This window comes from Momordica charantia, assembly GCF_013281855.1.
Source record: "Momordica charantia cultivar OHB3-1 chromosome 1 unlocalized genomic scaffold, Mcharantia_2.0 BLBB01000001.1, whole genome shotgun sequence".
Taxonomy (NCBI): Eukaryota; Viridiplantae; Streptophyta; class Magnoliopsida; order Cucurbitales; family Cucurbitaceae; genus Momordica; species Momordica charantia.
This window is the reverse complement of record NW_028275157.1, coordinates 9,865,962-10,010,140: the sequence shown is the minus strand read 5'-3', so window position 1 is coordinate 10,010,140 and position 144,179 is coordinate 9,865,962. Positions and strand designations below refer to the sequence as shown.

The 144,179-nt window shown below is 32.0% G+C and overlaps 5 protein-coding genes, 1 long non-coding RNA gene and 1 other non-coding gene across 11 annotated transcripts; 2 read left to right on the top strand and 5 right to left on the bottom strand.

Annotated features, from left to right (window-relative positions):
- Window positions 1-1,311: 1,311 nt before the first annotated feature.
- LOC111019534 (DNA-dependent metalloprotease WSS1) lies at window positions 1,312-4,009 on the top strand. Of its 2 annotated transcripts, XM_022295924.2 has the most exons (6): window positions 1,312-1,451; window positions 1,573-1,648; window positions 1,871-2,042; window positions 2,136-2,331; window positions 2,780-3,241; window positions 3,704-4,009. In XM_022295924.2, the coding sequence occupies exons 3-6, from the start codon at window positions 1,888-1,890 to the stop codon at window positions 3,884-3,886; spliced, it is 996 nt and encodes a 331-aa protein (XP_022151616.1). In that variant the 5' UTR covers window positions 1,312-1,451; window positions 1,573-1,648; window positions 1,871-1,887; the 3' UTR covers window positions 3,887-4,009. The 2 variants fall into 2 exon arrangements, with proteins under 2 accessions (XP_022151616.1, XP_022151619.1); XM_022295927.2 differs by lacking the exons at window positions 1,312-1,451; window positions 1,573-1,648 and having other exon boundaries at window positions 1,902-2,042; window positions 2,150-2,331.
- A 17,350-nt stretch (window positions 4,010-21,359) lies between these two features.
- On the bottom strand, window positions 21,360-22,551 carry LOC148213249 (uncharacterized). 2 transcript variants are annotated; one of them, XM_088127010.1, is made up of 3 exons: window positions 22,432-22,551; window positions 21,732-22,101; window positions 21,360-21,609 (listed from the first exon to the last, which is right to left on the bottom strand). In XM_088127010.1, the coding sequence occupies exons 2-3, from the start codon at window positions 22,093-22,095 to the stop codon at window positions 21,593-21,595; spliced, it is 381 nt and encodes a 126-aa protein (XP_087983136.1). In that variant the 5' UTR covers window positions 22,096-22,101; window positions 22,432-22,551; the 3' UTR covers window positions 21,360-21,592. The 2 variants fall into 2 exon arrangements, with proteins under 2 accessions (XP_087983136.1, XP_087983138.1); XM_088127012.1 differs by lacking the exon at window positions 22,432-22,551 and having other exon boundaries at window positions 21,732-22,425.
- A 4,963-nt stretch (window positions 22,552-27,514) lies between these two features.
- LOC111019575 (Peptidase S41 family protein) lies at window positions 27,515-35,013 on the bottom strand. The gene is made up of 12 exons (XM_022295970.2): window positions 34,584-35,013; window positions 34,013-34,094; window positions 33,666-33,796; window positions 33,389-33,475; window positions 32,616-32,694; window positions 31,910-31,995; window positions 31,734-31,766; window positions 31,496-31,615; window positions 31,264-31,350; window positions 31,019-31,168; window positions 28,317-28,424; window positions 27,515-28,053 (listed from the first exon to the last, which is right to left on the bottom strand). The coding sequence occupies exons 1-12, from the start codon at window positions 34,893-34,895 to the stop codon at window positions 27,805-27,807; spliced, it is 1,524 nt and encodes a 507-aa protein (XP_022151662.1). The 5' UTR covers window positions 34,896-35,013; the 3' UTR covers window positions 27,515-27,804.
- A 54,124-nt stretch (window positions 35,014-89,137) lies between these two features.
- TRNAN-GUU (transfer RNA asparagine (anticodon GUU)) lies at window positions 89,138-89,211 on the bottom strand. Its single transcript has one exon. It is a non-coding gene; the product is annotated as a tRNA-Asn (tRNA).
- Window positions 89,212-97,549: 8,338 nt separating this feature from the next.
- On the bottom strand, window positions 97,550-100,258 carry LOC111019571 (zinc finger protein WIP2). Its single transcript, XM_022295966.2, has 2 exons — window positions 99,622-100,258; window positions 97,550-98,243 (listed from the first exon to the last, which is right to left on the bottom strand). The coding sequence occupies exons 1-2, from the start codon at window positions 100,246-100,248 to the stop codon at window positions 97,815-97,817; spliced, it is 1,056 nt and encodes a 351-aa protein (XP_022151658.2). The 5' UTR covers window positions 100,249-100,258; the 3' UTR covers window positions 97,550-97,814.
- Window positions 100,259-113,606: 13,348 nt separating this feature from the next.
- Window positions 113,607-115,878, bottom strand: LOC148213248 (uncharacterized). Of its 3 annotated transcripts, none has more exons than XR_015791505.1 (3): window positions 115,513-115,878; window positions 114,731-115,387; window positions 113,607-114,231 (listed from the first exon to the last, which is right to left on the bottom strand). It is a non-coding gene; the product is annotated as an uncharacterized LOC148213248 (long non-coding RNA). The 3 variants fall into 3 exon arrangements; XR_015791506.1 differs by lacking the exon at window positions 113,607-114,231 and having other exon boundaries at window positions 114,292-115,173; window positions 115,258-115,387; XR_015791507.1 differs by lacking the exon at window positions 113,607-114,231 and having other exon boundaries at window positions 114,292-115,387; window positions 115,513-115,650; window positions 115,733-115,878.
- A 17,000-nt stretch (window positions 115,879-132,878) lies between these two features.
- LOC111019553 (adenylosuccinate synthetase 2, chloroplastic) lies at window positions 132,879-137,518 on the top strand. The gene is made up of 4 exons (XM_022295952.2): window positions 132,879-133,257; window positions 133,682-134,374; window positions 134,606-134,917; window positions 137,042-137,518. The coding sequence occupies exons 1-4, from the start codon at window positions 132,949-132,951 to the stop codon at window positions 137,210-137,212; spliced, it is 1,485 nt and encodes a 494-aa protein (XP_022151644.2). The 5' UTR covers window positions 132,879-132,948; the 3' UTR covers window positions 137,213-137,518.
- The last annotated feature ends 6,661 nt before the right edge of the window (window positions 137,519-144,179 follow it).

Below are 144,179 nucleotides of genomic sequence, written 5' to 3'. Positions count from 1 at the left end.
AAAAAGGTTGAAGTCGCGTATAATGTACGCGACTTCCAAAATAAAAGAATAAAAATATGGAAGTCGAGTACGATGTATGCGACTTTCAAAAATAAAAAATAAAAAGGTGAAAGTTGCGTACATTTACCCAACTTCCGCTTAGTCAACTGCGTCAAATATACATGTTTGCACGGAAATCGCAGGCATTGTAGGCGAGTTTTGACTTTCACTTTGACCTAACCTATTTTTATCAATAGTTTTGAAAATCTAACTTACTTTTGAATTTATTTATTTAAATTAGATTTATTTTGTTATTATTTTTAAACTAACATTATTTTGTAATTTATTTTTAAAATTAGATTATTTTAAAAATTTGTCCAAAATACATCTGGTTTAACATGTCTATATAAGAAATTAACATAAGCACAACATTAGCCATCAATTCCAAAGAAAAATGATTCATATTTGCAAATAATATGAATATATTTTTCATATATAAACTTCTAAATATTAATAATATTTTCTTTCAAATAAAATATTAGCACACATTAAAAAATACAATAGATTAAAAAAATAGTGAGTTCAGAAAATAAAAAATGCCAGAAACGGTAGAAAATAAAAAATATATATATAGAAAACTAAGAAAATTTAAAAGTTAAAAGTTAAAATAAATGCAGAAAAATCAAAAAAAATAAATATGTAGAAATTGTTGAAAATGCAAACATTTTAAAAAATAAATACAAAAAATTTCAATATAAAAAATAAAAATACAGAAACTTTAAAGATAGAAAATTCAAATTCATATAATTTAAATGTAGAAAATGGAATGCAGAAAATAAAAAATATAGAAAATTTTAAAGTAGAAAATAAAATGAAGACAATTAAAAATATAGAAACTTTAAATGGAGAAAACTCAAATGCAAATAATTTGAATGCAGAAAATAAAATGTAGAAAAATCTAAATGCAGAAAATTCAAATACAAAGAACTAAAATTTAGAAAATAAAAATAAATTCAAATGAAAAAACTAAAATGCAGAAAATTAAAATTAAAATGTAGAAAATAAATATAAATTCAAATTGAAATGTAGAAAATTAAAATTAAAATTAAAATGCAGAAAATAAATATAAAGTCAAGTGCAGAAAATAAAAATAAAAATACAAAAATCTAAATTTAGAAAATAAAATGTAAAAAATGAAAAAACAAAAAAATCTAAAGGATGCAACAAATTTTAAATGCAAGAAAACTAAAACTGTGAGAATAAAAATGTGGAAAATAAAAATAAAATGAAATGTGTGAAAATTAAAATGCAAAACCAAAAATCTAAAAATGCAAAAAACGAAAGTAAATATGAACTTTTGAGGATAGGAACTTTTCCCTTGTCATTGATGCGTAGTTTCCCCATTTTTATGTCATTTTCAACGCAAATTTGGATTCGCAGTGGATTTCGTTGCAGTTTTCTTCTTCTACAAGGTTCTTCTCTCTCTCTCTCTCTCAAAACTATTGGACATGGAACTAGTAGTTTCGCATTCTTTGAGACTACTTTGTGTTTGAATTTCGAAACGCAGATTCTAATTTGTTCCATTAATTGCAGAACAATTCTACAGTTCATATTGATGAACATCTTCTCCGCTCTGTAAATTTCTCGCTTTCGGACTGATTTCTTATAGGTAATGATTACGGAGATGATGATTTTAATCTTGTCGCTTAGTTTCGTTAATTAGATAGCTGCGGGGTTGATATCTCTTGATCAAATTTCTTCGTCGCTCCAAGGTTTTAGGGCTTTTCTGCTGTCTAAATTTAGTGCAGAACAATTGTGTATCTAGCTGCTTAAACTTGCGTTTCGTTGCTTTATTATCTTCTTAATGTTTTTCATATGGAGTTTTTTGCAGCTCTTTTTCTCATCATAATGGATCTCAACGATCTTAATAAGGTTTGGGAAATCAAACCTTTGAAGAAGATTGGGGAAGATGATGCTCGAAAAGTTCTTGAGAAAATAGCTAAACAGGTGCAACCTATCATGCGCAAACGCAAATGGAAAGTGGAAACTCTTTCTGAGTTCTAGTACTGACTTTTCCATTCTCTTCTAATTTAGAAGTATTTGGGTTTTTTCTGTTTTCTAGTTCTCCGTGTCTTAATCTTGAATTTGAATTGTAGTCCTGCCAATCCAGGTCTCATGGGGGTGAACATAGGGGGAGGTCAGGAAATCAAACTTAGAATTCGGAGACCGAATAACGAGTGGGATTTCTTCCCTTATGAGCAAATTCTTGACACAATGCTCCATGAGCTTTGCCACATTGTACATGGTCCTCACAATGCTGATTTCTACAGCCTTCTAGATGAACTCAGAAAGGTGATTCTTTGGTTTCTGTCCAGTTTAGTTAAAGCCATTATGTTTTTAGTTGATTGGTTTTCTAAGTGTGTAAATTACTTCAATTACCTTATTCAATTGAAAGAACTATTTCCATACTCATTAGCCTTAACTTCAAAATAACAGGAAACTTGATGTTGATGTGTTGTATATACGTCTTAAGAAATGCCTGACAGAGAAATGATTTCTCATCATCCTTATCAGTGTTTGAGTTGGAGTTTGTATGCCATTTAGCAAAATTTCTCACTTTGTAAGTGACATGAGCCATGGCTGTATAGGCAGATTGAAAGGCTCTGTAATTTACTGTTGCTAAATTGTGATAAGCTTCAAGGAATTAAGTGGCATCATATGGAACGTTAGGTCATTTTGGCTGCCTACTTAATTTGGTCTGCCTTTTTCTAATCACTTTTCATTCTTTCTTTTGATTCAGGAATGTGAAGAACTTATGTGTAAAGGTATCACGCGCACCGGGCAAGGATTCGATCTTCATGGGAGACGTTTGGGTGGGATCTCTCAGCAACCACCTTTATCATCCCTCCGGCAAACTACCTTAGCTGCTGCTGAAAATCGAGCCCGAGGCGGCCCATCAGGACCTAAGCGTTTAGGTGGTGACAGCAACATCAAGGCAGTGCTTAGTCCGATACAAGCAGCTGCCATGGCAGCTGAAAGAAGATTGAAAGATGATTTGTGGTGTGGGTCCAAGTCTTTAGAGAACAATTCAGGTAGAGCAAAGAACTTGGGTTCCTCCACAGGATCCTCCCAAACTACCTCAAATGCTTCCGCACCACCTGTTATATCCCAAATTCCATCTGCTACTTCTTCCTTTCCTCATCAGGAAGCCATGGATGATATGGAGAATTGGCAGTGCAGTGCATGTACCCTTCTAAATCGGGTAACTTTCCATCGCTATTTTTCATTATAAGATTAGTTAGATTACAAGTTTGATGCTGAACTTTATAGGTTGTGTCTATTTAGTCCTTGTATACTAGGCCTCTAAACTTTTAAGGCCATGTCTACTAAAAAAAAGTTTCTAAATAGATTCATCAACTTACAAATTTGTGTCTAATTAGTTCTAAATTCCAAGAGTTTAACACTTACATGACATATTGACTTTATTATTTAAGGATTACATGGTAGTCAGACTTTAGATGGCGTTAAAAGTTAAACGGTTGGAGTTAACATGGACCTAACCAGACACAAAATCGAGAGTATAAAGTCTAGGACCTATTAGAGTCTTTTAAGTATAGAGACTAAATAGATAACTTTGAAAGTCTAGAGAGCTATTAGAAACTTTTAACGAACAAGAGTTCGGTATATTTACATCCTCTTTTTCTTTTCGAAACTCGAATTGCAGCCATTGGCTCTGATTTGTGAAGCTTGTGGGAACCGTAAGAACAGAAACAACACAAAGACGTGGGGCTGCAAGTTTTGTACGTTCAACAACAGTGCTGATACAGATAGATGCTTAGCTTGTGGGGAATGGAGATACTCGTATGGCCCTCCCATCTCCACACGTGGCCCTTTTGTTGGCACGTGAGAATAAATCATCTGCCCATTCTTACATTATTGCTACAGGTACATAATTTAATATCTTATCATATACCAAGTGATGTATCTAACTTAAAAGAACTTAGAAGCTGAAATAGAAATTGCAAACTGAGTCTGACTGTCTCCCTTCGAAAAAAACCAACACCAACAAAAGATTACTCCCTCGACCTAGTATCCACACCACAACCTGCTGCTTTTGCCCGTGAAGTTGCAAACTGAATCGACCAACCATTGGTTTACGGTTCAGAATCGACCAACTTTGATTTGGCGCGATTCTTTTGCTTTATTTTATATATATTTTTAAGTTGGTTTGATTGTAATTTGGATCTCAATCAAACCAAATCCAACTGCAAATACCCGTAAGAAAGAGCTAACATATGACCTATACTTTGGGCTGTCCTTATTTAATAAGGTCTTTTGAATGGTTATAGATTGAAGGACGCCGTTTTTGTAGAGCTATGATACATACATATACTATTTTTTTTAGCTCAAAATGTGGGTATAGAGATTTGAATGTTTGACTTTTAAGGACGTAAGTGAGTTTTTGGATTGAATGACCCAAAATATTAGGCAAAAATTAAATCCGTCAACTTTTTGTAAAATAAAGGTTTCTATCCTTTTGCCTATGTTACTATCCTTTCTCGAACCATGTTCTTCTTCTCTCTCCCTCTCCCTCTTTTCTGTTTTCTTTTTTCTATGATTTTTTTCCCAAAATCTCGTTACATAAATAAACCTTTCAACAATTATGAAATTCGTTTATTGGGATGGTGTAGTGGGAAAGACATGAAGTCTTGTAGTATCACCTATCATGAGATCTTCTGTTTGAGTCTTGTGCTGCTTACTGTGTTCAACCCAAGCAACAAACTTTACTTAAATTCTCTTAATTTCGTTATCCATGCCTCGTAGAAACGCTCATAGTTAGTTTCATATCCATATCGTAGTTGCTTACCCAACAATTTCACCCAGAATAACAATGATCAGTCTAACATCAATCTTCTCTTTTCAAATCTCTCCAATGCCCCTAGAATTAATGATTTCTTCAATACTTTCGTCGGTCGAACCCCAAACGATGACGTTTGCGGTTCTTCCAATGCCCCAATTTTGTCTTCCCAAGATATTGCTACTTTCCATTTCTATGGACAAACTTGAATCTAATTGAGAGGGAGAGGGAGAGCGATCTCGATGAATGTACTTGAGCATTGTGTTGGAGGTGTCATTGCCCAAGTCGAAAGAAGCATGAAAGTAAGTAACTTGTAACAATGTTTCACTCTTGTGGATGTATGATTTTTGTCCGTAGCTATTATGTATGGCTAGAAGGGAGACCTTTAATTTGCACGAACCTTATGTGACATCGACAACTTAATGAATGGAAGTGTTGATTTTCAAAAAGAAAAAAAATAATAATAAACTAATGGCGAATTTAAAGTATGAGAGAATCCCAAATTGGGGGCAGAGGGAGAGAAGGAAAATTAAGAAATTTTGGAAGACAGATTCTCTCCCTCTGAATCGAAAATTTTCTCCTCTCGCCTAAAATCAAAGGTGCCTAGCTTCTTTGAATGTCCCGTTGTTAGACACTTTTGAATTTTTTGAATTTTTCACTCTCTCCTTTGTTAATTGATTCTTTTTCTCCCCTCTGTAATAATCTATCCAAGAGACGATTTTGGCACGTTGTATTGAAATTATCTCTTCAATAGACGATTTTACTTAAGGATAGACGATGTCAATGTCACGTTATAAAATCATTTCTCGAATAGACAAAGTCCTTTAATATTCTATTAAACATGTGTAATATAGTATATATAAAAGTTTAAATGTAATAAATTATTAATTTGTCAACGTGGGTATATTTCAATTGTCATATCTATATCTATATCTATACTATATTAAAAAGGGACAATCCTAGAAAAACATTTTTGGACTAATATGACCCTTAATTTTTAAATTATTAGACGTGCCACTACTAATTAATTTTAAAAATAAATTAATTATTTTATCCTTTTTTAAACATAGTAAATTAATTAGTTAATAATTACTATATGGAATATAAAAAGTTGGAATGCAAAAGGCATTTTCTACAAAATTTAATTAGTTAATAATTAATTATCAATAAAATTAAATATATGGAATATAAAAGGTTTGGAATGCAAAAGGTCTTTTATACAACTTTAAAAAATTCATTTAATTCTAATTTATAATGGAATTTATAATGTTATGTAACTTTTGACCATCTATTACTCTATAAATATGAGTTTTCTTCTACAATTTTGTTCACAAACACTTGGAGATCCATTTATTCTTCTTTTTAGCATTCTAAATTCATTGTTATCAAAAAGCTCTTCAATCTTCAAATATATTTCAAGATGTTGATGATATATTCAAGTTGCAAGGAAAATAGATGTTAGATCTATATCTCGAATCCTAGACTTGCTCTCGGAGAACTCTTGGATTTTCAAATACATCTCAACATGTTGGTGGCATATTCAAGTTGAAAGATTACATGTTGGATCTATAACTCAGATCTTAGGTTAGTGACATTACATTTCTACTTTGTATATGAGTCTGTAGCTAAGGTCTTAGTCTAATAGTTGATATTGTTTTTTTTTCCTTTTAGTATATATTTTTTTTTATTTTAAATGTTTGGTGAACTTATTGATCATAATTACAAGTTTATGTTCAATTTTTTGAAAAAAATAAAATAAAATCATGTAAGTCAATACCTTACGAATTTTTTAATTAATGACAAATAGTAAATTAATTAATTAATCAATTCATTAGGTAAGCAATCTAAAAAATTAAAATAAAAAAAGTTTTTCTATTTCATTCCTAGGAACTTATAGACTTTCAAATAATTAGTATAATTATAAATATAATTAGTAAAATAAATCTTCTTTAGTGAGGTTGAAAACATATAACAAAAAAAAAAGCTTAAATTACGTAAATTTTATTTTTTAAAAATTAAAATATAAAAATATTTATATATTTTTAATTGTTATATTAAAAACAATGTCATTACAAATGTTGTATTGGGATAATGCAATGTATATGCACCTAAACGGTTAAGTGAATGTACATGAAAAGTTATAAGGTAAAAAGTTTTGTATTCATTTACATAAATTAATTGTATAATTAAATATTTATATATGACAATATTTAATTGTACAATGTCAAGATTTTGGAATGTTGAAAGGTTTATAATTTTTTAGTTTCCTCCCACCGTAATTTCACATCTTCCATTCATTTACGGTCATTATAAATAATAAAATATATTTAACGTAACTATAATATTTCTATAAATTTAAAGTCCATACTAATTTAGTTAAATAAATTATTTTTATAATGAATAAAATCATATTTTTATTACGTGTATTGCACGTGCAATCACGTCATAATGCACTAGTTTGATTAAAAAGGTGGGGAGTTTGTGTTGTTGAATAGAAAAAAAAGAGTTATTAATTTGAAAAAATCAATTATTAGTATGAATAACTACACTAATAATCGTTAAAAAACGATTAATAAGGCGCGTTTGATAACCATTTCCCAATTCAGTTTTCTATTTTTTTTTTCAAAAACTATTTTGAAATTCTACATAAATTTAAAAAAAAAAGAAATTTTTTTTCAAAATCTGAATTTTTATTCTAATACTCAACATTTTTTTTTCTTTTTCATATTTATTTCTAAAAAAAATTATTTCTCACTCTAAAATCTTTTCTTTCTAAATTTCTCTCTATAACTTTTATTTTTCTCTCTCTAAAATTTTCATATTTTGAATATTTGTTAGTGTTTGGCTCTATCTATTTTTATTTTTTATTTTCTTTTTCTAATAGATCAATTTCATTTCTATCTCTAAAAATTTAATATTTTTCATAATTTTTTTCTCTCTAAAATTTTGTTTTTTATAATTTTTCTTTCTCCTCTTAATTTATTTTTTCCTCTGAAAATTATATTTTTTTTGTCGTTCAATTTTCTTTCACTATAACTTTTATTTATCTCTTATTTATCTCTGTATTTATTTATTTTCTTTAAAAATTATGTTTTGAATCTTGTTTTTATATTTAAATTTGTTTCCACTCTAATTTTTCTCTTTTTTTCTAATTTTTTTTCTTTAACATATCTTTTTCTCTCAACTTTACTTTTTTTTTTTTCTCTTTTTTGTCTTTTAACTTTTCTTTTACTAATTTTTCTAAATCTTTTTTATTTATCTATCTAAATTTTATCTTCCAAAAGTTTATTTACATCTTTCTAAACCTGAATTTCCATGTCTCTACATTAGGGATGACAAAAATTTTTGGAGGGTCGAGTCCCAAAAATAGGAATTGCATGTCCCGATCCCATCCCCAATTTCATTTTTTTATACTTAAATTCTAAAAATAATTAAAAACAATTATAAAACTTATAATTTTTCTTGCGAATATCTTTTGAACGGAATAACGAGATGGAGATAGGGACGAAAAATGGGGGAGCATTCTTACTCGTACTCACACTCTTGTCATCTCTACTTTACATAGAATTTTCTATCTAATATGTAATTTTAATTTTCTAATTTTTAAAAATAAAAAATTAAAAATGGTTACCAAGTTTTCTGTTTTTTAAAAACAAAAAACAAAAAATGGTTATCAAACATATATAATTTTTTGTTTTTTAAAAACATAAAACCAAAAACTAAAAAACAGCGAAAATCAAAAATAGAAATGGTTATCAAACGGGTCCTAACTGAAAATTGGATTATTAATTTTACGAAAACCTCAGAGCGGAATTGACCGGTGGTAGTTGATCAATGGAATGGATAACTACACTAATCATTTCTATGCTCTCCAATACAAAATGAAAATAGAAAAAAAAAAAAAGAACAATACAAATTTGGTGTTCAATCTCTCTCCTCCTTGCTTAAAAGTTTAGTCTATGAACTTCTTTAGGTTTGTGTATTTAATAGATCTTCGAACTTAAAAACGTGTCTAATTGGTCTTTAAAATTTAATTTTGTATCTAATATATCCTTAAACTTAAAAGGTGTTTAATATTAAATTTATGAACTTTCAATTTTGTGTAATCTAATAAGTTCTTGAATTTAAAAATGTCTAATAAATTTATAAACTTAAATTTTTGTGTCTAATAGGTGTCTATCGACATATTTGAAGTTCTTTAAAATGAATGGATCTGTTAGACACAAAATTGAATTTTTGTGTCTAGTAAGACCCTAAACTATTAATTTTGTATTAATAGATTCAAGAATTTTTAAAAAATTTAAAATAGGTCAAAGACATAATATAAACAAATTTGAAAGTTTGGTGATCTATTAGTCACAAATTTGAACATTTAGGGACTTTGTAATTTAACCTTCATGGTACGTTATTAATCATTTTGGCCTTTGAATTTCACCTTTAACTTTCCGCTTCTCTTCATTTAACTCATTCTAACTTGAATATAGCTAAATTGATTAAGGCATCCATTTTGACTGAAAGGTCGTTGATTCGAATGTCCATCCCCACATTATTATACTTGAAAAAAAAAACTCATTTCTTGAATCATGTCATAAAAATTAACCTAATCTTTCTTTAATAAAAAAAAAATTAACCTACTCTTTCTTCGGGAAAAAATTTTCTAATACTCCTATAATACCTATGGTTGAGCGTAAAAATCGAGTAGGATACGTGTGAGGCTCGAGTAATGTCATATTGCAGTAGGGGCCAAACTCCCTATAGACGTACAACCACTAGAGAGAGCGATGCTAACTTTGGCAAAAAGGTATGGGCGGAACGTGGCAGGTCAGGGTGACATGCGACAGAGATGCTACCACACGTTAGGAATGTCCTCTAATGACTCGTCAGAGCTTGTCTGTAAGTGGGCCCTACCATGTCACACGTCAGTCGTCCTTCTTAGTCAACTCCAACACCAATAAAAGGAATGGAATACCACGACCACAAGGCAAGTGAAAAATTTGTCACTAATCTAATAAGGTGCTTTCTGTTTCTCCTCTCTTGCGATTACTAACTTGATCGTTAGAGAACATTAGGCGGGGCATCACACCAGTATCAAGACTCGTTGTTTCAGGCTTATTTGTTCGACGGTTGCACATCCAAAGAAGGACACATGGACTTCTCCAAATTTCGGCATCAACACCTATTATCTTTGTTTACACTATGAAATTTCTTTCATAATTATTTGATGTTACGAGACCTCACATCATTTTAAATAATGCTAACGTGGTTAACATAAATAAATGAGAGTAGTATTAATATTGTCGCATCTTTTATTTGGTTAAGATGTTCTCACACAAACTCCCCTCTAACTTGTCGTAGACTACTACTTGAATTGCCTTCGATAATCACAAATAAGCACAACTGAAATTGTTTTCGGTTTTAGAATATTGAATTTTTGTTGGAACTTTTGAATAAAATTATTTTTGTTAAAAGTGAAATCACAACTTTTCATGAATGGGTGTGTCTTTTGTAAAGGTTATGAACTTTTATCAAAAGACATAACCTTACCTGAAAAGATACAACTATTTGAATGGCCACAAATAGTCTATAAATACATGGTTCTTCTCAATTTTGCAACACAGAAAAATCATCCTTCACATTTCTCTTTATATCCGTCCTATCCTGAGGGACAATTGTTCATGAAATCTTGAACACTGTACAGAGAACAAATTTGTCTTAAGGAAACAATGCTAGGTTGGATTTGGATTTTTAATTTTGTATTTCTTAAGTTTTCTATGCTGCAAGCTCAAATTGAAAGTTGGCGTTCTGGAAAATAACAGAAGTCAAAAGGTCATCACTAATTTTCTTTTATTTTTATTTTTTTTTTAAAGAACTTACCGTTAAAAATGGAGATTCGAACTTTTAAATTTTTAGTCAAGAATATATGCTTAACAAATTGAGATATGTTCATGTTTTCAACTCACAGTTATTAAACTAACCAATATTTGAAACAAAATCCAATTAGAATATAAAAGACATTTTGGAGGCAATTTTAGCTCAATTGATAACTAATTTGATTTTTCTGGTTTTAGTCCTTTTTAGTTTTTATTTTAAAAAAAATTATAGAAAAAAGGGAAAAGTTAGAGAGATGAGAAATAAAAGTTATGGAGAGAAAAGCTAAGGAGAAAGAGATAAAATATATATATATATATATATATATATATATATATATATAGGAGAAAGAAGATTTTAAGAGAGACAAGTTAGAGAGGGAAAAAAAAGTATAGAGAGGTATATGTCACACAAATAAATTAGAGAGAAAAGTTGGAGAAATTTTAGATAGAGATATTTTTTCTTTTAATTTTATTAGTCACAACCATTGTTCCAAATTTCGCTCGACACGTCGACATGTGTTGTCGACAGGGGAGAAAATCGTTTTTCCCCAATGTTGCTGACATGTCGATCAAATGTCGATTTCTTTTTTTTTTTTTTTTTGCAGTGAATCCCTAAACGATTGAGAAAATCTGGATCCATGGTGGCCTTCTAGTTAATTGAGACTCAGAGGAAGATCTGTTGTTTTTCAAGAAAAAATCTAGATCCAAAATTTCGATTCCAAACCTTGAAAAAAGAAGGATTTCTATTCAAAACATTTTTTCAGTTTTTTCAAAGAGCAAAAAGAAAAGTCGTAAAGAATAGTAATAAATTATACGATATTGGGTGTTTTGAAATGTTTCTTTTAAAGAAATTAAAGTTAAATTCTTATCATTTTGGTTCAAAAAAGAGAAAAAAAAAACAAACAAACGTCAAATTAAATTTAACTATAAAAATCTAACAAAATCTTAAAGAAATACATTATAAAAGATCGATCTATAAAAAACTTAATTTAATTTAAATTTAACTAAAAATCTAACAAAGTCTTAAAGTAATTGATTTAAAAGAAAAACAAATTTTAAATTAAATTTAACTGACCAAATCTTAAAACAAACAAATAAAAGAAAATCAATTTAACTAATTATTATTAAATATTTAAATTTTAGAAAAGTTTAATTCTTATCTTTTGGTTAAAAAAAATAAACAAATAAACAAACGTTGAATTAAATTTAATTAGAAAAAATCTAACAAACTCTTAAAGAAACCGTGGATTTAAAAAAAAAACAAAATTTAAATTAAATTTAACTAAAAAATCTAACAAAATGTTCCAGTAATTTATTTAAAAGAAAAACAAATTTTAAATTAAATTTAACTAACCGAATCTTAAAATAAACTAAAGAAAATCAATTTAACTAATTATTATTAAATATTTAAATTTTGAACTAAATCTAATTCTTTTAAAATTATTTCATACTTTATATATATCTATATTTCACATATTTTATTCAATTAAGTAACTAGATTGAATTAGAAATTATCAATAAAAAACAATATTAAACTTTAATTTACAGACTCAAATAATTTTCATATATGTATACATGATTTTGTTTCAACATTTTCATTGCGACGACACATTGGTTAAAAGTGATTAGTTATAGACTAATTAAGCTACAATTAAAGTATTATTTACTAATTAAAAAAATTTCTGTCAATATCCACTATTTTTGTAATTTTTCCCGAAATATCCATTGACATGTCCGTAAAATCGGGACCTCGACATTTCCATCGACATTTCGAACCATGGTCACAACAACACTATCACCATCTGATAGGGAGATCCTTGAAACTTAGCCACCATTTGCTGCCATAGAAACCATCGGAGAAGAAGGATTCTTCCTAAAAATCTTCTCCAAAATAGCAAGAGAGGTCCTCAAGATATCTCGATCCATGCAACTTACTTCTTAAAAACAAGCACGAAAGAACCAGAACAAAACATAAAGGAATGCCCTTTGAAAAAACTCAGTTAGAGGACTAAGAAAACACGCAACTCTTCATGGAGAGAAAGAGAGGAGGGGATTAGGTCATTGGCCACTCCCTTCCTTGCAATTCACTTTCACCCAACAAACAAGATAATTTTTTCTAGATAGAGAAAGTTTAGAAAAGATAGACGTTATAGGGAAAAAGAATTAGAGAGTGTTGGTGGTCAAAATCAGACTCGACACGTGTAAGCACAAACTCAGTTTGGAATAACCATGTTACAGAGCAGATCCAGTACCCGTTGACCTGATTCATACCGAGCTGAGATAAAAGAAGACACACCTACCCACATGAGGAATTCGACCTCAAGTCTGACTACAGACCTTGGGCCGACAACCATAACCGTCGATCGTAACTTTAATGGGTATAGTGTATGTCCTAGTTTATTGTATTTGTCCCTTTACTTTATGATTATGTACACCCCACTAGAGTTTAGTTTAAGTGGGAGATTGAGTGTGTTGCTTTAAACTCGTAGTTTGTAATTATGTAAAAAGAAATTTATATTCAATAAAGTTATGTTTTCATATTCAATCAAATTATTATTGAATTTATTGTCCAAATCCAATAAACACTACAAGAAATAAGTTTTTTCCCGACGCTTGAAAACATCGAGAAAATTTTTTACCGATGAAATTTTTGTGTCGGCAAAAAAGTTGGCCGGAACACAAAACGTCAAGAAATGTTAGTTTTCCCGATCATTTTTTGAAAACTTAGGAAAAGTTGACTTTTCCCGACTATATACAAAACGTCGGAAAAATGATCTTTTTTTCGAATTTTTTTGAAAAAACGTTAGGAATAATCTTTTTTTCTCCTTTTTTCTACCCATGCTAATTTGAATCGCATCCCTATTTAACGACCTAATTTATGATATTTCAATTGACATTATCAAAATATCAATTAATATGATTATATATTAAATAAAATAATCTTCTTACAAATTAAGAGAGTTTAAACTGTACATTACAAAAGTTGAAGATGTAATAATAAAATATTACATCGAAAACAAAAGTTACATCTATCCGCAAAGACTCTTCATCCAACTAAACATCCAATGTTATTTTCATCCAAGGTCGTTCCACATCTTAAGGTTAGAGCTTGCCACTGCTCTTTCCCTTTTCTCTTAGGATTTTCAGTATCACTTGGCAGGGTATCTTGGGGTCTGTTCTTTAACTCATTTGCCATCTGTCCGATTTGGACTTTTAGATTCATCAGCACAGTATCTTGGCTTTGAATCATTGCATCATTCTTAGTCATGTACTCTCTCATCAAGGTTTCCATAGAGTTAGAGGAGTTGGTTGTTGGTCTTGTCCCTTGTTGTTGGTTATTTATTAGAAAACCAGGCTGTTGAGTTGCCTTCGACTGATATTGAGTGGTGTTTTGATGCATTTGGTTCCCTTGATTCCCTCCCCAACTAAAATTGGGGTGTTGCCTCCACCCTAGATTGTAAGTATTTGAGTAAGGGTTATTTCTGCTGGGGTTTCCTAAATAGAAGACAGAAGTTGGGTTTCCTAGGCAAGAGTCGTAGTGGTGCTCACCCTCACAATAAGAGCATGAAATAGCCATTACCTTGCTGGTTCCGGGACTAGTTAAACATGTTGTAGCCGTATTCATGTTCTTTACCATATTAGTTAGGTTAGCAAATTGGTATTTCAACGAACCATTGCATCATTATTAGCAGCTCCGTAACTGTTCCTGTCAGTTATGGCTCTAGAATATGACCAGTGGTAGTTGTTGGAGGAACTCCTTTCTAAAATGTCTACTTCCTCCATATAAGATTTGGATAATAATGTCCATTAGTTGATGCATCCACCATCATTCTTGTTGCTTCGTTTAGCCCATTGTAGAAAGTTTCAATCTGGATACACCTTGGTAAACCATGGTGAGGGCATCTCCTTAGCAGCTCTTTGAACCTTTCCCAATACTCAGCCACAGACTCCTCTGACCTCTGCTGGAAGTTATTAATGTCTCCCATATACTTAGCATTCTTACTTGGGGGAAAATACTTCATCAAGAACTTTCAGCAAGATCATTCTAGGTTGTGATAGACTCATCTGGCATGGTGATAAAGGAACTATCTCAATTATGCATGAGAACTCCCTTATTCGAGGTGAACCCCCACAACAGTAATAAGAATAACCCCAATAACAAGATGATGAACCAATCCCAAGAAAGTTAAACAGATTTATGCTTGGTAAGATGATCAAAGATCAAGAATAAAGGAGAATTTGTTCCCACAACCTAATTGATCGAACTAGATTGAAAGTTCTAAATATGCATTCTAAACACAAGAATACAAAGAAAGCTTAAAGCTTGAGAGAGACTAAACTCAATCTGAAATTTCATTCATCAAATGTTGTGTTTGAAATGTAAATGTACATCCCTATTTATAGTAATTGAAAAAACACAATGAAAAGACATAATCCTTGGATGAAAAGACATAACCCTTGAAAAATACATAATAAATTAAATATGAAGATGAATCTGGATTTTTAGATTCATGAAGTTTCTTGGAGAACAAGATGTTTTTTCAAGCTTGAAGGGATGCAACTCTTCACCAAGTGTGAGAACCTTAGCTTGGAAGTGTCCATTCAATCCTTCTTGTAGTCTTTTAGCTCTAGCTCTTGTGATTAGACCTTGTGGCATAATGATTGGCTCATGATTGAGTTAACTTCATTTGAGTTGAGTTGAGCTTGCTCCTCTTGTAGGCTTTTCCCGTGCATTCCGTGATCACTCATTTCTATATCACATGGAGTTCAGCCAATCTCTAGCTTTATCCCTCAATGAGTAGGGGAACAATTTCAAATGTAGCACCTTCTTAGATACTCCTTGCATTTTGAAAGAATCACTTATTTCCAAGAAGTACCTCAAGTGCAGGTGGGGGTCCTCAGATGTATTTCCATAAAACTGACCTACTCTTTGGAGCATTTGGAACATGACAGGTTGTAGTTCAAACCTGTCACTTTCTATCTCTAGTTCTGCTATAACCGGATGAAAGCCGATAGTGCAGGAGCAACATAAACTCTGATAACCCTATCTTCATCACCCGCCAATAGAATGACATTAAGAGGAGGAACAACTGCAGGTACAACCACTTCTCCTCTATTAATTCCTTCAACATCTGGATTTTAAACCTCAAGGTTAGGATTTCTTGCATGCTGATCCATTCGCTCAACCACTACTTGTTGTCTATACTATTATCTTCTTCTTTAATGAAAGGTGCGTTCTATCTCATTGTCAAGTAGATATTCCAATCCTTGCATATCGTGCATTCACCTTCAAGATTCACCAAACAGGAGTTAAAAGAACTATTTCTAGCACAAATTTTCTTAAGCAAAAATATAAAGTGTAAAGTAAAATCAATCCCCGACAACGGTGCCAAAAACTTGTCGAACAATTTATGTTTCCTTGTGCAAGTGTACACAACCATTGTAGCAAGTGATAAAAAGATCGTATCCATAGTGATTGATAACTAAACACTTCAACAATTACTTAAGAAGAACAAACAAATTAACAAAAATATTTTGGACAAGAAAAACTAAAGGAACTCAACCAAAATAGTGCATACATAATTTGCTGAGTAAAAACAAGATAGAACAAAGCAAAACCAAATCAACTAAGGAAAAGTGTGCAAATAAGAGGTTAACTACTAATATCTAAAAGAGTAAAGGGGAAGAGTTCATGTGACTTTTTCTGGGCTTACGTGAACGATGCTACAACATTAATAATGATAATATACTAGCCAAACTGACATGGAATCTTCCACGACTTCTCAAATTTTCTGCTATTCACGTTTTAAGACAAACTTGACAGCATATCAATGCAGTTTATAGCCTTACTAGGTGAGTCTTATTCCTAAGTACCCACACTCTAAACTCAAGTAGAACTAGCATGAGTTGAAGCCAAACACTCCCTATTACATTCCAAGAGTTAATAAGAAGGTATCCCACATGTTGATCAAGAACATCGAAACTGAAATAATAAAAACAACTTCAACTCAGTATATTTCATCATTAATAATAGAAAGACAGTCTGCAACCCAAGAAAGAAGTTCACAACATCCTTCCCTTACAATAAAAGCTTAAGTACGTACGACCATAAGGGAATAGAAGAAAAACAATAAAAATGAGTTCAATATTGAATGAGTATAAAAGAGAAGAAGATGGAGCTGAAGGAAATCAACTCCAAATGAGTTCTCTACATTCAGAAGTTTCAGTGAACCTCCTCTTCAGGTTGTCCTCTTCAAAAACCTTGAGAGCTTTCTTGAAGTGAGAGCGAAGTGATGGTTGGAGAATGTGTGGAGGCAACTTTAAAATGTAAGTATTTATACCCCATTACTTTTAGGGTAACAAAATAGATAAAGTGAGTCCCCGTCTCTCACTTTCAAGTGATTCTCTGAGTTACTGTGGTAACTCCCAGGGTAAAGCTCTGTCACTGTCAGCTTTTGTCGTTTTCTGCTTCTTTTTTATTCCAATGTTGTAACATCCACGATGCTGCAACAAAACACCCAAAATTAGGTCATTTTCCTGTTTTTTAACATTGTCAGCAAAATAAGAAGGATAGTGAATTTATAACATTCTTTGCACAAAAATCAGTGTAGATTAGGTGTTAGTGAGGCTATCCTTAGCTAATTTATATGAAATTTACACACAAATAACTCTTTTTTTTTTAGAGTTATCAGTAGTAGTAGACCATAAAGAAGCTTCAGTTTATGTGTCTAGATTTGAGATTGTCAGGGGATCACAGAGATAGAGGACGCACAAGGCTGCAGATGGTTTAGGGTGAGACTTGAAAGAACCAACAACAATGACAACTAAGACATAAGAAGAAAATCTGACATCACTTCAAGTACAACAGTTAGGAAATAAAGGAAAGGGAAAGGGGAATAGCTCATTGAGCTGTTCAACAGGTTATTAGTTTTGAGCCCTAGTTTTCAAACGGTTTGGTGAGCTAATGAAGTCGGGTAGGTGAAGGAGTTACATCAAGGGAGAAGACTACAGTAGGTACTGAAGTCAAGGGTAATGTCTCCAAAGTGGCAACAAACTTGAGTAGGAGTTCCAAGTCATTAGAGGGGATATCTACCTCCGAGGTCGTTGGGTTCGATCGAGGAAGGAAGCATTAGGAACCACTTAGATCGAGTGGGAGCACGTGACTGTGTCTCTAGCGTGTGAGAGACAAGACCACGTAGGATTGCTCAGTCTCTAAGCAATCATATACTTTTTAAAAGTGCCCATTTTATTCCATTCATTTTCATTTTTATCTTATTTATTTTGATCAAAAATTTAGCATGACATTTTACTCGTTAAATTTCTTGAAATTTTACTCAATAAATTTTTGAATGTAGACATAAATTTACATTGAAAAGTTTCTCTTATGTATAAATTTATTTTTAAATAGAGACCGAAATGATAATTTTTAAAAAATACAAGAATCAAACCGAACATGTTAAAAACATTGAGAAATAAAAACAAATTTTGTTTCTCTGTCTCCCTTTTTAATTAAAAAAAAGACCACGTTCTCCTCCTCCTTTCCATATTTCCGTCCGGCGTACCGACGTAGAAATCTGAATTAGTTGAACCAACCAAAGTGTGAACGCATTATTCCACGTGTCAGAATCTCCTACGCGCCGTGCTTGAAACCTCATTTCCATTTTTTTTTCCTAATTTTTTAAAGCCGAATTTATTATTAAAATAATAACTTAACGACAACTCCTTTTTCCAAAAAGTAAAAACGGCATTTTCATTGAGCCGTTTCTTTTTTCCTTTAATTAATTTTTAAACAAACAAAAATTATAACAATAAATAACTCACATTTAGCTGTTACTTAGCCGTTTCACCACTTTCACGCGCTGTCACCCCTTTTCTGTGGGCTCCACGCGCCGCTCCCCTCTCCTATATAACCCCCACTCTCAGCCACTCTCTCCGCCACTCCAAATCTCTCCTCTCTCTCTCTCTCTCTACTTTTCGATCTCCGATGGCGAAAGCTTCAGTCTCCACGGCCTTCTTCGTCGCCGCCTTCATCCTCGCCGTCTGCTCCGCCGCACTCGCAGTCGCCGATGACTTCGCTCCGGCGCCTGCTCCAGCGCGTGAGGCCGGATCCGGCTTCTCTCTCCCCATCTCCGGTGCTGTCGTTGGCTCTGCCCTCATCCTCTCTCTTCTTCACCTTCTCAGGCATTGATTTCCCTCTTTAAGAGAAGCTCCCGGCGTCCGATCACCGGTCACCCGGAATCCGGTTTTGCGCCGATCTATATATATAATTCATGTAATGTGGTGTAATTCTTGAGTGATTGGGAGATTCTTTCTTTTATTTTTTTAATTGAAATGTTATGTTATATCGAATTTGATGTGCCAATTTTTGTACTATATGAAATAAAATATATGGGTTGAAATACGGGATCACTGCCCACCCTTACTTTCAAGTAGATCAGTTTTTTCGGATCGCAGTCCAGGTACAGAAATAGATGCTTTTTTTGCGTTGTTTACTTTAGTGACTGGGGGGTTTCGAGAAGACCGGAGTTGACAAGGGGGAGGGCTAACTTTCCTATATTATGCTATGATGGATATGCTGGCTACACTCCCTTTTAGGTAAAAACTGTTTCTTTTGGTAGCACCACTACATCTTCAACAAGGTGGAAATTCTCATGTTCTGAAGTTCTAGGTCTTAATGCTCTCTCCGGCTCCCGACTTACGGTCTTTACGCTACTACTACTGTGATGTGAGCGGTTCAAATTGGTTTGATCTTTCTCGAATTGTCTCTATACCTAATTTTTATAAATTGAAAAATAAATTAGGTTCAGAAGAGTAGGATGGTAAATACACCGTCTAAAATGTTGAAAAAAAATCTTTACTTTTAGAAATTTAAGGTTTAATTATAGCACCAACATTTTTCTTTTTAGTTTTTTAAAAATTAATATATTTGAGTTGCGACGAAGGAATCCACACTAAAAAGAATAAATCTATAATATCTATACTTGGAAAAATAGTAGATTTTGACCCAAAAAGAAAAGGAAAAAAAGAAAAACGCGCGGGAAGTTTCAATCGCCTTGAGAGGGAGGTTTGAACCAAAGCTCTGTTGAATGTTTGAGCCTACCATAGATCCGTCCTTGCCTATAAACATTCAAATTTTGGATATAAAATGTTTACTTATTGTCTTAATTAATTGAATTGAATTATGATTTGAACATATTAATGAACTAATTTAAACTTTGTAAAAGATCCGTTTTTATTTTTGTACTTTGATAAGATGAAACCATGAAATCAATTTTCATTATACATTCTAAAAATTTTATTTATTAGGAAACTTCATATTTGAATAGAAATATGAGAGGAGGGCTATAATTGTTTTGGTGGTCGAGCCAAGGTAAACTGATTAAGACATACATTATTGATCAGAGATTAGAGGTTCAAATTCTCACTCTATGTGTTGTAAGACTAAAAAAACAAAAAATAAAAAATGTAAAGGTGGGGATTTGAACTTCGACTTTAAAGAAATAAATAGATATCTTAGACATTGTTTTATATAACATTTCATTTTTTTAGTTTAAAAAATTATGTTTGTCCTCCAAATTTCTTTGGTATATTTTCACATTTTTCTAAAATCACTGTTTGTATTCTTAGCCAAATAAAAAAAAATAGAGATTTTCTTTTTAAGTTTAGAATTTGACTTAGATTTTGAAAATTTTATATATATATATATATATATATATATATATATATAACGAAAAATAAAGAAATACACGTGAAAAATAGTATTTACAAGTTTAGTTTTATCTTTTAAAATAGAAAACGAAAAACGAAATAATTCTTCCAAGTATTTTAACTTCTTAATTATACTTGTATTGGCAAGAAAGAAAATAAGAAAATAGTAGAGTTAATTTTTTTTGGTGGGATTGGAGAGTTTTAGGTACCCAAATTCAATGTAAAATTTGAAACTTTCCGTAAATCCTATTTTGATCTCTAAGTCAAAATTTATATTTATTTTATTGGGTGTTTAGAATTTTAAAATGTTGCTTTGATTCTTAAAATTCCACCTTCAAAATTTTGTATAAATTTTTTTTAGTCAATATAAAAAAATTATTAAATAATTTAATAAAAATTGGATTCATTTTCAAATACAATTACTAAATTTTTAATTATTTGAAATTATCTCCATTAAGAACCCAATAAAAAACTCAACAACAATTCAAAGATACAATTATACATATTCTCACATGTAATTTAATGGAGACTCGTCATATGACTGTGCGCATAATTAAAAAGACATGCATGAAAATTATTTAATATTTCTATTCATATTTTTTAACTTAGAGAGAAATTTTCAATTATTTGACTGTGCGCCTAATAAAGCTCAACTAGTCAAAGTATTAATTTCTTCTGACGTTTAGAAGTTCAAATAAAAAAAAAAAAAGAATATGATTAAAGTATGACTTAGTGTCTACGGAGTCACCTAATATAGTATTTTAATCTACTTTGTTGATTATATTAGCTTTATTAGTCGATCGATTTTTCTTTAATACTGTAAAAATATGGTTGAAATATTAATAAAAATTAACATGAATAATGCACAAAAAATCCTAATTAAACAATTAACACCAATAGCCAAAACAGTGCCTTTGGTAATATAGAATCAACAGCAGCTACATATTCACAGCAGTCTTTTCACAGTTTGCTTGCTCTGCCTAAAATACAGAGCTCACCAAGTAATCTTCAATGTTTGAAACTTGGATATGAACAAAAAAGAAGAGAAAAATCTAGCAAAAGGGCACACACCAGAACTGTTTCTTTCCCAAATTTTCTGTTTGATCTAAGAATCTCCATCATCATCCAGCCCACAAAATTGTGTTCCCCTTCAGTTCCAGTGGCATTCCCTCTTCTTTCACTCTACATTTTTTCCTGTTACACACAATTTTCATCTAAATTGCAACAAATTCAATGAAATCAGAAGTATAATCTCCCTAGAGGCTGCTATCAGATCCTAATTTTCCTTGAATAATGTATGATTAAAGATTAATTACCAGGAGATGAGGGGCCGCCTGTGCCTGTGCTTGTGTCTGTTCCTGTGGTGCCGCTCCCGCCTTGAGGCAAGGGCTCCTCTTCTACCCTTCCATTGGCCTCGGGCTCCAGTAAACTCGTCAGGCTGAAGCTGTTCTTTATCCCTTTGAGCTCTTCCATAAGCTTCTCTTTTCGAACATGATCGGGTTCTCCAAGAACATTGAGGGAGAGGCTACGGAAATTATTCATCTTCTCGCAAATTGCGTTCTCTAGCATTTGATGAGTGGAAGGATCGCCTTCTTTTATAATTTCAATATGTTTTAGGCAGAGAGCAATACATTTATCGATTGCTCGGCAAATACGATCTCCACAAGCATTCTTGTCCATTTTCAACTGCAAATTACAAATTACAAATTACGCCGCCCATAAATTACAAGCAGATTCTCAAGAATCCTTTCGCGGCAACTTCGAAATTCAAACATCGTTATATCAAGAATTCAAACAAGAGGAAAAGGAGACCGTACAATCAAGAATTCAAACTACATTGGTTTATTACGCAATAGCAGAGAGAAAAACGAGGAGATTAATTCCTTTCATGTCTTCTGTGATCTACGGGTCAAGAAATCAACGGAGATGCGTATCTTGAAGTAATAAACATACGATTACGAAGTAGGATCCATAATAATCGCATTAGAGGGAGAAAGATGAAGATCAAGAACACACCTGAATCCGAATCAATGGAGGAATTAGGAGAAGAAGCCGAAGAACAGAGCGAGTAAGCGTAAGAGAGAGAGTTGAGGAATGGAGAAAGGAATTAGGAAGTGGTTATGAATTATGATTTGGGAAAATTGGAGGGTTTTAGTTTCAGGGGTTTCTCTGTTAATTACTCAAATACCCTCGTAAATTTAAAAGAAAATAATTACGAATTCGTTGGAGGTTAGTTATGGGTTACCACGTGTCGACGAGTGATGCGTTGGAAGTTTTTTTTTTTTTTTTTTAATCGGCCAGGGGACCGAACTCACAACCTCGCGGTTGGAGATAATGTCAATTACCGCTGAACTATGTGCTCACTTTGGCTCATTGGAAGAGTTAATCATTCGTAACAATGGTAAAAAGAACTGGACGTGACTCATTGCTCGAGAGATTCCCTATTAGTTTGGTAAGTGATGTTGAGTCATCCCATGTTCGCTATATTTGTCGACCTTCACAAGACAAGTCGACCTTCAAAAGTATCTGCAGGCACAAACCTCTAACAGAAATCTTAGACAACACACTGCAATTCTTAGAGCTGACGGAGAGCTGTTGTAAACTTGTTGGAGGTTAAATCAGAAGCTCAACTATAAAACTAGAGATTTTCACCTCATTTATGCTAGGTCTGCAAAACTATTATCTCTCCAACAATAAAACAGAGAAGTATTAACTTGAGAATCGAAGCTGTTACTTCTTTTGCAGATCCCTCCATTCGTCGGTATTAGATAATACCAGTCTGAGCTTCACAAACTTATCAATTTCTTGATCAGACAAAATTGATATGAATGTATGCAAATATATTGGACATTTAAATAAAATAGATGGAAATTTGAAATTATAAGACGAAATTTGAAATGGAGCTCATATTTTCATGTTCCCTTGAACCTCATTTCTCCACTTGTTCTCTATTTTTATGAAGCTTAATATATAGTCCACATGTTTAAGTGGAGATTCCCTTCTTCATCAGTTAGTCATCGGGGTATGATGTGCGTTGCTTGATGCATATCAAGTAAGTTTGACTAGAGGCATTACCAAAGAAGACAAACCAAAGAGGTAGAAGACGAGCATCATGAATTTTTTGTTTTTTCTTATTATTCTTATTATTATTTCGAAAAAGAGAACATAATGAAATTGAGAATAAGACAAGGCAAGTAATTAAACGAGTGATACAAGAAGTAATTTACGCGATAAGATGACATCATTAAAGGTTACAACATGACTATGCCGTTTCTTGAAGATATGACATGTGGGTCCATGTCAAGAGACGACTTATTATTGAGGTGGCGTATGTCATATCTTGAAGAGACAATAAACAAGCTGAAACAAATAGCATCATTTTTAAAATTAATTTGAGGTTTAGAATATTTTAAAAAATAGTTTTATTAGTAATATTAAAAAAAATCCTATAGAGATGTTATGTTATATCTAATTTAATGTGTCAATTTCTATACTATGAAATACGAACTCACAACCTCTTGGTTGGAGGTATATTTTAATTACCACTGAACTATGCTCACTTTGACCATTGAATAACTTAGAAATATTCCATAATAAATTGATTTAAATTATCTTAATGCCACAATTTTTATATTTATAATTTCAAGAAAAAAAATATCTATTTTTTTCAACCACATGAGAGAAATTAATCTCAAAATTTTCACTAAACAAAAAATGTCCTCTGTCCAATGGCTAGTAATGAGACATCTCTATCTACCGTTTATCAATTGATCGATTTGGAAGAGTGACTTCGATTTTGTACGAACATTTCTAAAATTTGGACAACGCATTTTTTAGTAAATTAAAACAAATACGGAATGGAGATTGAAGGTTCAACTTTTATAAATCGAGTAAGATATTTTAACTGTCGAACTATGCTCTTGTGATAATTTAGACCTGTGCTAAATAGAGTCGCATTATACATTTTTAGTTAAATTTATTCTACATAAATTTTTTATGCTCAAATTTTTTTTTGATAGGTTTTAAAATTTGATGGATTTTTTTTTATTTTTATATTTCATATGATTGCATCTTTATTTCCCTCCTCCCTTTTTAGGTGTCACTTACTTTCATTCTAAGTTCATCCATTCCTTCAATTCCTCAGTCTCTTAAAATTCTTCTCCTTCATAATTCATATTATTCTTTTTCTTCGATTGGTTGGAAAATTTCTAATCCTCTCGTAATATAGAAACTCGTAGTATGAAAACTTACACACTATCTCCATTTAAATTGTATCATGTGTGAAGTACTTTTATCGTCATATATATAAAAATATATATAATTTTTACATGGAGTTCACGTATTTGGTGCAAAATTACTCCACTCCACTGTATCTCATTTTTTCTCTCGATTTAATGATACATTGTCTCCCCTATTAAATATTATTTTATATGGTTATTTATTTTCCTTTTTCTAATTTATATCTTTATTTACCCTTTCACTTACTTCTCTCAATCTCCATTTCATTTATTGAATTTTTCTCCTTCCAAACTAAAGTTTTTCTTTCCTTTTCTTTTTATATAGAATGTGTGAACTTTAATCATGGACACTTCACCATTTAAACTGTGGATCACTTTTCCGTCTATTTTTTATTTTTATTATCTTTTTCTATTTAATTCTAATCATTTTATATCTTTTTCACTTTTTCTTGAATGCATAAAAATATTTGGGTATATTTATCCCACATGAAAAAAAGGGAATCTCTAAGTATGTTACGTTGAATTTTTTTACCTTTTTTAAATTCATCTTTTTGTTAATTTTGATCATTTGATTATAAATAAACTTTGTTCCTTGTCTTTTGAGTTAAAATATTGTTGAATTTTAAGTTTAGTTGAAATTTTGTTTAAATCAATGGCTAGTTCAGAACATATAATTCAATAAAATAGAATTTTCAAATACGTTCATGACAAATATTTGAATATATGTAAATATATTATTCATGTTTTTTTATTCAATATTTGTATGTCTATTAAAAAAATAGATAACAAATAAAACATGTTGTATTTACCCTTTTTAAGTTTGGTTAAAAAAATTATTTAAGTATTTGAAAATAAAATTACAAAGGAAATGAAAATGTCAAAATAAAATAAATAAAAATTCCTTCTTATTTTAGAAATCTACAAATGAAAATAGAGAAGAATATATAAAATTGTTTATATACAAATTTTATTGATCGGAAGAAAGAGAAGAAAGTGAAATAACAGAAACAATAAGAAAAGAAAATGAAGATGAAGATGTCAAATGTAAACTTACCATAGCATAACTGATTCAAGTATATATCCCGACTAAAAAGTTATGGATTTTAATCCATACCTATGTATACTAAACAAAGAAAATTAAAGATGTGAACAAAAAATAATAACAAGAAAAGAGAAAAAATGAACAAAAAAAAAATGAAGAAATTTAGTTCGAAGGGAGTAGAATTGAGGAAATGAAAATGGAGAAGGAGAGGGGGTAAATAACAATGAAACGATAAATAAATAATTGCATATAATAATATTTAATAAGAAATAAAATGTACCATTAAATCAAGAGATATAAAATAGAGTAATTTTACCTCTAAATACGTGAACCCCACATACAAATTATATATTATTTTTATTTATATAATAATGATAATGCTACTTTACACTTGACATCATTTAAATATAGCAACTATGGAAGTTTTCCATCTAAATAGTCGGATCATTCTCTTAATAATGTCGAGATGATATGGCATTTAAACTGATGACTAAGCAAAAAAATATTAATTTAATAATATATTTTTAAATTATTGGACTTTTTCTTTTCTCTATTTTTTTCCCCAAATAATCTCCCCTTCCCCCCTCTTCTTCATCCTCTCCTCCAGTGAAACTCACCACTCTTTCTTCTTCCTCCCCTTCTCCGGTGAAACTCACCATCGGTTTGTTAACGTTTGGCGACCTTCGCCGGCCACGAAGATGAAACAAAAGAGAGACGGAGAGCTTCTGGTAACAGGTCCAAAAAAAATCAATCTTCCATGGCCATGGTCATCCTAGAAGCAAGATTATTCTTCTTAATCTTCTACCATCTCCAAGCAAGATTCCCAGGTCAACGGGGTCTATTGCATCATTTCCCCCAATTTCCAGCCAAAACTCCTTTAAACTCCCTTTCTTCAAGTCTATTGTCAAATCCTTCTTCGATTTGATTTCCCCCATTCTGTCCAATCAAAATCTCACAACTCCTCGACACAGATCGTCCACCAGTTCGACCGGATCCTAAGGAGAGCGGAGTTTGGAAACACCTTATGGAGCTCGCCTCTCTCCTTCGTTCTATCTTCTTGGCCGGCAAAGGTCGTCGGAAGTTGTGGGGTGAGTTCCACCGGATAAGGGCAGGAAGAAGGAAGTAAAATGGAAGATAATTTGGGAAAAAAAACAGAGAAAAGTCCAATAATTTAAAAATATATTATTAAATTAATATTTTTTTTCTCAGTCATCAATTTAAATGCCACGTCATTTTGATATTAGTCAAAAAGAAAAAAAGAAAAAAAATGGTTGAGGATCATTTAGAATCATTTCTCAAACTTCAAGATCAAAAGTATTTAAAACTTCAAGATCAAAAATATCTATTTTATAACTTTAAAGACTACGTAGACATCAAATCCAAACTTCAAGGACCAAATAAACATTCACCCAAAACTTCAGAGACCAAAAATATATTTTTCCCTATTTTCTCTTAGGGCGTAGGATTGCAATATCAACTTAAATTCCACTTTATCAAAGTCTAGTCCGTGTGCGCTAGAGAGTTCCTCCATTGCTTCAAGTGCTTTTCCTTGAACTAATTCTTTTATATCTCGAACAATTCGAGCGTTAGAAGTGGCAAAGTCAAGATAGCATTCTCTTTAGCAGTACTCTAATATTTAGTAAATTCTTTGGCTGAGGCATTAACTTAGTTTCTCATTAAATAATAAATATAAAGTCTTATTTATATATCTTCATAAACAAAGGTATATTATCCAAGTTTGATAATGAGTTTACAAATCCTTTTTACAACTTTATAAAATATCCTCTCAAAATGAAATGAAAATTAAACAAAAAATTGATTAAAAAAACAGAAACTACTCCCATTGATTAACAATGACTATGGGACTATTTAGATGGCAATGAATTGTATACTTCATAGCAACCAGCAATGACCAACTCAGTATGGATCTTACCGAAACAGCTGAATGATATGGTACGAACAAATCTCGTCCGAACCGTCGAATTTCTCGCTTCATTCTAACTATTATCTATTCATCTATCTATCCATCTGATATATACCTTTCTAGTTTTCTTACATATATACACACACTCAAATTCTACTTATAAAAGTGAAAGAATTTCTATCATTTCAGGAGGCAGTTCCTTTGGATTGTTGAATGTCCAGTTCATGCTCAGCTATCATTATACAAGAATCAGCTTCAAGGGGAGAGGCTGAACTCTTGTCTTTGGCTGCTACTTCTCTGGCTGAATTGAGTGCATCTGCTGTACATTGTATATCAGGCACAATACCAACTTGATCTATCTCGTGACGTGCCGGTGATAGGTACTTCGCAACCGTGACAAATAAAGCGGAACCGTCGTGAAGCTCTGTGACACTCTGCATCAAGAACGCAGCTATCGATGTTATGAACCCAGAAATTGAGCTAGATGCATGAAAGATGTGGGTTTTAAGATGTAGAAACATATGTTTTATACGGCTGAAAGATCTTTTATGGAAAGATATGTTGTTTGGATAGTAATTTGCACGACCAAGTCTACAAACATTGGTCGTAGAACTATCGACATTGTCACTCGTCATCTATAGAATTGTGTGACAAAGTTCTTTGAAATGATGCACTGTTCTTGACTAAATAACAATACCTGAATTTTTCCTTTTCCGAATGTCTTGTGTCCCACAAGAGTAGCCCGACCGTTGTCGTGGAGCGCCCCCGCTAAAATCTCACTTGCACTGGCACTACCCTCATTGACCTGTATTAAAAATGTACATAAAAGATTAAATATATCTTAGGAAATTGGTATCAGATGATTTTCAGAAAGGTATTTGGAAAAATTTTTCCCTCCCACCATTCAATTTATTTCCCAATACCTCATACTCGGTGAGTTGATTGAATTCATGATTGTGTTGATTTATATATATATATATATTTTATTTTTTATAAAGGTTCATGCTTCATCTATGTGACAAAATTCACATGAAAGAGAAATTGAAGCACAGACATTCAGCTAAATACTAAGAAACCATATGAATGTAAACATCAATGAGAAAATATTAATAGAAATCAGGGCAGCATGGAGCAAACTGAATCTTGAAATAATTTACATCCATCTGCACCGGTGAACAATATGAATTAAATAATCGATTATTCTCTTCTTGTTTGAAGATCCCATGCATGTGAGTGTAAATATTGGATTACAAAAGAAAAATAATAAAGAAAACCAACTTTTGAGGCAACGGTTAAGTATGTCATTGGGGTATTAGGATAGTAAGGACGTATTGGTAATTAGCCAAAGAGTTAAATAGTAAATAGAGGAAATGAACGTGGGTGAAGGTAGGCAATAGTCCGGCGGATTTAGGCTTGAGCGAGAGTACTCGAGAGATAGATTCAAAGCACCTCAAATACACAAGAACCTATTTCAGTCTTCACTTCAAATTTTCATCCATGAACCAACCTCTCATAATAAATGGGTTGGGTCTTAGATTCCTTCCATCGTCATACCCAATGAATTATTAGGATTCATTTTCCATAGAATGTTATATATTCACAGATGATAGATTCCCAAAAAGAAAGAAGTATGACCCCCTTGCAACATCCCATCTCTCATACAAATTTAGAAGTTTTTTTTTTTCCAAAGATTCTTTGATTCCTTTCAAACTAAATACTCCAAAGAGAACAATTACAGCATCTAACTCATAATAATTCAACTTTATTCAATAACACTGCACACAAATTGAAAGATATTATATTTTGATCTTTTTATCAAAAAAAGTCAAATATACAATCTTGAAGAGATGCTCACAGCACTTGCCCGACTAAAGGAACAGTGAAAGAACAAATGAGATGAGTCTTATCCCATCTAGAAACAAAGAACACAGACCGGGAGAAACAAAGCCATTGCAGAACATTTCATTTGTATTCTGTCCATATATATTAATAGTTTGGGGTCGCTTTAGAGATAGTACTTTTAAGTAAAAATACTTTTTCTATAAGCATCTTCAAAAGAAACTTTAAAAGTGTGTTTAGGAGTGTTTCTATAATAATTGCTTTTAATATTTTAATTATAAGCACTTCAGTAAAGTACTCCATAACAAATCTACTTAATGTTTGACTATACACACTTAGAAGTGCTTTCGAAGTACTTTCCATTAATGTGCTTGATTTAGAAATACTCTACAAATTCTCTCACAAAATCTTTTCCTCTCATTCCCAATCCTAATATAAGAGAACATCAGAGCCTCCGAAAGCTTTGAAACATCCACCCATGGACTCCTTCACCCTTCCTATCCTGTTAAATGTTCCTGCCTATCTAACATGGACTTTCATTGAGTATGGATTTTTTGATAGATACCCAATAACTCTTACGAGGCTTAATAGGGCTCAAGGAAGAGTCTAAATAAGATTCAAAGGTTATGGTCTCCAATACATTAAACATTTTCAGTTCTCTTATCTCTAGAGGAAGATCTTTCCGGTATATAAAATAGTTGTCCAACACACTAGGTTAGATGTTCTTCTTATGTTCTTGATTCTATTCAATATGCATGATTCTAGAGTTATTGCTTTTAATAAGCATTCAACACAGCCCTCATCATAACATTAACACTATCTTGTCTGTTACTTATAAAATGGGCCCCACAGTACATTCATTAAACACTCTCCTTGCTACAATATAACTAACTGTACTCAATAGGCTTACCTGCCTTTCTCCTAGCATATGTAAACTAAATTGGAGGTCTTGTATTCCAATCAGATTATGGATATTATTAGGTGCATATGCATAGAACAAAGCTTCTCGTGCAATGAGCATGATCAGAAGAGCCTCCATTCCTTGTTCCAAGACAACGTCTCATGTTAGCGATTGTGTTTTTGAATTCTAGATTATGTTATTTAAATAAGGTTGACTTCGTATTCAAATTTTGGTTCAGATAGATCAATCTTTTTTCTAGAACTAGTTCCAATATGTTATTTCCTTCGAATGCAAATACCCTATCATCAATCTATTTTGGGAGTTGCAACTATAACCCAAAAACCAAAATCTTGAGGCTCTCAACTCATCCATAGCTATCAAAACTATCCCTGAATTTCTTTTACCTAAGTATAAAAAAATAAAAAATAAAAAATACAAGAGTACCTCTAACCTTTCAACACTAATTCAGTTTTCCAAGAAGGCATTGCTCCTTAACATGCTTCCTATTCTCCAAGCATAAGTGTACAAATTAAAACAGTACAATTATCATGCAGGAGAACAAGGGAATTACTCGATCTTTATTTTGCCTCTTTCATTTGTTACTTATGTTATTATTACTTATTTGTTTACTATGTGGCTTAAATTTGAAAAGAACTTACAAGCACAACAAGTGGATCACGTGTTATAGCATGGCCATCAATCATGTTAATGGGCAACATATTCCCGTCTCGGTCAATTGTATTCACAAGAGTCTCATCCCCATCTAGCCATATCTGGGCAACTTCAAGCCCTGCTTTTACAAGTCCTCCCTGAAACATGTAGTAACAACCAATTAAATTAGTGAAGGTTAGGTTCGGCTTTTACTTGAATAAAAATAATAATTTTCGAAAAATTTGAAAATTACTGGATTGTTCCGCAAGTCAAGAATGTACGATTGCACACCCTGGCTTTCCATCTCCTGAATTGTGCTTTCCATGTCAGACGCTGCAGTCTGTCAATAATAGATAAATAATTCACATAAGCAATCATGCATGACTTCATCAGTCATTTATCTTTATATACCATAATCAGATAAACTACTTTGATTGCGAAGTTATCAAGATCTAGACTCTAGAAATATTTTGGTCAACATTTACCTGAGAGAAGGCTAATAATTTCACATAGCCAGTCTTGGACAACTGGCCATCTTGTGTTCTATGCAGGATAATCGCACTTGATACCGGAGAAAGCTTAATGTGTTCTCTAGGTATTTTAAGCTTCAAAAGATGGGAAGACGAGTCAAGTTCTTGACAGACAAGGAGGGGGAAAAAAAGATGTGCTTTTGCCTGAACCAATAATGCACTTCTCAATAAACCAACGCTGAGCGGTTAGTACCTCTCTGATACTCGAGTTGCTCATATCTTTAACCTGAGAAGAAAAATGCTCAATCAATACATAATGCTATTTGAAACTGTTACTATTTTGTAAAAATCAATTTATTGAAGCAAATATGGTTACGTAATAACATGCTGTTTCAAGTGCAGTGCATTCAACAACAATTTGATACTTACATGAACTTTCACTGTGACTATTGTTCCAACACGCCCTCGGAGTTTTTGAGCTGCTGCCTCACTATCAACACCATCAAGCCTTTCCCCTGAAGCCTCACAAATAGTTAAGTTAGGCTAAAGTATGAATGAGATGGAAAATAAAATTTCTGCAGATCAGAGGTGAGATCTATCTATACATGTGTATATTGTATATGATTTGTGAGTATCTAGGTCAGTTTATGCCTACCCTCAACTAATTTCATGTAATTAAGTTAATAAGTTAACGTTATTGTCTGAAATTAAATACTTCTTAAATTTTTGAACAGATTGGTTGCTTCATAGTCAACTTGTATATTGCATTAAAGATGAAACAGATTATTTATTTAAACAGCATAACTCTGAAGGCCAACCATTATCAACCTCAATCTACTAAACTACATCTACTAAAATATATAGACTGTCTACGATGAACAGATTTCATGGAGGAAGTAAACAAAAAATCTATTGTAAGACGAAGAACAACTCCAATCATCTGATTAAAGTTTGGCATGCTCTTATATGTATAAATAAGAGATTGCCTCGAACAAGCTCCGTGAGGCATTGAGTGGCAGAGAAATCTTGAAAAATATACAAAAGTAAAAACTTCATCCTATTCCTTACATCTAAAGAGGAGTCGGGTATTAAATTCACATATTGTGAAGAAAATACTGATGGAAAAACAATTTACCATTAATTTCAACCAGCTCATCTCCTTCGTGTATGCCAGCACGTGCAGCAGGGCTACCATCTATGATTGATAAAACCATCTGCCATGTCAATGGATAAAAGAAATAACCAGAAAAGAAGAGAGAACTTTTAGTACATTGGATGTATTACACAATAGCACCTTTGTAGGCACTTCACTCTTTTTTTATTGTTTAAAAAAGGTAACACTTCTCATTGATAAGAGGAAGAGTTACGACTGAACTCTATTTACCTACTCACTATAGGAGTCGCAAAAATGCACTCCTATTGAATTAATTATGGAGTATTATAAAGAGAATTGTAAAAAGAGCACACCAACAAGAAGCAAGAAATTTTGCTAAATATAATACTTCTTCCCAACTCACACCTCTTCCTTCAAAAATCCTCTTACTTCTATCAACCAAATTTCCGAATAAAAGCATTCAGTGTATGCATTAAGCCACCTTGGCCTTTCCTTCGTATCATGGAGCACCACAAATTTTCTATGTTTTCCTTGACAGAACCACTGAATACCCAAAACTCTGAAAGAGGAGAAGAGAACAAAAGACCCAAGTTTTAAACTAAAGGGGCAATGAAAAATTAAATGGTAGGCCAAGTTTTGGAAAAAGACCCAAGTTTTACAATGAATTATTATGCTTTTGGTTGTGCAAGAGATGTGGAATGCCTCAAAGCAAGTGCAAGAAGCCTTTTTTCATGGAATGTCAAGAAACCTATTGAATCATAATAAAAGATTAGATTTCGAAGAATGTTACTAACCAAATGGCCGGTTCTTGGTTCAACATTTATGAAGAGGCCAACTCCCTGCAAGTTGCCATCATTGCCTATTCTAAAACTTTGGTACTCCTGCAATGAGAAACTGTGAGATGGATGGGAAAGTTATTCTGAAGATAAAAATTAAAATCAACCAAGAAAGTTTCCCAACTCAGAATTGCATGTACAAGTTGTTATCGTCAAATCAAATTGTACTGACTATAAACAGCAGAAGCAAATATCAGATAATTATCTGAACTAATACAACTGATTTAGCAACCACCTTTGGGCTAATAATCCGAGTAAATGGATCTCCAAGCGTGGACAGCATTGCACTGACTTTCTTATAAGCTGCATCGCCAGATTTCAAGGGAAACATTTCCACCATTGTTTGCTGTAACTTTAAGTCCCAATCTGCGAAAGAGGAATAATAATGTGAAAGGAATAGTTGTTCCAATTACATTAATTCTTCAGCACTAGAAAGAAGAAAAGGACTATCATATGAACCCAAACAATTCTATCTTATGGATAATGGACCTTTTCATGCTTTGGTCCTTCATCATATTTACTTTCTTTCCATGAACACTAGCAAGCAAACATGATAATTTAACATGATGTTATGCCGGATACCTTGATGATTAAAAGTCGGATCTACGAATGTTTCCCTGATCAATCCCCAGGCCTCAATCAAAGTCCTTTGAACTGTATTCACCTAACAACGAAAACCACATAGCAAAACTCATTCATCAACTTCAATCACAAATGGGAAAGGCCAAAAGAAAGTTTCAAAACAACAAAAGTTTGAAGAAAGCAATTCTTAATGAAAGCGAATCAAGAATAGTTTGTTTGTAATTACTAATTGCATTAAAAACAAAACTCTCTCAACCCGTCTCATGATCCTTAAATTATATAGTGCTAGCATGTCATGTCAGAGCACAAAATTGAAAGTCCAACAACTTGTTAGAGGCTAATAAACATAACCATTAAAGTTCAATGAACTATTATAAACTTTTAAAACTACAGAAACTAAGCAGATATACCCTGAAAAGTCTAGTAACCAAATGTTAACATTTAAACCTCAGTTTCATTTTCCAATCACCTGAAAATAACCATCCACGATAGCTGAAGACAATTACACATGGACTTGGCCAATCCCAAATGTAAAGATTGAAGCAGCCAAAAACAAAGGAAACAAGCTCACCTCAGGGGCACGAGAAACAGGGAAGGCGACGGTGAGAGATTCAGCAAGAGCTGGAGAATCAAACCAAACAGAACTCAAGGCCGTGGCAGCAGCAGCAAAACCCACAAAACATTTCCCAACAGACCCAATCAATCTCCGCCGGGCAGATTCACCTCCAGACTCCGACCTCGCCGCCCTCCACCCCCGCCTTTCCCGGCAGCCGGAACTCGAAATCCGGCGGAAACCGATCTGAGACATGGGTGTGGAGAAATGGGCCGCAAATGGGGAGTAGGGAGTTGGTTTGAAATCGAGGCTCCGGAGCAGAGCCTCCATTTTCTTGGTGGGTGGGGGAGTGAAAGAGGAGGAAGTTTTGAAGGAATGGCGTTGGAGGTTTGTTGGGATTCCGATGGTGAGGGTCCCATGGGAATCTTCTTCCAATTCTTGTGGATCTGATGGCCACTACGTTGCGTGAGCGCCTTGGCGTGCTTTCGTGGCGCCATTCATCTGTATCAAAAAGATTTGGATATTTTCTTGAAACTCAAAATTAAACTTGCTTCTTTGGAATTTGGAAACGATTTTCTCGTTTTTTTTTTCTTTTAATATTTTGAAGATATTTTTTTTTGTCTCTTGATAAATTTTTTTTTTCTTTAATTTAGGGTGTGTTTCGGACCAAAATCATTTTTATCATAGTCAAAATTTTTATTCCCATTGATCATGTTTAGCAAATTAAAAAATTGATTTTATGAAAGTTTAAAATCATTTTAAATTGATTTTTAAAGTATCATTTAACTGATTTTGGAAAACCAATTATACTTAAATCCCTTCTTTCAAAATCATTCATTCTACCATCACTCTTAAACACGCCTTTAGTGATTTTTTTAATAGAGATTGAGTAGAATTGATTTTCAAAAATTATCATTGAATGATACCTTAGAAATTAATTTTAAGTGATTTTAAGTTTTCTTAAAATCAATTTTCTAATTTGTCAAACATATCAATGGAAGGAGAAGTGATTTTGATAATAGCACATGTCAAAGTCACTTCAATCAAAATCACCCCGAGCACACTCCCGTCCCAAACGTAAAAATAAAAAATTGATTAATAACAGGAATAGGAAAAAAATGGCACGACAAAATATTAGATATGGTAAAAATGGTCCATTAGTAAAATACAAGAAAAAAATATATATGCAACATTAACAGGAGAGATAAAAACATACCAATTCAAAATCAAATAGACTTTTTTCTCTTTGACTAAAAAAATAAATAAACAAGAAAAGAAATAGTTGATTTCAATTTTGAAGGAAAAAAAACTACTATTTCCCATCTAGAAACATTTTTTAAATCACTGCCAAATAAATAAATAAAGTTGTAAATAGTCTATAGATTATAAGTATTAAGCATAAAGAAAATAAAGAAAATATTTAAATAATACAATTAAGAGAATCAACTAGTCAATTCACAAAATTCAAATTGTTATATCAATCCTTAAAATAAAAAGTTGAGCGTTCAAAATAAAACAATAAAATCTGAAATAAAGTTCCATAATATAGCTATAAAAAAAAAGGAGATAAACTAAATTCATCGTGTCGATTGATCGACTCCATGCCAATCTCCACGATTTAGATCATTGAAAAACCCCTTTCAGCCGTTTGAAGCACTACTTGTTCCCTCTCTTTTCAAATCTTTGATATTTTTCTCTCTCTAGGTGAGTAATGGACTCCTCTAGCGACTGAAAATATCTAAAATTATAAAGAAATCGTTGCGACAGCACCACGATGCTGCATAGAAAAAGCAGGTGACAAAAATCTTCGGAGTATTACGACCTTATAAGATGAACTTGCCTACTTTTAGCATAACGTTTTCGATTCCATAAGGGTAGATAATCGATCTAGCTATCTCTAGCTGAAGCATGATGGTGGTAGGCTTAATCTGACCGATATTCAACTTCCTGGATCTTTAATGCTCCAAAGGAGTGACTACCAATATTAAAAGGAAGTAAATTAATGCTCCAAAGCAAGAGGAAGTAAATTAATGCTAGCACCTAGATTACATAAAGCTCTAAAGGAGTGACTAACAATATTACAAGGATAGAACGACTCCTTGGATCTTTAATGCTCCGTTTGATGTTTGGAATTGGTAGAAAATGATTTCAAATTCTAAGATTTTAAATTATGGAAATGATTTCGGTTTCCTGATTGTGTTTGGACCAAATTGATTATAAATCATTGAAATTTAAAATTTATTATTTGGATGTTCACGAAAAATTAAAATAAATAGTATAACATTTTAATTGATTTTTTCGATTGAATCAGGAGTTAATTTCTAAAGTAGGCGTTCCATCGTGAGGTTTGAATTTGTTCCCTATCAAGTAACCTTAATTAACCTCTATGAACCAATGAGTCACCCATGATGGTTTCTATAGAACTTTGGCTATTTTTAATCTATCTTGTACCTTAAGTATGTCAACCAATTCCCTCAGGGTGTTCAAATGATTGTCTTCTTTGGCTAGTGAATGTCTTGCAGTGGAAATATATTCTAATGATTTAGTGCTAAGCATTTCCTTGGAAAGTGATTAGTGATGGATGAAAATCTTCTCTTCTTTTGATAGCATAAATTCTACTTCCTCAAGAAATGCAGAAAAAAGAAAACTAAATTGCTATTTCTCTCTTGAAAAAAATTGAATGAACAATAAATTGAAAACGAAAAGAAAAAAAACTTACAAAAAAACATATGAAAATCCCTTTTCACTTTAATTTAGCAGCGAGATGTCTTTTTTTCTTTTATCATAGTTATTTTATGATATGCAGTACTAAAAAACAAAAGGAGAAAAGAAAAAAAAAAAGACTACCCAAAAATCATAAACAATGTTCAAACAATAATTAAATAGAAGGAAAATTAAATACACCAGAACAAAAGAGAATACCAACGTGGAGTTTACTTGAATGATGATGCAAAAAATGTTTACCTGTAAAGATTTAGATTATAGTTATTAAAATAAAGAAAACAATTAAAGAAAACTATAGAAGATAAAAGCCACGAAAAGTTTGACAAAAAATTGTGTTTCGTGATGTTTAAAAATGTCACAAAAGGTTGACGCACGTTTTGGCGGGAAATGATGGAATGTTCCGAAATTTTTACTTTTCGTGACATGTTTCTAACAGTCACAAAAAAGTCACATTTTCCGTGACGTTTAATAAACGTCACGAAATGTAGAAGAGCATTTTTTGCAGGAAAAGACGGAGTTCTTTGGATTTCTGGCTTTTCCATGACGTTTAAAAAACGTCACGAAAAGTTATTTTTTTGTGACATTTGGGAATCATCACTGAATTATAAGACTCGTTTTTTTTTTTTTGGGGGGGGGGGGGCGGGGGGAAATCAGATTGTTTTTTTTGTTTGTCGTGACCTTTTTTCTAAACTTATCGTGACATTTACAAAACGTCATGAAAAGGTGAGGCTTTTCATGAATTTTTTTAACATCACGATAAGTTGGAAAGCTACATTTTTAGTGATGTTTATAAAACGTCACGGAATGGTGTGCCTACTTCGCTAGAAATTTTCCTTTTCGTGATGTTTAAAAAACGTTATGAAATGGTGAAGCAATATTTTTTGCGGAAAAACATGAAGATTAACGAATTTACTGTCATTTGTGACATTTTTTAAATGTTATGAAATGGTGAGCCATGTTTTTTAGCAAGAAAATGTATCTCTATTTGTGCTCACGATTTTTTTTCATAATTATGACACGAAAAGTGAATATGTAATTTTAAAATTTGTAATCTATTTTTAAAATGTTGTAAAATATTGAACTAGAGTGAAACAACACATATTTACAGATGCATGATTTTTGGTATTTTTTTGATGATTTTTTAACGTTAGGAAAAGATCATAAAATTTCGAGATTTCATGAAACTTAAATCGTCACGAAAGGTTTCACACGTTTGTTTTCCATTTCGATCTTTCTGTTTGTAGATGAGGTGAGCTTTAATTTTCTTATGTCGTGGTTATGAATTTTCGTTGGTTTGTTTAACTTCAAATGATTTTCATAAATTTAAGTCAGAATATTATTTAAATATGAACTCCCAAACAATTGCAAATTTTACTTTTTACTTTATCATTTTATCTATATATTTTGATACCAAAATTGTTCATATATTTTTTTTCTTCCAACCAAAAAGATTTAATTAATGCTTACGAATTGCAAATCTTGGAAAAAATAAAATAGAAATTTTGGTTGGAATTTGTAAATTACGAATTGAAAATCCTTACTTATGTAATTATTTAATAAATATCTTGGTTACCTTACCTGAAACCTCTGGAAAGTTATTCTAAATATAATAATTGAATTTAGTTTTTGATTATTGATTATACTGTTGGTCTTGTCAGACTCGAATCTGATTCTCATTTTCATAAAATATTAGAATTATAGACTAGTCACAATGAAGAAGTCCTTTTGGCATTTTATGAGATGTATTTATTGGAAGTGAAGGGCAATGAGTTCACTCCCCATAATGTTTTAAAAGCATGTTCTTTGATGAGTAACTTGGAATTGGGGAACCAAATTCATGGAATTATTTTAGTTACTGATTTTGAGTTTGATATATATGTTGCTAGCAATTTGGTCGTTATGTATGCAAAATGTGGAGAGTTTGGTGAAGTATATATTTCTTTCATTTCATTAATCCTCCTATGCAAAATATTGGTTTACTTACTGCAGTCCATTAAGAATATTGCTCTTTGTAACTTGCTTATCATTGCATTATATGATAGGAACCGGTAATAAAAATTCCAAGTTTGGCATTACAAATGAGAAGTTGTAAGGTTTATTTATGTTGTCATGGTGCATCCCGATGAGCTTAAACTTGTTGTGGCCATTTCTATCTCAAATCCACTATAACAAATGTAAGCTATTAATTATTGTGGTCATTTTTCATAATGTAACATTGAAATCTTAAGTAAATTTGACTATTCTACTTCCTTCCCTTATATATTTATGTTGTCAGGTTTCTTTACGTTGTCAGGGCGAGCTTAAGCTTGTTATGACCATTTCTATCTTAAATCCACTATAACAAAGTAAGCTATTAACTGCTGTGGTTATTTTTCATATTGTAACATCGAAATTTTAAATAAATTTGACTATTCTACTATCTTCTCTTATACACTACTAGAAATTCGGTCTACCGTGACGTTTTTTTGGAGTCACAAAAATCTTTCGTGATGTTATTATTGGCGTCACTATACGCCCATCACGAAAGGTATACGAGACATTTAAAAAACGTCACCAAAATTGGTACACGTGCGGTTAATTAGCGTCACGAAAGACATGGACTTCCACGACGTTCATAAACCATCATGAAAAATGATTTCGTGACGGTTAGAGAATGTCACGGAAAGACCTTGAAAAGGGGAGGAGAGGTCACGTGACATTCTTTCGTGACGGTGTTTAAACGTCACAAAATTGTATTTCGTGACGGTATTTACACGTCACGAAAAGTGAATTTCGTGACGTTTGATAATCGTCCTAAAAAATATTTTGGTGACGGTTTAAAAACGTCACTAATGATTTCATTTTGTGACGATAAAAAGAGGGTCACTGAATACATATTTAATTTTGATTGTAGATGTCGCGGAATATAAATATCATATTGTTAAATTGTCGTTCGAACATGCAAATATATTAATTTACCATAACAAAGTTGAAATATATTAAATATGAACAAGGAAGCTAATATATTAATTTAGAATGTATTAGTATTCTCAAACACAAATTATATAATTACAGAAATAAACATGTTCTTTACACACCAACCCCAACACGATGCTCAGCCACCACTTAGTTGCATTTCTAATTGTCGACATCTTTGGGTTAAGAAAGACCTAATGAAAAAACAATACCCAAGTTAGATAAATGATTAAATAAAAACCAACCTACTCATCAACATTCATAGTCTTCCTTATCAACTTACTCGATAATATAATAAAACAACCAACATAACGACCAAACAGAAGAAGCGCGATTCAAATAAACGACATGCCTACACTTTTTCTACATCCTTAAATTACATAGCACAAAATATCAGTACAATCATCTTGTAAGGAAAATATCAATATGATATGATAACCAACAAAATGATCAAACAAAGTTCTAACATAACTGAAAAGGTTACAATAACAAAAATAACTGAACACTTATTCTATATCTTTCAGCAGCATAGCACAAAATGAACTTAAACAATATAACACAAACTAGCTAATATAGCAGAGGGATTGTAAACGTACATTCCTCGTCTATAATCAATATTCAGTATTTCTTGTAAACGTACTCAATAATATAGCTATAGTCCCAGCATATAACAAGTTCGATTCATAAGTATTTAATATTCAAATGCTATAGTATGAATGATGACGAAAAGCTTAAAATAACTTACCTTTGTTATGATGGAACTTTGAATGAACCGGCCACAACATGCTTCAGCTCACCCGAACGCAGTTCGACAAGCATTTCTAGTGCGAAGATTGCTCCTGTCATATAAACCAATAATAAGCAACTTAGGAAAATGAGCTTTCTAAAAAACATGACATAAACAATAACATCCAAACAAAGTTTTAAATAATACAATACCGCATATGCGTTAAGCTACGAAGCCGACAAAAAATTTCTTGTCTGACAAAATAGATACGTCAAAGTAGTGTGTCTGACGAAGTAGTCCTACCAGAAAATTTAAATATTCAGATTACTCTAAGTACTACACCTTCAAATGAATAAACAGTGATATAGTTAACAACTCACACAAAAGTTTTCTCTTCGTCATGAAAGTATAAGGTGGGCAGCATTCCAAAAAATAAGCGAGACAAAAGTGTTGCTACCAATGCATCAACCATGAACTCGAACAATGTGCAAGCAAAAAAGAATATTATATGCAACATGAGTTCATGGTCGGCCAAAAAAAGTAAATACACATCTTATGAAAAAGTAAGGTAGGACCCAACAAACTCGGCCCACTCCATTCTCAACACGTTTATGTCGTCTTTTGTGTATTCTTTCGATTCAAGTTTCATCTGTAACCATAGAATCAGTAATTAATTAAGTTCGAGACATTCGCATATATACATATGTTTTGACATTCATACAGGCTAAATTATTACTTACTACATCTGTGATCGAAGTGCTTTGTTGGTTTACTATGGCCCGCATAACGTAATACTCACATTCTGTTGAGCCAGGTTGTCTTGGGCACTATGGACACAACAAGACATTTCCCAGACATTAAGCTGATAATAAATAGAACAGTGACTGTGAACCATTTAATGAGTGAACTACATCTCTTACCTTTACACACTTCTAATGTACCTTTACTTTGTTGCACTTATTCAAAGCCCTACGAAGCGATGGACAATAAGTTTATAAAAAAAATGAACTTAAGCTCAATCATTAGGTGACTTCTACATACCGGTTGAAGACATCTATTATATCATGGTCCAGACGATTTCTCAAAAGGTTGATTGAATACACCATGGTCTTCGAGTAATCAATGACTATCAATATCCAATGTGATCTATGCATTCCAAATAAATTATAAAATCAGTTAAATTAGACATACATGCCAGAATAGCTATATTAATGAAAATGACTTACCCACTGTTGTAGGGAGCAAGAAGCAACTAACCTGACTCCATTTGCATAAGTTGTTTTGTCAAATTCTCCGTTCGTGCTTCTTTTGAAAGATTGGATGTCGATATTGATCCAGCATCAAGAAATTTGTACATATGAGATGCACCTTTCGTCACCAAGTTCTTGTATAAGTATCTACAAAACACATAAAAGTCAAACATTAGCGATATAGCGATGTTATGGTTCCGGTGATCTCATTATAATTTATAAGTCATGTCACTTACATGATATACGCATCTATGCACGGATCAGTTATCGGCTTCATCTCATAAAAAGGTTTGAATAATGTCCGTCTATACTCTACAGATGCGGGTACATCCGAACACGTCATCAGTCACTGGCAATGTTACCTGAGATTTACATATCTTCATCTCACGAAGCAGGCATCGCAGAACAATTGGGGTGTTTCGATCATATTCGAACGGGTACAGCTCAAGCACCTCCTCTCTGGTTGCAACCTCCTACTTAGTTGAAGGAATTGAAGTTAGTCTTACACTACAAAGAAGGGCATAATACTTAAATTATTTTACATTATGTTACCCCTTTTTCAGTGATGGCAATGAGGTGTCCTGGCCATAATATGCGCGAACCTAATTCGTCAGTGTTGGATCGGTATGGCAACCCTAGAGGGGGGTGAATAGGGTTTAATTAACAAAATATAAACTTTTTAATAAATGGGCCCAATTTAAACAAAAATAATACACTTTTTGAGATATGCAATTTTAACAAAGTAAGATAAAATGAATTCTAAGGCAAACAACAGAAATTTAAAGCAAACAATCAAATTCTAAGATTAATTGCAAAAATAAATAAGAGAGAGGGTTAGAGAAATTTGACACCGGGAATTTTTATAGTGCTTCGGCACAACTGTCCTACTCCACTTCTCAAGCACCTCTTGGGTTGTAAATTGAAATTCTGACTCTTTCCACGGTAGGAGTCAAACCGGTACACTGCTCTTCACAAGAGCAAAGACGATCCTCTCCACGGTGATGATCACACCGTTACAATGAGTTGAAGATTTTGAAACACACACTTACAAACTCTCAAATAGAGTAAATATACAAATTTGAGCTTACAAAAATTTCAATCCTCACAACAACAAAATTTCTCTCACAAATAAGATCGAAAGAAAAATTGAGAACTTGGAGAGATTAGCAAAATGAAAATTTTAAAGTTATGGAGGATTGAAAATAAGAGAATTGTCGTATAATTTTGAATGAGAAGTTTAGTTTAAATAGAGGGAAGAAAATGGTAAAAAAATCAAGTTTAATTTTAAACCATTAGATCTTAATCATTAAGAATGAATGGTTGAGATAATTTAAAAAAAAATTAAAAATAATATATATATAATAATGATAAAATAAAATAAAAAAAAAAAAAATATATATATATATATATATATATATAAAAGTGATGTGACAAGTTATTTTAATTATATATATATATATATATATATATCTATCTGTGAGAAACGGTAACTTTTCAAAAAAAAATTTTATTTTTTATTTTTTTAAACTGACAGCATTTAATGTGAAGTGACATTTTTTTTTTAACAAAGTTACCAATGGTAACTTTTGACTTTTTCTTTTTGATTTTTTTTATTTTAATCTTTTTCTTTTCTTTTTCAATATATATATATATATATATATATATATATATATAGTTTGTCACTTGTCAGCTTACGAACTGTCCACGTCATCTTCTCGGATATTTTTCCTTTCAATTTATTTCGATCGTAACTTCTCCGTTTGAGCTCCGATTTGGATGATCTAACAGTCGTTGGAATCGTTGTAATGAGCTATACACTGTGGAAACTTTAAAATACAAAAAATGTCAATAAATAAAATTAAGTTTGTTATCATCAAAACATTAATTAATTAATTAATTAAAATTAATTAATTTGAGATTAAGGCCAAAAAGCCAACAATCTACCCCTTTTTGATGATGACAAACTTCCAAAGAAAAATACATAGACATCATAGTAAATCCAAAATATCATACTTACTTAAAAATCATTCAAAGATTAATTTCTCCCCCTCAATTGATACATCCATGGATTAATAAACCAATAAATCATGAACATTTTTAGAACAATTTTTTCTTAAACTTCTCCCCCTTTGGAATCATCAAAAAGAACAAAAAAATAATTAATAACATAAAAAGCTCCCCCTAAAAATATGAACACAATTTTGCATAAATGCTCTCCCTATTAATATGCATTTAAAAAAAATAACAAATACAAAATCAAGATGCATCACAACGAATAATACCAAGCTCAAGCCTAATTTTACAAAAGCATTCTTCATTTAAAGGCTTGGTAAAAATATCCGCTAATTGATTATTTGAACTTACAAATTCAAGAGTAATATGACCGTTTTGCACATGCTCTCTTATAAAGTGATGCCTAATATCAATATGCTTAGATCTAGAATGATGTATAGGATTTTTAGTCAAATTATGGCACTTGTATTATCACAAAATATAGGCACATTTTCAAACTTTAATCCAAAATCACGAAGAGTTTGTTTCATCCAAAGAATTTGAGCACAACAACTAGCAACCGCAATATATTCTGCTTCGGTAGTTGATAAAGCAACCGAATTTTGCTTTTTACTAAACCAAGAAACTAAGGAACTACCAAGAAATTGGCAAGTCCCACTAGTACTCTTTCGGTCAAGTAAACTACCCGCAAAATCCGCATCGGAATATCCTACCAAATTAAATTCAACATTTCTAGGATACCACAAGCCTAAATCAATAGTTCCAAGCAAATATTTAAAAATTCTTTTAACGGCATGCACATGAGATTCTTTAGGACAAGATTTAAATCTAGCACAAACACATACACTAAACATAATATCGGGTCTACTAGCGGTTAAATAAAGTAAAGAGCCAATCATACCTCGATAAGTCTTTACATCCACACATTTACCTTTCTCATCCTTGTCAAGCTTAGTGGATGTGCTCATAGGAGTTTTGGCAATTTTACCTTCATTGAATTTGAACCTTTTGAGCAAATCCCTTGTGTATTTCTCTTGACTTATGAAGATACCATCCTTGAGTTGTTTGATTTGGAGTCCAAGGAAGAAGCTAAGTTCTCCCATCATACTCATTTCAAACTCATTATGCATGCATTTAGAAAATTCCTCACACATAGAAGGATTAGTAGAACAAAAACTAATATCATCCACATATATTTGCACTAGAAGCATATCATTTTCTTTAGACTTAATAAAGAGAGTAGTGCCAATTTTACCCATTTTAAAACCATTCTCAATAAGAAAATTACTAAGTCTATCATACCAAGCTCTTGGAGCTTGTTTTAAACCATAAAGAGCCTTTTTCAACTTAAAAACATGATTTGGAAAATCAAAACTTTCAAATCCCGGAGGTTGTTCCACATAAACTTCTTCCATAATATAACCATTTAAAAAAGCACTTTTCACATCCATTTGGTACAAAATAAAATTCTTATAAGAAGCAAAAGCAAGTAACATTCTAATGGATTCTAATCTAGCAATGGGTGCAAAAGTTTCCTCATAATCTATTCCTTCTTCTTGACAATAACCTTGAGCTACAAGTCTAGCTTTATTTCTAATGATATTTCCATTTTCATCCATTTTATTTCTAAAGACCCATTTAGTCCCAATTATAGAAGCATTAGAAGGCCTAGGGACTAATTCCCAAACTTTGTTTCTTTCAAATTGATTTAATTCTTCTTGCATAGCTAAAATCCAAAATTCATCACTTTCGACATCTTTAAAACTTTTTGGTTCAATTTGAGAAACAAAAGCAATGTTATTAAACATATTAAGGGAGGAACGAGTTTTCACACCTTGTTCGGGATCACCAAGAATTAAATCCTTAGGATGGGATGGAGCATACTTCCACTCCTTAGGCATGGATGAAAAACCGTCCACCTTATTTTCGTTGATGCTCACTTCTTGCTTACTTGAAACAATTTCTTTGCTTTTGTCACTAACAAGTAAATCTCCAAAATTTCTTTCTAAAGAATCACTACAAAAAGAATCATTAGAAACAACATTGCAAGATTCATCAAATACCACATGCATAGATTCCTCAACTACCAAGGTTCTTTTATTGAAAACTCTATAAGCTTTACTAGTAGAGGAATAACCAAGGAAAATACCGACATCCGTCTTAGAATCAAATTTTCCAAGCTTTTCTTTGTTATTCAAAATGAAACATTTGCAACCAAAAACTTTGAAGTACCCAATATTTGGAATTTTGTTATGCCAAAGTTCATAAGGAGTTTTATCTAAAGAAGGTCTAATTAAAACTCTATTTAAAACATAACAAGCGGTATTAATGGCTTCCGCCCAAAAATAAGAAGGTAAACCATACTCATTTAACATTGACCTAGCAAATTCTTGCAAAGTACGATTTTTCCTTTCAACCACACCGTTTTGTTGAGGAGTTCTTGGAGCGGAGAAGTTATGAGAAAATCCATTTTCTTCACAAAAATTTTCAAAAGCATTACTATCAAATTCTCCTCTATGATCACTCCTAATTTTAGAAATCAAAAATCCTTTTTCATTTGGAACTCTTTTGGCAAAACTAGAAAAACTTTTCAAAGCATCATCCTTATGTTTTAGCATCAAAACCCAAGTAAATCTTGAAAAATCATCAACTATCACAAAGACATAATAGTTCCCTCCAAAACTAGCAATTCTAGAAGGGCCAAATAAGTCCATGTGTAATAGTTGTAGGGGTCTTGTAGTAGAGATCATATTTTTAGATTTGAAAGAAGACTTGGTTTGCTTACCCATTTGACAAGCATCACAAACTTTATATTTTTCAAATTTAAACTTGGGAAGACCTCTAACCAAAGAATTCTTGGAAATATTTGAAATTAAGTGCATGCTAGCATGTCCTAGTCTTCTATGCCATAACCAAGAATCATCATGCAAGACCGATAAACATTTATCACTAATAGGACAATCATTCAAATCAATAGTATATACATTTTCATCTCTATTTCCAATAAATAAAACTTTTCTATCACTAGCATTTTCAATGATGCAATTCTTTTTATCAAACACAACTCTAAATCCTTTATCACACAATTGACTAATACTAAGTAAGTCATGCTTTAAACCATCAACCAAAAGTACATCTTCAATCAAAATAAAAGATTCATTACCTATACTACCCTTACCTATTATTTTACCTTTCTTGTTATCACCAAAGGTTACAAAACCTCCATCCTTTTTGGAGAAAGTGACAAACTTGGATTGGTCTCCCGTCATGTGCCTTGAGCAACCACTATCCAAGTACCACTTACTTTTCTTGGAAGCTTTCAAACAAACCTACAAACACAAAAATTTAAATTTGATCCTTTGGTACCTATACTTGTTTGGGTCCTAGAAGGTTAGCATTAACAAACTTGGGGATCCATTTCATTTTTGCATTTTTATTGAAAGCATAAGATTTAGACAAGTAACAAGAATAAGATTTATGTCCATACTTGCCACATGAAAAACAAACAACATTATGCAATGAATTATCTTTTACAACAAATTTATGCATTTTGCTTTTCTTGGAGAAAATTTTTCTTGGAGCATTGTGAAACTTTGCTCTTTGAGAAAAATTTCTTCTAGTAGTTTGAGCATATTTTAATTTAAAGCACTTAGGTCTTATATGACCTTCAACACCACAATAATGACATATAGGCACAAAGTTAATTTTAGTATGTTTAGATACAACTTTAGGAGCAACAAGCTTAGGCATGTTAGAAGATGCTTTAACAAAGATAGTTTTAGAACTTGAGGGAGTAGAGCATTCATCAATATAGCCTAAACCTCTTTTATCACCATAAGGTTTACCTACTTCAATAATCTTGTCCAACCTTTGAGCACCTATTGTTAATTTTTTAATAGAATCTTTAGCCTTATCAAGTTCCACTAAAGCATTTGATTCATTTTTCTTAAGCAATTTAATCAAATTATCTTTTTCACAACCATCATGCTCAAGAAATCTAATTTTATCAAGTAATGCATTTTTCTCATCACAATCAAGAACATGCTTATCACAAGAGATATTTACAACATCATGCTCATTTTTCTTTAAGCAAGGAATATCATCAAGTAAAGACTTATTTTCACTAGTTAAGACATTGTATTTCTTTTTAAGCATAACATATTTAGAACCAAGCTTTTCTAAATCATTTTGCATATTCTCAAAAGCTTCAAACAACTCATCATAAGAAAGGGGATCAAGAGTTACCTCATCATCTTGTTCATCCTCCTTGTCACTATGAGCCATGAAGCAAAAGTTGGCCACTTCTTCATTCTCACTTTCACTTCCACTTTCATCGCTATCATCCCAAGTAGCCTTTATTGCTTTCTTCTTGGATTTCTTGGATAATTTAAGAAGAGGACAATCGGTTCTAATATGACCCGGTTTTTTGCATTCATAACAAATTACCTCATCCTTTTTGCTCTTTTCACTTTTTGACTCTTTTTGGTTGGAGAAATTCTTCTTGAATTGTTTCTTTCTCTTGATGAAATTTTTATACTTACGTGAGAGATAGGCCACATCATCTTCATCAAGAGCATTCTCACCTTCGGAGTCAACTTCCAAAGTGATGGCCTTTAATGCTATGCTCTTCTCTTTCTTTTTCTTCTCATCCTCCATGTTTTTCTTGATCTTTATCTCATGCGTCATCAACGAACCAATGAGTTCGTCCATGGAGAGAGTCTTGAGAACCTTTGCCTCTTGAATGGCGGTGACTTTAGGCTCCCATTGTTTAGGCAAGGACCATAAGAGCTTCTTTACCTTCTCAAGATTTGAATATTCTTTTCCAAGTCCTTCTAAAGCATTGACAATGTTAGTAAATCTAATAAACATATCGGAAATAGCTTCATTTTCATCAATTTTAAACATTTCATATTGATGAACTAACATGTCAATCTTTGTTTCTTTTACTTGACTAGTTCCTTCATGAGTAATTTCTAATTTATCCCATATATCCTTAGCGGTTTTACAAATCGACACTCTATTATACTCAACTTCATTCAAAGCACAAAACAAGCAATTAATAGCTTTAGCATTTAAAGAACATGCTTTCTTTTCAATTATAGATCATTCTTCTTTAGGCTTTACAACTCTAACACCATCAACATCTTTTGTTGGAATTTTAAATCCTTCTTCAACAACATCCCACAAATCATAATCAATAGAAAGCAAGAAAAATTTCATTCTATTTTTCCAATAACTATAATTATTACCATTAAAGAAAGGAGGCTTAGTAATAGATTGACTATCGGTAAAAGGGATGAAACCTAAAGTTGCCATAGCTCAAAAACAATTAAGTTTATCAAAGAAGAGCAACCTTGCTCTGATACCAATTGTTGGATCGGTATGACAACCCTAGAGGGGGGTGAATAGGGTTTAATTAACAAAATATAAACTTTTTAATAAATGAGCCCAATTTAAACAAAAATAATACACTTTTTGAGATATGCAATTTTAACAAAGTAAGATAAAATGAATTCTAAGGCAAACAGGAGAAATTTAAAGCAAACAATCAAATTCTAAGATTAATTGCAAAAATAAATAAGAGAGAGGGTTAGAGAAATTTGACACCGGGAATTTTTATAGTGGTTCGGCACAACTGTCCTACTCCACTTCCCAAGTACTTCTTGGGTTGTAAATTGAAATTCTGACTCTTTCCACGGTAGGAGTCAAACCGGTACACTGCTCTGCACAAGAGCAAAGACAATCCTCTCCACGGTAAGGATCACACCGTTACAAGAGTTGAAGATTTTGAAACACACACTTACAAACTCTCAAATAGAGTAAATATACAAATTTGAGCTCACAAAAATTTCAATCCTCACAACAATAAAATTTCTCTCACAAATAAGATCGAAAGAAAAATTGAGAACTTGGAGAGATTAGCAAAATGAAAATTTTGAAGTTATGGAGGATTGAAAATAAGAGAATTGTTGTATAACTTTGAATGAGAAATTTAGTTTAAATAGAGGGAAGAAAATGGTAAAAAAATCAAGTTTAATTTTAAACCATTAGATCTTAATCATTAAGAATGAAGGGTTGATATAATTTAAAAAAAAATTAAGAATAATATATATATAATAATGATAAAATAAAATAAAATATATATATATATATATATATATATATAAAAGTGATGTGACAAGTTATTTTAATTATTTATATATATATATATATATATATATGTGAGAAATGGTAACTTTTTAAAAAAAAAATTTTATTTTTTTTTATTTTTTTAAACTGACAGCATTTAATGTGAAGTGACATTTTTTTCTTTTTAACAAAGTTACCAACGGTAACTTTTGACTTTTTCTTTTTGATTTTTTTTTATTTTTTTTTGATTTTAATCTTTTTCTTTTCTTTTTCGATATATATATATATATATATATATATATATATATATATATATATATATATATATATAGTTTGTCACTTGTCAGCTTACGAACTGTCCACGTCATCTTCTCGGGTATTTTTCCTTTCAATTTATTTCGATCGTAACTTCTCCGTTTGAGCTCCGATTTGGATGATCTAACAGTCATTGGAATCGTTGTAACGAGCTCTACACTGTGGATACTTTAAAATACAAAAAATGTCAATAAATAAAATTAAGTTTGTTATCATCAAAACATTAATTAATTAATTAAAATTAATTAATTTGAGATTAAGGCCAAAAAGCCAACAGTCAGCTAGTACGTTTGATCCTCTGTTAGATGGAATGGGCAAAGGGTAATCATTCTGGAACACTACATCAACTGATACCTTTGCATTGCCTCCTTCCAAGTTGCATTCGAATATCGTTCCTAATGCAACTACGTTGTCGATTGACCCGAACAACAATTGACAAGAATATACCTTCTAATATTCATGTTATCACCAACAAATAAGTCATTAATGCTACGTCCATAATAGTTGAAACAATAGAATTGGTGTATTACCTTAAGGGATGCATTTTTCTGCACATTACTACTTGCCTACAAGAAAACGACTAGGTCACCTAAATTAGACATGCGTCAAAAGGATAAGAACAAGTAAGCTAAATAACAATCTTACCTTTTCATGCCTTGTTTCCACTTCAATAACGTCGTCTTCTATTACTCCTTCTGTATCCTGCCCTCCTATTTCTTCTTCCTTTATTTTATCTTCTTTTTCTCCTGTTTCTAATTCCCTTTTATTTTCTGCTTTTTCTTCTTCCTTGCTATCTTCTCCTGTTTCTCATTCCTTCATCTTCTCCTCTTTTTCTCGTTCCATTGTCTCCTGCACCTTACTATCACTTGTTGTCGAAGCATTTTTTTTATATTTCGCCAATTCCTCTTCCAACTCCTTAACCCTCTTGGCGTACCTCTCTTTAAGATTCGAACAAACCTTCTCCTCTTCCAACTTAGATGTTGACCGTTTCGTTGGTTTATGAAAGTATTGAGTCTTCGTTACATACTTACCCACACCCACAAATCTTCCAGTACAGTCTCGGGTACCCAAAGCAAGTGCTAGTGCATCTTCTTCTGTAGATTTGTTGCAATCATCTTGACCTTGTGTACCTTTTATCTCCTCCTATATTTGTAGAATGAGATTCAAATAAGTAAAAGATGGATCAGTTTAGCAATATACACACGCTTCGATACATACCGTGCGTTCGACTATGACTCTAGTACATTCCTCCCTGATATTTCCATCTTTGTCCATACGCGCTTTCTTCAATAGCGTGCCTCGATCCTTCGGGTCTTCCTCACACTGGGAATTTTTCTGTATAAAAAGTTAGACAAACTTAGCAAATATGGCTTAAAAGATCATCAAGACATATGATATCCGATTTAGTAGGTGTATCTTACCAATTCTTCTGATAGATTCGCATACCCCTTTCGTGACAACCTGGATTCTGGTAGACTGGTTCGCTCCACCTCGTGCACTAAACTCGAATATCAAGAGACCGAATACCTGCAAAATCGAACAACCTTAACCCGGTGTGACTTCCGTCACACTGGCTTTGATGCCTAAGTTAGCTATGAGAGAAATCACTAAACAAGTAAGGCACTCAAAAGTGTAATTTTGGCTTACCTTCAAGGGGTGACCCCTTCCGTATTTATAGTCGATTCGCCCCATAGGGTTTCATAAGATGTCAACCCTAGGTTTGATACTCGTGGGCTTGTGGGCCGGGACACATCCAGCATCAGTAGAGGAATAGGGACAAGACTCGGCTTTAGGCTCGAACATCACACATTTGGAATGGGGACCGAGAGAGAGAAAGTAATGCACCGCCGACCTTCTCGACCTAAGGCTGAGAAGGGTCGGCGCCGAGGTGGGGTCGACTCTTCGTGGGTCGACCTCTGTGCTTTAGGCCGACCTTCTACCGTCATTTGAACTATATTTCTTCATATAACAGTAGCCCGCACTCTCAAAACTGGAGATGAGGTTTGTGACCATGTTAAGATTCATGTTTTGAGAGTATTCGCTACCTATGGCTGTTGTGAGGCTCGTTCTACAAAGTAGTTCGCATTTGTCATTAGTTGTTGAATTCTTAGCCAATGCTAAGGTTTTTAATTCACTGAGCTTCTTCCAAAAGCTTTTGTATCAAGCTTTGGATTTAAAACGCCTGGTTTTTGCTACTGGTTGTGTACCGATATTGTGTTGTCTCATGAATTAGAAGCCTTTCATTGACTGGTTATAATCACGTCTCTAGGGCCTGGTTTCTACGCATCTGGTTTTTACCATTCATTTTCGGCATTGGGACCTAACTTTAGTAGAGCTGGTGTCGAAGTCTTTGGATTTCTAACCGGTTTGACATTCGCCTAATGGTTTTATATCCTGACTTTATTTGCCTACTTCAGTTTTGACCATGTTGTGCCTTTTCTGGCCTGCTTCTTGGTCCGTCCCCTTCTGAGTTTCTTGATCAGCTGTAGACATTTACGCACAATGCCCCCTACTTGAGAAATTCGTTTTCACACAAACATAAGAGCTCAAGCTTCATGTCAAATGGCGTAAACTTTATTAAATGAAAATTGTTCAGGTAGAGAACTAGGGATAATAACATAACACAGTCGTTTGAGATAAACGAGTATCAAAACATAAAGTACTCATAAAATAAATGGAATGTGTCACCAAGCTAGTGGTAGTATCTCTTGAGGTGCTGAACATGCTATGGATGTGGTAAGGTTTTCCTATGTGGATTTTTCAAGGCGTAAGTGCCTGCCTGAACTACTTTAGTGACTTTGTATGGGCCCTCCCATGTCGGTTCGAGAACCCCGTTGGTAGGATCTTTGGTATTAGGCATGACTTTCTTCAAGACCAGATCACCTTCTTTGAAGTTACGCTTCTTAACCTTTGAATCGTAATATCGAGCGATCCGATTTTTGTACTCGACCGTCCGTAGTCATGTTGTTTCTTGATGTTCTTCTAGTAGGTCGAGGTTAAGCGGCATGGACTCGTTGTTTTCAGATAGACTGAATTGTTCTATCCTCGAGGAAGAGAGGCCGGTTTTTACTAGCACTACTGCCTCAGAACCAAATGATAATGAGAATGACGTCTCGCCAATTGATGTGCATGGTGTTGTTCTGTAGGCCTACAATGTACTGGGAAGCTCTTCTGCCCATAACCCCTTAAGTTTCTCTAATTTTGTTTTTAGAGTTCTTTTAATGATTTTGTTGACTGCTTCGACTTGTCCATTAGCTTGTGGGTGTATTGGCAAAGAGCAGATGTGTTTGATCCTCAATTCTCTGCAACAGTCTAGAAAAGCTGCATTGTCGAATTGCTTTCCATTATCGCTGAAAATGGTGTATGGTACCCCAAAACGGCAAATTATGCTTCTCCAAATAAAGTCGGTGATCTTTTTCTCGGTGATTATAGCTAGGGCCTTGGCTTCAGTCTATTTGGTGAAATAATCAACTGCTACTACTGTAAACTTGGTCTAGCCTTTTCCTTGTGGGAGGGGCCCTATAAGGTCTATTCCCCATTGGGCAAAAGGCTAGGGGCTGATTATGTTTGTTAATGGCTCTGGCGACTGCCTAGGCACTGTTGCAAACCGCTGACATTTGTCACATTTTCTCGTGAACTGTGTTGCATCACTTAGCGTGGTCGGTCGGTAATACCCTTGTCGAGCGATTTTGTGGCTTAGTGATCGTGCTCTAGAATGGTTACCGCAAATGCTCTCGTGCATCTCCCTCATGACGTAGTCAGCTTCTTCAGGCGCTAAACATTTTAAAAGCGGCAAAGAGTAACTTCTTTCATATAGGCTTCCATCTCTAAGCACATACCTAGTTGCTCACCGTTGGAGTTGCTGGGCTTTGATCAAGTAGGGTCCCATCTCTTAAATATTTGATTAGAGAGCTCATCCAGTTCTCCTCTGGTTGTCCTGGTTCGACTATATCCATTGCCTCCCGAATCACTATGCTCGGTTCGGGCAAAATTTCTACTGGTACAGTTCTTCCCAGGTCGGTTTCATAAGCTGCAGCCAGCCAGGCTAATGCATATGTATTGACATTCTGAGCCAAATCTTAAGAAGCTATTTTTAGATATATGGCATAAGCGATTATGCCACTTGAATGATGTCTATGTTAAACATTTGAGTAATAAACAATTGATTCATGGGTTGGATTGGAAAAATGTTACAAATATATGTGAGACTTGCCAATTTAGTAAAAGTTTTAGACTGCCATTTTCTTTGAAAAATGAATCTAGCATGCATCCCTTTGATAAAGTGTACACTGTGATTTATGGTGCATGCTCCTATTTTCTCTTGTCAAATATTTAGGTATTATGCTAGTTTTATAGATGACATAGTAGATATACTTGGCTTTTTTCTTTGAAAAAGGAAATCGAATTGTTTGATTGTTTTTCTAAGTTTCATAACATGGTTGAAACTCAATTTTAAAGGAGCTAAGAATTAAAATCTTTCGAACCGATAGTGGAGGACAATTCACCTCTCTAAATTTGAAGCAATTCTTGGCTAAAAATGGTATTCAATCATCAATTGAGTGGTCCACACACACCTCAATAGAATGGAGTATCTGAAAGGAAGCATGGACACATCACCGAAACAGGTTTGGCCGTTTTCTTTCAAGTTAAAATACCTCCTAAATATTGGGTAGATAGTTTCTTAACAGCAACCTTCTTGATAAATAGAATGTCATTCTCTTCTCTAAAAATGAAAACACCTTTTGAAATGTTATTTGGAAAAGAGCCTAATTATACTAATACAAACTTGAAAGTTTTTTTTGTTGTAGATGTTATCTTACCTAAGATGTTTACAAAAAAAAAAAAAAATTGCAAAGAAAATGTTCTCTTGTGTGTTTCTGGGATATAGTATATCTCATAAATGCTATAGATGCCTTGATCCAAAAACTAACAAAGCTTACCTCTCTTGACATGTTATATTTGATGAGAAAATGATGCCCTTTGATAAAGAATCTGGAAATAAAACTATGAACTGTGAAGTTCTAGAAATGTGTAGTTTTTTAGAGGTAGCAGATTGGATTTCTCATATTGAAGCAAGTGAACAACAAGCTCAAAAATCTCAAGAAGTTGAGATTGATTACAACAACCCACAACAAAAATAAGGTGCTGAAGTCAATTACCACACTAACAAATATTTTGTTGATGAAGATTTTGCTGAAGTTAGAATAAATTCGAAGCCAAAGTCAGAACATTCACATTTTGATCAACCAACCACTCAAGTAGAACATGATTTGAAAGAACAAATCCAAATTGACGAGGAAGTTAATTCTGAAATATCTCGAGATGTTGCTAAGTCTCCTAATACAGCCCCTCAAACTTCTTTTGATCTTCTACTTGATATCAATAATTCCTTATATATTGATCTGTCCATTCCTATTGCAGACTCACAAGAACAAAATACTCATATTCTCACAACAACAATCAACCCCGCAAGTGTTATTGTTGAGACTACTTCCATTAATCATCAAGAAAAGGAAACAACAAATAATCTTCCTATGATTATTAGAGGAAAATTAAAGCAAAATTAATGAACCTAAGAACTATAAGGAAGCACTCCAACACCCAACATGGAATGGAGGAGGAACTCAAAGCTTTATATGACATGACAAGACATGGGACCTAGGAAGCAAACCTCCAAACACCAACATAGTAGGGAGCAAATGGATTTTCAAAGCAAAGCTTGAGGAAGACGGTTCAATAGAAAGACACAAAGCAAGATTAGTAGCACAAGGTTATTCACAAGTTGAAAGGCTAGACTACAAAGAAACTTTCAGTTCAGTAGTCAAAAGTACCACCATAAGGTTTGTACTTGCTCTTGTAGCCTCTTACAACTGGATGTGAAGAATGCCTTTCTCGGTCATCTCAAAGAAAAGGTGTATATGGCCTAACCTCCAGGTTTTTCTAACCTTAATCTCCCTAATCATGTATGCAAATTAAATAAAACAATTTATGGGCTCAAACGAGCTCTTAGGGCCTAGTTTGACCGTCTCTCTCAATTCTTACTACACATAGGCTTCAACTGTAGTCCCTCAGACTCTTCTTTTTTATTTATAAATCTCACAAAGTCTTAGTTTTGATGTTAGTCTATAGATGATATCATTATCACAGGAAATGATCCCGTCTTTGTCCATACTCTTATTCAGAAGATAAGCACAGAATTTGCAATATAGGATCTAGGCCAACTACACTGCTTCCTAGGTATAGAAGTACAAAACTGCTCAAATGGGTATCACATTATGCAAAGTAAATATACAAAGGAGATATTATCAAAGACAGATGATGAGGGCCTCTCCCATAGCTACACCTATGACATTAATGCCAAATTACTTCCCAAAGGATAAAGAAATAGTGGATCCTACACAGTACAGAAGTTTAGTCGGATCACTTCAATACCTCATTCTCACTAGGCTAGATATTGTTCATGCAATTAATAAAGCCTATCAAAATATGCAATAGCCTCAAATGATGCATCTTAGGGAAGTAAAACGGATCCTTAGATATCTCAAAAAAACCATGTTGTTGTGAAAAAAAAATGCAGCCTACACTTAAAAGGATTAGATAAAATAATATAAAACTTCTAAGTAACAAGAACGATAAATAGATTAGGGAGAAGAAAATTAAACGCCGGATTTATACTGGTTCACCCATAAGTATTTAGCTCTCAAACTCTCTCTTCTTAGAGAATTTCTCACGGCTCTCTATTTGTGCACCCTAATCAAATGACTCATCTATCTCTATTTATAATAGATGGTATGACAAAAACTAAAAGGGAATGGGAAAATAAAAAAACCCAAACTAAATAGGACAGGGAAAAATTTAAATGGACCTTTTCCTTATAGGAAAAAGATTTTCTCCTTGGTTTGGCTCCATAATCCCAACAATCTCCCACTTGGAGACAAAGCAAGCAATATGTCTCCTCTGCAACGGTAGTGACTCCTCTCTAGTTGTGGAGAAGTCCAATTGAAGTTGCACACAACTTCAGTTTATCAACAAGAACGACCTTGGTAAACATATCCGCTGGATTCTGACAACTCGGAATCTTTTCAAGCAACAACATTCCATCTTCCAAAGTTGATCTGATAAAATGGTATCTTATTTGTATGTGTTTCGTTCTCGAATGAAACACTGGATTCTTTACTAAATGAATAGCGCTTTGACTGTCACAATGCAAAGTCCCTTTTCCCAATCTCAAGCCAAGTTCTTCCAAGAAAGACTGAAGTCATATCATTTCTTTGCTTTCTTCAGTAACTGCAACGTACTCAGCTTCTGTAGTAGAAAGTGCTACTATCTTTTGCAGTTTGGAGACCCAGCTAATCGCAGTATTACCCAACGTAAAAACATACCCGGTAGTACTCTTTCTACCATCTGTATCCCCTGCCATATCTGCATCTACATATCCCTGTAGTTTAAAATTTGATATTTTAAAGTGCAGAGCATAATCAATCGTCTTCCTCAAGTATCTGAATATCCACTTCACAGCCTCCCAATGTTGCTTTCCTGGGTTACTCATATACCTGTTGACAACTCCCACTGCATGTGCAATATCTAGTCTTGTACAAACCATAGCATACATCAAGCTTCTTATAGCTGAAGCATATGACACTCTAGCCATATGATCTCTTTCCTTCTCAGTAGTTGGTGAGTGCTCTTTAGATAATTTAAAATGACTAGCTAAAGGAGTACTCACAGGTTTTGCATTTCCCATGTTAAACTTGTTCAATACTTTATTAACATACTATTTCTGTGACAGTGTCAAAATACCATTTTTTTTCTCTATCCTCATCCCTAGGATTTGTTTGGCAGCTCCCAAATCTTTCATGTCAAATTCTTTAGATAATTCAACCTTTATCTTCAGAATTTCCTCTTTGTTTGGTCCTGCTATCAACATGTCATCAACATATAGCAATAAAATGATGAATGAGTTACCCTGAGTTCTTATGTAACAGCAATGATCTGCCTGACACCTCTGAAATCCACTGCTACACATAAAACTGTCAAACTTCTTATACCATTGTCTGGGAGCCTGTTTGAGACCATACAGGCTTCTCTGAAGTTTGCATACCATTTTCTCTTGCCCTTGTACTGTAAATCCCTGTGGCTGCACCATGTAAATTTCTTCCTCCAAATCACCATAAAGAAAAGCTGTTTTTACATCCATTTGTTCTAGGAACAAATCTTCTTCTGCCACTATCGATAGAACAGTCCTAATGGTAGTTAGTTTAACTACGGGAGAGAAAATCTCATTAAAGTCAATACCTTTCTTTTGTTGAAAGCCTTTGACTACAAGCCTTGCTTTGTACCTTTTGCTGCCGTCGGGTTCCTGTTTGATTCTATATACCCATTTATTCTGCAAAGCTTTCTTACCTCTTGGTAACTCAGCAAGTTGCCATGTATTATTGATCATTAGAAAATTTATTTCATCTTTCATGGCTAACTCCCACTTAACAGAGTCTTCCAGCTAAACCGCCTCTTCATAACATTCAGGTTCACCTCTGTCAGTTAGTAAAATGTAATTCAATGTAGGGGAATACCTCTGTGGTGGTCTGATTGTTCTGCTAGATCTTCTAACGGTTGGTAGTGGTGTTCTCTGAACCTGATCAGTTTTCACAACTGGTTCTTCAGGTTCATCAACTTGTTCATCAGATCCCACAGCTGTTTCTTCAGGAGTAATTGTATTCTGATCTTCAATCTCTGTTGTTTTAGTCTCAACCTTAAGAGGACTTATATACTGAGTATTCTCTGTACTTCCATCTAACTCTGTCTTTCCTGAATCAACTTTATTTCTGTCTTTGTATAAGACTTTCTCATTGAAGATCACGTTCTTGCTTCTGATAATCTTCTTGTTTTGGTCATCCCAAAATCTGTAACCTATCTCAGCTCCACCATACCCAATAAAGAAACATTTCTTGGATTTGGCATCCAATTTACTCCTGTCTGTAGCATCAATGTGAAAGTAAGATACACAGCCAAAAACCTTTAGATTGGAAAGGTTTACCTGTTTACCGGTCCAGACTTCTTCAGGCAATTTGAAGTCTAGTGATGTGGTCGGGCTCCTATTGATCAGATAGGTCGCACAATTAATTGCCTCTGCCCAAAACATCTTAGGCAATTCTGCGTGTATTCTCATGCTCCTAGCACGCTCATTCAGCGTCCTGTTCATTCTCTCTGCCACACCATTCTGCTGTGGTGTCCCTGGAAGAGTCTTTACCATCACAATTGCACTGTCTTCACAATATTTCTTGAATTCCCTACTAACATACTCACCACCATTATCTGACCTCAAGCTTTTGATTTTCAGGCTTGTCTCATTCTCTACCATAGCCTTCCATGGTTTGAAAACAGAAAACACATCAGACTTATGTTTAATAAAATAAGTCCGTACCTTCCTGCTTGAGTCGTCTATGAAAGTTACATAGTATCTGGAACCTCAAATGGAAGAAACTTCAGATGGCCCCCACATCGGTGTGAACCAACTCTAATTTTGTAGACTTTGGCGTTGAACCTGTCTTTGAGAACTTGACACGACTCTGTTTCCCAAATATGCATCCTTCGCATAACTTGTGTTCCACTGCCTTAAGTCCTTCTAGCTTCCCTGTAGAGTGGAGAATCTTCATACCTTCTTCACTCATATGTCCCAGCCTATTGTGCCATAATTGGGTCTGACTTGAATGATCTACAACAGCTATCATATCTTTGTCATTGTCGTTGACATACAAAGTTCCTAACTTTCTTCCTCGAGCGATCACCATCGAACCCTTTGTAACTTTCCAGTTTCGTTGACTGAAGGATATTTCACATCCTTCATTATCGAGCTGCCCCACGGAAATCAGGTTCTTCATCATATTCTGAACGTGACGTACCTTGCGAATCGTCCAGACTGAACCGTTCGCCATTTTTAAATTAACGTCACCAATCCCAATGATGTCCAAAGGCTTTCCATCAGCAAGATACACCTTTCCATGATTTTCTGCAACATAATTCTCAAGAATGTCACGTCGTCCTGTTGTATGAAAAGACGCACCTGAATCCACCACCCATGTGTTATGAGTGCCCTCAACTGCAAGAACTAGAGCATCATGTATTTCTTCAGCAACAACATTTGCACCAACTTTTTTCCCTTCAGCTTTCTTTGGAGCTTTGCAGTTTCTCCTCAGATGTCCTGTCTTACCACAATTCCAACATTCTAGTCTGCTGTTTCTGGACTTGCTTCTGTTGTTTCTTGACTTTCCACGTTTTCCGTGGTCTCTGTTATTATTTCTTCCTCTGTCCAAATTCAATGTTGTACCAGAAGTAGACGCAATACCAAAATCCTTTCTGCGAATCTCCTCTCCAAGAGCTGCATCTCTGACATCTGCGAATTTCAATTTCTCTTTTCCACAAGAATTTGAAATAGCTGCCTTCATAGGCTCCCAACTGTCAGGTAAGGATCTCAACAACAAGATAGCATTTAATTCATCCGTAAATGTTAAATCCACAACAACCAGTTTGTTAATCAATATATCAAATTCATTTATATGGGCAGCTACAGATGTACCTTCATCCATCTTCAAATTAAAAAAATTAGTTGCGAGATACACCTTGTTATTTACCGAGGGCTTCTCATATATGTTGGACAATGCACTCATCAGCCCCATTGTGGTAGTCTCCTTAGCTACGCTGCTCTGCACATTTTTTGTTAATGTTAGGCGAATCGTACCCAACACCTTCCTGTCCAAATTTTTACATTTGGCTTCTTCCATGTCATCTGGCTTCTTGTCTAATGGCAATTCCAATTCCTTGGAATATAGATAATCTACTATCTGATCCTTCCAGTACGAAAAATCAGTTCCATAAAAAATAACCAATTTATCTTCTCTAGTCATCGTTCTTTAACCTTGGGCTCTGATACCAATTGTTGTGAAAAAAAATGCAGCCTACACTTAAAAGTATTAGATAAAATAATCTAAAACTTCTAAGTAACAAGAACGATAAATAGATTAGGGAGAAACAAATTAAACGTCGGATTTATACTGGTTCACCCAATGTGGGCTACGTCCAGTTCTCTGCTACCGTTGCAGGTTCTACTAAAATGTCAAGAAGAATCTCCCAAGAGTTTACAAACCCCTTACAATGATTTCTCTCAGTTTTCTCTCACACAGAAAACGCTCACGAATCACTCTACAAGCCTTTCAAACTCTCGAACGGATACACAAGTATTTAGCTCTCAAACTCTCTCTTCTTAGAGAATTTCTCACGACTCTCTATTTGTGCACCCTAATCAAATGACTCATCTATCTCTATTTATAATAGATGGTATGACAAAAATTAAAAGGGAATGGGAAAATAAAAAAACCCAAACTAAATAGGACAAGAAAAAATTTAAATGAACCTTTTCCTTGTAGGAAAAAGATTTTCTCCTTGGTTTGGCTCCATAATCTCAACACATGTATCATGCCATAACCTTCTTTAAAAATAGTCACTCAATTTATATGGTGTTTGTGATGCAGATTGGGGTGGATGTCCTAACTAGAAGAAGCACCTCAGGGTACTGCATATTCTTGGGCTCTAACCTAATCTTGTGGTCTTCAAAGAAGCAACCTACAGTTTCTCGATGCAGCTCAAAAGCAGAATATAGGACAATGGCAAATGCTGCAGCTGAGCTCACATGGATTACATTTCTATTCCGTTATATGGGAATACCTCTTCCCAAACCACCAGAGTTATTTTATGACAATATGAGCGCCATTCAATTGTCAAACAATCCACTATTTCATGCTCATACCAAACACATTGAACTGGACTATCACTTCGTACAAGAAAAGGTAGCACTTGGATCATTGGTCACTTGATAGGTCCCTTCTCACCAACAGCTTGCAAATCTCTTCACCAACCCACTTGCAAAGGCAACATTTCAAGACTTATCAAACAAACTTAGAGTTTGTGAAGTCCCTACCTCCAGTTTGAGAAACGATGTAAAAGATTCACTTATAACAGCAGCAAAAAATCTCATGACAGCCTTTTTTGCTTAGTTCCCTCTCTTTTGAAAAGTTTTCCTTTATGATTTGGTCAATCACAAACCTTACAAATTTACTCACAGTACAGTAGTGGAGTGATACTAAAATTCCTTCAGTACACCAGCAAATTGAGCACAATATGTACAATTAATATGTGATTTATTGCATCAATAATTGACTTAATTCCTTGTACATATCAGTCAATTAATCACTAATTTTATTTTCCTTCATTAATTCTTTCTTCGTGTCTTTTGTATAGTCTTTTGAGACCTAGAAAGTAAGAATAAAAGTTTTCATAAAGGTTTTTAAGTAGGTTTATATTCACCATGGGCAAGAAGGATGTTATCTATTGTTGCGTCTCTGCTTAACAGCTAGAGCGTCAAGTGCAAGTGCATGCTATCACAAGTAATGATGGGAAGTACTTCAAGTTTATCTCCATAGAGACTAATCTTCCTTTCAAATTAATTTCCAAATCACTTGAATAAGCAATCTGATTTTAGGATAAAGTAGTTGATATGGTTTTCAGAAACACTATTTAAAACACAAGAAAAACATAATTTAGAAAATCAACTCTCGTACCACTGCCTTGGTTTTAAGAGATTACTTACAACCATTATAAACCTTGTTCAATTGTTAGGAGCTTAGGCTAGCATTTACATATCTCTACTAAACACTATAATCCTAAATAATTTGAAAGTTACTTCTTGTTTTAACTGGATGAAATCCATTTTAATATAACATTTTCAATATTAGACTCAAATTAGCATTATCAAACAAATGGTCAACAAGTAAATCAACCATATAAACTTAATCAATCAAGATTAGCAATAGAGGCCTAAAATCCTGCTTACTAATAGTTGCAGTTTAATAAAATGTAAACTAAAATATTCTTAGGAGGGTTGAAAAAGTAATTTAGTTACTCATTGAAATGGAATAAACAAAATCAGAAAGAAAATTAAAATTAACAAAAGATTCATTTCACTAAATCTTGAAATAAGCAACAATAAACATTTTGCTTGAAAGATGAAGACGCTAGAAATTGAAAGAAGAAAATAAATAAAAATCGTTTTTAAGCTAAAATACAAAGTAAAGGAAAAGTAAAGAATTTAAAAGGTTGGAAGACTTAATTGTGCAAGGAATGGGATTGCCTTGAAGTACTAAAGTTCCCTCTCAATTTATAGCCAATCCATTGCTTTTCCTGTGAAAACACATACAAAAAGTATCATTTATCGTTTATTTACTAAAGTGTGCTCTCCGCATCATGCATTTCAGATATTTAACATATTTACTTAAAATGTATCAAGGACCCACCAATATTAACACAAAGGCTACTAAATAAGCATGTTATTTACATCATTTTAGCCTTGAAATCAAGACTCGTCATCTACCTATCGTAATATGAAGATATATTTATTCCCATTATTCTTAGAGTACACACATTCATCAACAACTATTAGCCTCAAATCCAAATAAGGTAATAAACATTGGAGTTTCAAATACAGAGTTTTCTCGACTGTCATATAAATAGTTTCATCAATGTCTTCCCTGAGGAAAGTTCTGTTTCTCTTGGCATCCCTATGATGATCTATAAATAAAAATGAGTAATTAATGCTATAACAATCCTCAAAAAAGTATTTCAAAGAAACTAGAGAAATAATATATTTTGAATATATATTCCAATACACTCAAATGAGGACCACAGCTACATCCCACTTTAGTTGTTTTAATTTTATGTAATTTTTAGTCATAAACTTTACCTTTTAGCTATAATGATTTGTATCATTTGAAAGGTGAATTTTGGCTTAGTTTTCTTCAGGAGATACGGGGGCCAAATTACCTTTCAATAAATGACATTCTGCTTGCCTCCCAAGGTTGATATAGAATTTTAAAGAGATTTTCTGTTATTTTCCTTGTGCCTACTGGTGGGCCCTCACAAACCGTGATGAATACAAGTGCAAGTGTACAATGTATTTGTCGATTGTAGTATAAGCGAGGTCGAATCCATAGGAAATTAGTGTGATATTTTAAGAATATGCTCAAGATTACCAAAAATGCAAGAAAAACAAGGGCACGAAAAAAATCTAGCACAGTAACAGAAAAAAGGGATAACAGATATGGGAAAGATAAGGGGAGATTCCTTATGCTCTCACTAAATCTCAACCTCTACTCTAGCATGAAATCGATTGCTATTGCTCAACTCGACACGGTTCCCTTCCGAGATACTCAAATATGAATACCCACAACTTCCGTTGCTAGATACCCCGGCGATAAAAACGAGTTCTAAACATGATTAGGCAATCCCATTTCTGAGTATCTACAACTCTACTAGAAAAAAGTAGCTAAATCATAGGTAGAGTAATTCAACTAACCATACATCCTTCCGGATCATATATAAGCTAGCATACTCAACACAGTGACCAACAATGTCCAGCAAGAGAAAATAAATTAGCGTAGTTCTATTTAATAGCAAAATGAATAAGTTAGATTATCAATTGTTCAACAGTTACAGTAAGGAAATATCCCCAAAATAGGGTTTAGTGTTTATGGGGAAGGGGGAAAACGAAATGGGTAAGCATAAGACACAACCCATTTTAGAGAAGAAGACAAAAACGCAGATGAAGAGACACCAGCATGCAGGGATCAGCAGCAACTTCTCTATGTTGTCAGCTTCCCTTCCGAAAATGGTGAAAATTTTGCTCCTTGTCTTTTCCAGCACGCGATGAACGTTCTCTATTGGGATATGTGTCTATCGACTAAGTCATCCTATCCCTTTTATATCGGACCCTATTTTTAGGGCACCTAGCTGGAAAACGTACGGATATTGTAAAAATCCCCGTGTGGGATAATTATTGCACTGTGACTCCATGCTCCAAATATGCAATTGCTCCAGCTTCTTAGAATTCTGGCTTAGCAATGCTTCATCAACTCCTACTTGGGCTCTGCACTTTCCTCGTGCCTTAGTCATTAGCTTTCAATTCTATTCAAAATAACCAATAATATAGGAAATTAGCAAGTGTTTAAGTTAAAGCATCCAATACAAGGGAATTAAGCTCATTTCAAATAATTTATTTCCATTCTATGATTTCAAGAGTTTAATAGACACATAATAGCATTATTAGCACAAAACTTTCCAAATAATAGCTAGAATAACTCTCTTCTTAAGAGTTATACCCTTATGACAATATATATAACATAGGAAAATATTAGCTCCTTAACTGTAAGGAGCAATCTTGTCCGCACAACTATTAAATGTTTGACACTAAAGAGCGAGAAATGCAAAAGTAAAGACCTTTTTTTTTCTTTAATAAAATAACGAGTTGTCAATTTTGAACGGTGTTGGGGATAAAATTTGGTCCTTATCGTTAAAGAGCAAAGTATTTTCCTACAAGATATCGTTTATTAGTCTTTGTATTAAAAAAAAAAATTGGATGAATAAAGTTTAGTCTTTGAACACTCTTGAAAGAAAAGTGCATTTCTTATCTTGCATTCTTGTGTTAGAATTGCATATCAAGTTTGATTGATTTCCAAATTTACGTGGAGTTTTTCAAATTTTGAGAAAGAACTAATTTTCTTATCTCATTGGCTTCCATCAAAACTAGATTATATATTGCTAACATTTTCTTTGGTTGTATCAAATTGTTTTGTGGTTTCAATTGAAACTACGGGCGTTTTTTTTTAATTTATTGAGATCTTAGCTTCAAATTACTTGTTCATATCTCCTTCGATGTTTCCATTCTAACTTAATTGGTTTTATGACTTCACTTACCATCAACGAGTTTATTTCTTACTAGCAATTCGACTAGATCATAACATTATTATTATCACTCATGTTGAAGTGCAAAATAGCAATGCAATGTGGAGGACAGCGAGTGAGTAAACCACCCACCGGTTCGAGATGATCGAGCCCAGTCAGCAAGCAACTAACCACCAGGTCGGTCTCAAACACTCGTTTCATCCAGGAATGACCCACTACACTTAGCCAAATACTAGATAGAGAGATATAAAAATTTTGCATGACCAGCACGGAGACATTCGACAGGAATAGCTTCAACCCGACATGCTCAATTGTCAGTCGGATGCACGACCTGATACTCATACCTATAAATAGGGAAGTCATTGCTATCATCATATTCGTAAGAAAATACAATGTAATGATTCGATATTCCACGTCGTCGTTCTCTAACAGGTTTTCTTAATATTACTTCTTAAGTATGTTGAGTTTGATCGGTAGAATTAGTAGAGTTTGACCTTAATGTTGTCTTTCGGAATACTAACAATGTTATTTATTATGGCTCAACCTTGAACATCATTTATTTTGCAGTTGCTTCTTCATCAGTGATGTTATAAGAACAGGTTATCACTAACCATAGTTTGTCTTAATTTCCTTCTCAAAGACAACACATTTGTTCTCTTTTATCTCCTCCCTCGAACCCTTTACCCTTAAAGAAATCTAGCATTATTATATATTTTCCCTCTTCAAAGAAGGTCTCAAAGTGGGATTATAAAACTTGAAGCCTGAAAAATGTTCAACATACCCAACAAAAAAGTAGCAAACAATCTCACTTGTTTTCGCCTACCCAAATATATAGATACTCTTAGTACAATTGAAATATTATATCGGTAGGAACATAGCTAGCGTAGTGGATAATATTACATTATTAGAAAGATATATCGCTAGATGAAAAGTGAGGGTTAATCTAGAAGAATAGTAAAGAAGGATCACAAGATTTTCAAAACAATGGTAAGAAATGTTAGGGATCCCACGTTGAAAAGAGAATGAACCTTATAATGGTTTATAATAAACATGAGCTACTCCTCTCATTGTCAATTGGTTTTGAGATGGAACCCCAAAAATATTGATAAACCATTGTAAGGTTCATTCTCTTTTCAATAATGTTGTTGTCGATGGAAATATTGAGGTCTCATAGAAAAAATAAAAAAAATCGTAAAAAACATTTAAATTAGCCAATTAAAAAAATAGTGAAAGGGGAGAAGAAAGGTTCTAAGAGTCTCTCTCTCTTGCTTGTTTGTCAGATGAACTGGAGAAAACAGAGGCTCAACCCATGACATGTAGAGCCAAGAGATTGTAAAAGGTGAATTATTTATGGAGCCAATAAAGTTAGATTTTGATGAGTCATGTTTCCTTCAACAAAGATAAAGGCTCAGTTTTTATTGGTTTTCCCAAAGTTCTTTAAAAGTGTTGGAAAAAGGAGTGTGGGAAAGCTATATTTATATGTCGCCATATAAAGTTGACAAAAAAAAAAGCACTTCTTTTCTCAACCTCCACATCTAATTATGAACCTATACTTCTATCTTCTGTTCAAGATAAGCACTAATTATACATTTAACTATATATTTATCATTCAAAATATAGTTCAACTAATTAAGATATGTATCTCCGATTCAAGAATTTATATATGTCTATTATGGATCTCCACCCCCTGGGATCGAGAAACCTTTTGGTTCTTATTAACCAAAGAAATAAGGCTTTGCTGATCTTATTACTACTACATCCACTTGAACAATTCGAATTTGACTCGATTTTTGGTGTGGTCTTTCTTTGGCTATACATACATTTTCACAAAGAAACTGTCCAAGGCTAATTCTTGTGGGTCTTTCATCACAATAACTATGATGATAATTATGATGGAGAAAATGCCAATTCAAATTGATTGAAAGGTTGTCAGTTTGAATCTACACTTCTAAAAAATAATCATAGATATATAAAAATAAACATGTTTTAAATATGTTTTTGGTTGTCAACGTTCTTCATTCTTTCGTCTTTTCCTCATTTTGGTTTCTGAGTTTTAATTCATTTTTCATTAACTTTATAAATTAAGAGTGTTTAGCTCACGGGTTAAGTTTATATAGCAAGAAGTGTCAAACCAATATTTTAGGAATTTCCTTTATCCTAGACTATGATCTTGGTGGTTAATTGTGCACGGGCTACATAAATTCATACACTTGTGAAACTTTGAAGACCAAAATAGGAAATCACTAAATACTTAAACATCAAAACTATATTTAAAGTACAAAAAGATGATAATAATGCTCACATTTAAATCAATTCTTTAGAAAATACTAAAGTTACTTTTTTAATGACTACAATTTTTATATATACATTGGTATAGTTCATGAATTTTTAGTTGAAATTCAATACTATTAGTGGAAGCTATGACACGAGCCACGTGGCTGAGCTCGAAGGTCCATGATGTGTGTCGAGCCCCCAAATCGGTATGTATACTTAGATCAAGGGGTTGCCCCCAATCTCATTAGAGGACCCTGACGTCATAACGTCATAACGTACAATCAACAGTAAGGACTGTTGAGGACAACAGTACCCCAAGTACCTCGAGTATCTCCACAATGGTATGATATTGTCTGTTTTGGGCATAGCCCTCACGACTTTACTCTTAGTTTCACCCGAAATGTCTCATACCAATGGAGATAATTGTTCTCTCTTATATACCACATGATCATTCTTTTTCCTAACTAATGTAGAACTTTGTTTGCATTCACCTTACAAACCCAAAAATCCTCCCCTCGAACAAAGTACCACTGAGCCTCTCCTCAAGTAGTAACTCATCCATCTACTCTCGGACCTGAATGAGCGCTTGCTCTTATCCAAGGCTTCCGCCACACCTTGATAAAGCACACTCACGGATTACACCATGACCACACCTTCCGAGGCTCACCACTTCTTTGTCCGGCACCTGATGATTCACCGATACAGTTAGGTTTAGACCATGGCTCTGATACTACTTGTTGAGGACAACGGTACCCCAAGTATCCCGAGTATCTCCACAATTGTATGATATTGTCTGCTTTGGGCATATCCCTCACGACTTTGCTATTGGTTTCACCTAAAAAACCTCATACTAGTAGAGATAATTGTTCTCTCTTATGTACCCCGTGATCATTCTTTTTCCTAGCTAATGTGGAACTTTGTTTGCTTTCACCTTACAAACCCAACAATGAGCAGGTCACCGACACCAAGAACAATTGAATGTTTGATTAGATAAGCAACTACTCTTCTACCGTCTATAAATACACCCCCACTCCCTTAAATCAGGTACAAAAATATGTCTAAATTGATCTGCCCTGCTAATACTCCGAACTAACTTGAGCGTTGGAGTGCTCTACTTGTTTCTTCAAGTCTCTTGCTTCCAGCTCGTTCGCCCACAGCTAGCTAGGACCCTGAGCACGTCGTTCCACAACACTTGGCAAATTTTGACATCAACAAATACCATGTCTTTATTCAAAATAAGTAAATAAAGAAAGAAATTCTATACATGTTTATATTAAAAAAAATATGAGATTAACAAGAACTAATTTATACTATTATTAGGAAGCATAAATTCATATAAATATAATTTTAGAATTAGTATTGATGTCAATATATAACATTCAGCTCGATGAATATTGATTAACAAAACATAACAAACCATTTTTTTTAATATTAGTATGTTGAATAGAATAACTATATATGAACACAAACAAAGGAAATCATAATTTTGAAACTTGAAGTATTTAGTAGAGTACTTTTCATTTTCTTTATTAAAACTATAGTTTATTTTTCTGCAATTACAAAAATTTTGAATCATTTTCAAAGAATTGAGAAAATATTTTTCTTCATGTCCATCTATATTTGATATCAAAATAAGAAATACAAAAACAATTAAACTAAAACTAATAAATATTATCAACAAACTTAATAATTAAATATTGTATTTTTGTTACTAGTTCATATTCTAAAGTACTTCATGAATTGATTAAAATTCATGAAAAAAAATGGTTCACTATTTATATTTGCAAGAGACAAGAGCCTAAATTATTTATATTGAATTTGAAAAAAAAAACTTTATTTAAATATAATTTTTTTTCAAAATAAAAAGTAAAAAAAGAATATCAACGACATATTTTCTTCAAGAAATTAAAAGAAAAAAGGTAGAGGGTCGAGGGTCGAGGGTCGAGTGAGGGGCACGTGCCTCCCTGGCCCCTATGTAGCTTTCCCCTTATAATGTACCTTCTTAAAGTGATTGATAGGATAAACAGTATAGATTCGTGTTATAAAGAATTCATCGAAAATTCGAATTATCGATCATCGACACCTCCCTCCAATTTTATTCGTCAAAGAAGAGGAAAAGATATTTTTTTAATAGTGATTTGTTCAAAAATGATCCAACATGATTTCCTTGTTTGATGAACATGACCTATCAAAACTTAAATAATTCATGATTGAATTTTCACCTTTAACATTGAAAAGACATCATGGTGAACAAAAGAAACAAATTTGAAGATGAATGGAAAGGGCTAGCATGCAAAATATGATATACCTAGCGTATACCAAAAACTTTATGAGATATATATGTTTGAATGTATTTTCAGAAAAATAATTTGAATTTAAACTATTTTATATTATTTTTTGAAAAAAAAAACTACTTTATATTATTTTCTAAATAAAATTTGATTAAATACTTTTATTTTCTAAAAGAAACAAATATGAGGTTCTTAGAAATAATTATAAATTTATAATTGTTTAACAATAATTGCAAAAGTAGAACTTTTTTAGTTGCCAACATGAAGCATAGCTCAGGGGTATAATTGGCACCTACCTTTTTCACATTTTCTTTAAGGTCGGAGATTCAAACTCGCATACTCCCAATTTATTGTACTAAAAAAAACTTTTTTCGTCAATTATATTTTGATTTATGTGTGATAATAGCTTGTATATGTAATATATAATTGATTTAGCTATTGCCAAAGCAATAGCTCAATTACTGTTTTGAGCTATGGCCACTTTGGTTAAAATAAAATAAGAAATATTTGATAACACTATTAATTACAAAATTCAATATATTTAAGGTTAATCCATGTATACTTTGTATGTCATAATTTTTTTTTTTAATACAATATGTGAGGGTAAGGAATCGAACTCACAATCTCTTGGTTGGAGATATATGTCAATTACTACTATACTGAACTATACTTGTTTTGACCTTTGTATGTCATAATTGGTGCATATAAGTTTATAAGTTTCACTCTTAATTTTTTACCTTTCATCTATATCATCCTACTCTAGGCGATATCACGAATAGTCTCCATCATTATTAAATAGTATTAATTTTGTCCAAAAATTAACCTAAACTCACTAACCTCTTTGATCATATAATTACTACCATTACCATTCTCAACATGGACGTTGCCTCACTAACCATGATTTTTTACCTAGATTCATACAATTCACTCCATAAAAAGATTGTCAATAAAGATTTAAATAAATCACAATCTGAATATAGCTGAATTAGTCAATGCATTATAATCTCGACCAGAATATCAGATAATAGATTAAATATTATTTTGTCCCTATAGTCTGGAGCTCATTTCATTCTAATCCATATACTTCTCAAATGTTTAAATTTTGTTTGTGTACTTCCAACCAATTTTAAAATTGGTCGTCATCATTAATTAGTTTGAAGGTTGTTTTTTTACCTCATTTGACAAAATAAAAACAATAATTTTTATTCAAGGAAAAACCAATGTAAATATGGTTCCAAAATTTATAAAAGAAAGACTGATAAAAACTAAAAATTTTTAGAAATTAACCATAAACCAATAGTGGAGTCGTGGAGGAAATATCGAGTGTGTATTAGAAGTTGTGTGATTGTATTTTTATTTCATTGTAATTTCATTGTATTCTTTTATTTTTTTATTAAAAAAAATGATGGGACTAATTTATAGATTTATTAACAGCACTGAATATTTAAAACTATATAGACTAGAATATAACAAATTTCGAATTAAAGGATAAAAATGATATTTTAACCTAAATATTCTTTTTTGAAAAGAACCTAAAATCTAATTAGTAATTATATATATAAATATATATATTGAATCATAATTTTTTTTAACACAATATGTAGAGGCAGTGATTCAAATTTTTAATTTTTTTTACAGAGATGGGTACCTTAGCTAATTGAACTATGTTCAGCTTGTCAAATTATATATATACATGAGACAGACATGCATACCTATACACGTATGCATTTGAAACCGCTCTACTTTAGTTTTGTCTTTTTGAAGCACATTCATGATTGAATCCAATTGAAGGCCCCATGAGAATGACAGCAAAAATTTGACCTTTATGGCATTGGGAGCCTATTTTTGTAGGGTCACAATTAGGGTTTCTTGAATTGAGGGAGAGATGGGGCACATATTTATTTATTTATTTTATCCGGATGAATACTTGAAATTATGATTATAGGATGGATTATGTAGTGTCGCTTGTGATTATTATAATTTTAATTATTTATTGATTAAGTTATTTCAGAAACTTTATTGTCCAATCTGAACATAATTCAATTTGTTAAGGTATAAATTAGAATTTAAATCTCAACCCTAATTTATTGTTGAACAACAAATAATAATAAGAAAGCTTAAATCTTATTTTACTTTTCAGAGTTTTAATCTATTCTATTTTGATCAATTTCAAAAAATCTATGATATTTACTGAATTTTTTAGAGGAAAAGAAAACAATAAAAACAATAATTATTTTGATCTTCGGTATATCTTAAACTCTAGACTTTCAAAATAAATAAATATATTGCTCTTAACTTTGAATAGTATTTTTTAGTCCTTCAAACTTTTTTTTAGAGATAATAGTGTTAATCTTTATTATTATTCTATTACGTAATACTCTCTAACTCCAAATACATATGTCAACACATGAAATACTTGTCATGAAGCAATGTAATCTAATAACTACAAAAGTCAATGTGATTTTTTTCAAATTCATATTAAAATAGAAATTTTAAAAATTTATGGATAAAATAAAAAAAGATCGAAAAGTTTTGAGATCGGCGGGGCCATTTTGATAATCATTTTGTTTTCTGTTATTTATTTTTGGTTTTTGAAAAATAGGCTTATTTGATGACTAACTCAATGTTTTTATTAAGAAGCATTTTTGAAATTTTCAGTAATTCTAAAAATATATACGTCTTTTTTAAAAATAAATTTCTATTTTTCCAAATCTCATTTTTCTTGTGCTCAATTTTCTTTCTTTTACATATTTCTCTCTGACAATTTTATTTCTCACTCTAAAATTTCTTTTCTCTAAAAAATCATCTTTACAACATTTGATGTCCGAAAACACAAACAAATTACTAATTCCTAAGATAGATGGTCATCATGAGATTTGAACAATTCTCTCTTAATTAGTCTCTTTGGACCAATGAACCTAACTTTTATTTCTCTTCTAATCTGTAGCGAATATATCCCGAACTTTTCTCTATCTAAATTTTTTCTCTTTTAATTTTTTTCGCTATAACTTTTCTTTCTATTTTTTATTTATTTATTTTTGTCTAACAAATATATATCTTGGATTTTTTTTCTGTCTAAATATTTCTTATCAGTATAATTTTTCTTTCTTTTTCTTTGTTTTTCTAACTGTTTTTCTCCCATCTTTACTCCCTTTCTAAAAAATTCTCTTTTTTGCGTTTAAATTTTTTTCAAACTTATTTTTTTCTCTAAATTTACTCTCCCTGAAATTTCTCTTTAAAAAGTTTCTTTCTATGTTTATAAACTTTTACTCTTTTGGTCTCTACGTTAGGCAGATGACAAAAATCCACACAGGGTCAAATACTCACTCCAAAACGGGGATGTGTTTCCCACCCTGCCTTGACCCAATTCCATTTTTTTAAATAATAAATATATATTTTATTAAATTAAGAGTAAAATATTAACTTTTCTTTTTAAATTAATTATTTATACTGGTAAATAATAATTTTTATTATATTTAATACTCATTTTTTAAATTCTAGGAATAATTAAAATTAATTAATAAATTGGTAATTTTTTCCACGAAAATCCTCATCTACAATCGAAGATTTCTTGACCTACACTTCGATTCCTAAAATCGAAAAAATGAGATGGGGATTGCAACTAAAAGTTTTCACGAGGATGAGGATTGGAGGGCATGCCCAACTCCCGCCTCATATCAGTATCATCTCTACTCACATAGATTTTTCTTTCTATAGCATATATCTCAATTCTATAACTTTTTAAAAATAGAAAACTAAAAATGATTATCAAACATGTTTGGTTTTTTATTTTTGAAAAAAAAAATTAATGGTCAGACATATATATTTTTTGTTTTTTTAAAATTGAAAACTGGAAACTAAAAACAAAAGATAGAAAATTGAAAAATCAAAAACAAAAACAAAATCATTATTACACGGAACCAAAATAAACATAAAATTTTAAAATTATTTTATAGAATATCACATCATAAGTAGGTATAATTTGAACCTACACCTTATAGAAGATGTAAAAGATACCTTAATCATTAAACTATTCTCATGTTGGCTCATTGTTCTTACCTTTTATCAACTTAATTAATTATTAATCATTACATGCCACATTGAGTATAGCTCAACTCATTAAGATATATATTATCGATCAAAATTAAGTCGTGAATTCAAATCTTTACTTCCAAACTAATCTCTCGAGCCGACAAAAATCAAGGTTGCGTAGAAACACTAAAGTTCCATCTTTTTAAGTATACGGTTATCATATAATTCGAACCAATGCCGCTCAACCAACCTGCAGTCAAAACTATTTTTTGTTTTTAAATATTTTTTTTAATTTATAAGTTCAAAAGTTCATATATATTCGTATCAATATCATAATTAGTCATTCTCAATTAAAAAAAAAAAGTTCGAGGATGCAACTCATGAAATTGTTTCTAAAAACTTTTTTTCTGTCGGAGTATTTGGTCGGGCCAATTTACCCCTATCTCGACTAATATTCGTGAGACAACTATATAATATCTTACACTACAGATCTACAACACTGAAATTTTATCCTAAACATATGGCCATCATAGAATTTTAACCTCTTGGGCCTTCAAAAATTTCATTTCACACCTTTGTCCCAATGGAACCCGACCAACCCGTGGCATGGTTAAATATATATATATATATATATATATAAAAGTTTAAATTTTTACCTCTGTTGATAATAATTAAAAAAAATTCAAAGTTTCATTAAAGTTCGAGTAGCCACTTATTTACCTTTATCCGTACTAATTTATTAACTTTTTCCTTTTCAATCAATTTGAATATAATTTAATTGATTAAAGTACCTATTTCCAATCAAAGGACGGAGATTTACATCCCACCCATGTTGTAAAAAAAAAATGCAGTGGATCTTCCATTTTCTTTCTTACAAAAATTAAAAATAATAAATAAATCTATACTATATTAAAAAAGAAGGATTTGTGAAAAACATTTCTAGTCCATAACACCCTTTTAAATTTAACTAAATTACATAAATAATATTCATAGTAATTCACAATCGTGCATTAAAAAATATAATTAAATTGATATGTGCATTGAAAATTATAATTAATTTACAATTTTATAACTCCAACGTTTATTTATGATTTTATTAGAGTACCGTTTCAATGACCTTTCATTTTTTTTTATTTATAAAAACCCTTTCAAATTCTATTAACTTATAAAATCCAATTTTTCCAATTCTATAAATTGTGGTGGGGAAGAGATAGTTCAGTGTGGTGATTGGTTCTCAATAAGTTTGGTGTGATGATTTCCACCAACAGGATGGGAATCGACGGAAGGAGGCGGAAGTTGCACAAACAAATTCAATTTTAAAATTGAATTTCTAAAATCCCGACTCCATTGTTTTCATCCTCAAAACATGGTTTCACTACTCTACAATAAGTCATCGCAAAATTGTTGTTCTCCTTCTTTCTCATAGATTGGTTTCGAGTCGAGGCGTGCGGCAACGAGAATGCATGCAGTCGAAGAAAATCAACTCATTCTTTCTCCTAGATCGGTTTCAAGTCGAGGTGTGCGACGACGAGAATTAATGCATGCAATGGAAGAAAATCAACCCAAATCCTATTTGTTTCTCGGTGATGGTTGTGAGAGTGGTAAAATGAGGAAGTAAGCTGAGGCGTGCGACGACAAGAATGCATGTAGTTGAAGAAAATCAACCCATTCTTTCTCCTATATCGGTTTCGAGTCGAGGCGTGCAAGGATGAGAATGCATGCAGTGGAAGAAAATCAACCCAAATCCTATTTGAGTGATGGTCATGAGAGTGGTAAAATGAGTGAGTAAAATTAGGGTTTTCAAAATATGTAACATTCTATTTAGAAAAAAAGGTCCTTCAATAATTTTTTTTAATAAAAATGTCATTAAATGACATTTGATTTATTTTTAATTATGGGTAAGTTTTTTAGTTTTAAAATACATATGCAAAACTTCTAAAATTGTCATTCAAAATAATAAAATTTACTTTTAACATATTTATTCATTGTCCATCATATTTATATTTATATTTATATCTATACTAGGTTAAAAAGTATAGATGTTTGAAAAATATTTTTAGACCATATTACCCTTTTTGTTGTGTAAAATTACAAATATATCATTTTTTAGAACATCATCTTGCCCTTTGTGTTTTATGAATCACAACCCTCATTTTGATTTAACCACCTTTTATTTGTTATTCTTTGAAAATATTAATAGTTAATAAATTTATATATTAATAACAACATTAATTACAAATATACAACAATTATATCAAATTTTAATTTGACGTTAAAATTAATTATTCAATATAAGAAATCAAACTAATTACTTTTACGATGAAGAGATGATAGGTTACAAATTTAGTATTTTACCGTCGTCATTATTTTTTTGTACAACTATTATTATTAAATTGATAGAATCACTATGAATTCTAATCAATAAATTAACCTTCGGGTGTTGGTGCAGTGGCATGAGGCTTAAAATCTAGGTTCGAGCTCTCCTATGTCCAGAAGTCCAAAAAAAAAAAAAAAGTTTAAGAGTCCCTAAGATTTACCATAAAAAAATTTATTGCTTTTTTTAAAGCTTACAATAACGTAATAATAAACATCAAATGCTAAAAAATGAAAAGTTTTGCTTTTATTTACATAAATGAACTATATGATTAAATATGTTTTTGCTTTCATTTGAATTTAATAGTAGAGTACCAAGAGTTTGAAAATCTCAAAAACCTTGCAACTTCTTCCTTCTCTATAATTATTTAAATCTTAGATTATTTTATTTTTCTTTAATTAATTAATAATGTATCTCTCTAATTTAAATAAATATATATAGTGTAATTTCATATTATGAGAATAACCATTTGAATAAATAAAAACATGAGAATAATTATACTTCTAAATTTGAAATATTAAAAGTAATAAAAATTTGTTTTTAAATTCAATTTCTTAGATTTTGAAAGGATTATAATTTTGTTAAGAATATTAAAAATCAAACAAATGAGATGCAAGTGTGGAAAACGAAGTAAATGCTAGAATATGAAAAGTTTTATATTCAATTTTATACAAAATTAATTATAAAATTAAATATGTTTATCTTTAATAACATTTAATTATAGAATACAAAGGGTTTGAAATCTCAAAGTTTATAACTTCATTTTATTCCCAATCAAATCATCACAATCTTTGATGGACTATCTACAATATTTTGAGTTTTCTTCTCTATATACTTTTTGCTCCACACAATCGTTGTAGTAATTTCAATTTTTTTTTGGAGTAATTGAACAATAATGTAGTTTAACAACCGGAGATATTTGTATCTCGAGAAGCAGTCATCATAGTTCATATATTTGCAAGAGGTAATCATATATCTCACGAAAATGAATCCCCTCATTTGCTATTTATGTTTAAACTCATGCATGTTTGAATATAAAATAATTATTCATTAATTTTATCTTAAATTTATGGCAAAAAATAGTATCAACCATAATTTTATAGTAACTATTAAATAGTTACTACAAAAATTAATATAATTTAATTAAAAATAAAATACACAATGTTTTTATATATAAATAAGCTTTCATATAAACAAATTATATTTATCTTCAAAAATGAAATAAAAAATTTCAATTAAAAAAATATAGTAATAATGATTTTTTCTAGATACCATAAAATGGTTAAGAAACTTTTAAATTCAAATAATAAATACATAAAATAATTTAAATGTTTAATAGAATACAAAATGTATTATATTATAATGATGATTTAATTCATATTGTATGTTTTGATATCGTATAATTATATATACAATTATATATATATATATTTAACCCATTTTACTATTAAATATTATTTTTTATTTTTCATTTTTGAAAGGTTACTAGACATAAATATCAAAATAAATTACACGTATTATTAAAAATAATTTTGAATGATTATAAGAAAAAATAAAGAAAGAAAAATAATAAATAAGTTAGTTTAAAAAATATAAAAATAAAGAAAAATAAACCCGTGCAATGCACGTGCTAATCCACTAGTAAAAGTTAAAAGAAAAAATAACACTTGCATGCTGAAAAGTGACAAGGAGTAAACTATTAATCTAACGGACAACAGGACAGGTGACAGTATTTGGTGTCAGACATTGAAACAAGATATCTTTTCCCTGAAATATTATGAAAGAAAATATTAATAAAATTCCAGAAATAAATATTAAAGTTATCTATGACTATAAGTTAATTAAAAGATCTTTTTTTATTAGTTAAAAATTAAAATAATGATTATGACTTTGTCGGGTTTTCAAAAGTTAATCTGATTGAGTAGACAGTGTTTTCAAAGCATTTTTCGTAAATTCAGAAAAAATAATTTGAATTATTTTAGAAGTGTTTCAAATATTGCTTATTATTTGCGACACTCTTTATCTGTTTAGGCTTCTATTGAATGGAAATAGGTTAATTGTTTATTTTCTTCTCTATTCAATTTCTATTAACCCAGGCAACAATGTTTGATAACCGTTTTAGTTTTTTGTTTTTTGGCTTTCTTATTTTGGTTTTCTGTTTTTAAAAAACAAAAATCATATACGTTTGATAACCATTTTTTGTTTTTTGTTTTTTTAAAAAAAGTCAAAATATGTTTGGTAACCATTTTTTATTTTTTGTTTTTAAAAAAGTTAGAAATTTGAAAATACATATTAGAGAGAGAAAATTTTATGTAGAGTAGAGATGATAATGATGTGGGTGGGAGTGAGGATGCTCTCCTCTCGGGCTCGTGAAAATTTTTAATCTTCGTCTCCATCTCGTTCTTGGGTCCGAAAGATGTTCTCGAGAAAAATTATCGGTTTTATAATCGTTTTTTAATTATTTTTAGAATTTAAGTATAAAAAATTAAATATATACTAATTATTTGAAAAATGGAATCGGGGACGAGGATGGGGACGGGGACGGGACATACATTTTCTATTTTTGGGACCCGACTCTGCGGAAATTTTTGTTTTCCCCTAATGTAGAGACATGAAAATAGAGAGGTAAACACGTCAAAAAAAAAGAAAATAGAGATGTAAATAAACTTTTGGAAGATAAATTTTAGAGAGATAAATAAAAATATTTAGAAAAAAAATAGTGAAAGAAAAGTCAAAAGACAAAAAGAGAAAATTTTGGGAGAAAAAAAATAAAGTCAAAATATAAAGATTCAAAAAACAAAAAATAATTATAAAGAAAGAGAAAAATTATAGTAGAAAACAATTTAGAGATAAAACAAGATTAAAAATATATATTTTTTTAAAAAATAAATAAATACAAAGATAAATAAAAGTTATAGTAAAAGAAAATTGAACGATAAAATATAATATAATTTTTAGATTAAAAAATAGAAAATGAAGAGAAAGAAGAGTTATAGAATATGAAATTTTAGAGAGAAAAAAGTTAGAAAAAATATTAAATTTTTAGAGGAGAAATGAAATTGGTCTGTTAGAAAAAAAACAAAAATACAGAAAAATTTGGAGAGAGATAAATAATAATAAATATATGAAATATGAAAATTTTAGGGAGAGAAAAATAGAGTTTGTAGAGAAAAATTTAGAAATAAAAAAAAAGTTTAGAGTGAAAAATAAATGTTTTTAGAGAAAAATATGAGAATGAAAAAAAAAAAGTTAAGAGTATTAGAAGAAAAAATGAGGTTTTGAAAACTATTTTTTTTTTTTTAAATTTACATAGAATGTCAAAATGGTTTTTAAAAAACAAAAAACAAAAAATTGAATTGGTTATCAAACAACCTTGCTTTTGAAAAACTAAAAACCAAAAACGAAATAGTTATCAAACGGATCCTTAGGTATTTATAAGGAATCTTTTCCTAACCATAACTATGACAATCCACAGATAAACTCAAACATTTCGACCAGCTATGCCTACACTAAGTCAATTGAGAGATGCTAAAGCGAGCATAGTTCATTTATAATTAGCATATATCTCCAACCAAGAGGTTGTGAGTTCGATTCTCCACCCCTACATGTTGTACTAAAAAAAGTCAATTGAGAGATACAAAGATTCAATATAAAACATAGTTGTATTTCATGTTTTCAATGTCTTTTTAATATATGTTTGGTAGTATTTTGAAAATTAAATCTTAATTTAAAAATATTTTTGAACATATATTTAATCAATGATATATTTGAAAACTAGTGGTAGTCACTAACTAAATATTTAGTTCAATATAAAATATTATTAATTAATTTATTAACATAAATTTTGTATAATTACTACTTTACAGTATTATATAATTTATAATATATTATATTTTACATGTTCTAATTTTAACAAAAATGACATCAGTTTATAACATGAAATAGCACAATTATTAAAGTTTTTATCCTTTTTCTTTTTAATGTACTCTACATTTTAAAGTTTTAAATTCAAAATTTGATAACACATGGTAGCATAAAAATGTTGTTTTAGAATTTTCACTATCATAAAATCCAAAAACAATTTAAAACAAATCTATCAAATTATTTAGTGAGTATGAAACAAGATTTGGGTTACACACCAAATGCCATCTTAGAGATTGTCACGTAAAGAGCCATCAACCATGTCATAAACTTCTATATTTAACTCGATTCACCAATTAACTTGGGCATAACTCAACTGGTCTAGTGAATTTCTATCCCCACTTGTTTTACTCAAAAAAAAAAATGTTTGAATTAATTCACTCCATGTTGTGATTCGAAACCAAGTTGGCTCTAAATAAGTTTAAAATTATTATTATTAATAGTATGTTTGCATGAGTGACATTTTGCTGATTTTTCTCTATATTTCATCAATATTTTTACTAGTGAAAACATTGATTTATTCCTTTATGTCAATATCAGACCAATTGACGTGAAAATATTGATAGAAATATGGACATATGGACAAAAATGGCGTGTCCAATTGTGTCTACTTTGCATATGTTGTCTTATAAATATACTAATTAAAATCATAACACTCACTATATACATCAAATAAATTTAATAATGAACAACAATAGCTTAAATAAATTTAATGATGGCTAAGTCGGGGATTTGAACTTTAAATTTTGTTGAATGGAAAGTGATATTATTTTAACTGAAACAAATTTAATCGAGTTGTATGTTTAGTCGGCTAGGATTACACTTAATTAACCTAACGTCTTTCTATTTTATTCTTGTTGTAAAGAAAATAAAAAAAAAAAAAGTAGAAAAAGTAGAGGTTAAGCATCAATTCTGGTAAATCAATAACTATCACATCAAATTAAAATACATGAAATTTTATTATTAAAATTAATGAATAATTATCCAAGCACTTTATTTACATATACCGAATTACCATTCAAATATTAATTAACAGATTTAGGTTTAACAAAATCATTCGTTTGTACAATTCAAATCCAGGTTATATAAACCTAGATTTAGAAAATGCTCTGGTTTTCGCCGTTTTTAATAATTTCTGGAAATTAGTAAATTTTAGATTTAAAGTTTCGTATTTCTCCCAAAAAAAATTTAAACCTTCGTAAATACAAAATTTGGCTTCACTCATCAGTCATCACTAATTTTTTTGGAGACTGCATTTTGTGCGAATATAATGATCTGAACTCTTTTTTTTTTTTTTTTTTGAGTAAAAATTATCAGATTTTTTTAAACTTTTGAAATAAAATCATAAAATCATAAAAAAATAGTTTAAAGCATGTTTTTGAGATCTAGAAAACCACTTAAATAAAAGTTAATAAAACTAGGGTAAATTACATATCTATTACCTATGCTTTAGACATATTTTAATTCGGTTTCTCTACTTTTAAAATCTTCAATTTAGTTTCTATAGTTTAATTAAATCGTACAAATCATCCCTCCATTATCATATTAACACTTTCTTTTTAAATTAAAGCATTAAAGTATTGATAAAAGATTAAGTTAATTATCATAACCCATCTGCTTAAGGTTTTTGGTTCAATGGTGATTTAACATCATATATCAAAGAATGAGTCTATTAAGAACAACGGTATCTCAAGTATCCTCTGAGTATCGCCTCACGGATTTTCTTTTTGTTTCACCCAAAAGACTCAATGACTCATATCAATAGAGATAATTGTCCTCGTCTATATATCATAGATCACTCTCTTCCCTAACTAGAAACTTTGTTTGCGCACCTTGCAACCCTAACAAAAGAAACTTATAGGTAAAAAAAGTAATATTAAGCACAACTTATTTGATTCCAGACAAGTGTTGTTTTATTTATCAAGTGTTATTCAACTTATCATTTTTCGAAATTTGAAATTTATCATAAACATATTCTATTCTCACTGGTTTCAAAATTCAAAATTCAAATCTACTTCTTGAATTTGTGTACCCTAAGTGCAATATGAATGCAACCAAGAAAAGAAAAAAGAAAAAAGAAGCAGAACTTTGACTTGATCTAATGCACTCCTTGTTTTAGAATCTATAAACATTTGTACCATAACTTGTAAACTTTGATTGTAAACCCTGAATTAGTATTTGAAAAAAATATCAATTCAAATCACGATATTAAATTTTCGTCAATATTTCTATCAGCATTTTTATGTCTATAAATTCTTCAACATTTCCACGTGAGGGCAACATTTACATAGTATCACAAAAAAAATCGATAAAATATTAAAAAAATATCAACAAAATATCATTAATCTAGACATATCATAAATATCAATCATTTTAATTTATTTAAAAAGTGTGAAATGTTTATTTTTTATCAATTTTTTTTATTTCTAATATATATATTTCCATCCACATTTCTATAGAGCGGAGAATTTGACATTTTCATCAACATCGAGATTTTAGACCACGATTCAAATTTACTCTTTTTTATTGTGTATGATGAGGTTGAAATATCTTTTCCATGCTTAGTTTGACACAATGATTACCTTTACTTTTGTTTACTTGTCCTTTTTGCATTATAAAATCATAGGTAGGACTTAGATTTCATCTCTTTTTCTCTCTTTTTTTTTTCTTTTTTATTATTATTTTTTTTAAAATTCTCTTATATAAATTTTAAGGATATCATGACCCATTTTGGGAATAAGAGAAAAGGTGCCCTTATATATGATTTCAGAAAAAGTATATAATATGATGGCTCAGAAATTTGTCCATCTCTTTGGAATTTTCTCTGCCAAGGATTTCAAGGATATCACTTTTTTCATTATATCATTTACTAACATATTTTTGGGTGAAAAAAAAAACTATAGATTATTTTCCATTTTAATTACACAATCTATGTTTTATTTTATTGATATTTGATGCATTTAAGGTTGGATCATTTTTCGGGAGGACAATTTTTTATGGATGAAATATAGTAACACGCTTGTATATTTTCATCCATGAAAATACTATATATTTTTTTAATAAATTCAACAATCGTTCAACATAAAAAAAAAGAGTGATTCATGCTTTATTCACTAAAATATGTTCAGATTAACAATGAAAAAACTTCTCTGATATAAAAAATATCTCAAAATCATTGTTAAATTGATTAGATATAAAGAATAATATTAGGGTTTAAAATGAAGTTTCAGGCAAGTATCTTTTTCATTATATATAGAAAATATTCAAAAAAGAAAATTGCTGATGTATTAATAATAATAAATGTCAAATGCTACTTAACTTATTAAATTATTGATATATTATACTAAAAAAATTAATTATTTACGCTAATATGAGTTCTAGCTAGCTCAACTAATCAAAGTAATACTCTTATAGTTCTTAGCTCTTTTTAAACTCGAAAAAAAACTTAATTATTTAAACAATCCTTATTTAATCCAAAAAGGTGCTGTAAGATGATTTCAGTCATATTTTATTAGTTATATTGATACCATAATTATTACGCAATAAATTTGAAAAATCAAATTTTACTTTTTATTCTCAACTTCTCCATAATCTTAAGATTTTAATATGAGATATGTCTTAACCATGTTATTTCAGTTTTTTGAGTTTTTTTTTAACTATTTTTTCAAAACAAAAAGAAAAGTATATACATAGTGGAAACTAAAGGGTCACAGAGCACCTAAATTCCAGCCTTAACTGAAGAAAAACCCTTCAATCACTGCAGAAAAAAAAAGGGGGTAAAGTAACAATGAAACTTTTAAATTGTTTAAAAAGACAAAAACCAAATTTGTTTTAAATTTCTGAAAAATAAAAAATTGTTTACTTTGTCATAATATTTCGTCCGAGTTAAATTGTGTAGCCTAATCTAGATTATAACACCTTAACTAGTTGAGCTGTGCTTTAAAATAATTTTGTTGTCAATTATACGTTTAAAAAAACTACACAATATGAAGCAAATTAATATTAGGTAAATCTTAATTAATTTTAAATATAAAGAAGTTAATTATAGGGACAAATACGAATATGACAAAAATATTTAGTAAAATTAGCAAAGTAGCAACCACATTTAATTTTTTTCAAATATAGCACTTAAAAGAAACAGAGGTCCAATTTTAAAATGACAAATGACAGCTTTACCCAAATGATATAATACATCTGTAATATATCTATAATATATCTGACTACTGATGATATATGTATATGATATACATCTAATATACTACTGATATAAGTGTCTGATATACTACTGATATATTACTGATATAAGTGAAAAATTTTGTTATATTTGAAAATTCAAAAAACAGGTGACATATTTTGAAATACGTAAAAGATTTTGTAATTCGCTGTAATTTTCCTAAATTATAGTGTTGGGTTAAAAAATTAATTATTTGTTTTCTTATCATTTATAAATCTTGAAAAGAAAATTATTTAAATTTTTATATACTTTAAATTTAAATTTAAATTTTGTTTAAATTATTTGTTAAAATTTTATGAGAAACCATAGTTGTAACATATAACAAATTGAATATTAGAAAAAGAAAAAAAAAACACTCCTAGCATAAATTTATCTTTTTAAAAATGGTTGGGTACAACTCATTTATTTGAAAACTTTATGGCAGTATTGTTCAATATGGGTGTGTGTATGTTGAACCCGACGCTTGCAGCCTTGAGGTACCAAATGCTTGGAACTTTTAAGTACCATCTATCTTAAAGTCTCAAGTTCTAACCATGCGTTGGTCATAGTGTTGCTCAGCCCGAGCAAAGAACTCCGCTCATAAGAATCCACGAACGAACTTTGCAAATAAACATATTTTAAAACATGATTTCTCAACTGTTTACAAGGGATCATGGTCAGGGATAGTTTGGGTGACTTGAGACATCAAGGAATATCCTTGAAGTCTACGTAACTCTACCAAACATAAAGGTCAAAGGGTTGTTGACTCTCGGTAATAAAAAAAGAAACATGATTGCTCACCTCGATTATTTATTGACAGTCAATTTTATGAATAAAAAAAAGTTAAAATTATTTCGCAAATCACTTGAATACTCTCAAAGTCTTTGTTAATTAATCTAGTCAAAGTTAGTTTCTTTTTCTTTTTTTGAAAACCAATGTACACCACAACACAAGATCATTAACTCGAGTGGGTAGATTGCAACCCTAATTTTTTCTTTTTTCTTTATTTTTTTTTTCTCTAAAAGAATTTTGATTGAGAAGATAGATCACAACCCTAGTTTTTGTTTAGAGGGAAAAAGGGGTATTTTCGTTGAGGAGAATGTAGTGGGAATATTGTAGCGAACGTCAGAATCTAATTCTTGATGGGTTTTTGGGATATTGACTTAGAGAAAGTGAAGAACTAAAAAAAAAAAAAAAACCCTTTTGTGTGATTTATTTTATTTGAAGGGTAAGACTTTTTTTTTATTTTATTTAGGAGGTATACATAATTTCTATATTGTTTTTTTTTTCTCTCAGTTAATTTATTATTCGAGTGGAACTAATTTACACAAGATAAGAAGTAGCCCAATTAATTAATTAATTAGTTAATTAATGGTGTTTTGGTATTTTTATTTTTCTTTATATTAACTCTTTGATAAACTATGTGGGAGGATAGATTCATAGATCTCATCTCATATTATTTCTCTATAAAATCTTCTTTTTACAAAGGTACAAAACTAAGTAATGGGAGAAGATAAACCCTAAATCTAACTCAGAAAATTAATTTAATTTTTGCTCGTGGGTCATATGAAAGGCTCGTTTGGTAAAGTTTTCGTTCCTCGTTTCCTATTTCTTATTTCAAAATTTTAATTGTTCCTACTTGTTATTTCTCATTTTTAGGAAACATTTCCAAAATCAAGTTTCTTGTTTCTATTTCTTTTTTTTTTTCAAAACATAAATAAAAACATTATTTTACCGTCCTGAGTTATAAAATGCATAATAAAGATTAAAAAGTAAATATACGTAACAAGAGAATCTAAATCCTTAATACAAAAACCCAAAATTATATAACTAAAGTTTGCTAGCTTAAACTTATCACCCAAAAATTCCAACCTCTAACCTAAAAAGTCATCTCTTCTTTTTCAAGTTTCTAGCGAGTGCGTGTATATATGTATGTATGTATATATATTTATTGACAAAAAAAAAAAAGAAAAAAAATCACATTAATGAATTCTTTTGCCCCTCTCATCACATATTATTATTATATAATTAACATCTTTTCAACGTGCACAGAGAATCTAAATCCTTAATACAAAAACCCTAAATTATATAACTAAAGTTTGCTAGCTAGTTTGAACTTATCATCCAAAAATTCCAACCTCTAACCTAAGGTCGGTATCTCTTCCTTTTCAAGTTTTTTGCCAGCGCGTCCCAAATACATACAAGTTGCAGAATCTCCAAGCAAGGCTAGCCCTATGTAGAGCATTAATAATAAAGCAACATAGCTTTAGCATATAGTGGATCAATGTTTCTTTCTTTTTATTGTTCGGTAGCAGTGGATCTATGTGTTTACTCTTTTTCCTTTTGATTATCCAGGAGTCGGCGGCTCTTTGACCTTTTTGACCTTATACTTGAGAGTATGCACACTATCTTCGTATCCGTATGTACTCAAGGGACCATTGTTTGGTAGAGTTGAGTTCGTAGCTTGAACCCAAAACCTTAAGTTATTCTTCGAAACCTCCGGCACTCAACTCTATGTGTTTACTGCACATAATAATTGCAAAGGCCACAGCTCTCCACTCTCTAGGTATAAATCCAAAAAGAAGGATTTTGTTTCCTTTAATAATTTTCTTTTTCTTCATACCAATAAATATGATTTTATTTTTATTTATATTTTCAAAAGGTGATTCTGGTCAATATTATTCCTTTTCCTTTTTGTGTTGGGACCCTGCAAAAACAAAGGTCTTCCTCTCCTTTACATTCAAATCCAAAAGTAGACATGACAACAATTTATCTCATCTATAAAACTTTTGATTTCTTTTTCATTTTTCTTTGTATAAATAATTGCAGTGAAAAGTTTGAATTTTGAGATGCATTCTTTGTATTAAACTAGATCTTGGTAATTATGTTGTCTCCCAGGACAACCTAATTTATTATGCTTTTGTGATAGTACTAAAAATATATATATTTATCAAATTTATTTATAAATTTGCTTAATTTATTATGCTTTTGTGATAGTACTAAAAATATATATATTTATCAAATTTATTTATAAATTTGCTAAAAGGAGGGCGTGAACCTCTGACCATGTAGTTAAGAGTCATATGTTCAAACCATCTGAACTATTCCAACTTCAATATTAATTTAAAATTTGTACTAAAATATATATATATATATATATCCAATTTATTTATAAATTGAAAAAATACAAATTAATATTTTTACGCTAGAAAGAGGGTTTGAACCTTCAACCTTGTAGTTAAGGTCCACACACTCTAACCAACTAAGCTATTCCAACTTTGATTTATACCCACATGTCGTACTAAAATATATATATATATTTATCCAATTTATTTATAAATTAAAAAAAATACAAATTAATATTTTTCCACTAGATGGAGAGCTTGAACCTTCGACCTTGTAGTTAACAGCCACACACTCTAACACTCTAACTAACTAAGCTATTCCAACTTTTATATTTATTTAAAATTCAATTAAATTTGATTTATACCCACATGTCGTACTAAAATATATATATATATTTATCCAATTTATTTATAAATTAAAAAAATACAAATTAATATTTTTCCGCTAGAAGAAGGGCTTGAACCTCCGACCTTGTGGTTAACAGCCACACACTCTAACCAACTGAGCTATTCCAGCTTTTATATTTATATAAAATTTAATTAAATTGAATTGGGTAGTACTAAAAAATATATATATTTATCCAATTTATTTAGTAGAAAAATACAAATTATTGGTTTTTCCGCTAGAAAGAGGGCTTGAACCTTCAAATTTGTGCCAAATTGCTACACGCTCTAACCAACTGAACTATTCCAGCTTTGATATTTATTTAAAGTTCAATTAAGAATAGATACATATATATTTTTTAAAAGATCACTAATTGGATTTTTAAATTATAGAATTTTGTTTTTGGAACATCCTAATTATAGAGGTTGAATTTTTCTAATTATAACAAAATTACTATATGTTATAATTAATTTAATTTATAGTTAATCAAAATTATATAAACCACTAATGGATTATATATGAAATATCACAATCTGCAGCGGCAAGACCAGACTTTCGAATTATAGGAGTTTTTACCCATAGACCTTAAATTTTAAATTAAAGAAAATTTTTAAAAAATAAATATTGAGAAAGAGAATATTATTTTAAATTCAATACCTAAAGTCGTTTTGTTCATGGTTGCAGGATATACATTATATTCCTATAGGGGCTTTTTTTTTTTTTTTTACCACAATATTCACATAGGTTATATCCTTGAAAATAATATGGTTAATTATCAAAAATAAATACAAAAACTATTAATTAATAAATTAATTAAGGTCTCATTTGGTAACCATTAAATAAATTTTGGAGTCGTGGAAGAAAGAAGTGGAAGATTAAAAAAGAAAAAAAACTAATGATAAATAAATAATTGACTTCCTTGTTTCAAAAAAAAAAATTGACTTCCTAAATTTAGGTCAATGGGATGATAAAAAATAAATAATCATTACATATTTAAACATGAGTCAAGGTCAAACACTAAGACATAAACTACATAATAATGATTAAAAATAAACTAAGAGTAATTAAGGTCCCAAGCACAGAATACATAATTATAATAAAAAATAATTGGTTAAAACAAATTTTGGTGAATAAATAACTATTTAGTTTGTACTGATTTAGTTTGGGACAGTTTAATTTCTTTTAGTACAACAAATTACAATTTAATATCCTCGAATTTTAGTATTTGAAATTTTATTATTAAAAATAGTCTAACAAATCTTACTAATATTTTTCATGATAGGGACTAAATCGTTACAAACTTTATAAAATATTTCGGGTCAATATTTTTAGGAATTAAATACAACATTTACAAATAGAATTATATTATCCATATTTTTTTTAATTTTTTTGTATTATTTGAAGAAATAACTTTTTTTAACAACATATTTAGATTCAAATGGAAATATTATCTTTATAAAAAATGAGAATATTACTTAAATCCTCTTTATCTTTTTTTTTTTAACATGGATTCAAATGAAGATAAAACTTTTTCATTTTAAAATCAAATAAAAAATCCTTCCCAATTTCATTTTGAATTTTGATGTTATTAAATTGCATTTGATTACTTTTTATTAATTTATTTCTTTTTGTGGAAGAGAGGAACACTCATGGTTAAGGACTACTTTTTTTAATTCATTTATATATATATTTTTAGACATTATTATTTGCAACTATATATATTATTCACAAAAAATTTTCTCAATAACTTTTAATTCTTTTTACCTACTATTCTAATGTTATGTTTAATCCCAATACTAAGTTTAATATATATATATTTTTTTGGTTTATAGAAATGTATTTAAATCTTTAAGTAGTAATTTTCTTTACTTTTTTTTTAAATGTATACTTTGTTATTAAAAGTAGGAATTCTAGTTAGGTTTTATTTTCAAATTCTAATTCTTGTTTTTCTTATTAAGTTTTTGGGACCTCTAATAATATTAAAATGTTTAATATAAAACTAAATAACAAAAGGATTTATCATTGATAAACTATCACCAACAAAATTTTGTAGATTAATATTTTATGATTAAATAAGTTTATTAAAAATTGTATGTTTGTCACTAGAACAATACAAATAAATTGGTTTCATATCCATATAATATGGTTTTTTAAATAATATGTCTTTTTTTCATAATAGCATTGAGAATGTTTCTAATCATAAATAATTTTGGAACAAATATATGTAAGTTACAAACATCTACATTGTACACTTTCATCAACTAAATGTTACATAATTCTACTGCTAAAAAAATGTTACATGTCAACCTGATCCTAACTCAATTGGTTAAGATTGTTATCTCCGATTAAAAGGTCGTGAATTCGAATCCAATTCCCAGTGTACTAAACAAATGTTACATAAATCTTAAAAAGATAGGAATTAATTATACAAGAGAACCATTATTTTATATGGAAAATTACAATTATTCTCAAATAATATTTTCAATTACTCCTCTCCTCTCCTCTCCTCTCATCTCATGAAAATTCTTGACTCCCAAATTTATTTTTAGAATATTAGAATTCAAACAAGTGAGTGAAAATCAGAACCTACAACTCATATAAGAAGATATAGAATTACTAACATATTGAGTTCATCCTTATAAATTACCGATTTGAGATTACTCAGGAGTCGACGACCGTTTGGAGTTGCGTCCTATGTGACTTGAACCCAAGACCTCAAAGATATTTCTTTTGGTGGTTTTACTTAAACCAGAGCAAAATTTCAGAAAAGGCCGAGGTTTTAAATTTTAAAAGTAAAAGATAGATCTACAAACAACCCTAAATTTCTAAAAATAAAAAGCCAAAACTAAAATTATTAGTATATGAAATGGGTCCTTAATTATCTATATTATTCATAAGGTTGCCCTACATGTTACCTTTACAGAAATAATTGACTCTTTTTTCAAAAAAAAAAAAAAAAAAAAAAAAAAAAAAACCAACCATAATAGTTTTGAAAATGAGGTGATTTTTTTTTGAGCCATGAGATATTGAAGTTTAAAGGAGCTAGGTAATTATATGAATAGCATAAAATAAATATTTATTTTTAAATATAATAAAAAGTTTAAAATTTTACAAAAATGGCATAATTTAAATTAGGATCAAAGGGAAGTGTAATAGAGAAGACACTAATAAAAGTGAAAATTATGCCATATCTAAAAAATGAAAATTTGTGATATTTTTAAAAATACATATCAATTTTATGTTAGGAAAGAAATGTAACATAAACGATAGTTCAACTAAAATTTTACAAAAATAGCATAATTCAAATTAGGGTCAAAGTCAAATGTAATGCACAAGATACTAATAAAAGTCAAAATTATGCTATATTTAAAAACAAAATGAAAAGTTTGAGATATATGTCAATTACCACTAAGCTAGGTTCGCTTTGGCTAAAAAGTTTGTGATATTTTTAAAAATGCATATCAATTTTATGTTATGAAATGAATGTCAACCTAAATGTAGCTCAACTGATTGAAGCACGTACTCTCGACCTTCTAATTCTCACCCTCAAATTTTGTTGAACAAAAAAAAAACATTAAATAAATTTAAAGTATACTTTTATTTTTTATACAATAAATTATTAATATATGATTATCCAGAATTTAAGATATATGTCCATGGTGCTAAAACCTAAAATTTTAGGTAGGCGAACATCATAATGTTTGAACCCATTCTCTTAAAATATTTTAAAAATTGACACAAATTTAATCTACAATATTTAAAGATATGTTTTTTTTTCAAAAAAAAAAATTCAAAATACATGTTAATTAGTTTTGTTAAAGTAAAATACTAACACATAATTAAAGATAAGTTTTCATACTTACAAACTTTGATCTTCATAGATTTAAAATATAATGCTTTAGTCACTAAAAACTCAATATAAAAAGAACTATTTTTGTCCTTTTCAATAAATTATTTAACATAAATATGACATTGACACATTTTTTAATTAATTATTTTGCTTAATTAACCGATATCTACATGAACCCATAGAATTTCTTTGTAAAATGATTGATTAATTGAAAGATCAACCGCAAATACCAACCCAAGATTTTACGCTAAAGTTCAAAAACCAAAGCAAAACACGTGACATTTTAGAAATATAAATTTTTTTTAACAAAACTAAAATTTTAAACCTTCAAAATATATCCCTATTTTTATTATATTAGAAAGAGTAAAAGTTTTAAAAATTTAAAACCAAAAACAAAATTAAATCCCTTATATCTCCTCAGTGGGTCATCCGAGTTTAGAATTTATTCGACCAATCTTTAAGTTTTACCCGTACTTCAAACTTACCCACAAACCCTCATCCCACTCAACCCAACACAGTATTCTAAACCCTTAACCTTTAAACCTACTAACTTAACTTTACATTCTCAAGTTTAAGATGTCGAACCAAAACGTTCTCGAAAGGTAAATCGAACGCTCGCTAGTCGCTGTCCACACACATTTGCACTCAGGGGAGAGAGAGATTGATAGAGAGAGAGAGAGACCCCCACATGCAGACACAGAGAGATTGAGAGAGAGAAGGTGAAAGGATGTATCATAGTAGAGGGAATTTGATTAAAAAATGCCTCAATTTAAGCCAACAAAGACAACTACTTGAGGGGCAGGGCCCTTAAAACTGACATTTATTTTCCCTCTCTAAAAGAAAGTCCATTCATTCCCACTGCAATCTCTCTCCTCGAAAATCGTGCCTTTCACACACGCTTTCATTCTTATACAAAATATTGTCCCTCTTTCTTGTGCATCCACTCATCCTCATCATCAATCTCTTCAAAGTATATTATTTACAGAAAAAAAGCACCATTAAAGCACCCCAAAAATTAAAAATTAAAAATAAATAATAATTTTTTTTAACAAAAAAACCCTAAACAATGACACCTCTCTCTCTTCAAAAAAGGTGTGTCTTGATGCAGAAATTTTGTGGGTGTGATATATCTTTATGGCAAAAGGGGGAAACTGAAAATTTTCAGATATATTTATTCATTTTAATTAATTTATTATATTTTTGCAAAAGTAATAGAGACTCTCAATTCAAATCTTCAAAAACAGTGATGGAAAGTGATATATTTGTGTGTGTTTGATCTTTAATTTGTTTGTTATAACCAAATAAATTAAAAGGAAAGAGGAAAGTTTTCAAATTTGATTACTTTTTGAGTTTTGCCTCAGTTTATCCCTAAGAATAAGGTCTAAAGAGGTATTTCCTCCTTTGTTAATATCATGAGTGTTGTGGAATTTAACTGTAGTTAAGAGTTTGTTTTTTATTTTTTATTTTTATTTTTTTGATACTTATGAATGTTCCCGTCTATTTACGCACTAATCTCATTAGACAACTGTATTGCATTTGATTAATTTCCAAGTGACCACCATGAATTTGAACTCGTTCCCTCTAAATCTTTTCAATTTAATGTTTTCCATGGTTATTATTTTACCTGTTTCTAGACATACAATCTTATTTGTATTTGTCCACCTACACTTCAAATTAAAAGATATATATAATTGGCTCTCCAAAAAGAATATATATATATATATATATATATATAATATAATTGGAAGGAAACAAATTTATTCATTTTCTTGGATGATTAAGGGTGAGTTTGATAATATATCCTTAAATATAATTTTTTTTATTTTTTACATTTTTTATGAGTAGTATTTTTAAATTACAAGAATTTCGAATGCTTTAAAATAACTTTTTAGATAATAATCTCTCGAATATTTCTTCAAAAATGGAATTCCGATTTTTTTTCAAATGGGTTTATTTCTTACTAAATATTGTGAATTTAAAAATAAACATTTTTAGTTATCCAAAACAAGTTAAGAAACGTACTCTAAATTAATAATTCTTCCAAAGCTATTTATAGAAAATTAGAATAAAAAACAAAATATTTGAAATTCGAGTCATAAAAAAAAAATAAGTCATTCAAAAATTAATATAGGAGTAAAATCTTAGTTTAGTACGTATTAATTTGATTTTTTGTTTTTTTGTTTCTTGGTGAGGAATAATTGAACTTTTCTATTTGAATCATTTTGATCATCAAATTTTTGAATGTTATATTTTAATCTTTTAACTTTTTAATATTTGTTTTTGTCCCTAAAACTTACATTTTTTGCCGTTAACTTAAATTTTAATTTAATTTTAAAATCTAACTTAAATTTTAATATATATTATGAGCTAGTTCAAACATTTATCCATTTAGATATCAACAAATCAGATAAATGAATAAAAAAAGGATAGCTAGAGACATTTACATATAGAGCATAAAATAAATATGTTTTTACAAATATAGTGGGAAGTTTGAATTTTTTCAAAAATAGGTAAATACAAATTAAACTCAAATTTAAACGTAATATAAATATAATAAAGAAAAAGTCACACTTCTACTATATAACTTTTTTTTTTTAATGAAAAGTTGTAAAATCTTTTAAAATACATATTTAATGTATCCTACCTAGTAAAATTTCTTTGGATATGTCTATTTGTTCGGTTTTTATTGAAAAATTAATGACAAAAAATAATGTGATATTTTATGTAAAGATCATTATTAAACTAAAACACAATGTTCGAAATTTAAAAATAAAAATTAAATAAGCATGAAAATTTGATAACTAAGATTTAAACCCTAATTTTCCCTACCAAAATTTTAAATAATTTCTACCAACTATATACTTTCTATATACAATTTTTTTTAGTGGATATTGAACCACCGACCTTATGTTGGTAATAATATATATATAAAAGTTTCATATATTAGTTTGAATTTCATATAAAATTATTTTAAATAGAGTATAATGCTAACATTTATTCCTTCAAAATGAAATATTAAGAAAATTAAAAAATAATTAGGTATATTTACTATGGTTATTATATACCTTTAATATTAACTTTGATTATTACATGTATAACTTCATCTATCGCCACTCTGAACATAACTCAACTGGTTCACGACTTTATATATATGTTTAATTTCGACCACATCTATCCCACTTCCACGTGTTATTGTACTAAAAAAAACTTACCCTAACTCTTGATTTTTTTTTTTTTGAAACACAATGGTCCTGTTTGAATAAAAGTATCAAATTGTTGTTACTCAATATTCATTTCCTTTATCATCTAGAGCTAATTTTTTATAACTAGAACCATAAGAATATGACTCCCCATTGTTTCCTATTTAAATAAATCTGGATATTTATGGGGTTTTTTTTTTCCAAATAACTTTCTACTCTCAATAATGAAATTTAGTGAGGCATGTTTTAGGTAATTATATATATATTTTAAAAATTATTTTAGTTTATTTTTCATTTACATAATTATAAGGTTTTTGTGAATAGCGAATGTGTAAATGATACAATAACTTAAATCTTTATAATCTACCATCTAAAAATTAAAGGTTAAATTATAAAATTTGGTCCCTAAAATTTTAAGAGCCTATTGTATATAGAATCTAAATTAGTAAAAATTTTAGTTATATTTTTGGACTTTCAATTTTGTGTTTAATATATCTTTTTTTAGTACAACATGTAGGAGTGGAGGATCGAACTCATAACCTTTTAGTTGGAGATATATGTCAATTGCTGTTGAGTTTTGCTCGCTTTGCATCTTCCTATTAAAAACTTATGTTTAACACTTTGACATGTTGATGATTATATTTAATTAGGAATTATGTGAGATGAACTAAACTTGGGACACAGGTGGAATAAGGTAAATATTTGGCTCCTTATCAATGAGAACTAATATTGTCTTCACTATCATTAAATATTTGACAACTAATTAAGAAAGAAAAATACAAAAAATAGGGACTTTTTTTTTTAAGAATAATGAGTCTGTAAATTTTTCAATGATGGTAAGGACAAGATTTGACCTTCATCCTTGTGGAATCAAATATTTTCCAAAGACTAATAGGGATTGGGTTAGGGTTTAATATCAAAACCTAGATTTTCAATTTGGCAGGTGCTTCCATAATTAAATAGCTCCATCTACCAATCCTTTAAATTGCCATGTTACATCACATAATATTTAATAATATATATATATAGTTAGCATGTCACATAATCATTATAAATGGACAGAGACTATTTATTAAACATAAATTTCAATATTTAGAGATATCCTTAAAAACTTTATTTTTTTTTAATAGTTAAGAGGAAACTAAAATAGACCTAACTAACAGTTAAAAGTTTATAGACCAAACTTATAATTTAATCACAGACAACCTTAAAGAAAATAGCTATTAAACACAATGAAAGTTCAGTAGCTTAATTTATACCTCAAAACATTTTAATAATGTCCATATTCAAATGTATAATACAAGCAGAAAATATAAGATTAGTTTATACACTTCATTCTCATTTTCAAATGTTTTGATCCCTATGCCTTTGATGGGATCAAAAGCAAACATTGGAATATTTATAAGAGATAACTCAAACAAAGAAACAAAGCTCCCCCTAATTAATTAATTAATTACTTACACATTACTTACACATATAGTAATTATAATAATAATAGTAATAGTAAGTTCATGATATATACTTTCTTTTGTAAATCAATTATCATATCGAGATCCTTATATAACACCGCTCTTTATGTGGAAAAGTTATTAATGTGGCGGCCTTCTAATAACCGTTAGACACTACCAGTCACAGTGTTCCAGCCTCCTTCAATAACTTCTCTATTATGTCTGTCCTTTTTCTACTCAATCGTCGTTGTCCTGCTCGACCTCAGAGGCAGGCTCGTCATCCTCATCGGCACCAGCACCATACGCAGCGTGGTGGTTGCCAAAGGCCTTGACGTGGTCCTTGAGGGAGCGCTTGTGCTTGAAGTCGGAGCCACAGACGCAATACCAAAGCTTGCCACAGTTCTTCTCATGGGTTCGCCAGTCGCCGCGGACAGCGAAGGCCTTGCCACACTTTCGGCAGGTGAAGGGCTTCAGGCCGTGCTTGCGCTTGTAGTGAGTCTGGAGGGTTCGAAAGTCCTTGAGCGGCTTGGCTCGTGGGTGGTCTATGTTGTTGCGACACCCTGGCGCGCAGCAGTAGCACGGCAGCCGCAGCATCCCCGTTGGCTGAGTCCCCCTCAGCGACTCTGGCCCCTTCCTGTACTGTGAGCCATGCCCCCACATATGCATCTGCCCAACAGCAACAAAAAAAAACACCAACATTTGTTTATCTCGGGTTTCTTTCGTTGTGATTGAGTGACTGGTAAAGATCGAGATAACTTAGAATCACGGCAACAAAATCATTTTCATAGTGACTCCTAGTTGCTTGCTATATTGAATGACGATACAAAAATTGTCATTCGTACAATCAAAACGATAAAAGGAGAGACATAAAGTTTGTGATTTTTGAACCAAAAAACCACAAAAACAAAGAAAAAGAAAATTGTAAATAATAAAAAAATGACCAAGCTATTATCTTCGGTTAATCTTGAAGTACTCATGGAAGATTAAATTTACTCTAACCTCTCATCAACTTAAGTTTTTGGTTCGAAACGAACGATCAATTATAAAATGAAAAGTTTTTTCTTCCTGCCACAACAGTAAAATTTAAAAATGGTTTATAAAATCCAATAGTAATATCAAAGTGGTCAACAAATGCTGCAGAAGAATTTAGCATATCATGTGTAAAACCTAGAGATTATCCTAGCTAATACTATTAAACACATGCAGAAAAGTTTCAATAATTTGTTTATGAACAAAATACATATTTCTCATCTATAACATCATGAACCAGAAAGTAGAGAAATGTATGAACCAAAACTATATATTATATTATTATTCATTGGATTATTCAAAATATAACACAGTGGGAGTTTGAAGCACAAACTCCAATGAACTGATTAAAAGACACAAAGAACATAGCCTGTGATAAATGTTCATTCACACATAAAGGAAAGTACCACTCTCTCCTCAGTTTTGCATCAGAAAAACGGAGAGAGAGAGAGATCTAGAGAGAGAAAAACATTCAAAATCCCACAAAAACATTACCATGCAAAGGAAGAAGCAATCAAATTTAATTAAAAAAAAAAGGACATCTAAAGTGAAGATTCATATCAGGCAGGAAAGTGATCACCTTGAAAGAATACAACCACATTTCTTTGAAATATTTATATGTTTTTACAGTACATAATTCAATTTTATATATATATATATATATATATATATATATTTTGCTATCAGCGTCATAATCTTATGTAGTCTCTGCCACAAGAAAACTGACCTAATTTTGTTAAATTAACATCAATCTTTTAGGGAAATTGAATTAAGTTATTGATTTTATAAGATTTGGTTAAAATACTGAGACCAAAATAGAAAGTTTAGAATTATAAGACAAAAACTGACGTAATTAATCAGACAGAACAACACCCAAAATAATGGAAATATGAGATGAAGCAAATCTCAAACAAATAAGATGAATTTTTGCTAACCGGGTATTTTCCAATTAAGAGAGATAATTAATGAAATTAAGAAGAAGAAGAGAGAGATTAGAGAAGGATTAGAATTTCACCTGCATATTATTGTATCTATTGAAGGTTTTGAAGCAAACAGGGCAAGAGAATTGAGTAGGACCAATGAGGATTTGGGAAGGAGTAGGGATCCAGTACTGCCCCTTTATTAGGGTTTTTGTGGACTGCCCACAGTCATGATTGTTACCATGATCTACATCACCATGATCAATCTCCGACGACGAACCCGACATCACCGTCGCCATCTCCGCCGCGCTAGGGCTCGGTAGCCCTATGTGCAACGCGATCGTGACCGACCCGTCGCACCCCCTGCCGCCGCCCCCGTCGTCCTCTTCCTCTTTCTGCTCTTGCTCTGGTGGGGATATCAGGCCCCCGAGAAGCGGCAAGGCCTCCCGAAGCGGCGGAGAGGAAGGCGGGGGCGGGGTCGGATAGGAATACGAGTAATGATTATGAGGAGACATGTTCCGCTGCGGGGAGAAGGAGGGAGGAAGGGGTGGGAAATGGTGGCGGAGGGAGTTGAATTTTAGAACATTGGGGAATGAGTTGGGGAATGAGTTGGGACATGGGTCAGCCATGGGAGTGGGAAATTGAAGAAGAAGATGATAGATTTCTTTAGGAGAGAGAATTGTTGAAGAAAGGAGAGGAGAGAGAATGCACCATACATACATACAAGACCAAAAGGGGAGTACTAATTGGGTTAACTTTTGTTTTTGTTTTTTGTTTTTGGGGTTTTTTTTAATTAAAAAAAATAAATTAAGTTAACTTACTTGCAACTCAACTTGTTTTTATAGGGCAATGGTCTAATCTTAACATTTAATATTCTTTATAAATGGCCATCATAATTCAAGAATCATCCCATAAAAGAATATATAATAACATTTAAAAGAAATTTAAATCAGTAGCTTCATTTTTTTGAAAAAAAAATATATATTTAGAAGCATACATATTTTTATAAATATTTACCAATAATATCAAATTATAATTTTAGAAATCACTCAGTTAATATTTGCTTAAATACTGATCAATTATAATCCAATTATTAATCACAAGTTAACCTAAATTTCGACTATAATTATAATATATAGATTAGCCTTAACATTATTTAGTTTATAGAGGAGTTGGATCTATAAACTGAAGATTTACTTTGCGAAAAGTTATATCAGAGGTCAAAAAAAAAAGTTACTATCATTAATTATTATAATATTTACTAATTTAGGTATATTTTTACCTTTTACCATGATTATATCTTTTTAGATTTTGTAACATTTTATATGTTAAATTTGTAGCCGTTATATATAAAATATTATATGCATGGAATTACCTTTTTCTATAGACAATAGCATAAGGTTAAAAATACAGTTATTGGCAGTTTATATCCTAATGATGATACTCCCAGTATATCATTGACTATCCCTATTTTCTGTCTGTAAAAATTTAAAAATAAAATTAAAATAAATGGCTATCCCTATTTTTGGACTTTATTTGACTCAAGTAATGATTAATAGCGATAAAAATAAAATCAAAATTGACGTTTTTATTTTTATTATTTATTTTTTGGTAGTAGGAATGTTTTTATATAAAATGATTTCAAAAATTCATTTATTTAATATATTAATGTAACCTCACCCGCGCGGAAGATTTGAACTAGGATTTGAAATTTGGATTCAATATCTAGTAGTCATTTCCTTGCATCCCTGCGACCATGTTACACCTTCGACATGCTTAAATTAAAAAGAAGTATAAGTCGTTATACTATCAGTTCTTTTAAGCATTTCTTAATCGTATTGGTATGATTATTTCAGGATCCATTTTATTCCGATATGGTTTGTAATTCATTTATGTATCATTAGTCTACTTTGAGTGTCCCAATTGAGGTATGAAATGAATAGTTTGATTTCATTTTTATATTTTAATGGACAAAAAAAATGTTTGTGGTATATAAAATTAGTAATTTTCCTCGGGTTTACCCTCTAAATTTTGTAGGAGTTAATTAAATTTTTAGCTCTACCCTATGTTTGGTAGGTTTGTTTTTCAAATTATCCAAAATAATTAATTATTTTAAAAAATAATAAAACGTTGTTTTCTTTGTTTTTTCAAATTTTGAAAACATGGGATACATTTCATTTACTCTCGATTTTTGGTGTCATGGATGGGAAATAAATTTTCTCTTCCGATCTTCTTAAAAAATTATAGTTTAAAATAGTAGACCATATAAATAAGATTTTTTTCATATAAATGTATAATTGAAACATATTTATTGATATTTGATCAATTATTTAAACTCATCATCAAACAAAACTTCGCAAATTTTGAATTCAAATTTAAAAGTTTTCAATAACCAATCTCAAATCTGTTTCTAAATTTTGTAAAAATAAATAATTTAGTTTGGATTAAAAAATAAGAACCTTATTTATGTATTTCGAAAATTATCAACCTTTTATTTATATATATTCATAATTTAAAAATGACAATAATCACTTGATAGTTCAAAATAATAATAATAATAATAATAAATAACCATCAACTTCTAAGGAAGATTATAAAAAAGCAAGGACTGTAATCCATAAATTGATTAACAATTTTTAGTCATTGAACTTGAAATAATATTTTCATTGTTAACGTTATTGTAGTTATACTGATATTTCTAATGATTAATATTATAGTTTTAGTTTTTTTTTTAATTTAAAAGTTTAGAGATGTAATTACTAAAATTTTATTTTTTAACCGATTGAGAGTTTAATTGTAACAATTCTTGTACTCTAATAGATATTGATGGTATATTTTTCAAGTTATCACTAATAAAGATGTAATAATAGTGCTTAATTAAGTGCAACAATTTTCTAAATTCCGAGGACAAATTACTTAAATTAAAAGTTCAAATGGTGTAAATTGTACAACATCGAAGGGTAATTTTGTATTTTTGAAATAATTAATGATCAATCTTGAACAAATATTTAAATATTATCAATAATAATACATAGATAAAATGATCACAAAGTATACATGTGGAAATCCTGGCTATAAAATTGAAAACAAACAACCAAAAAGCATAATTGAACATAACTTTTTCATTCAAAATTTCCTCAATAATTTGAAGTAAAATCACTAAAACTACTCATTATGCACTTTAAAGAGAAAAAGAGATAATACTTTTTAATTTTTTTTTTAAATTTCAATAAAAATATCGATAAAATATCATTGTCAATTGATAATGGTATAAATATTTCAAGCCTATTATTGTTCTTTTAAAAATAATCCTTATTATTAATATTTAGATTTTTTTTCGTCTTTAAATCAATATTTTTAGAATATAACAAAAATATCAAATTAATCCATTATATTTGAGAAGTCGAATCCATAGATCTATCAAAATATCGATGGAAGTATCAGTATATCTATCGGATATATAATAGAGAAAAGCATAGAGAAAACGTTCTAAACATTTGTACCAATTATATGAGGTGGAGAATGTGATTTGTGGCGGTGTTTGGCAGGCATGTATTCCTTTCCCTCGAGGCACCAGTTTTGATCTATCATATCTCTAAATTATTGTAAGGAAAAAAAAAGTTAGGTGCCAAACAATTATTTATGGTCGGTTTGTTAAGTATTTTTTATTTTTTATTTTAGAAATCTAGATTATAAATACTACTTTCACCTATATATTTTTTGTCATCAAGACTGTTCTAAAATCAAAGCTTGGCAAGTTTTGAAAACAACGAGGAAAAAGAGTAATTTTTAAAAACTTGTTTTTATTTGAAATTTATCTTAGATGGTGAAAAACAATACCAAAGAAAATTATGGAAAAAAAACGTAATTTCTAAAAATATAAAATTATGGTTATAGATAAAGTCTTAAGATACTAATTCTATATTTTACCAAGTATATAAATGGATGAATAATGCAAAAATATAAATAGTGAAAGGAAAACTTAAACATGAGAGGTTAAATATAGGTGGAAAAAATGATAAGTTACTTGAACTACTTTCTAATTTAATCACGTTTTAAAACTAATATTTTTTCTTTAAATGCCTTTTATAAAAATAACGTTAACTGAAATACCCGAGTGTTTAATTACACATTCTTATAAAACTGATTTTAATCACTCGCCAGTTTGTTTGCTGGCTCAATATCTAGAAGTGACTCTACAAATACTAAATTACCAAAAATGATTTTCGTTCAATAACTCTAGAATCACTCCTTTAAAAATGATTACAAATCAATTTGATTATTTCAAAAGATGATATACATATCGGTTACCGGACACTCTAGATTTAAAAAACGTTTTCTTTTGACCCTCCAGAATCACTTAGAAAATTAATCATCACACTATAAACCTAACATAGGCTTCCTAGCTAGGCCTTTTTACCAAGGCACTCCCCAATTAATGTTGCCAATCACAACTTTGAAAAAGTCACTAAGTCTCTTTGCTTTAGCTTTGGGCTTAAGAAACATCCCTAAGCTAGCTTTATATGAAGCACAAATATATATCACAAACAGTGTGGAAAATCCTTTGCAAAAAAAAAAAACAAAAACAAAAAAATTTGAAATGACAATGTTATTAAAACTAAGGTCTTTGTTTTTTATTTTATTTTATGGTTTAAAAATTAAGCTTCTAAATATAAAAAAAAAAGTAGTTTTTAAAAATTTATGATTTGTTTTTTATTTAAATTTGACTTAGAATTCAAATTTATTTTTAAGATCATAAAACTTAGAGTTTTACTAGAAGCTTCAAGGGGAAAAATAATAGTTAAGTTGAGAGGTGTATTGGGATTTATTGATCTATATCCTTATAATCTTGTTATAGAAATTTTGAACATAAATAAGATGACTACTTCTTATCTTTAATCTATATCTAAATTATTAAATGCTCATGTGAGTTATTGGACGCAATCTTCAACTTGTATATACGAGAGGGATCTAATTTAGGGATGTAAAAATTAAAAAAATTATAATATAGAGATAAAGTTGGGGACAATCCGTCTGGATAAATAGTCTATTTTGTAGATGTCACAAAATGATCTCTTATGTATATTTGGATCGTTTGTGTGGTACATATGAGTAGAAGTAATTATATGTAGTATGTGTCGGGATTGGTGGAGGCAAATCGACGTCGGAACGAGTCAAGATTAGGTCGGGATGAGTCGGATGAAGAAGGATGAAAAACAGATGAAGAAACAAGCTACAGGGTCAAGTTGGTCAAGGAGCGTCGTGGCGCTAGGGATAGCGCCACAGCGCTCTCTAGATGTGTGTGGATGCTCTTTTGCGTCCGTAGTGCCATGCCACTGTGCCTATGATATAAATTCGTAGTTCTATGCGTTTTTAGGTTATCTTTTGTGTTGTTGCACATTGGGTGGCGGCCAGAACATGTAGGTGCACGAAAATTAGAGGCTGAGGGCTGTGTATTGGTAGAGATGCAGAGGCAAGATCCCGGAGTTGTTCGACAACCAATTCTCGTCGGTATTTGGTGAGGTTTTTCATTATTTGTTCCCTAAGATCGTATTGTTGTAGTTCCTAGAAGCTAGATGACTTTTGTTGAGACCTCTAGATTTGAGAGAAAGAGTTATTTACCCATTGTATTCATCCCAAAATCTAGTAGAACTCGTTGTCACAGGAGACTAAACGTAGCCTATAGTTGAGTGAACCAATATAAATTATTTGTGTTGTTTACTGTGCTTTCCCTATATCTCTTATTATTGTGGTTGATTGTGTTTTTTCACCAATGAACTATGGAAAGGGAAAAGTTCTAGGTAAGTATTTTCCGAACAAGTATTCTCAAAACTGTGACGATGTGGCATGATAAGATGGGATGACAGACAAGGAATGAGTAGAGATGGGTGAACAGATTGTAGCGATCATCAGGTTGTTCTTGTCGATGAATGTAACAAGTCTCGTAGCGAGTTAGACAACGACGATGGGACTGATGAAGGCACTGACAGATAGATATGAAAAACTCTCTGCCAATAGTTAGATGTATCTCATTACAAGATACTTCAACATCCACATGGAGGATATGTCAGTGAACTCCCACGTTAATGTAGTCACTCAATTGATAAACCAGTTGGAGTCGATGGAGATCACCTTTTCAGATGAGGTGAAGGCTATAAAACTGTTGTCTTCTTTGCCTGAGAGTTGGGAAACGATAAAGATGGTGGTGCTGAATTCGTTGGGGGACAAGAGTCTGAAATCTTCAGATATCTGTGACGTTGCAATTGCTAAGGAGATTCGCAGAAAAGGAAGTGGAAAGAAATCCGCATACACTTCTGGGGAGAACTCTATGGAGACAGCATTGATAGCCTAGAGTAAGGGCAAAGGGAAGATGAACTATAAGGGAAAACATCCATATAGCAGCCAGAGAAGTGGGAGCAGCAGTGGAGATGTGGAATGTTTTTACTGCCACAAGAGTAATGCGTTTTGTCTCCAAGTGGGAGATTGTTGGGATTGGTAGAGTCAAAATGAGTCAAGATCACGTCAGGATGAAGAATGATGAAAAATAGATGAAGAAGTGGGATGCAGGGCCAAGTTGGCTGAGGAAGCAGTGCCGCGGCGCTCTCTCCAGATGCACGCAGACGCTCTTTTGTGTTTGTAGCACCATGACACTGTACCGATGATATAAATTCGTAGTTTTGTGCGTTTTTAGGTTATCATTTATGTTGTTGCACATTGGTGGTGGCCATAATGTGTGTAGGTCCATGAAAATCAAAGGCTGAGGGCAATGTATTGGCAGATATAAAAAGGCAAGATCTTGGGGTTGTAGCATTGTCGGCAACCATTTTCATAGATATTTGGTGAGGTTTTTTATTCTTGTTTCTTAGGATTGTATTGTTGTAGTTCTTAGAAGCTAAGTGGTTTTTGTTGAGGCCTCTAGATTTGAAAGATAGAGTTTTTTTTTCATTGTATTCATCCCAAAATTATAGTAGAACCTATTGTTGCCAGGTTGGGTAAACCATTATAAATTCTCTATGTTGTTTACTGCGCACTTTCCTATATCTCTTACTATTGTGGTTGATTGTGTTTTTTCACTGTCGAACTTTAGTAGGAGAAAGTTGTAATTTTTCCAACAGTATGATCGTTGATAAGAATTTAGGGTTCATCTTGAAAATATTTAATTTCTATACAATTTATAAATCAAAATAATTGGATTAACATTTAATTTATTTAGATTCGAAAACGTACTCTTTTTTTTAATTCATGTGGATCCAACAAAGTTAGGGACTTCTAAAGATCTTCCTTACAATATCTTGATAGGAAAATCAAAAGAAAACAATGTTCTATCTTCTTCCAACTTTAATTTTATGCCTAAATTTGAAATCAAAAATCTCTACAGATGCATTCAATCAGTTGTTGTAGGGTGGAAATCGAATGGAATTGAAATATGCCCAGTACTAAACCCTTAACAATTGTCCTGCTCCTCCCAACTTCTATCATGTAAGACCGTGGCTACAAGCGACTGCATAGTATTCTCGTGTTGCTTGATTTAAATTCTCAAACAATAACAAAATGGGGATTGGATGAAACTCGTGTAAGAATATTTAAGAGAACTGAGATAGTGATTGCTATGAAATTTATTAACGAATTGCTATGGTGTCATGTACGTAGCCACTACTCAGGATTTCCTTTTTGTTTTTATTCTTTTATTTTTTATAAAAAAAAAAGTGTGTTGGGGACTCTTTTAAACTATGCCATTAAGAAAGGAAGAAAACTAAATAAATAGAAAAAGACACTTTGATTATAATCACTTTGGTAAAAAGTAGTTAATGATTAGTCATTTCAATTTTAGATTTTACACTACTTTTCAGTGGGGAGTACTTGGGTCATTGACGGTGAAGATTAAATTTTGTTCTCGCCATCATTGAAAAAGTGATAACTCATTATCTTTTTAAATTTTGTTTCGTTAACATATCTCACTCTTAAGTTGTCAAATTTATTTATTACTTTTTTAAACGGTCATGAAAACTGAACAAAATTTGAGATTCCATGACACTTCAGCAAAAAAATACGCCCATCATTATTTATGGGTTTTTCAACATGTATGACATTAAAGGCAAACAATTTGGGGTTTCCCTGAATACTTTAAAAAAGCGTCACAAATAGTTATGAGCACATTTTTCATGGGAAAAACAGAGATTTACACATGTTTCATGGTGTTAAATGACACTGTTCACACGAGATTTAATCTCTAGTCTTTATCCTCTGATTCTTTCTCTCGAACTTGATGTGAAGATTGAGATGTTTGTTCTTGAATTTAGATTGAAGTTCTATGTTCTTCAAGTCTTCAAAGTCTTTACGTTGGTTTTTGAATCTTCAAATCTTAAAAAATGTATTCAATTTGGTGTGAATTCTCTCGATTGAAAATTAGGAAAACCCTTCTATTTATAGAGGTTTCCACAAATTTAGTGAGTTTTGGACTTGGTTATTTTGGATCTAACCCATTTCTTTTTAAATGGATCTAGACTTATTTAAATTTAAATATCAAGCAACCATAATGGTCGGCCAAAGTACCGTTCAATAGATTTGTGAACTAAATTAATTTCAAACCCAGTTTTGGATAACCCAATTCAACCAATTATATCTAATCCAAAGGGCCCAATTAAATGCGCTTGCATTATTTGGGAATTGTCATTTTTGTCTTTAATTTTAATTTAGGGATAATTTATAATCCCTAAATTCAATAAAATATAGTTTTGTCAATAAGAACGTGGCCATTTATGATTGACCCAAAATTTATGGCTTTACAAATACTCGATTTTTGTCTTTAATTCAAATTTGGGATGAATTTGAAATTTTGGAATTTATCCAACTTTAAATTGAACATTTGATAGTGAGTCAACATAAAAGACCTCTTCATTGGACAAGTCTTCGCACAATTTTCAATCTGATGGGATCGGATGATTTACTAAGAATTCTACCAATACTTGTCCTTTCATTGCCTTTTAAACAATATTGTACTGCGGAAGTAAAATTGCCCATTTTGCCAGACGTCTAGAAATAATCAGCCTAGACAAAACATATTTAATTGGATCAGCCTTAGCAACCAAGTTCACTGTCAAGACTTGCATATAGTACCTAAATTTATCGATGGCGAAGAAAAGTGAAAGACACATCTTCTCGATAGAATAATAGTTTAGCTCACCTCTGATCAAGGTTCTACAAAGGTAGTAAAGAGCTCATTCCTTCCTTTTTTTCTCCTTCTTGTTCCAACAATGCCTCGAGCGATCTTTCTTGAGCAATGATATACAGTATCAATGGCTTTCCTACTATAGGTGCACCTAAGACAGATAAATTAAGCAAATATTCCTTTATGCTTTCAGAAGCATTTTCACATGTTTGATCACGCTCGAAACTTGCATCCTTTCTCATCAATCTCTGGAAAGGTTGGCATCGACCAGCTAGGTTGGAGATAAATCTCTTGATGTAGGCCAGACAACCTTGGAGACTTCTCAATTCATGCAACTTCGTGGGTCTAGGCATTTTTTGGATGGTGTCAATTTTTTACTGATCAATTTCAATTCCCCAATGTCTAACAATGAAACCAAAAAAACTTTCTTACATGATGCCGAATGCACACTTGAGAGAGCTCATCCATAATTTACACTTCCTCAAGCGATCAAAGACTACTTTTAGGTCCACTAGGTGATCTTATCGCTCCTTAGACTTAACCACGAGATCGTCGACATAGCATTAGAAACATGTCGTCAAAGACCTTTTGCATAGCACGCTAGTAAGTAACACCAGCATTTTTCAATCCGAAGGGCATTACCTTGTAATAATATATCCCTTTCGAAGTTCGAAATGATGATATTTCTTTGTCTTTGAGTGCCATCTAAATTTGGTTGTATCCCGGGATGAATCCTTCATCCATGAAAGATAAGGATTCATCCCCAGTGGTAGCATCAACCATAATTTTGGTGATGAGTAGTGGAAAATCATTTTTGGGACATGCATTTTCTAGGTCACAAAAGTCAACACAAACACGAAATTGATTGTTCTTTCTAACGGGAACGATGTTAGCTATCCATGTTGGATATTTCACTTTGCGGATTAAGCCTGCCTCTATCAATTTGTTAACTTCAACTTCGATTTGAGGTATAAGTTCCAATCGAAATCGTCATTGGGTTTATTTCACTGGCCAATATCCTTGGATTGCAACTTTTAGATCAAGTCATGACATCTCTTTATATGATTAAGCAAAAATATCTTTGTATGTGGTGAGTAGGTTCATATATTCACAATCTTCATCACGAGTAAGTGACACATTTATGAAGGTTGGAAGCAGATCTTCTACTGTGCCAAGATTTACTTCCTTAAGTTCGTCAAACTGTTGGTTGGTTGTCATCTTCTACTAATTATGACGCTTCCTCAACATCTTCTTTAGATGTTTCGGTGTCTAACACCTCTTCAACAGAAACATGACAATATGTGGCCTTATCTTCTTCGTATTCTTCAGCCTCCTCCTTTGGTTTAGTGAGGATGATAGTATGTCGATTTACCTTTAAGGAGTTGTTCCTACTTACAAAAATACGGTTCTTCTTCTCATTTGTGAGGGAACGACACTACAAATCTCTTTATCTTCTTTTGTCTCACGAAGTTGCCTCTTTTTTTAAGTTACAATCGTCCCTTCATGTTCCAGGTGATAAAAAACTGAGGGCCAGTGTAATATTTAGCCTCCAAAAACTTATGGCCATGTAGAAGGAAGAGTTGGGCGTGAATTTCTTTATTCCCTTTTAGCCATGTTTAGCCTTTGAAAGGCTGAAGGGCGCGTGAAACTAGAAGCTGGATATGAAACTTCTTCTTTTGCAGTCATGTACTTAACCTTCCAAAGATCAAGGAGCGTGCGACTGACAATCTTATGTGATTTAAGGCAGAAACCCTCTGATTGGCACTATCTTGGTTTTCTTCATGGTCGTCAGCTTCTTTTATTGTAATACGGTTCGTGTCTACTACCTTTGCTTTCCCTTTCCGTATAATGCGAATTAGCCTTGGTGATTTGTACACAAGTCCTGCTCTTAAGGTAGGTATGACATTAACTTCCTTTTACAACTTCTTCTGCGTTGAATAAAGTTCAGGTCTTTCATCACATCAAAGATCTTTAGGCTTTTGAACTTAGTATGAGTTGTAAAATCATAGCTTACTTTTGTCAAAAGTTTATATGCCTTAGAGTCTAATTTATCATTCGTTCATTTCTCGAGTAAGACCATCTTTATCTGGCTATCCTCGGACTTTTTAGCCTCTTGCTTTGTTATTTTTGTAAGAGACGTCGTGAAATTCTCCTTCAAATTTCCACATCACTAACCTTCAGGATTCCTAAACATTCTGTGAATGGTGATTCACCGTTCATGCACTGAGATAAAGGGACATAACGAATGATAGGAGTATTTGGCACTTTCTTATCCTTTGAATCCCATAACTTCGTGGTATTGGTAGATGCCTCATTCTTTTGGACATCAAAAGTGTTTACTTCTTCAATCAATCTTTTGGTTGGATCTTCATGCAACTTGGGTTTATCACAGCTCTTGATTAAGGGGATTTCCGTCAGCATAGTTTTCCCTATAACATTAGTCTTCATATAGAATTTCGCATTTGCAAAATGAGACTCAGCCTCCGAGAATAAGTTGGTATCAGCTTCAACTTTCTTGATGCCATCTTGATAGAATTTGAAACATTGGTGCAACGTAGAAGTTATCACTCCATTTTCATGAATCCAAGGGGGCCCTAGTAGTAGCTTGTAGGTCGTCCTAGAATTTATGTTGTGGAATAAAGTGTTAGCCTTTAAGTCCCCAATGCTAAGTTCGAGACGAATCATGCCAATTCCTCACTGGCAGCCTTAATTGAAACCTTGAATTACCAACTTACTACTCGATAACTCATCCATTGAAATGCCTAATTGCTTCATGGTTGACTTCGGCATTATGTTAACAGTTGAGCCATCATCAATAAGAATTCGACCAATCTTCTGTTCTCGAATATACCAAGAGAGACAAACAAAGGCCTATTATGAGGTTTTGACCCTAGCAGCAAGTCTTCGTCTGTGAAGCTAATAGACGTCCAACATGAAGAACATGTGTTTGCTTGAGGGACTAGGATGTTAGAAACATCAAGACCTTTCAACACCTCGATAAGAGCATTTTTGGCCTCTCAAGGGAGCGACAATAAATCGTCTACGTTAAAAGATGGCAAATCTTCCAACTCTGTCATTATTTCTAGTGAACTTGTAGAAGCATTGTCGTTGTCAGTTACTATGATAGTGTGACAGGTGATAGTTCCAGATATGTCTTTCGGTCTCTCATCAAGGAGGAGGTTGGTTGGTCCCTTAAAGTTATCATTCGTTGCAGTTGAGCAATATCTTCATTTTCTTCCACGACGAGTTTAGGTCTCCTTGGACTCTTTTTTACCTTCTTCTGCTCGGTTTTGCTTCTTTTTCTACGGTCTCGAAACAGGCAAGACTTTTTTTTAACGAAATTTTATTTTCGCTTCTTTCGACGAGTTACAAAAATTCATTCTCCTTCTTCATCCTCTGTAAGTTCGTCTTTTTCTTGAGAGTTTTTCCTATGAGTCTTATGCCAAAACGAAATGGATATAGGCTCAAGGGTCCCAAAATGGACCATTCTTGGTCATGAAATGAGATTGTGGACAACTAGCCGCTGAACTGGTATTATCGTTGCGTGATTTGTTTGGGCCACTTCATCAAAATCTAACTTAATCTTCTTTTCTCGAGCTAACTTCAAAATTCGTTCTTTCAAAACAAAGCATTTTTTCATTGGATGACTAACGACTTGATGTTGTCTCAGTAGGTGGGATCATTTGTTTTCCCCATCTGTTCAAATGTCCTTTTTCCAGTAGTTGTTCTCACATATCTGCAAGGTCAGTTTCTGGAAAAAGATAGACCTTTTTCTTGTCTCTCTTCTAGAGATAGGCGACATTTTACGCTTCCATCTTGTCGCTTTTCTATCTTCCTTTCTTTTTCTTTTCCTTTCAAAAAAAAAATTGAGAGCGATCATGTTAACAACCATAGATGCATTCTTAGCACCCTTGAAAATTTTCTTTGTGTTCTTCATTTCCTTCTTTTCTTTCTTCACATTTGAGACTAGATGCTCTTTATTACCTCTAGAGATACTTATCTCCATGTCATGAGCACATACAAGGTTTTTATCCCTCTAAGGATGTAAAGAAGTCCTCAGTGCATGCCTTGGGTGCACATTTCTACCACAGATAGTTCAGTGAGTTTATCCTTACAATTAAGACTTAGGCTCTCCAACGGTTGATATATTCGACAACCAATTCACCTTTTTTTGTTTGTAGTTAGTGAGATCCATGCTGATGGTTCTCCTCGTACTGTAGAAGAGATTTAAGAATTCTCTTTCAAGCTATTCTCAGATCTCAATCGTTTTAGGCTTTAGATCAGTATTAAAGGTTATCCTTAATAACAACCCCATTTGATCTTCATCTATTTTAGTTTTTTTTTTTTACAACAATTGGAGGAGAGTCGCTTGAAGCAGAAGTGTTTTTTACAGAAACTTGAGTCTTGAAACATGTATGAGAGATAGAGATGATCCCATTGAGCGTGCCAATTTATTCATATATGTAGTGGATTCAATCTCTAGTCTATATCTTATAATTCTTTCTCTCGAATTGATTTCGGACCCAACTCAATTCTTTAAATGAATTTAGACTATAATGGTCTTGTGGTAATTTGGTTTTAGGTCAAAATATCATCCAATGGATTTGTGAACTAAATTGATTCGAAGTCCAATTTTGTATAATCCAATTCAACCAATAATTATCATTTTTGTCTTTTAATTTAGGGATAATTTATAATCCACAAAATTTAATAAAATTTAGTTTTGTCAATAATGTTGTGGTCATTTATGATTGACCCAAAATTTATGGTTTACGCAAACAATCTTTTGATCCTACGGCAAACAATCTATTAAAAAATGTCACTAAATAGTTTTGGGCGTATTTTTTTAGTGGGATTCTATGATTGGCTGCAACCATTTACTTTTGATCCACCTTTGAACTTGTGTCTTCAAATTATTTCCTGGGGAGGATTTGAATTTTGAATTTCTTGACGTTTACAAACTGTGTTGTACAATTTTTATGAACATTTGATAGGGATACGATTCGAGAACGTTATACAACTTTTGTATAACAGGAGTGGGCGTAGAATGATATAATAACTTAACAGCTTATTCAAAACTCTATAACAACTTAAAAGAATGATGTAATTCAAAATTTGTACCTTGAGGTTGAAATCTCACGATCCATTCAGTTACTGCACACACTCCTCTTTGTTTGAATAGCTTCCATGTCTCCACAGGGCCTAGAAACAGCTTATGTTCTTCAATGGTTTAAAGCAACAGCAACTTCTTTTTTCAGATTTTGCACAGATTGTTAGATGATCTCAAATTAGTAGATATCGGTTCTGAAACTACGACAAATCGGTTAGTAAACTCAATAGACTTCTACTTGAATTGGATGAAATCCATCCCTTCCTTACATTTACATTCAAAGAGAAATCAAAATAGAAGTGGGATCTCGTCCAAGAGCTTTAACAAAACCAGCTTTTAAAAAGGTGAGATAACTCACAAGACCATAGAACAACATTCCTCCTCAAGGAACTCAGAAACTACATTCAGAAAAGAGAGCCACTGCACCTGTCAAGAAATGATGTCAGTTTTACTAAGCTGAAGCATATTCGAGCAAACAGAAAAGTACAAATCTATTGGCAAATAAGAGAAGTTATTTTATTGATTACAACAAAACATATAATTACAGAAGGGAGCCCCTACCTTAATAAATAGGTTGGGGCTGTGGGAAATAGGAATTTACTAACTACTAACATCATTTACAGTGAATTTATTGGAGCTCATAAAAAATGAAACCCTGTTAAACGCACATTATTAAAGTAATAAATTCTACTTGCAAAAACGGTTCGAAGCACAAACGCCCATAAACGCCATATATATATCAAAAACACAGATCCAAGTACCAATCGGGAAAACATCCTATAAAGTTGTAAAGAAGAATTCTTCAGCATTTAGATATAAGATATGATTCGATTGCACATACTTCGTATAACATAATAACATCTCAGTTTGGGACTATGCATTAGAAATTACGACATCAAAGTATTATATAGCTCAGAATTTGTACCTTGTGGTCAAAAGCTCACACATTCGATTCATTTGTCGCACATACCACTGCTTGTGATGTAGAGTACTTTTATTGGTCAATTTGATTCAGAAAGTCGAAGGGCAAGTATTTTTTTGGAGATGTGAACGTTTGAGCGAGAGAGAGAGAGAGACAGAATGGGGGAGGAGAGCCGGGCTGAAAAAAGGTAAAGAGCCCGTCCCGTGCCATCTCCTCCCCCAACACCGAAAAAATGGAACTTTTATTGAAGAATTTTGACCTGCCAAGCAAGCGCACCTGTCATGGCAAAGGTCGACTATGTACATGACTGCACACCAGTATCTTTCGACTTTTCAAGTAAGCGCTTCAATCTACATTTATCATACTATGACCAAATACCGCAAAGGCATTCAATTCTTCACAATATAAAACCGCTCCTATATGTTGGTGGGCATGGACACCGAATCCTATGAGAAGCCAAATCATATAGGATCACCAGCAATGGTAAGAATGCAAATCTTGAACCCAAAGTTTAAGACATTCTCACATACTTCTTCAGAACTCTGCAAAATAATGTGAAACCCGCATACATGTTTCATACCCATCATTCACTCCTATCAATTTTGATGAAAGCCAGACCGACATGTGGAGATGCAAAGATCGAACGTCCCTTCTCTGTATCTGTATCAAGAATCGATTGAAATAAGCCTAGAAACCAAACGCGGATAATGGCTAAACCAAGATAAGTTAGAGAATGAAAAACGAACAAGAATCTGAAACAGAGAGTAAAGAATCCACGGCCGTACCGTATGTGATGCAAGACGCTCGCCAGTGATCCAAAGAAGATACACAAAAGAGGTCTAGAAGAATGCGGAATGGATCGGGCGAAATTCTCATGGTTCCGAACACCAGCGATTGTAAATACAATGTTGAACAACAATCAACTGACAAAATCATTCAAGAAACAAGATCTACATATAAAAAATCCCAAGAAACAAGAACTACATGTAGAAAAACCTCCTATACCATGGAGAAAACCCCTAATCCGCGAAACGAAATCTTGATTTGCCATACTCGAACTGTTGATCCCAAGTCCATAAGATGATCAAACGAAGAAGAGGATGAATTCGAGGCGCTTGCCAATTCTTGACGTCAACGCAATCCTTAGAAATTTGAACATTTGAATTTATTTAGAAGAATCAGTCGTTGGGTATACTTTAAATAGGGAAATCTTAAATTTAACTAAAGATTTACTATTAATTAAAATGAACGGCCAGATCTGGGAGGAAGGTAGTTTCCCGAGATCGTGGTCATTGATTCTCCGAATTTTACGAAGCCTTTTGAATTTAAATTGCTTGTAGAATATTGCAAACATTTCCATCTGTTATCTTAGATTATTTTATTAATTTGAAATTCGAGATTCTTTTTTTTTTTAATTCCTTTTTACAAAAATACATATATTTGTAAATTACTTTATACAAATACGTGTAAATATTTTTATAAATTAAACTATCCTTTTAAATTGCTCAAAACATACGGTACAGTGACCTATTAATAATGGTGTTTTTTTCTTTTTTGGTATAAAATTGAATTTGTTTTTTTTTTTACAAGTAAAATTGAATTTGTTACGCGGCATTTGAAGAAAAATTTCACAATATGTATTTTGGACAGAACCAATAAGTCATGAGTTTGAATCCCTAGTTAGTTCACTTATTCCATTTTCTAACCCATAATTTTGTCTATTAAATTTTAGGTTAAAATACTAGTTTGGTCCCTCTACTTTTATTATTGGTTCATTTTGGTCTCTATACTTTTAAAATGTTCGTTTTGGTCTCTGTACTTTCAACTTTGGTTTATTTTAATCTATGTTCTTTCAAAATGTTTATTTTGATCTCCATTTTTTTTATCACAATTTCAACACGACATTAAAATTAATATATTTCTTAAAATGTAAATATTAATTTATACTAAAGAGTTTCCGTTATGTGCAAAATTTGTGTTAAAGTTTTGTAAAGAGAGACTAAAATGATCACTTTTTAAAAGTACAATAATGAATATTTTTAAAGTACGTGGACCAAAATGAATCAAAGTTAAAAATATGATGACCAAAATGAAAATTTTCTAGATATAGAAACTAAAATAAACAAAGTACAAGAACCAAAATAGTATTTTAAACTAAATTCTATAATAATAATTGTTGTATAAAAAAAGAAAAAATTACAAGAATTGGAATTTAAAAATAGGAAATTCTTAAACTTCTTAATTAAAATAAATATTGTATTATACCGTTGTCTAAATATCTTATAAAAAATTGTCCAAATAAACTCAAATGTATAAATCTTAAATATTAAATTATGAATACAAAAATTTCAAAATATAAGCATCATAAGGTTTTGATATTTTTTAACATAAAAATAATACAGAGCGGGGACCATTTATGTTGAGTAAGTTTGTAAAAGTAACCTTCTTAATTTTGAGTAAGTTGGCCCTTTAAACACTTTCTTAAAAAATATTTTTTCTTAAAACAATTTTTATAAAAATAGTTTTAATTATAAATTTTATGTGTTTAATTACATTTTTTTAAATAATATTAATTACTAATTTATTTGACTACACTGCATCTAAAAATTATTTCACAAATATAAAATTATCATAAGGTAATTATAAAATGTTTCAATATATCTTTTTTTTATATATGTAAATTACTCTAACTTTTTAAATATGTTTTCACTTTCTGAAATTTTATGTGCACGTAGATGGTGACGAGAACATGACTTATCGTCAATATTTGTCCTTACAAAATTGGAGAGATCTTTTGGGATAACTCTTTATTTTCGTTGCATTCTAGTTCAGAGAACTTACATGGTTTCGAGGTAAGGATGATGAAGCAGAAGATGGGCGATGATGGAGGTGCAGTAGCGATCGGCTCGAACACCGCTTTGGGATCTGTGGAGGTTATCAGTCTTAATTGTTTTGAGATCCCTTATAGCATGATTTTGGGAATTTTCCTAATCCTTCCTTACCTAAGGGAGGATAAGACAACTTTTGATGCAATTATTTCCCTCCAAATCCTAAATAGGTGTGCCATAATTGTCAATTTCCTTAATCTCCCCCAAAATCATTAAATGAGATTGTGGATGTGTGACTTTCGAGAAAATGTATAGTGGGCTAGAATTTGTCCTTATTCCTAGTTCTTTGAACAATCTGTTTTATTGGCCAAGTGTAATGATCGTTTCTATGTTATTCGGGATAATTGTTTTCTTTTATGGCTTCTATTTGTGGTGCGTTGTCACCCCTCTTCTGATGTAACTCTTAGTGGTACGATTTATTTTTAATGCAATATTTCTTATATATATATAACTAAAATTTAAAAGATTTATAGTTTAAAAAAAATTAAAAAGCCAAATTGTAAAAACCACTTCTTGAACCCTTAAACTTTCAATTGTAAAACTAAACCTTCAAATTTTCATAAATGAAATGTAAAACTAAACCTTCAAATTTTCATAAATGAAAAAATTAGACCGTTAAACTTTCAATAGTAAAAATCTCTCTTCCTCTCCAAACAGGGTAAAACCAATCAGAAATTTCTAACGTCGTGACAGTCTTCTCATGGAGCCAAAGAGCCCAAACCAAATCAGAAATTCAAATTCCAACTACAAAAGGCCAGCGAACCTAAAACTCGAAATGCTAAAAAAAACAGAAATGAAAAAAATGCTAGAAGCCAAAATCAATTGGAAAACTCAAATTCTTGTTCTAACCAATTGATAAAAGAAAAAAAAAAAAGAAACATGAATTTTGGTCCAAAAAAATGGGTCGATGGATTGATTAAAGGTGCCCAAGATCTTCATCTTATCAAAAAAGTGAATTTCGAGTGCAAAACTTCAACCCCAATTAAATAAATTGGACAAAGATCGAAATTTTCCGACATTAAATTTAGCAAAAATGGTATCCAAAATTGTGTGAAGGTGTTGAAAGCATTCAAATACTACTTCCTTAGAGGTATGAATTTTTTGAAAGCCAGCGACGAAAAAGGGAGTTCTGAGGCTGAAGATGTGGAGAAGAAGGAAAAAGTGACTACCATACTTGAACGTGGTTTTTGCAATTTGTCCAAATTAAAAATATCTATAATTACTTTTGCACCTGCACCTGTCAAAATCACTTCACTGCCCTTGATCATATTTGGAAAATTAAATTGATTTTTAACGTATCATGGACGGTGATTTTTAAAAATCAATTATACTTAAATCTCATTTTTTTTTTCAAAATCATTCATTCTACCATCACTCTCAAACACACCCTGTCAAATCTCATAATTTTTTTTTGGTTAATTTTTACAATTTAGGTCAAGAACTTTAAAATCTCATAACGTATCACTGGATGGTCAAGAACTTTTTTGATCAACAATAATTTATTTTAGACTAATTTTGAGTTAAGTGGTAAAATAAAAGAAAGAGAGCAAAGCTAGGGCTAATTTCATAAATAATATAACTTAAAAAAATAAATTACAAATTTAAGGTAGATTACAAACTAAAATTAAAAGAAAATGTAAATAAAATAATATAAATATGAAACATGGTACATTCCAAAACTATTTGACAAAAATAGGGTGGTTATGGTCAAATTCAAAACTTGTGAATAACGTATACGAGTTATATATAGGTGTCCGCTTGAATCTGATGTGGCCGGCTAGTTGGACTAATAAATTATGTACATTGTACGCAATTTGAGGGAACTTACATACAATGTACACGATTTATAGAAATTGTGTATATTCGATTTGAGGGAACTTACATACAATGTACACGATTAACCTAGAAATTGTGTATATTCGATTTGAGGTAAATCGTGTACATTGTACACGAGTTTCTAGAAAAAAGAAAAGAAATATATATATATATATATATATATATATATATTTTTTTTTTTCCTTCCAAATTAAATACCAAGTGCGATTTGTTTTTATTTTTTTTCTTATTTTGTGCAAAAATTTTGAAATTTTTTCTTAGTATTTTGTTCGATGGCTGAATTGTGAACTAAATTCATGTACCACAAGTTGATTAATAAAAGTTCAGTATACTAAATTCATATACCACATTATAATAAAAATTAATTTCAATGCTAAACTAATTTTAAATCCATTAATAAAAATTCAGTACACAAGTTGATTTAAATGTAAATAAACTGAAATATTACAGAATATCGATAAAAACTCATTTACCACATGATGGTCGTCTTCTCAGGCGAGCTCCACGACGAGGTTGAGGCGTAGCAATATGTGATGATGGATGATGAATTATATCATCCATATCTTGTTGTGTTACCTCAATAGGTGATAGTTGTGGTAATGAATTCGGTGGATGAATTGAACTTGATGCGATGACTGAATGAACTACAAGTGTAGGAATCGTAATAAAATCTAACTAAAACAAAAAAGGGAGGAATAAGATCACCTTCAACGATGGCTGGTGGAGGCAGCGACGGCGACGAATGACAGTGCGACGGCGACTGAGTTGAGAGAGGGGAGGAAAAGGGAGAGAGAGGATAAGGGTTTTTGGTTTAAAAATGAGGGGTAGGGTGGAGACAGAACTCGTGTACATTGTGTGCATTCGGTGAAATTGTGTGCATTGTACACGAGTTTGGAAGGTGCAATGCACACGATTTCCTACAACATACGTGGCTCCAACTGTGCGCCATTGGAGCCACATCAATCAAAACTAGCGTCTGATGGACGCGAGTTTCGTGAATTCGCTAAATCGTGTACAATTTAACTACCCTACATTTGCAAATAGTTTCAAACTTACCTTATTTTTGTTTTTTTTTCTTACATTTAAAAAAAAAGTCCGCAAAGCTACAATAATATAGAAGAGAGGAACTAATGTTATTTATTTTGACAGTCTTAAATATACACAATAATCCTAAATATTTATAGCTAAGCTTGCCAACTAATGACTCCTAAAAACTTGTCACTGAAAAGAACCTATAAACAACGTAATGCTAAAATTAGATAAATTATTTTCCATGAAAAGATAAACCAATAGCTTTGACTAGGAAAAAGTAAATAAAACTTTAATTAGGATGCACTAAATTTTAACACTCCCCTTTAGTGCATACTTACACCAAGTGCACTTCTAAACTATTTTAACTTAGGTTTTCCCAATGTTTTTGTGAAAATGCCAGCCACTTGGTTATTTGTAGAGAAATCTTACCGCTCAACTTCTTGGTTCAAGACCTTCTCTCGAATATAGTGATAACATGCTTATATATGCTTTGTTGGAGCATGAAAGATGGGATTGGAAACAAGTTGCAAGTTTGACTGTACTTTCATTATCACACTTAATTTATACCAACTTTGCACAACATATCTTTCATTAAACTTTCCAACCACATACATTCTTGTGCAGCCATGATTGCTGCCACATATTCAGCTTCGTTACTAGATAGAGAAACCACGCTCCTTTTGCGGCACTAGGATATCATAGTTGAACCAACGTTAAAACAATAGCTTGAAGTAGAGCGTTTATCATTTGCGTCTCCCGCCCAATCTACATCAGTAAATCCACTTAGGACAAAATTCGCACATCTTCTGTACATTAAACCAAAAACAAGAGAGCTTTTAACGTATCACGAAATTCTCTTAGTTGCATCTAGGTGAATACTCCTTGGACATTGCATAAATTGTGAGATCATGCCAACAGAATAAGCAATTTATGACTTTGTGATAGTTAAATAAATTAGACTACCAACAAGTTGCCGAAACTTCATAACAATTTGCATTAAGTTTCCTTCATCTTTCATCAACTTGAGATGTGGCTCCATTGGAGTTGTTTTTTCCTTTGACTCCCCCGTGTCCAAGGGGTGCAGAAGCTTCTTTGCATAAGCCTTTGAAAGTGAAATACCCATCATCTAATTTTTCAATTTCTAGACCAAGGAAACAACCAACTTCTCCCAAACTTTTCATCTCAAATCAAACTGATAAATTACTAACCATATCATCCACGTAGTACAACAGTACTAACCATGACAAATCTAATTCTAATTTAACAAATAAACTAGAATCAGCTTCTGAGACTTTAAAATCATAAAAGATGAAGTACTTAGCCACTTTACAATACCAAGTACACGGTTCTTGTTTAAGGTCTTACAATGCTTTCTTGAGCCTGCAAACGTGGTGGGGATACTTTTCAAAAATATAGCCTTTGGGTTGCTCCATAAATACTTCACGATCTAGATCTCTGTAAAGAAATGCATTCTTTACATCAAGCTGTCATAACTTCCATCTTTTAAAGGCTGCCAGGGAAAAACTTGTCCTTTGTGTTACCATTTTCACAACTAGACTAAATGTCTCATTATAATCTAACTCATAGCTTTGCAAAAATCCAGTTTACCTTGAGAAATCATCTACAAACACCATGGCATAGTGACAACTTGGTGTTTTTATTGGTCCCATCAAATCTGCATGGATCAATTCAAGCACGGAGGATTTGCGATTTTATGACTTCGAGAATGGAAGACGATGTGACTTGCCAAACTGACACCCTTGACAAATTACATCTTTATGAACATTTCGCAAGGATGGCATACCATCCACCAACTTATTTGACGAAATCTTTTGCTGCAATTGATAGCCTAAATGATCCAACCGAGCATGCCAAATTTCTGCGCTTTCAGTTTGACTAGTCTTTTTTACATAGGCTTCTCTTACTGTCATGACAAATAAGAAACCTTTCTTCTGGCCAGAGGTAACAACATTAGCAGAAATATTTTTCACATTATCAAGAACTTTATATCTTTTGCCCCAAACAAAACATATTTTCCCGAATCTATAATTAATAAACATAAATAAAATTTATTTTCAAACCTAGAACATAGAAGATGTCATTCAACTTGATTATGCTCTTGTCGTCTATTCCAATTGTCACAACCCCTTCTTTTACTACTAGATATGTTGAATTGTCTACTGTAAAAATAATCTAGTCTCATTTGTATTGTTGTAGTTATGAGAGCAACTCATCATTTCCAATTACATGATGAGAGCAACCTAAATTGATTATCCACTCCTCTTTGCAACTTTCATGGCTTAGGAGTGCTTAGGTAGGTGGAGATTTTGTGTTACGACCTTCGTAAACTTCTACAGTGAAATAATGCTCCCATTTAAGTTGATCTTGTCTTTCATTTTCGCTTGCAACATTTTCTTTGGAGAGCTTGACTCTACAATTCTATTGGTATGTCCAATTTTACCTCACTTGTAGCACTTGATAGGGTTGTTATTTTTTAGGCTATCATAAAAGAAAAATTCATGTACCTGACATCTTTTCATTATTTTTATTCCATATAAATATATTTTTCTTCTAATGTTTCCCCTTCAAGAAGAGAGTAGAATTTGTGTCTGAACTCTTAGCCATTTGTTTTGCTAAGGCCTCTTGATTAGAAAGCAAAATTTCTAACTCTTAGACAAAAGGTTGTGTCGCCTACCCTTGAATGAATGTAACAAAAGGAATGTATTCCTCCTTCAACCCTCAAATGACATGTCGTTGCAACCTGGCCTCATAGATCTTTTCATTCGCATCTGTTGGCTTTTTGGCCCTCAATCTCGATTAATTAATATTTTAATGATAACAAACACACTTAGCATTAATTATTTTTGGTGTGTAAGAATTTGTGTTATAAAGCGCATAAATTTATTATGAGCTTTAATCATATTATACGATTTATTAATAATATATATTTTATTTAACAAAGAGTTTTAGTATTTTAAACTATTCACTGCAGCTTATTACAATGATTCCAATGACTATTGGATCATTTAAATCGGTGCTCAAACGAAGAAGTTACGACGAAGAGAAGTTCAAAGAAAAATACTTGTGGCAAATGAATCATCTAATTGGACTAATAAAATTGCGACACATAGGGAGCTGAATTAAAAAAAAAGTAAAGAAAATAAAGAAAAGAAAAAGAAGTAAATTTATTTAAAAAAAAAGAAAGAAAGAAAAAGAAAATCCTACTCTGGCAGAGGCACTGACATGAAAAAAAAATCTGTTGGTATGCGGCAAATTTTTTTCCAACTTTTCCTCCTCTATTTAAACCCCTCTTCTTGTTAAGGACAATGGTATCCTCGTACCCCGACTATCTCCACAATGGTACCATATTGTCCGCTTTGGGCATAACCCTCACGGCTTTGCTTTTGGTTCCACCCAAAAGACCTCAAACCAATGGAGATAATTGTCTTTACTTATATACCTAGATCACCTCTCTCCCTAACCAATGTGGAACTTTGTTTGCACTCATTACAAACCCAACAATCCTCTCCTCGAACAAAGTACTACTTGTATATTGCCTCGAATAGTCATGCAACCCATATACTCCCTATTGTGAACGGGAGCCCACTTCTATCTAGCACGTCCAGATAAAGCACTCACTACACGAACCACCTTGTGGGAACACTAGGGCCACCCTTAATCTCCTCCCCTCAAACAAAGATACCACACTCTTCCTATCAGTCTATCCGACTATGATAGGCTTCCTATCAATCTTCCCCAACTTGATAGGGCTCATATTTTGCTCGTCACCCGAGCACAGAGCATGTCTTTGCTCGCCACCTCGAGCACTTTTTGTTCGATTTAGAGATTCATCCACAAGTTTCATAATGACTGTTAGGCTTACCCCAATCACTCTTGTTCACCCCTCGAGGATTCCTTCCCCACACAGCTAGGTTTCCATGGCTCTGATACCACTTGTTTGGAAATTAACGGTCCTGTATAATTTCCCCTGCCACAGAAAATATTCACACACAACCACAATATGCAAATGAGGAAGAAAACTGTAAAGAACAAGAAAACGACACAACAAAATTATACTGGTTTACCACTAAGAGCTACGTCCAGTATTCCACTCAGATGTGGGTAATTCACTAATAATCATTAATGATTGGATACAAAACTCTTCCCAAAAATATCCCCTATAGATCCCAACAAAAGTCCCGTAGCTTCTAAGTATTTTACACAATTAATACTTAGGTATAGGAATGAAAAACACAATAGATCAAGATACAATTACTCCAATAAAGATGATCTTGATCTCTCCCAATGTCTCTGCCAATACCCGAGCTGCTACCACAAAAATTGCTGGCAAAAACCCCAATTCGACTGCCCCTAAAATTCTGACGGCTACTCCCCACAAAACATAAAACTCATATATTATATATATATATATATATATATATGTGTATGTATATATATATGTGTATGTATGTGTATGTATATATATATGTGTATGTATGTATGTGTATATATATATATATATATATATGTGTGTGTGTGTGTGTGTGTGTATGTATGTATGTATGTATGTATATATAAGTACGTGAAATCTAAGAATAAAGGTTTAGGCTTTTGGCCCATTATTTTTTTTTACTTCATTCCTTACTTATTTATTTTATTTTGTATCCAAAAATCCCAACAATCTCCCACTAGGAGATAAAATGACAATTTCGCCTCCCACTGCATCAATAGTGTCCCATCATCTTGACACCCTCTGTCAAGACACAGTTCTGACTCCTCTGTCAACGAACTGATCTACACTGCCCGGCCTTACCCAAGCTCTGTCTGTGATTGCCCTGAGACTGAGCAATCCTACGTGGTTTGTTCCCCAGACGCTAGAGACACAACCACGTACTCCCACTCAAAACTAAGTGGTCCTTGTCGCTTCCTTTCTCGATCGTACCCAACGACCTCTGAAGGAAGATTCCCTTGATGACTTGGCGCTCTCAACCAAGTTTGTTGCCTTTCTAGAGACATTACCCTTGACTTCAGCACCAACTATAGTTTTCTCCTTCAATGCACTATGCCTGTGCGACTTCATCAGCTCGCTCATTCGTCTGACAATTGGGGTATTATACCGACAACCTGTTGAACACCTCGCTGAGTTGTTCTCCTTACCCTTTCCTCTACTTCCCAGCTGTTGTACTTGAACTGATGGCATATTCTTCTTATCTGTCCTGGTTGTCAATGATGCTGATTCTTTCAAGTCTCGCCCTGAACCATCTGCAGCTACTCTATGCATCCTATGTCTCTCAAATCCCCTAGCAACCTCAAACTCAGACACATAACAGAAGATCTCTTGTGGCCTGTTGTCACCACCCTGGATTCCCTCTTGAGCTTCCAGCAACCCCCATTAATCACTACTGTAGCCATCGTCATCTAACTTCCCTGCGGATAACAAATTAAATCTGAAGCTCGGAATATACCTGACGCCTCGTAGCACCAACTCGGCCCCTTCGCCTGTCTTTAAACAAACATCTCCAATTCCTCTGACTTTGGTACTCCCATTCTCCATCTTCACTGATCCATAATCACCTGCAGTAAAAGATGAGAACCAACGTCTATCTGAAGCAACATACGCTGATGCAGCAGTGTCTACTACCTAGTGGTCTACAGACATGTTCCTCTAAACACAAGCTAGAAACTCTTTAATATGTTCTTCTCCTGTTACAACGTTTGTAGAATTGTTCCTCTTCTCATAGTCTTATTTAAACTTTCAACAAAAGCATTTCACGTGTCCCTTCTTGTGGCAGTAAAAACACTTCACTTCTCCACTGGAACTCCCACTACCCTTGCTATATCTCTGCTGCTGCTTCCCATTGTAATCCATCTTTGCATTCCCTTTGTTTTGAGTTACCAAAGCTAATTCAACCCTATTTTCTGCCCCTAAAGTAGATGCAGACATTTTACCTAATTTTCTCCGAGCTTCCTCAGATAAGGCGGCATCACAAATAGCTAAATTTTCAAGCTATTTTCCCCTTGCGAATTTAACTCTACGATCTTCATCGTCTCCCAACTGTCAGGCAAAAATGTCAATAGCCTCATAGCTTTTACCTCTTCCTCAATCTTGACACCCATCTTTTCTGATATCGGTGAGCTTATTAATGTGGGAATTCACCGAGGTTTCCTCCTCCATGTGGATATTAAAATACTTCATCCATAGAAATATTTTTGTATTGGCAGAAGGTTTTTCATACCTGTCTTGCAAGACCTTTAACAATTTCTTTGTTATAGTCTCTTTCGCCACCAGACTACAAACATTCATCGACAACGACATTCTGACGTTCACAACGGCCTGCTCATCCATCTCATTCAAATCCTTGTTTGTCATCTCTGCTGGTCTACCCTCAAAGTCTTGTGTATCTTCTTGTACGTAAGAAGATCCTTTACCTGCATCTTCCAAAAACTGAAATTCTCTCCAGTAAACTTCAAAACCCCTTTAAACATTATCCATAGATAACAAATTTTTAATAGATAAAATTGTTAGTTTGAAAAGTGAAATTGTTGTTTAGAAACTAACCATATTTCTTCAAAAAGAGAGAAAAATGAGTTTATTGATAAAATCAAATTTCTTGAATGTGATAGTCATGAGAAAAATGATCATTTGCAGGTGCTTAAAGAAAAATAATTGCATGCTAGTAAGGAGCTTGAAATTGCAAAAGAATATATCAAAAAATTGATTATAGGTGCACAAAAGTTAGATAAGATTATACAAATGGGTTATGATAAAAGGGGATTAGGCTACATGGATAAGAACCTACTTGTAGCCATAAGACTACTTTTGTTAAAGCTATCCCTTCTATGCCTAAAGATGCTTTATCCAATGTACCTAATTTTGTTAAATCTAAATTTGTGCCAAAGCATGAAAAGACAAAATATCCGTAGAAGTTAAAAAATTATGCCTAGAAATTTTCATGTAGATAAAAATTGGTTCATAGTGTGAAATTTGTGAATGACCATGGAAATCATAAAAATATGCATGCAAAATTGAACTTTGTCCCTAGACATGCTTATCATAGAACTAATTATTTGCATAGTACTAAATTTGTACCTAAGCATGTTCTTGGAAAATCAAATTGTATGCATAATGTTATATCTGTACCTATTTGTAATCTTTGTGGAGTTAAAGGTCATATTAGTGTGATAATTCCTCTCAAAATGAATGAGGATTCTACTATATTAATTAAAACTTATTATAGAGGTTTATAAAGGCTTCATAAGCCAAAATAACAAAAAGGTAACTACTCTTAACAAACCAAGAGTAAATTCGTGAAAACTGATTACAGAGGTTTATAAAGGCTTTAGTAAGCCATCAATTCTAAGAACTTTAATGCGTGAAGTGAGTAAATTCTCAATAAGAGGTTTAAAAGACTGAAAAACAGAGGAAACATAAGACTTAAATTTCGTGGGATACAACCAAGTGTATTTAGAATAGTCATCAATAAAGGAAACGTAATAGTTGAAGCCATTTATTGAACATTCAAGGGAAGACCCTCATACATCAGCATGAATTAATTGCAAATGAGTCAAAGAAACAGTAGTTGAAACAGGAAGAGGTAACCTATGTAGTTTACCATAGATACAATGTTTACAACTACAAGCAGAAGATTTACAAGAAGGAAAATGTAAAAGCTGAAGAACAGAGTTGAGAGTGGAGTTACTGGGATGTCCTATGCAATTATGCCAGACAATAGAGGACACGGGTGTTGCAACATGAGCAAGAGCAGGAGTAGAAGTTGAGGAAGACGAGACACGAGCAATGGAAGGAATGGGATATAACCCGTTGATGCTAGGGTCGCGGAAGAGAATCGTGCCAAAAGATCCTAAACAAAGAAGTGATCAAAATCAAAAGTGACAGTACAGTTATTATCAATGCACAGCTTATGAATAGAAAGAAGATTAGGAGAAATTGAAGGAACATGTAAAATAGTACGAAGAGAAAGAAATGAATTAGGAGTGTAAAGAACACCACAACCTGTATGAGATATTGGCAAAGATTGTCCACTACCCACTCCAACGTGGTCATCACTAGAGTATTCAGAAACAGAGGTGAGATGACCCAAATCAGTAGTGACATGCGCATTACAACCGGAGTCGGCTAACCATGGGGTGTTTGGAACTGCAAGTGTAGAGTAATTGTGATTGGCAACCATAGCAACCAACTGAGTAGGTGGATGGCAGTCTTGAAAACTATAGTTCATACGGTTGAACAGTCAAGTGCAGAGTGACCAGTCTTGAAGCAAATTTGACAAACAATTCTGGTAAAAGTATTAGTTGGAGCTTTAAGACCAGCACGCCCTAAAATACCACGGTCGCGACCAGGTACACCATAAGAGGAACTAGAGAAAGTAACTCCAGATGAGTTTACAGAAAATCCAACAGGATTAGGGTTCTTATACTTGGAGAACAATCAATTTTTAGAAAAGCCACAACTGCGTCCCATATTAGGATTGATATTCTGAGATTTTGAAGGAGCCTGCTAATTCGCAAAAAACACCATTGGAGAAGAAAACGCCTTATCACGCTTAACCTGTTTGTCAGGAGTGGCTTCTTTTGAGACAAGGAGAATATGAAGTTCTTCAAAGCTAACCAGCTGTGATCAAGTATGCATTGATGTACGAAGATGCTATAATCAGAAGTAAGACCATTCAATGTATAGATGAGCAAATCTTCATCATCAATTTGAACTGAAACATTCGATAATTTGTACTTAAGTTCCTTAACACGCTGAATGTACTGATTAATGGATTCTGAAGGCTTCCTGGTAATAGACTGAAGATTAGACTTCAGGCTAACAACATTGGATCGTGAATAGGACGAATATATTTCACAAGAGTATCCCATAGCTCTTTTGAAGTATCGCACCCTACGACATTCGCAAGAGCAGCAGGTGAAAGTGTAGCATTAATAACAGTCATGAGACCATGATCTTTGGCAATCCATTCATCATACGTCGAATTTGGTGGAGGAGCTTCCGTAGTAGATAATTCCAGAAGAGGAGATGGTCGAGGAATTGAGCCATCAATAAAGTCGAACTGTTTATGAGCTTTCAAGATGGAGTTCAATTGGAACTTCCATAGAACGAAATTCGAGGAATCCAGTCGAATGGATACTAGGTTACAGATATTTGATAAAAGAAAGATTTGAGATGTAAGATCCTTCGAGGAGGATGCCGCCATGAAAGATACAGAAAATAGCTTGGTGGAGAAGATAAACGTATAGTGGACGCGGAAGAATCGAGAGACGCGAGTCAAAAGGCGAGAGAATCTGGTACCATGTGATAAATCCTCTCAAAATGAATGAGGATTCTACTATATTAATTAAAACTGATTACAGAGATTTATAAAGGCTTCAGTCAGTCAAAATAACAGAAAGGTAACTACTCTTAACAAACTAACAATACATAAGTATAATTAGCATATAATATTTATCATAACTAGTCTACTTAACAAACTAACACTACATAAGTATAATTAGCTTATAACAGTTATCAATTAGGCCTAATTGCTTTAAATTAAATAATTGTCCAAGAAATCATTTCTCCATGAAAAGTAAAGTGCAAAATCAATTTGTTAAGAAGTCTAATGTTCTATCATGTGGCAAAATTGGTCATAAATTCAATATTTGTTATTCGTCAAAAATAAACATTAAAAATGTTGGAACAAATTCGAAAAGGGTTCCAAAATCCTTTGCTCACAACCAATGAAGGACCCAAAGAAAGGCTACCAAAATCTATTGGTTGAGCTTTCTTTTCGTAGGTGTGATTTGAAGAAGAGCTAATGATTGCTTTAGACTTACAATTTGGAAATAAATTTATAGTGGCCTGCTTGAACACATCCAGGAAATGACGTATTCAATATCTTTATTAATCTTTTTGTTATTGAGATTATTATGCTTTTGATATATTTTATGGAAATGATATATCGTTGTTGGGTTAGAGAAGTTGAAACTGATTTCTTGAATTTTAGTGTTGATTGAATTATGTCTTAGAGTAATTTGAGAATATTTTAGCATTAACCTTTATTGCTTGATTATTTATGAATCAGTGGATTAATTCTCTTCAAAATTTTGTAATAAATTATTTTGAGATTTAGCCATAATCTTTATTGCTCATTATTTCAATTACGGGATTATATGTCATCAATGAATTATTGGGTATCTATATTGGCATATTTTACATGATATTAAGGATATTGTGTTTTGAGAAATATTGTTCTTGATCGTTGAGATTTAGTTTGTTATTTAATGGTTGTTTTACACATTGTTTATTATTTGATTAAATATTTTTTGACCATAAACTATGGATTCTCTATGAAAATTAATTTCAATTTTGCTCGTGGTTGAAAATTGTTTGTTTTGAAATTTTGTTTGAAAAGAATTATTAAATTCTTTTTCATAGGGGAGTAGCTAAGAATTAGTTTATATTCTAAAATTCTATTAGCATGCTTCTTAAAAGTGTTTAATTGATTTTCGTGATTTTCTTTATGTATAATTGATTAAAATCTTTTGTTGTGACATAAGTCGGGGTGGACCTATGATGAGGAACAATTGATATCAGTATTTGTTTGATTAATCTTTTTATGATATTATTTGTCTATGTTTGTTTGAAATTTATTTTGGTGGCATAAATGGTGATAATATTATTTCGCCGTTATTTTATATCAATGTTTATTTGTTCTTCATTGATGCATGCTTTATAGCTTTTGATGTTTTGGTATCATGATGGTATTTTAATTGTTGATGTTTATTTTATATGGTTTTGATATAAGTTGATAAATTCGTTAGAGATTAATTTGTTTAATGTATCATTTAGGTTTGAAAGTTTGTTTTTATGCATAACCATGACAATTAATGTACTATTTGAAATTTTACTCTGCCATATTTTCTTGAATATTTTGATAATTTGTTTGAGATAGATTGAACGACATATATATTTTTTTAATATATCTATCTTGTACAATTTTTTTGAATAATTTTGCTTGTGTTAATTTATCTCCTTGATATTTTTTTATTTTTATTTTTAAAAAGGAGAATGCATGTTTTAGGGGAGTTATACCTTTATAGGTGAATTTTGTGTTTTTAAAGATATTTTGTATTATTGTATATCCCTCTTGTGTAAAGAATTTTCTAAGTATATGTTTAGTAAGTTTGAACTGAGTTATGATTGATGTTTACCCCTTTTATGCGTATTGTTTCTCTATTTAGGGGAGTAAGTATTCTTTGAAGTAAAATTATCTTAGAAATTTTTATAATGGATGCCTCTTGATTTCTTGTTAATTTTTGTTTAGAAGGGGGAGTTGTTTAAAACTTGTGCTAAACATGGTTCTAAATATCTGTCAACACGTTGACATTTCCATCGACATATCCATGTTTCCATCGGTTCGACATTGACATGAGAGGTGAATTGACATTTCCATCATAGTACAAGAAAATCGAAAAAATATGAAAAATATCAACAAAATGTTACTAATATATATATATATATATATATATATATATATAATATTAATATTAATTATTTTTAACTAATTTAGAAATGGAAAAAATGTTTATTTGTTAATTTAAATATTTTTTTACGATTTTTTAATTTTTCTAACTTTTACAGAAATATCCATTGACATCGACATTTCCATCGACATCGACATTTAAAACCTTGGTGTTAAATTGTCTTTTTATCATTTATTAAGAGGAAGTGTTTAATTGCTTCAAAAAGGGGAGTTTTCATGTCTTTACTAATTTTCTTACTTGTCATTTTTTTATTGATTCCAAAAGAGGAGGAGTAATAAGAAAAATGAATTGATGTGGTGAGAAATTGTATTCCATTAAATTTATGCTTACCTTGATTGCGTTTCATATTATCAGACCACTTTGATTATATTTATCTTGAGTGATTTGTCATCGTAAAAAATGAGAGATTTTTGACCTTTTTTTTTTCATCACTGAATTAGGACTCCTAATTTTTTTTAAGTTTAGAATTTATTACACACAAATGTAACAATTTGGAGACTAAACTTATATAATTTGACGTAATTTATAATAGTACTCTATTTTTAAAATGTCGTAAACTTCTGGATTCTTTCGTTTTGTTTAGATTTCTTCTTAATCTCTTCTTCAGGAGACGGCCGTACCACCTCCGCCATGCCCCACCAAAATCCCGGCTGAGTAGTCGCCGCCGCCGTCAGCCACCGCCCAGCAGTCCGACCGCTCGGCCTCTTCCGGACATTTGAAAAATACGGTTCGGTTCGGTTTAACTTTATTCCTTGTTAAAAGTACGGTTGATTTGGGTTCGACTCTAAAACCGGTTCGAACCGAATTGTGAACGGCCCTTTGGCCTTTAATGATACTCCAATCACTGACCCGCTTCTGTCCTCCGGCGTCCAAACCCTCTCTTCGTTTCTGGGTTCTCTCTGCTCTCTCATCTTCGCCATGAACATCTCCTCCCTTGCTTTTGATGCCACTCCCTTCCCCTCCGCCACATGGCCGTCGCCGACCTGCCGGAGACCCCTTTCTGATCGCCGCCCAGCGCTCATTTTTTGCTCTTCTGCTAAACCCGCGGCGGTGGCGGCGGCTACTTCTTCTGTGAGTGTGCCGGAGTCGGCGAGGAAGGAGGGGCTGAAACGAATTGGTGAACTGGGACAGGTATCGGGCGTGTTAGGCTGCCAGTGGGGAGATGAAGGTAAAGGCAAACTCGTTGACATCTTGGCCCAGCACTTTGAAATCGTCGCTCGCTGTCAGGTAGTTTTGATGATTCCAAAAGTTTCAGCGATGTGTGCTTTTTCTTTTTGGATGATTCTGTTGCGTCTCTTCTGCTTTTGCCATTGCATTTTTGGATTCATGGAATTTCAGTATCTCCTTTTTTTTTCTGTACTCTGTCTTCCGGCCATTGAAGCATATAAGAAACCACCTGTAATCTTGTCTTCTATATTTGCAGCTCTCTGAAGAATGGGGAGTTTGCACTTGAGCTTTTACTTTCAGAAGAGTCTTTGAGTCATTTTGGTTCTAGTGGGAGTTTATCTTTTTAGTAGGTTCTTTAGTCTTGGCTCTCAAGAACTGAACTAGTACGCCCTGTTCTCGAAAGTCGAAAAGCAGCTAAACTAAGCAACTTGTTTCCCACTTTTGCATTTATATGTAATATCTGAATGTTGAAGATAATTTGCAGGGCGGGGCTAACGCTGGACACACGATATATAATGCTGAAGGGAAGAAGTTTGCTCTTCATCTCATTCCCTCTGGGATTCTTAATGAAGATACTTTATGTGTTATTGGAAATGGGGTTGTGGTGCACGTGCCTGGTTTCTTTGAAGAAATAGACCGTTTGGAAGCAAGTGGAGTCTCATGCAAGGGAAGGATCTTGGTGTCTGACCGAGCCCATTTGCTATTTGATTTCCATCAGGAGGTGGATGGCCTTAGAGAAGCTGAACTAGCTAAATCTTTCATTGGAACCACCAGAAGAGGGATTGGACCTTGTTACTCCAGCAAAGTGATTAGAAATGGTATTAGAGTGGGTGATTTGAGGCACATGGACACTCTTCCTCAGAAACTTGACCTTCTACTTTCAGATGCTGCTTCCAGATTCAAGGATTTTAACTATACCCCAGAAATTCTGAAGCAAGAAGTTGAGAAGTACAAAAGATATGCTGAGAGATTGGAACCCTTTATCACCGACACTGTGTATTTCATGAATGATGCCATCTCTGCAAATAAGAAGATTTTGGTTGAAGGTGGTCAGGCAACTATGCTCGACATAGACTTTGGAACTTATCCTTTTGTAACTTCCTCGAGCCCTTCAGCAGGTGGAATCTGCACTGGTCTTGGGATTGCTCCAAAGGTTCTTGGTGATCTTATAGGAGTGGTGAATTTCTTTTAACTCAGTTTATTTTTTTTCAAATGTAGAAAATGATGACTCTTTATTAGTTGATGAAAGAACTCCAAGTTCTTTTCATGTCTTTTATCTTTTTGGAGGCCTTTCAACCCTGTAGAGAAATTGCGTATTAATACACAAGCATGAGCAACAAATTATTTTGCTGATTTATGTATATCATATATGCTATACCCATGAGGTTGTTTGTCACGATCTTTGCAGGTGAAGGCATACACTACTAGAGTTGGTTCGGGCCCTTTTCCTACTGAGATCTTGGGAAAAGGAGGTGACCTACTCAGATTTGCTGGACAAGAATTTGGCACCACAACTGGTCGTCCTCGTCGCTGTGGTTGGCTTGATATAGTTGCACTAAAGTATTGCTGTCAAATTAATGGATTTTCTTCTCTGAATCTCACAAAACTTGATGTTCTTTCGGAACTGCCTGAGATACAATTGGGGGTTTCTTATTGGCAACCTGATGGAACACCAGTCAAATCATTTCCTGCAGATCTCAGTCTTCTTGAACAAATAAAGGCAAGCATTATACATCCTTTTTCTTGTGTATTTCTCATTTTCCCTGCTTTTAGTTGATTTTAAATGAAGTTACCGGTTTAGTTAATGATATAAGAATTGAGGAGAAAGTTCTTCAGTTTCTAGTTGTTCAGAAAGTTGTACAAAGAAGAGTAGGGGAAAAAGTTCATTACTGAGGACTTGGGGTGGTGATCTATACCTTTAATTGATAAAAGGTATTTGGTGAGGCCTTCTGAAGAATTTGAGATTCTTGTTGCTTGCCATTAAAAATGTGGGAGTAGCTAAAAATCCCAGCCTGATGGTTTTACTTTTGATCTGCTCGGAGCTGATTTTTAGGGTTCATTTCACGAGTCATCTGACAATGGTTATTTTATAATTCATGCTCAATGGAGGATTTTAATATTTTTATTTGAAGGTAGGAAAATTTTTTTATGATAGTCAGGGATATAGATTATAGACCTAACCTATAAGCTTTGTTACAAGTGCTTACAAATTAATAGCCAAAGTGCTTGCCAAGTGATTAATGAGAGTTTTGCCATCAAACATCTCTTCTAATCGTAATGCATTCATTGTCCTTGATTTGGTTTGGATTGCAATTAATCTTTTTAAGATTATAAAGTGTGAACAAAGAAAAGGTGGGTTATTCAAACCTAATCTTGAAAAAGCCTACCATTGGGAGTTTTTATGTGAGATGATGGAAAAGAAAAGGTCTTGGTCATAAGTGGATCAATTGAATCATAGGTCATATACTTTTTCTGTGAGAAACAGAGAATGTGTATATATTAGATCATAGGTTGCACATATAGAACAAATTTTTCTGGTGATCTCAAGGGAAGATCTAGATGGTGTCTCCATTCTTGGTTTTGTTAGTTGGGGATGTCTTAGTAGCCTCATTGATAAAACGAGTTTCAGATGGTGACTCGACTTTTATGGCTTCCTAAGAAGTAAGTAAACGAAAACACAAGTTTAAAGGATATACGTTTTGGAAGGTGAAGACCCAGCTGATGACTTATAAAATTATATCTTAAAACAGAACTTAAATCCAAGCTATTGTGTTTTGTGTTCAAAGGTCGGGGGAGGCCTTTCTCATGTGTTTTTTCATTGTTGTTACTTCAGTAAAAAAATGTTGGGACTATACGGGATTCTGTACAACAAGGTCTTGGATGTTCTTTCATTGTTCAGTAAAAAATTTTGGTATGGGATTGATTGTACACTGCATGATTTTGGATGGTCTTGGGTAGTTGACGCCTTTGTAAAGAACAATATTACTCAACTGTTTGGTGTGGGCGTGGCTTTAGAAGATGAGGAATAGTTGTATAGGTCAACATCCTATTAATTCTTACAGTAACTTTTTAAACATAAGTACAATATTTGTCTTGTGTTTCAAATAGATAAAATCTGAAATACATTAGTTGTGTTTTGAATATTTTCTCATGTTTTCTTCCATTTCATCGTCACTAAAAAATAAAAAACTGCTGGGAATGATTGGGATTATGTGCTATGAGATTTTGGATGTTTTTGGGTAAAGAACCATATTACTCAATTATTGGTTTTCATGGCTATAGAAGATGGGCACCGCATAAGTTTTATGAAACTGATAGGCCCGAGTGAGGAAAGTGTATTCAAGAAAGAGAGGAGACAAGAGTGGAGGAGCATAAGGAATTAGAATGAATGTTAGTGGGCTCTAGTTTGTTAAGGGGCTGTATCGGTATTTTGTAAATAGGATAAATACACCCACGTTAGAAGGTAGGGGTATCTTTTTGTCATTTTGTTAAGGACTGTTTGGGAGAGGTACGAGAGCTCTCTGATCCTCCCTTAGTCCCTTGTGATGCCTTCTTAATATAAATAATAGAAGAGAGTTCGATCTCTGATCCTCCCTTAGCCCCTTGTGATGCCTTCTTAATATAAATAATAGAAGAGAGTTCGATCAGAAACTCATAACGTAGAGTCCAACTCATGTTTGTTCTAGAAAGTCCCTGAGAAAACAATAAAGTTTGTAAAAAGAAAGTGATTTATTTTTTGAAGTTTTCAAGTCAAAAAATAACTTTTCTTGATGCTGTCTAAAGTTCTTTGATGTTGTTAAAAGTTCTTAGTTACTTTTCCCATCTGTTTTTGCTGTGTGTTTAGGTGGAATATGAAACAATGCCTGGATGGATGAGTGACATCTCTTCAATAAGAGACTATTCTGACCTCCCCAAGGCTGCACAAGAATATGTATCAAGGATTGAAGAACTTGTGGGCATACCTGTGCATTATATCGGTGTCAGTCCAGGCCGTGATGCACTGTTATACAAATGATTCGGGTCGTCGATTGATCCTTTCTTATGCGTGCGATTTGACCATGCTGGTGCAGCTCCCAGGTAAGGTGCAAGCTTGCACTGGCAGAGGAATTTTAACCACATGTTGCACAAGCTTGAAATTCACCAATCTTGCATAAGCATTTGAATATGATACTTGTTGAGGCTGTTGTAACATTTCTCATATGAATGGGAGAGCCTAATGTAGTGTTTTTGAAGGGCTCGGAAATGGTATGGATGGATACAGATGTAGACCAACAAGAATAATTATGCAGAAAATAATGTGAATTCACATGTGTTGTGGCAAGGTCGATTTGATTCGATTTTTGGCTAATGTCGAATTGATCTATGAAAAATTGATTCTGAAATCAACTTTTTGAAAATCTGAAACTCAAATCAATTGAATTATATTTAATTTTATGGTTCATGAAAATGGAATTATATTGATTTTATCATCTGGGTTCAATTCGTACATCGATTTCTACTAAAGCGAATGCAACATGCATCTTTGCTTCGATTTAGGTCTTAGATTACTGAATCTTTGCTTGGATTTTTCGTCCTCTTTTTAGACATTCGTTTTTGAAGTTTTAGACATTGGTTTGTTGAATTTAGAAGGGAAATTATCTCACATCGCTATTTTTAACAATGTAATTTCACAAATGTCCACGTTTTTTACAGGGTAAAATACACTTTGATCATTGAATTTGATAATAGATTTCTACTTGATCATCGAACTTTTAAGAAATGGTTCTAAAATGTTTCTACAGTGAAATTGTCATTAAAATGACAAACAAAATGATGACATGGAGTTCGAGGGTGTGTCAATTTTAATTTACGTGGCACTCGAGTTAAAAAATAAAATAAAATAAATCCTGAGTATTGAAAATTTTTAATTTTAAAGGTTCATAAATTGAAATGATGTTCTAACCAAGTTTCAGAGGGACACAAACAACACATCTGAATTAGGATCTTACTGGCCTCTGTTGACAAGAGCCGTGAATCCAACCGAAAATAATTTTCAAAATCAAGAAATTAACTCCAAAAGAATCTGAGCGATTTCGATCACCTAGCAGGCCTTTTATTTATTTGGTAGGTAACATCGCCAAAGCGTATCATCAGATTTGACTACGAAGGAAGGCACTCGAAGTGAGACGGCACCGTCTTGTGCAACGCAACGATAATTGGCCCTCTATCATCTTCGAGACGGTAGACTTGGTAAAAGGGCCCCGACGGATTTCCAGAATTCGAGTTCGACCGCTGCAGCCCCTTTTTGGGGGATCAAGTTCCCGGCCCGAGACGCGTTCGTTGACAAAACCGCCGTAGGAATGGAGACCTTTCCCTCGAGCGGAGGCGAACTGATCAACGTGCAACCCGGTTCGATGGAGGTGATTTTTGAAACCTAACACATCCCCAAGAATAAATTCTGTAAAACAAACGTGATTACCTAAATATTCTTGGATATCTTAAATTTTTCTACAAAACAAATGTGATTATCTAAAGATGTTGAACATCTAAAATTTCGGGTATATGAAATTCCAGACATCTATCGAATAAGTTCTTTTTTCGATGAAGATTATATAATATATACATTGTAAAGCAAATAGTATTTTTTTTAAACAAATATTCATTCAAAGCAAATAGTAAATGAAAGATTATTTTCAAAAAATGAATCTATATTAATTAAACAATTAAATAATTTTTCATTTCATAATGGTATATTAACCCATGAGTTTCTCTATTAGCCTATTTTCTTTTCATTTCTTTTGCCGGCAAACATACATATATTTTTTTATTTTATATTTTCTACATCTTTTTTCATGCAAAAATCATTATTATCATTAATGAATTTATTTATCGTTTTTTTAGATATTGTCGACAACTATCATTGACGTTATTTTTCAATTGAAATTTCTTGGCTTTATTTAGCGTTTCCAACTCCATTTTTTGGACATTCTTTGCCAGCAATTTGTGTTAACATTTTTGTTTTTCCCATTTCGGCAGGTTTTCTTTCAATTTTCGGCGTTATTTCAGCATACTTTTTTCACTCAATAATTTCAACATATTCTATAAATGATACCTTTTTATATTCCGTAAGAAAAATTTGTATGGACTCATAATTTGTCCACTAAATTTTTCTATTTTATTCGACCTAACGAATGATATATAGCCCCATATATTTGAGAGAGATATATATATATATATCATAATGCATGATGCACATGGTATAATTTGTATATACTTTGAGATCAGTATGATGCATGTGATATAATTTATATTTCAAGTGTACAATGTACGTGGTACAATAGTAAAACATCTGATAGTGATAAATATATCACATACATACTAAAATCAGTATACATATTATAAATTGTAGCCAAACCCACGACATAAACTCGTCTTAGGTGATGGTGTCAACGCTGCGGCCAACGACAGCCAGGCGACGGGGCAGATCCTAGAGAGCTTGGGTCCTGGCTTGCTTGAACCAGCTGTTGTACGTTTAAACAGGCAATGAATTGGAGAAGAGGAAGAGAAACATATGAGGCAGGATAAGATAGAGTGATTTCATAGATTCAAGGATTCATAAGATTATATGAAGAGAAACGAATGAAATTATAGATTGAATGAGTAAATTTCACCCATCATTGACGACCAAATCTTTTTTTTTTTTTAATACATATCAAATTGGCACTATTGTAATCGGGGCAACTAACTATATTAAATAGTTCTACTTGAAAAATGGCCAAAAGTATCTAATATCACAAAAATGGCTATGAGACAGTTATATTTCAATACTAGAATTTAATATAGACAAATATACCCTCCCACTAAAATAGCGAAATTATCCTACTATTACCCCTTAAATTTTTTGGCAAAAATACCCTCGAAACAACTTTTTGCTCTAGCTTAATTTTAGGAAATAAAATAGTGAATTAAAGTTCAAAATTTTCAAAAATAAAATCTAGATTTAGAAATTTTAAAATTTCAAAAACAAAATCGGTTAAATGAATTATTTGAAAAATATATATATATAATGTAGAAAAACATGAAAAATATATGGCCTAATAAAACGTAAATAAAAGTGGAAAATGATTAGAAAAAATAAGATTGAAAAATCAAATCCTATTTTTAAAACTATGGACGGGTAGCTACATTTTGAGACACGAAAATTAATACCAAATTCGCGAACCGTCTCATTCTTGCAAAAAAAAACGTAATCTATCAAAAAAGAACATACAAAAAAGGTTACAAATAAAGGTAATGACAAACTGAAAACGTGGTGAAGCACCTGGACGACGATGAAGCTAAGGTATTTTCTTATTCATACGTCGTATATAATAATACTTACGTGGTATTGAAAATAGTTTACTTACACTATAATGAGTGACTTGCTTGCACCATTTCATTACTTAGTTTTTACCATGGTTAAAGATAATCTCTATCTAATATAGGGTAAATAAGCGTATAGACAGAATAAAGAAAAAATGCGTTAGACGAAATAAAGATACACACACTACCTGGATTTTTCTTGACTGCAAAAGACGAGATGAGATCATATGACTGCTCACTATAATGACTCATGAGGAAGGAGACTCATTCTCCTTTCCAATCATCTTCCCTATCTTCTACTACTTTCTCTCAACTCTCAATAATTATATTACCTTAAATATCGATTATTCCAATGTTTGCTTCTAATTTTTGCAAATTAGGACTCAAATGCACAAATTAAAATGGGATTCAAATGACACAATCCGCACATCCAAAGAATCAAGCTATAGTAGAGCTTAACTTCAAATGAATATGACAACAAACGGTTTAGATGACATCTTTTGTGGCAGAAAACTATCAAGGAGAAGAAAAAAAATCTTCAGTTCTTGTATTGTTGAGTTGAATTCTTCTTATAATCTAAATGCTTACCAGATAAATTTCGATCACGGAATCGGAGACTCGAACTTTACAAGTCATTCTCTGCTCGATTTGTTGATCCCTCCATGTCTGAAGGAACTTGAGATTGTTGGGTTGATAAAAAATGGGGATTGATGAGTGTAAGAATATTTAGAAGATGTGATTGCAACGGAATTTACTACCCAATTAGTTAGGTTTGTTATATATTTTAATTAGATTATATGTTGTAGACAAATTAATAATATTTTTAAAATGTTTGAATGATATATGTAGATTCGGTTGTTTGATAATGTAGATTTGGTAGATTTTGGTGGTTTGGTTATGGAGAAATGTTAGGGATTTGGTATTTTAATAATGTGATTTATGGAATGTGGGTTGTTGAAAACTGGACGGTAAAATGGAGAAATGATGCAAGGCAAAATGGACATGAAATGTGCGGAGGGGTAAATATGGAATTCTACCCCTCCCCTAAAATTCAGGAAATCAAGTATGGTCATATATCCAATTTACGAAAATTTTAGTCATTTTTTATTATGATATCGGTAGTCATTTCTTAGGATTTCCCATTTAGGTTGGGCTTCTCTACTAAACGGGCCAGACTCTAAACAAAAGTGAAAATATTTGTAAATTTTGACACTTCTACTGATTGAAATCCCTACGATTGACACTCCTTTTGAGGTAGTATATACTAACCCTCCTTGCTTAACTCTTGATCTAATAAGTTAGTCAAGTGCTACAGATTTGAGTTCGAAAGCCGAATTAATGCTTGATCGGGTTCAAAGAATTCATAAAGAATTCAAGCAACATCTCGAGGAATCCAATGCTAAGTACGCACAACTTGCTAACAAGAAACAAATGTACAAAGAGTTTGCTGAAGGAGATTTGGTTCTTGTGCATCTTCGAAAGGAGAGATTTCCTAGAGGAACATACAGTGAATTACAAAAGAAGAAATCGAACCTTGTAGGATCCTTAAACGTATTGGCTCTATTTGTAACACTTTCAATGTTTCAGATTTGTCTACATGTTATCCTCCTGATAAACTTAGTGTTTAAACTCGAGGACGATTTTTATTTTTTTTTATGAAGGGGGGAATTGATGTAGTAGTTTGTTAGGTGTTTAGATGTTAGGGCTCTATTTGTAATTTAGATTGAGTACTTTGCATTTTATTGTTGTTTAGATTTAGTTAGGTTATTAGTTAGTTATTGTGGTGAATCATTATTGTAATTAAAGCTCATTGACCTATAAGCTAAGCCTATATATAAATGCTAAGCTTCCCCTATTTCTACACTTTTTTGATCATTAATAAAACAACCAGCCTAGGCTTTTTCTGCTCCACCAAGAATTGGTATCAGAGCTTGGTAAAATTCTGTCCAAGAAAGATGACCAACACTAAGAATTTTGAAGCGGGTAAGGGAGAAACCTATTCCGGCGAGCTTCACGTGACTTTGCTCGATATTCAACACCGCATCCTTCCCTTGGAAGGCTTAACCAATCGAGTGGCAAGGATTGAAGAAGTTATTGAAGAGATACAAAGGGGCTTGGGAGGATTATTGAAGGAGAATACAAAGCTTGGTGCAAAATTAGATAAGGAAAAGGAGAAAGTTGAAGAAAAACAACAATCCAGTGAAAACAAGATTGAAGAATTTACTGATCCTTTGCAAAGAAATATGAGAGGAAGAAGAAGAATGGTTCAAACTACAAAAGAGGAAGATATTGAGCATTCATCCAGCCAAGAATCAACAAGTTATAATGAAGAAAGATCCAAGAAAAGGTCCAAGAATCACAAAAAGTCCAAGAAAAACAAGGAAATGGTCCAAGAATCAGATTCAACCTCCACATATGATACTTCCGATTCCTCAAGTGATGATGACAACTATACAAGAACGAGGAGAAGATGGAAATATAAAGAAAAGCACACGGGGTACAAACTTAAAATTGACTTACCATACTTTGACGGGAGGCTGGCTAGACATGGAAAATTTCTTAGATTGGATCAAACAAGTAGAGGATTTTTTTTAATCCATGGACATTTCGAAAAAACGACAAGTAAAGTTGGTTAATTACAAATTGAAAGGAGGGGCAGTAGCATGGTGGGATCAACTAAACTCAAATACAAGAAAAATGGGCAAGAAAGCAGTGAAAGAATTGGAAAAAATTAAGAAGATGTTAAGGCAAGGTTCCTACCCGACAATTATGAACAAATCTTGTATCAATCATATCAAGAATGCAAACAATATAAGCGGACAATAGAAGAATACACTCGTGAGTGTTATCAATTAAATGCAAGGAATGATTTGTCGGAATCCAAATATCAACAAGTTGCTTGGTACATCAATGGCCTTCGAGAAGAGATTCCAGGTCGAATTGATTCATTTCCCCTAGGAGGAATTCGTGAAGCAGTAGCAATGGTCATCTAGATTGAGAAGAAAATCAAGAAAGAAATAAATTAGGGCCATAGAGAAGCAAGCTGGAACGAAAATCAAAGAACTTCCAATTGGAGTGGCGGAGCAAGAACACCATCCGATCTATTTGGATCTACTAATACAAAAGGTTTTCTACCCCTGGCTTTCATTGATTGGTTAGGCTTGCCTGCTTTTTATTTTAACCTTGTTGGGCCTGTACGTATGCCTTTTTCAGCACCTTGGGATTCTTTTCCCTGGTTTCACTGATTGGCTTTTAGCTTATCGGTCTGCTTCTAAGTTTGTCTCTATTCGAGTTTCTAGACCAACTGTTGATTTACTTACCCATGTCCCCACTTGAGGGATTTTCATTTAGAGTAAAAGATAAACGCTCAAGTAGTAAAGATGTAATTATATTTTAGATGTCAAAAGTCTTATTCATAATATATAAAGAGATAATTGCTCAAGCAATAAGTAATTAATTAAATTTAAGATGTTAGGAACTTTTTTAAATCACAAATGAGTAAGTATCTTTGGAAACATAATATCAACACGTAGTTACCAAAAAATCAGTCCTAAATTATGCGATCTACCAACTATGCGGTTACCAAAAAATTTACCATCGCTTGAAGTAGAAATTTCGTATGTTAATCAGTTGCTTTTTCT

Bases quoted from the DNA above. Each gene is read 5' to 3' on its own strand.
- LOC111019534 (XM_022295924.2), top strand. From the start codon at position 1,888: ATGGATCTCAACGATCTTAATAAGGTTTGGGAAATCAAACCTTTGAAG. The intron at 2,043-2,135 runs GTACTGACTTTT...TTTGAATTGTAG, and splicing joins GAAACTCTTTCTGAGTTCTA to TCCTGCCAATCCAGGTCTCA. The intron at 2,332-2,779 runs GTGATTCTTTGG...CTTTTGATTCAG, and splicing joins TTCTAGATGAACTCAGAAAG to GAATGTGAAGAACTTATGTG.
- LOC148213249 (XM_088127010.1), bottom strand. From the start codon at position 22,095: ATGGACAAGAATGCTTGTGGAGATCGTATTTGCCGAGCAATCGATAAA.
- LOC111019575 (XM_022295970.2), bottom strand. From the start codon at position 34,895: ATGGAGGCTCTGCTCCGGAGCCTCGATTTCAAACCAACTCCCTACTCC. The intron at 31,767-31,909 runs GTAAGTATCAAA...TTTTCTTCTCAG, and splicing joins TAGTCACAGTGAAAGTTCAT to GTTAAAGATATGAGCAACTC. The intron at 28,054-28,316 runs GTATTGTTATTT...TTCTTGATGCAG, and splicing joins TCGGAAAAGGAAAAATTCAG to AGTGTCACAGAGCTTCACGA.
- LOC111019571 (XM_022295966.2), bottom strand. From the start codon at position 100,248: ATGTATGTATGGTGCATTCTCTCTCCTCTCCTTTCTTCAACAATTCTC. The intron at 98,244-99,621 runs GTGAAATTCTAA...GCTGTTGGGCAG, and splicing joins ATAGATACAATAATATGCAG to ATGCATATGTGGGGGCATGG.
- LOC111019553 (XM_022295952.2), top strand. From the start codon at position 132,949: ATGAACATCTCCTCCCTTGCTTTTGATGCCACTCCCTTCCCCTCCGCC. The intron at 134,375-134,605 runs GTGAATTTCTTT...CGATCTTTGCAG, and splicing joins TTGGTGATCTTATAGGAGTG to GTGAAGGCATACACTACTAG. The intron at 134,918-137,041 runs GCAAGCATTATA...CTGTGTGTTTAG, and splicing joins GTCTTCTTGAACAAATAAAG to GTGGAATATGAAACAATGCC.